This window comes from Rhinolophus hipposideros (genome assembly GCF_964194185.1).
Source record: "Rhinolophus hipposideros genome assembly, chromosome: 26".
NCBI lineage: Eukaryota > Metazoa > Chordata > Mammalia > Chiroptera > Rhinolophidae > Rhinolophus > Rhinolophus hipposideros.
In genome coordinates this window covers 2,349,137-2,493,315 of record NC_138072.1, presented here as the reverse complement: position 1 = coordinate 2,493,315, position 144,179 = coordinate 2,349,137, and the positions used below count along the sequence as shown (strand labels likewise).

Below are 144,179 nucleotides of genomic sequence, written 5' to 3'. Positions count from 1 at the left end.
AACTATTACAAAGTGCTTTTAGCATAGTTTGGTTTTTCTTTTGAATTTTTAGTAAAAGAGTTCCAGTGAAGTATAGTTACAAATCAGAGGTGAATCTTAAGGAAAATGCTAAATATGTGTTTCTGTATTTCCAGCCGACAGTTGTAGCTCTGAGAAGCATCTGCAGTACTTTGCTGATAGAATAATAATTCAATGATTTTTCATAATTGTTTGACAATCTTTTAAGAAGGTGAACTTCATAAAGCATCCCGGTTTTGTGGCAGGAAGCACAGAATTCAGCGTCCAGCAGGTGGGGCGGGTGTTTTCATCTAAACAGACCAACGTTTTTGTTTGTTTAACTGTAAATAAGGAAAAGTCACACCGGAATGAGTGACCTGCTTAATTAGAAGCTGCAGCTGATTTGTGTGTTTGCTTTTGCTAGTTTCTTCTCCTGGACTAATTTTAATTTGCTTAGAAGTGAACCTAAAACCTATATCACATGGACACTTCTAAAGACAGGGAAAATCTAGAAGCTGGAGGTGTGCAACCTAAAAGAGAAATGGGAAATGGAAGCATTGCACCTGCTTAATTAAGAGACGTGGCAGGGCGTGAAGGGTGCGGTTTGTTAGTCAGGAATTTCTTCATAGATAGAAACCTACCCATGTAAGCCGGACAGGTAAAGAGGCTTCAACTAGCAGGAGAGTTCTCTTCACGTGACCCATACCATTGTCCCAGGATGTTTTTAGGGGGCTGATTCTAATTTTTGGCCCCTCAATTTATCTACAATGAGCGTGAGGCTTATTGAGAGAACACCAAGAATGATTAAAAGATTAGGAGATGAAATATCTGAGAATAGAGAACTTTAATACAGCTTTAGTCCTTAAGAAAATAAACCCACAAAGTGTGTAAACTGGCAAAGAGATGAGTGAACGTTTAGCACGATTGGAAATGACGAATGAGGCTGAGGCAATGAGTACATCCCCTGAAGCCAGACGTCAGCCTGCGATAAGCTCAGCTGAATGCCTGAGACTCCAGCACCATTCTTCAGCCTCGTGCCGCCTTTATTCATATCATGTGTGCCATTTTTGGAGGAAGGGAGCAGAGGTCTTCTTCTGTGTGCCCACAGCAGCCATGCATCTCTCCAGAATGATGCCAGTCCTCTGTAGGATGGGTTTCCACTTACCTGTGGGCCTCTCTGGATCTCCAAGGACAGGAACCCAATTGTCTGTACCATCCCGGAACCTGGCACCGTCCTTAGCACATTGCAGTAGGCACTTAAGAAATGTGTGTTGCCTGAATGCATGGCTAAACGCAGGAGAGTTTCATTTTCTTGGAAGGATATTATAGAATACTTTGAGCAAGGATTTTATTGCTGTTATGGCCGTTATCAAATGGTTCCTTAATGATCCTCAATTTTAAGACGGAGGATAAGAGGGGATGATAGTGTGTTGCCAAAGGAGTTTTAGAATCAGGCAGCTCTGTTTCTGGCTCTGTTTAAGTCACCTAACCTTCCTGAAGCTCCTCTTCTTCCCTTTCACATGGAGGGATGAGTCATGCCTAGTTCCTGCCCTCGGTGATTGTAAGCTTGTACATTAAATGCAACGACACACAAAGTCGTCCAGTTAAGTGTCTATTGCAATGTGAGCACTTCATTCATTCCTTCATTCATTCATTCATTCAGCAAGTATCTATTGGTACACGATAGGCTCTATTCTGGGTGTGAAGGACATAGTAGACAACAGGGTCATTGTTGTTAGTCCAAGGTACAAAGCTTATACATTACCTGCCCATGACCAGGAGGCCAGTTCCTGGGGTGGCTGTTATGGACCAGTCCTGTCTAATGTAGGATGTTGGGAAGGCAGCTGACTGGTGCCCACCACTCTGGAGTCTGAAGGAGTCCTGAGCACGGTGTGGCCTGGAGATTGACTTGGGATGTGGGTCCTTGCTTTAGAACTCTCCCTGTCGTCCCTGAGCTCCCAGGGTTGGAAAGCTCATCTGACTGCAAAGAGCTTCCACACCTCCTGGCTGAAATGGGTAGTGTTAGATTTGGGACAAAAGCATTCAGAACAATTTACCTTAGCCCTTTCTTCAAGCTGCTTTCGCTTTTTAGAACTTAGGTGTATTAAGGAAAGCTAAGTACTGAGTAAGATGAAGCAGAGCTCTTGGTGGTGGTTTAGGGCTCCATGGCTTCGCTTTTATGACCTGGCTGCCTTCACAGCTTGTGGGTCTGCTGCCAGAACGGACCCTCATTTCTTTGTACCACCTTTGTGCCTCTCCTCTCCTCACTGGGACCTCAGGAGGGATGACAAGACACACGGAAGCACGTGGTACCCTGCAGTATGCAATCGGGAAAAGTCAGGATGCCCCAATTAAAACACAGGTCCTAGGAGAAATCAAGGAGCCCTCCAAACCAGCAAGTGAGAAAAGGTGGCAGATCCAGAGCGAGTGTCGTGTTCTGTCTCTTTTTCTACCCCTCCTTGGTTCCTTACCAACTCGGGTCCGTCAGAAGGGCTATACCTGGGAGCAGTTTCTCTGGCAGAGGTTTTACTTTCTTAATTTAGGGAGAAGAAGAACTGGAGAAAGAAATGGTTACAGAGGAGATAAGGTTACAGTAAAAGAAATATGATCACAGGCAGATTCTGATTTTTTTTAGCTTGATTAGAAAATTTTAAGTTTGATAACTTTGAAAGAATATTAAAGTCTAAATTAAGTACTGAAATAATTGATTTTGTTGGAGAGATTTGTGTCTCTAGAGGTTAATGGTTTCACTAGAAGTATAATACAGGAGTACAGGCTGCCAGAAGGTGAACAGTTTTTTTTCTCTCCTTCAAGGACTTCAACTAACTTCTTTCTTTCTTTCTTTCTTTCTTTCTTTCTTTCTTTCTTTCTTTCTTTCTTTCTTTCTTTCTTTCTTTCTTTCTTTCTTTCTTTCTTTCTTTCTTTCTTTCTTTCTCTCTCTCCTCTCTCTCTCTCTCTCTCTCTCTCTCTCTCTCTCTCTCTCTCTCTCTCTCTCTCTCTCTCTCCTTCTCTCCTCCTCTCCTCCTCCCTTCCTCCCTTCTTTCCTTCCTTCTTTCCTTCCTTTCTTTCTCATAGGTAATGTCCTAAAGGTCATACAGCTAAACAATGGTACTCAAGGAATTTGCATGCAGGTCTGTCTAAGTCAAGGTCAGGATCCATCCCACTTATGCCGACACCTCCTCCGCTAGTGGGTTCCCTGTGCAGACTTGGCCTCCTTTAAGGTCTCAGGTACTTTTTGAACCATATGCATTGCATTTTCCAGAACAAATAATGCAAGTCACCACAGAATTAAAGCTGAAGAGTTTAGGAAAGAAATCCAAATTTTGTCAGAAAACATATGTGTAGCAAATAGAGGTGATCCCGTCTGGTTGAGTGTAAGATTCATCCTGCTCAACCTGACACTGACATTGGGACCTCCAGCTTAAACAGAACAATGCTGCCTTTCCCAGGACCAACACGGTACTGAAGGAAAAAAACGAGCCCATGAACGAGGTGGAATAAATGAGTCAAAAGGGATTGGGCCTCAGAGCTGGTATTAGAGGAGGGAAAGGGGATGAAAAAAAGCAGTTCATAAAAAAGATGACGTGATCGTACCTAGTGCGTGCCTATCACGACTTCCTTTAACTGAGTTTAAAATCTGTTTTTTTAAATAGCCAGTCTCATGAGTTGTCCAGAGGCCTGGACTTGTAGGTAGCAGTGAGTGCTGGAGGGCTGGAAGGGGAAAGTCTGTGGGTTTCAGGAGGATGGTCTTTTGGAGAGCCACGTGCAATTGCCTGGACAGTGGTTGATCCATTACTCAGAGAAATGTGACCACAACTACGTTAGAGGGTCGTCACGTGCTGTTCTTTTGTCACACCACAGCTGCAGGACTGGCGGGGAGAAATCTGTCTGTGAATATGTTTAGTTGGAAGCGAAGATGGGAGTAGGGAGACGGAGGCGGGAGGGGGAAACTGGAATTATTCAACAGGGAATTTTCTTGACTTAAATTAGCCTTCCCAATACATTAACCTTGTGGCAAAGCCTACTGTGTGACCCCAAAGCCTCCTGTGTGAAAACTATCCATAGCCAGGCAGAAATGTTCAGAGATGCACTGGGTGTGGTTGCCTGTGTCGGGGGTGTTGAGAAAAAGGAAGTGCCGGGGTGAATGTGTGTCTGTGTGCGCGCTGTGAATTTCACACCGTGTGGGGGACTTTTCATGTGTGTTTCCGGGTGACAGAGGGGAAGATGGGTGCGGGGAAGATGTGAAAGAAGCCCAGCGAGTGTGTCATATCTGTAACTTCACAGTCAGCTTGTGACGCTGTCAGGGTGCCCACGGTCACTCTCCATTTCTTCAGGACTGGGAGTGATCGTCATTAATTACCTGTTTGGTTTTACTCCCATATTTTGGGGTTACCCCATCTGTTTTTAATTTTCTCTCAATTACCAAAGCAATATATGGTCCACGAAGAAAATTTGGAAAACACAGAGGACAGGGGAAATAAAATAAAACGGGCCCGTAATTCTGTCACCATGCAGTAACCGCGATTAACATTTTTTTATGTGTACCCTTCCAAGTCCTTAGTTTTACAAAACTGGGGTGATAGACGTGCCATGTTGGGTTATAGCCTGCGTTCGCCGACCTTTAGATCTATTTTCATGTGTCAGATCCTCCAATGACCCCTGTGCTTTAATGTCCACCCTCACGCAGGACCTCCCCTCCGTCCACGGACATTATCTGTCACGTGCCCTCTCTCAGCAATTTCCCCAAGTCTCCTGAAGGCGCCCGACCCTTCCAGAAAGCCACTTCCTTTCTTATCCATTTAAACCCCTGTTTGTAATCACCTGGGAAAGGCTTGAATGTGCCCCCACCCCCCAAAAAAAACCCAAAACACAAGCTACCTTCCTGTTCCCCGTGAAACGTTTCTGGAGAGAAACACACATCCGATGTGATTCCTCATACATGGTCTCCCTCTAACAGATGAGAGGTGCTCCTACACCGGGGCCCCTGCGCATCTCCTTGCAGCTCATTCCTTTATCTTCTTTCCAATGTCACTAAACTTAGAGGAAGCATCTCTCCCTGTGCCCCGTGCCCTGTGTAGAAGTGACAGAGTCATTCGTCTCCCTCTTAGCCTGTGGGAGCCTCAAAGAGAAGCACCAGATCTAGCGGACTCTTGTCACATGGTAAATACTCAGCAAATATCTGCTGCATAAAAGATTACGTGAATAAAAATCTGCTTGTCCCCTTTTCTCCAGTTGGCAGAGGGCTTTTACCCACAGTGTCATATTTGATTCCTTTAAAAATAAAATCTCTGTGATATTGCCTTGGTGATACTCTTTTGGCTATTCTGTGTCTATTTCGAGCAGCGTCTGACCTGATTCACACCGCTGGCAGGAACCCCCCACAGCTTAGCATTACTCTTTATCATTCCTCTCACATGTCCCACCAAAGCAGTTCCGGAAGCAGAAGACGCTGTCAGCCCCAGATGGGGTGAGAGGATGGGGGAGCGTGACATTTCGGTGAAATCTCCAAAATTTGGTTAAGATCATCTTACAATTTGTACAGATTTTGTGCATTACTCCACAAAATCTGGTTTGATGTTATCTTTTAAAATAACTTACAAGTCAAGTTACTTTAAATTGTTTGACTCCCACTCTGCTGCTCCCTCAAGCCAAGCTGCTGCCTTGGGAAAGGCCTGGCATGGATCCTGAGATGCCCCAGAGCCTCTGCACCCATCCGTGTGCAAGGTTTGTTTAAACCCCACCTGAGAAGCAGCAGGCTGTCCCTGCAGCCTGTCCCCACATGGGTCCCAGGCAGAACTCGGTGCTGTGCTCTGTGGGCCAGGGAGGGGAACGAGCAGCCCCAGCTCAGGTAAGCAGCATACGTCCCCATGCAGACTTGCCAAGCGTCTCCTAGCTCCAAGGTCATGGTAGATGTACAGCCTCTGCCAGGCTGTAAGACATTTCACACCTGGATGGGAAGAAACTCTTCCTGACTCTCCCAGATCTATAACCACACTGCTCCTCCCCTCATTGGAACAACTGGTGTACCTCGTGGAAAACTAGGGAATTGACTCCCTCCTTTGGGGTACGTCATGTCCCCTCCCTTAGAGAGAAAAAAGTTAATAAATGTTTATGTTTCCAAGATGAAAGAAAGGAACTAGAGAAGACAAAGTTTCATGTTACTCGATTCCTAGATACACCTGCTCAGCCTTTCAGAGGCCTGAGTCCTCACAAAAGGATAAGAAACGCACTATGAGAAACCTCAGTGCATATTTTAATTGCATTACCCAGAGATTTCCATTTTGCACAGCAGAAAAAGACAGGAAATCTGTCATGTATGGCAGGTTATTTATGGGCAATAGAATTCTCGAAACTCTGGCTTTCTGCTCTATAAAGTTGTCTCCCAATACACTAGTCATACATAAGCACTCTACTTTCCCTAGCTTCTCATAATGACCTTTTTGATAAATGTTTTCTTCTATCACCAAAAAAAATGTAAATAACCTGTTTTGATTTACCATATTTCCCAAAAATAAGACCTACCTGGAGAATCAGCTCTAATGCGTCTTTTGGAGCAAAAATTAATGTAAGACTGGTCTATATTTTACTATAAGACCGGGTATGTAATGTAATATAATGCTGGGTCTTATGTTCATTTTTGCTCCAAAAGATGCATTAGAGCTGATGGTCCAGCTAGGTCTTATTTTCAGGGAAACACAGTATTTGCTGAAAAATCATAAATAGCAAGAGCACTGTCTTCTTGTGAGGGCCTAAACTACAGTCGTGTGACAAGAACGTGAGCTCGAAGGGCCGAGTTCAGAAATGACAAACTTGAGTTCCTTTTGACACTTTCTTAGTTTTAATCAACATTTGTTCTGTTGCATTTTGCTGTGTAAAAACTGGATCCCTCTCTGCTGGAGACGCTGCCCCCACTTAAGTTACCAGAGTGTCCAGAATTCCAGAACTGTGGAAGACAATACAAGTTAAAATGAGTAAACCAAATGTTCAAAATGTAATCAGTCGTTATCTGGGCCTCGGACCCTTTCTGCTTAGGAGGGGCATGTGGGAGGCTGAAGGTCTGAAGCAAGAGTTTCGTGTTAGAATTGTCTTCTCTAGACTAAAACCGTATCCTCTGAGTTGTAACTTGGGGGATCCAACTTTACAGCTTTCTTTGAAAATGCTGATTGTACAGCAAAGCACACAAATACACAGACCCTGGGGACATGGGGGGGCAGAAGTGTTTGTCCCTTCCTCCAGTATCAGCTTCCTTGGTGCCACCCTGCTAGGTGGCTGCAAGCCAGGTCTTGTGACAGACAACTGCATGACTCCATGTTGATTGGCAGTGCAGACTTTGGCTCCATAAAGTCTGGAGAATGAGTGGGGGGTGGGGGGCTAAGGTGTTACCTGCCTGACTTCAATGGACCTTTGTCTGCTGCCCCCAGGAAAAAACAATTTAATAACAGGCAGTTTCCCCGGCGTGATTAGAGTGGACTCTGGAGGCTCTGGTTGAGATACACGGGCACAGTCAGCCCACAGATGGGTGGCTCTCGTTAGTATTTTATTCATAAAGTTAGCTTTTCAGGGTCCTTTTGTGACTGAATGCAGAATTTCATAGTCTCTACTACTGACCTCTGTTACAGAGAGGAGCCCTCGATTTTGTCTAGAATGTCTGGCTGCGCCTGTGAGGTACCAATGTGACCAGATGGCAAATGCAGTACATTGGCGATTTTGACTGGATCACGGTTCTGACGTTGATGTTTTAAGCGGCCGACCTGTTGGACACGAGCCATTAGTGAGCACAGACTCAGGGTCCAAATGGGGTTTTTACTGTGTGCCTGTGTGAGTGGCCTTTTTATACAGATTCTATTGGGAAAAAACTACTTATTTGTATTAACTTGTAAGAGCTGTAACAGAGAGCAATATTCATCTCATTGAGTTCAAATCCACGTATTAAGTTTACTTGGAATAAACAGGTTTATTGGTGATGAGTATTGTCGCATGAGTCATCATTGAAAATGTCAATTTATACATTGTCATTGACGGTGAGGCTTTTTCTACTGCTGTAGGTGGTTGTTGTATATGCTCATGTATTTCTATTAAATTCAGGGTGTGGCAGAATGTCTTTTTTTGTTAGGGTGATAACAGAGAGAAGCAGTTGTTCTTCATTTCCGGGGGGCTGGGGGCTTTGAAAGAAATTAGAATCATCTTTTATTCTTTTATTTTGATAATGTCTCATCCTAGTCAAAGAGACAGTGACTATTTCTGACTCAGTGAAAAGCAAATCATCTAATTTGTACCAGGATTTAGGAGCATTTAGTACACCCGAATTAAAAAATAAAATAGAAGCAGAACAAAGCATAGGGACGTTCCAACACCTACTCCTGGGTTGCAAGTGTTTCCGTCCCAGGCCCCGCCCACTTCTCTCCCCGGCCCCGCCCACTTCTCTCCCCCACCCCTGTAAGTCACCAGAGTCGCCTGGCCTTTTGCCACCTTCTTTCTTGTTGTCACACCCACAGCGTCCGCATCTTCACACCAGCCTCTGGTACTTCTTACATTTTTCTGTCTTTTAAACGCCTTTTCATATTTTTTTTTTAAAGGGAAAGTAAAAAAATGGAGCGAGAGCTAATTACCTCCTGCCCTTTTTCTCCCCTCTCCTTGCCTCCTCCACCCCTGCTGAGAGAACAGGTTCAGAAACTTAGGATCCACACTAATTTAATCAGATTAATGAAATTCCCTATTATTTCTAGTTCAATGAGAGTATTGAATAGATATTGACTTCTATTGAATGCCTTTTCTGTTTCTACGGAAATACTGAAATACTTTTTCCCCTTAATTGCATTGATTTGGTGACTTGCTTTAGTCTTTAAGTGGAAATGCCTATCTGGAATGAGTATCTGTAATAGCACCCTCTTTTTTATTCCTGATAGTTATTTTTTACTTGTAAAAAAAAATTGTGAGTCAGCATGGGTTTATCACTTTTATAACTCTCTTTAAAGAAACATTTGGATTTGTTAATTCTACATTTTTCTCGCATTTCGTTCTGCTTTTATGTTTATTTTCTTTCTTTTACTTTCTTTGGGTTTCATTTGCTCTTTTTTATCAAGTGTCTTTAAATAGATATGTAGATCAGCGAAAACCATTTGTTGTTTTGCAGCCTTTCTTCTTTTCTAAAATATTCATTAGTGTTATCAATTTTCCTCTAAGCACGGCTTTAGCTACTTCTCAAGGTTTTGATATGCCACATTTTAATTCTCATTAATCTCATCTACATATTTTTAAAGATTATTTGCCCCATGGGTTATTTAGAAATATATTATCTAATTTTTAAACATTTAGGTATTTTGTACCTAGCTTTTTTCTATTGATTTCTAGTTTTGCACGGTAATCAAAGAACATACTTTTATGGAACATGCTATTATAGAAGCAAAATCATCATTGCACTTTATTTGCTTTTTCTTGAATACTAGTGCAAGTTTTCATTTTGGGGGAATACTTGTCTTTTGTTCAGAAATTTAAAATTTGACACAGTCTGACTTTACTTATTTTCTTTATAATTTGTATCTCTTAGTTCATGTTTCAGAAAATTATGCTCTATCTTGACATCCTAAAGATATCCTAACACATTTTATTTTTAAAATTTCTGTGATAGTAAAAGAACATACTAACCAAATAAAACATGAAGGCAACATACATAAACCAGGACTAGTCTAAGCAGCAAATAAATACTATCGCCCTACCCAGGACTGCCCCGCCCCCCACACTCGTTTTTTTCTTTAATCTCTTATCTTAGCTCATCTGTCCACATTGAGTCAGGACTTCCTAATAACAGTAGTTAACATTTATTATTGATTACGTGTTAGGAACTAACGAAATGCTTTACAGACACATTTAATTCCCACACTAACACTATGAAGCAGGTATTATTGTCATCCCTGGTTTATAAATGATGAAATGTCATCTAAAAGTAAGGGGTCCTATAAGCCACAGAACCTACACGTGAATTCAGGCTGTCTATTCCAGAATCTGAAACTTAGCCACGTGGAGCTGTAAGACCATTGCTAGCACACAATACTACAAAGAAGTGCAGTATTTACTCTCTCTGCCTTTGGGATTCTCTCATTGTGCTTTTCTTCTTTCATCTACCATTCCCTGTTTCCATTCCTTTGTGTTTGATGTGGATTCTGACTTTTTGCTCAGGCTTTTTGAATTGACAGCTCTGTTCTAATGATCTGCTTAGCTGTGATTTACTACAAACTTTTCCTTGCTGCATACTACCTTTGGCTCCATTTCCACATTCTGGGGCTTCACTCCATCCAGTGCTTGGGGCTGAGTCTATTGCTTGCCTAACAGAGGATATTAAATGAGAATGTGCTATACTCTTCCTATAACTCTGAAAATGACTTGTGACACATCCAATACCTCCTCGAAATACCGTGTGTTCACTCGTTTCTCCATTCATTTAATCAATTCTCTCTCTCTCTCTCTCTCTCTCCCTCCATCTGTCTTGCTTCTATTATTGAATTTGTCAGACATCTATCAGTGTTGAGCTGGCCCATTCTAAGCACTGGGCATACAGAGAGGAACAGGGGATGTGCCTAGCCTTGTAGAACTCATATTCCAACTGAGAAGACAGTGTTTTAAACGTCTTGATGGTAATCATTGAGAATGCCTAGTATAATATTCTCGATGCATCATGGCTGTCTTCACAAAAGAGGCAACAAATAAGCTAAGCCTTCAAAGGTATGTTTTTCAGGTGGATGGGAGTGCTGGGAACTAGGGCTCAAATCAGAATGCTAGATCTCCATGTATCACCTAAAAATTAAATGGAATTAAGGAGAGGAAAAGAGCTTGGACGATCCTCGAAAAAGGGTTTATGATCTTGGAAAAAGCACAGAAAATAGGATGATTATTATGTCACATTATTTTATTTGAGCCTTTACTTTCTTTACTTGATTCCCCTTTTTTATTTCTCAGCGTGGTTTTGGTAACCACAACGCTGGTGACGGTTTATCAGTAACTCCTGTTTCCAATACAGCGCATTATAGAATTCTGCTGCAGTCAAGTGAAACCCTAAGGACCGACAAATTCCCTGCAGACCTGAGGGCATTCAGGCTGAGGGTCCATTTCACTTGTCTTATCTGCTGTCAGTATATAGTGACTCAGTGAGCTATTTTACGGGTTTAAATGCCAATTTCTAGGGACCTTTCCTGATAAGTTACCAAAGTATCAATAAGAGGAATTATTTTAGAAAACTCAATTACTTTAGCCAGGTGGAAAAAAATCAGCATATGTGTTGATTTTACATGCATATGTAATTTCTACTACATACCTCTTATGTAGAAAAATGGCATCCAACAATAAATTTAGACCCCTGAAATATTTTCCTTTATATTTAGTTTGCCTGTAAAACGAGGCCTAGTCAAAACACTAAGAACATTTTTTGTTTGTCATAAAACCATTACTTTATCTCTTTCCTGAATTAAAAAAGACTTTTAACTTTATATTATTGAAATTGAGCTGCCCCTACTAAAAAGGTCACACTTATGCATATTATTAACATCTAAGTTCATGTGAATTTTAGTCCAATTATTTCTTTTCAGCTCTCCAAAAAGGCATAGCACTTCTAAGGAACCCGAAGTTGTCCATTTTTTGCTCCATCTAATATTTTCTTAATTCCTTGGTTAACTCTTTATTCCCAAATACAAAATCAAATGATTAGTTTTGTTATTCAATTATTTCACAAATGCATTATTTTTTTAAAAAGTAACAAATTGAGAGAGAAAGAGAGAGAAGAAAAGAACAGATTGCTCTCTTCTTTACCAAATTAAAAATGACAAAAGTCTTTTTTAAAGAAAAATACCTAACAATCTTCTTCCAGTCCAGAGTTGTAGGTCATTTTTTTGAGTGGTTATAAGAGGAAATACTCGTAGGTTTAATCTGTAGTAGAAATGATTAGATTAGATATTAAATAAGATGAGCTATTATAAGATAAAGAATTATCTATGTTCCACTAAATTTGGAAGCAAAAGGCAGTTTAAGAATAGTTCTGGTCTGGGTCTCCTAATTAAATTTTATTTTGCAAAAATAAACCCCTCCAAAAGAAAGCAGCTTTCCCTGGGATAACATGGAATTACTGAAAAATTATAAACTCAGAGTGGAAGAAAAAAATAACAAAACGTAGAGCTCATTTCGAATAAATTTCCAGCCCAGCTTTGGAATGTCCCCTAACTATCTCTGATGGATACTTGTGCCAGCCACTGAAAACATATTTTAATACACAGTTATTGACAGGCATTTTTAAGCATTCACCTCTAATTTCTGAATATTATTTACTCATTATATAAATTTTCAAATGTACTCAGATACAATAAAATACGCACCAAATTTTAAAAATAAATGGATGAGGTGAAGATCAAATAAAAATAATTTATAATAGATCTTATTTTATTATGAACAATTCAAAACCTTTTAATTGCTCTGAACTATTTAAATGCTCTAAAGTAAAATATCAAAACTTTTGTTTTCACAAAGATGTATAAAAATATTTTCATACATGGAAAATATGGAAATGCTTCACTATTGTCAAAAATTTTATGACAAAGCAATTCTGATACTTAGCTTTAATGGTTGGCATAACTGAAAAAAATATATGCCAAGTTGGTCTGTAGAGCCGAAAGAAAAAGCAACATGTTATTAACTGTGCTTATTAAATTATGGTACTAAATTTCATCCAGCAATTAAACAAAGGATTTTGTTGAAATTTATCCAGTAATTCCTGCCATCCCGGGTGTCTATGAGCTATTTTTGCATGGTAATTGGAAGGTTTAGAGTTTCCTGTTTTTGAAAATGAATGTAAACTCTGCAGACATTGTATGGGAAAATTTAAGTTTAGAAAACTACGCTTATACATTTTTAAAGATGCCACCTCCTTTGTGGCAAATCAAAGCACCAAATTTGGAAATATTTCTATCCATCCAGTTTAATAGTGCAGAAAATGAATATACGCATCTCTCTGTTGACCTCCCTTTGCTGTGAAAGCGTCACGTATCTCTCAGGACACCTTCACCTCCTGACACCGACAGAGGACCAGGCTCAACTCTTCTATTCAATAATAGTACAATAGTTCTTTCTTAGTTAAAAATTGCATGCTGTCATTTCTGCTTCTTTCACCTCAGTGGATTGCTTTCAGTGTCCTCTGAGCTGGGCACATTCCCATTTTGCAGACCACAATCTGGACTTCGTACAGGTCATCTGGTCTGGTGATGGGGTACTCATTAAATGGATCACGTTTTGGGGGAACAGGTCTGCTTGATTAGGAAATTTCTTTTTTTATTGAATGACTATTTCCCCTCTCTTAAATCCTATTCTTGGTCTTGGTCTGGTATACTGGAAATGGTAAAACCGTGTTTAGATTGAGTATTTCAGGGCTAGCTCAGTTTCCCACTCAGTTTAAGGGTTAGGTTGTCAGATTTAGCAATAAAAACATAGGGCACCCAATTAAATTTGAATTTTGAATAAATCATATACTTTAAAGTATAAATATATTGCTTCTTGGCCTTTTGGCTAAGATCAAGTGTAAAGTATAAATATGTCCCAAATACTTGCCAATATTGGGTGTCCTGTATTTTCTCTGGAAATTCCGCGTAGGGGACCTCTCTGCAGGAATTGTAGCACATGGGTAGCCAGCTGCTCCCTTCTCTGAATAGATAGAAATACGTATTGGTGTACAGGGGAGTAATTGATTGTCGGTGGAGTACAAGTGCACGTAAATATAGAAATTGGCTAAGAGGACATTTTTCTTTTTTCTGGCTCTGATTAAATGTAAATCCTCCAATGTCCTGACATAGTAGGTCCTCAGAAGGCTTGTGGGATGACAACAAAGATGACGCAGAAAGTGAACTTGAGACCCTGATGATCCAGACCTCATGGGTCACTCGTGAGGAAGGGGCATTAAGCATTGTTAAGTGAGAAGACTGAGGGCACAGAACAGGGAGGCTGAGCTGGGCACATAGCCTGTGTTTCTGCACTTCTGGTCAGAGAGAGTCTTCTTCGCTGACCACGGAATGTTCTCCAAGCTTCCTAAGGGGTGCATTTAGCCTGCCTACACACCCCCATGCCCCAAGGCAGCAGCTGGCCTGGCACACAACTTGTTCCTAGACTTTGGAGCAGGCATTTGTTTCCAAAGCCGCTCCCAAAATGCACTTGTCCACTGATTGCCCCGAGACAAATTCACCATCAAAAGGCCTTCCCAGTCAGGAACGGAGAAAGCATTTGCCCCTCTGCCATCATCTGAAATATGAGTTGGAAGAGGAAATGAAGGCTCCTTTAAAGTGAAACCATCGCTGAACATATAGCTGTTTGTTCTGTGCAGCAGCTTTAGAGACTGACAGAAATGTGCTGTGGATGCAGGTGGAAAAGCCGCGACTCCAATGACCAAGTCGTCTGTTATGGGCACGTTCTGCTCAGCACTCAGGGGTCCTTCTGCAGGTCTCGTGGCTTCTTTCCGTGTAGCCTTCTACTTCCCTGGACTCGGTCCTGCAAACCAGCCCTGTTGGTCTCCCCGGAACACTTGGATCCATCTCTTCAACTCAGGGAATTTTCTAGGCTCCACCCGAGCTCCTCCCCACTGACCCGGAGCCTGGAGTCTCCTTCAAATCAGTGAGTTGAGGCATCTGTAGAATTTTCCTTTCAAATGATCCATGAGTAATGCAATTTCTAAATGAAGAAAACACTTTATCAGGCGTGTTTTTTTGTAGCCTTGGAGAAGAAGTGGTGAGAGCATTTTCAAGGGTTGGAAAAAGCGTGGAAGTGGGGCCTGGTGTAAATGTGCATTCTGCTCCCAGGAGAGAGTGGAAGTGGGGGTGACAAGGCCCCTTCCAGTGACCGTGTCACCTACAAAGCAGCTTTTCCATGGATGAGCATGGAGCTGGCAGGCCCTCTTGGTTACCCTCCCGGACTCCCTTACGAAGGAAATACTCCAATTATCTCACTGGAAATGGAGTAAAAGAACAAAAGGGGACAAAAATCCATTACTTTCAACCGTATCACCGCTTGGTTTTTGAAGTTAGTCGTACTGACGTGTGAGACGAGCCAGTGTTTCAGAGGAGAGCTGCCTGCTTCCTCAGACAGGAGTGGAGGGAGGAAGCCGAGGAAGGAGCTCTCCCTGCTTTGGTAGTGACGTTCTGATTCTTGGCATTTGTTTGTGTTACCCGCCGTGGTGGTTCATTCTGTGTGCCAACATGCCTGGTCAAAGGGTACCCAGGTTGAACGTGATTTCTCGGTGTGTCTGTGAGGGCTTAGCACTTGTGTGGATGGACTGAGTTCAGCAGAGGGCCGCCCCTCTGTGGGTGGGCGTCCTCCAGGCCTCTGAGGGCCTGGACAGTGAGGGAGGAAGGGGGGACTTGGCCTTTTTGCTTCACTGTTGAGCTGGGACATCTCAGCTCATCTTCTCCTGTCCTCGCACTGGGATTTACATCATTGGTGTCCCTAGTTCTCAGGTGGTCAAACTCAGACTGAATCATAGCATCGACTTTCCAGGTCTCCAGCTTGCAGAGGGCAGAGAGTGGGACTTCTGAGCCTCAATGACAGCGTGCGTCAGTTCCTCAATCAATGTCTGTCTGTCTGTCTGTCTGTCTGTCTCTCTCTCCTGTTTCTCTGGAGAACCCTGACTAATGGCCCCCTGCATTTTGTCCTTGAGCTTTAATCAATCAGATAATGAGGTGGAAACATGGCCCCTGCCATTGGGCCTTTGAAACCTTAGTTTGTTACTAGTATCTTGAATTCAGATAGATGGAGCACACCTGCGATGGCTCGCCCCAATCTGGATATCTGAGTTCTTTCATTGGGGGGCGGGGAGCTTTCTTTAATAGGGGTGTTTTCTGGATTGGGGAAATTATGCAGTGGGAGCCAACAGCCTCAACATCGCAGAGACTTAAGAGAACAAAGTTCTGCTTCTGGGCAGGGGAGCTTTCGCTCTGCCCATTGTAGTCACTCGGCGATCAGCTGTGGATCTGCCTCTGGGACTATGTGGCAGGAAAAGGTAACTGCGTGAATCATACACTGGCTATTAGCACCGCCACCCAGAACTCACACATCGCTGACATTGGATTGGGCCAAGCAAGTATAATGGTGAAACTATTCAGGCTCCAGTAGAAAAGAAAACCACATCGTAAACCAGATGGTGGTTCTTCGGGTTCATGGCCATGGTTAGAAACACAGCTGCCAATGTCTGGGGCTCTAACAGGTTTCAGGATGCCAGGCCCGGGACACAGGTCAGGGAGTATCCTAGGGAGGGAGGACCCAACGTGAGTCTTAGCTGGGGTAAGCTCCACTTCTGTGCTGTCACCAAATAGGTGATAAAGGCAGGGAGCAGAGCCTCACTCGAGTATCAAGAAATGGGTATTGAGATTTCTGTGCTCGTCTCCTTTCTCATATGACATTCCTTCAGATGTTAATTCCAATGGATGCAATTAGTTCATTATTAGTGCTACAGACAGGCTGTCTACTTCATTACAGTCCCCTCCCATTTAGGTTCAATTTCTGACCTCCAAGAACTTCAAACCAAGTAGATCCTGACACTTTTCAGATTATTGTACCCTATTGTAAAAATGGACATTTTCTTTGACTACGCACTTTATTTCCAGCAGAAATTGTGTATGAAAACAGTTATAGCTAAGCAACTATTAACGGTCCCATAGTAAATTTGCCGTGGGTATTGTTCCAGAGGTGCAGTGATGAATGGTGACTGAGCACTTTTCTGCTCCATGTTCGATATGCGTCGTCGCATTTGATTCTCACGTCAAGCCTGTGTGCGAATTTGTCCTGAGAAAGTAGATGCTCACAGACCGTTTCCCAACGGCTAACCATGTGCCAGGCCTTGTGCGTTGCGTGTATTACACGCATTGTCTCATTGAATTCTTCCGATAACCTTAGATCCCTAGATCGCTGTTCCCAGGTGAAGAAACAGAGGCACAAAAATGTTAGGTAATGGGGCCAAAAGTCACACACTTAAAATATAGAGGAGTGGATTTGTAGATTAAGTTTGTTTGCAAACGCTATTCTTCCATGATACCAAGATGCCCTGGTTATTGAGAAAAGATTCTAACCCAAGAAAAAGTAAATAAATAAAAAAGAAATCTAGTTTATCCCATCACATGCTATCCATTAAGGTTTCAGTTAAGTTGGATTCCTACAACTGTATCCATAACTTGCCTGCTGACACTTGCTTTCCTGTCTAAACTGCTGCTTGGCTAGTGCTCCCTCTATGAGCAAGAATTAACGCATAACAGAAAGCTTCCCAAGTGTGGTTTCAAGCATGAAGATGTTTATTGCTTTGTTAACAAGAAGTCTGGAGTGGGTGATTTCAGAGTTGGGTTGGTATTTTGTAATTCTGCAGGATTTCTTAATGCTGCCACCCAGAAATGTTGTATCACTTGCACTCACGTTTTATGGAGGAAGCAAGAGTGATGGCAGGCCAGTAGCTTGAATAAAGACACCCAGACCACGTCATTCCATCAGAAGTGGTTCATAGCTCACACGTCAGAGGGCATGCGTACAAAGCAAAGAGGAAAATATAAAATGAAATAATACGTCTAGTTTACTAAACAGTCGAACCTAAGCATAAATACATATCCACTATGTACAAGTAATGTAAACATTTAACAACGTTTTCCATGTTAGTTTCCACTTATCCTAGTTAGATTATTAATGGAGACTTTAGTCAGAAGCAAATAATGCAGTTTTCTAGCTCCTGGCCCTGTATGATGATTGTCTTCTTTTGACGTCTCTCTATTCATGTTTTGTCCCTTATCCTAATCTACAACGCATGCTAAGCAGAAACAATTTGGGTGGAAGGTAATTTATCCCAGAATTGAAACACTAATTTAAGACGATTCTTGTCTCACCACACTTACTCCAAAGTCAGTCATTTAAAGTGCAGTGTCTTAATGAACCTTGAAATCTACTGGTAGACTTTTGCTGTTTCTGTTCATGTTTGGAGCTTCAAAAAGTGAGGCAGTAGAATTCCTCCAATTGCAGCTGCCAGTGACATAATGCATACAAGTAAGCTAGTTTTCCATTTAAAATCTACACAGAGAGAGAAGTTTCTAGAGACCAACACCCCTTTCTGATGCTTCCTGGAAGAATGTCTCCGACATTACCCAGAAGCCCCTCATCCTACTTTGTTTTGCCTATTGCAAGACAAAATTCTCTTCCCCACCCCTGCTCCTAGCAACAGTGACAATAATGGAAAACCATCTGCTTGTGGTTGACTGGGATCGTACTATTTACTTTTTTATGCTTTATTGTGTCATAACCAAAGTATACTCCAAAATGCAAAGCGATTACATGTAAAATATGATGGCATTTTTGTGTCATTATTTGTTTTGAATCTTAATTTTTTCTTTTTTTGTGTGTGTGTGATCATTCTACTTGTTATCTATCCAGCCCTTTTCTGTCTGTCATAGTTTTTATTATGGGTTGTCGCAAATGACCCTGATTTAAGCTTGAGCGTCAAGGATAATGCTTGTAAAGTGCAACAAGTCAGCTCTTTTAATTCCTTACTTGAATTAAATCAGGAATTACTCAGTTGCATCGATATCTATACTCTTTTGTAAAATTAAAATGCACACAGTTAAAAATATTTTTTAAACACGCCTTATGCCCTCATGATGTAAAGACCACATCAATTGATTTAATTTTGAAGAATTCTATGTGTATAGTTTGTCAGTTGTTGCCTTGGCGATATTTCCTTGCTAAACTTCTAAGTCACTTGGTTCCCTATTATTCAATCACAAATGAATGATTGACAGCAGGTCACCTTATCTCATGGCCCAGCTTTCCCCCGATGCTCTGCAGAGCAGAGGTTCTGGACCTGATCAGGATAAAAATGGTGCAACGAGTGTGTAACTGTCGGACAGAACTGTCATAGTCGTCTTGATTATGAAAACAATCCACTTATCGCTTAAGCCACTCACAAAAAGTGAAAAACCTTGGCTTCCTTCTGAGTGAGTTTCTCTCTAGTTCATATCAAGATGTTTGGCAAATTTTAAAAATTAAATCGATCAGAGTTTTCTTTCTGGGAAAAATAAGAGCCACCTGATTTTGTGGCTGCCACAGTGTCTGGTAGTAAATGTGTCACAGCTCTAAAGCTCCAGCCTACAGTCCAACGACAGATACTTCCTGTGAGCTGTGTGACATCTCCAGCATGGACACTACCACCCCCAGGGAACATGTGGCGAACTCTGGAGGCCTTTCTGGTTGTCCCCTGGGGCTGGGGGACAGGATGCTACTGGCCTCCAGTGGGAAAAGGCCAGGGCTGCATGTCCGGGAAAGGCTGCACAACGAGAATTAGCCAACCAAAATGTCACTATGGAGAAAACCTGCATTAAATGGCGCAAAATCTACCACCCTGAAGTCATTCGAAGGTGAAATCTCTGTGGTGAGAGTTAATTCTAAGAGTCAGTCTTGTCTTTTCCGGAGACATCTAAAATTTCGATTGTCAAACTCCAGGTTCAAAGCTACTCAGAGTGACCAACTGACAAATAGGAGATAATTTGGTGGAGGGGACCGCGTAAGGGATATCGGTGGTGATTTCACGGGTGCACACACACACAAAGTGCCTTTGGAAGAAGGAAAAAACTCTCTCATTAGTTACCTGACTGGGTTCTGCAACAGAAACTTCCTCTAGGCTTAAGCATGGGGGAGGGGGTGTTTTGCAAGTCTGAGGAATACAAATCTTCAAGGCGACTAAATGAAAACCATGCTATGAAGCTGTAAAGTCAGTCCTGAATCTGTGGCCTCCGGTCAGAATCCCGGCAGGAGAGCACTTGGTGTCTCCATGCCTATGCTTGTTAATATTTTCTGGAAGGAGCTGCCCAGGGCGAAGCGGCTCTGAGGAGCACGCCAGCACACATCAAAAGTGACAACAGGAGGCCAGTGTGATGGGGCCAGGCCGCTCCCCGCTGGCACGCCCAGGCCGGCAGCAGGGACCAATGCAGAGGCTCCCTCTCACTGTCAGTCACTTCCGAGCATACAAAGCAGATTCTTTTGCCCTTGAAAAGCTACCCCTAGAACGTGATGCTTTATAGAGGATACCCTCAAGACTCCACCAAAACACTATTAGAAACAATACACAAATACAGTAAGGTTGCCTGCTACAAAGTCAGCGTACAAAAATCCATTGCATTCCTGTGTATGAACAATGAAATCTCCGAAAAATAAATAAAATCAAAACCAAAACCAAAACACAATTTCTTTTGCAATTGTGACAAAAAGAATAAAATTAAACTTGAAAGGAAGGAAAGAAGGAAGGAAGGAAGGAAGGAAGGAAGGAAGGAAGGAAGGAAGGAAGGAAGGAAGGAAGGAAGGAAGGAAGGAAGAAAGAAAAAGAAAAACTACCATTTTTCTGCATTCCTATGTGTGAGACATGGAGGTTTTCTGCGGACCAGAGAACGACCCAGTGACAGTACTTGTGCGTGTTTCCTCACAGGGGTTACTTAGATGGCGTGGTGTAGCTTTATCCCCAGGTAATGCAGCATCGCTCTTCATTTCTGTCCTGACGGTGCTTCATAGCAACGGAAAAAGAGAATGAACGTCATCGTGTGCCTGCACGCGTTGAAAGTGGTCTTAAACCAATGCCAGGTAAACATAGCGCTGTTTCTATTGTATTTTATTTATTTTTAAAAATGCCTAATGTCCAACCCAGTAGTTTCAACTGGGGGAAATTTCACCTCCTCTGTCCCCACCCCCAGGACATTTCATGCTACCTGGAGACAGTGTGGTCACCGCAACTGGGAAGTCTTCCTGGCACCTGGTGGGAAGTGGCCAGGAGTGCTGGGAAACACGCTACAATGCTCAGGACAGGCCCCAACAATGAAGAATCATCTGACCACAAGATCAGTGGTGCCAAGACTAAGACACGCTGGGCGCCTCCAAGGTCAAGAACACCAGGGAACTCAATGCTCGCCATTTATTGAACTACGCACATGTCAGTAGTCCATCTACTTAATGAAACTCAGCAAGATTTTGCTTCAACCTTTCTGGACCTTCAAAGATAATTATGTTACGCATCTTGAATAGGAAGTTAGTTGAGAACTATTTTCCCATTTATATCAACTCAGACCCATCCCTTCAAGAACACCCTCTGTCCAAAACCGAAAATCAGTTTAATGATAAGTAAGTCATGAGTATTAAAGTCATAGAATATCAACCTCAATATGCAAACAGTAATCACAGGCTCATAAATGAATGAGTCATTGTGTGCAAAACCAGATATGACAGTTCTAATTAAATGTCGGCAATGCCATATTTAAACCCCTTTATGTCCGAATTATTATGTTCAATTTAAAAGTCTCAAATGCTTCCAATAAACCTAAACTTTTATCATTTCAGGACAGTTAGTTTCAAACCTCAAAAGAGTAAATGCTAACTTAAAAAGATAAGTGAATATCACATGAGTTTGTTTTATTGTTTTCATTTTCATTATCTGCTTGTATTTTCCTATGGCAAGGCTGAGAATAGAAAGGCAGAAAGCTCGAGATGAAAATTATTTCAGAAAATACGTATTCTGAGTCATTTTGAGTTCATGCTTCATCCACTGTTTTCTTGGGCCAAATGGAGGGTCTTGATCCTATAAAATATAGACCTCAATGCCCATGGCTGCGTTTATTATGAGTTACATCAGTGTCCTATTGTTGCTGTCACCTAGGTGGTCAGCACTGGCCACATGACACAGTGTTACCTGAACCATTACCAGCCTGCACTGAATCTTTGCTCTGTTACTTTTTATTAACGTATAAACATGTCACACTGATTGTAGACAAGTTAATGGACATTTAGAGGATTTGTCAACCCAAATGCCTTCAGAGACGAAGGAGGTAAGAAAAATGAGGTATAAGCTTCCATCTCAAGAAAGCAGAATGGAATCAAACCAAAGGAAAGTACACAAAAGGAAATAATATATAATAATTATACATACATATATATGCAAAACCCAAATCGATTAAATATAAAAGAAAATAAATATATGTGAGAAAATTAACAAAGTCCCCAAACTGGTCCTTTGAAAAGATTAGCAGAAAACTAATCAAGAAAAACAACAGAAAATATAAAATATGAACATCAGTAATTTATAAAATGGTATTACTACGGACCTTATAAACTTAAAAAGTGTTTTTCCAATTTGGTTGAGATCTAATTGACATGTGACATTGGATTAGTCTAAAGCACACAGTGAGACAAAGTCAAAAGACAGCTCTCAGGTGATGTATTGGCTACCATGCTAATGATACTTGAAATGGGTAGAAAGAGCTTTTCACTGAAAATGTAATAGTTGGACTTGCTTTTCTAATGGGTTAGCCTGCCTACAGTATATGAATAATTCTTTCCTTAGATAAGGAGGGAAGTACAGTGTTGGAGGCAGTTACTATTTAGAATTTCAAATTCTTTGAAATATAAACCACATATTCAAAAGCTTTCCTAAGTGGAAAAGAAGAAGAAATAGCATAAATACCCCCTAAAAATAGCTTCCTGCCATTGCATTTTTCTTATGAAAATCCTTATCAATCATGTAGACCATGTTTCTGGTCAACGAGTTCGTGGATTTCTTATAGGACTGGATTACAGTCAATGTGTTACTTAATTGCTGTACCAGACTTTTGTGTTTTAAAGTGATATAACAATCATTATCAAAACCAAGCAAGAGTACGATGTACAAAGAAGAGAATGTCAGTGTCTGTCTAATACTCATAGACAATCACTGTTTCCCTTTTGGAAACCACACTTCTGGACCTGTATCTATGCACATATTTGTGTTCACATGTGCATGTGCACACACACACTCACACACACACACACACACACACACACACACAATTCTACATCAAAGGAATCTTACAAAATGTGCTGTACAGAACCTACTTGTTCCATCCATAAGTAAGCACGCCCGTTTTCCAGGAAGACAGACAAGTTCATCCATGAATGTCTACTGGGAGAGCCTATGTTCATTTACGCCCCTTTAAAACTATCACCACAGACAACCAGACAGAGGCTAACTCTCTTCCAACACAGCCAAACATGGACCTTGCCCTTGTATTTCAAAGGAACAAAGTTTAAAGCAAAAAACAACAACAAAAAGAGCCCGGATCCAAGGATCGCCTTGGGTCAGGGTCAGTTGGGATCAAAAGGGTAAATCTAATAGAATGAGTTGAATCCCTTCCGCTGCCTTGATTCCGATGATTACCATGAAAATATATCCTTCCCTCCTGCACCTGAGAAGATAAAGTCCGTTTGTCATTGATACAGTCCTGTGGCACACCCTGCCCCTTTGCTTCTTTTCAGTCACTGGTTTCATTTTTATAAACAATGAAAGTCATGATGACCAGGGAAGGGCTCCCCCGCACTCCTCTGTTTCTAGGCAGAATAGAGATTGTCCGCCCAGTCCACGCGGTCTGAAATCACACATTCTTCATGTAGATGAAGAAGGATCCTGTCTCGAGTTAGGATGTATCCATGAGTCCGGGGCAGGCATGTACGTGAGCTCCACGTGTGTGTCCGGGCGGCTGGGGCCTGTCCTGGCTGGAGGAGCTGCTGTGCCGACGGTGTGTGTCACAAACATGTGACCACTAGGACACGGGCTGCCTCTGCCACCAGCACCCCGCCTCCATCCTGGCCACTGAACTCAGCTCTCAGCATCACCCTAGCCAACAGCCTGCACTGTGAGACCCAGGGTGCTGCTTCCTGCACCTCCCTCCCGTGTCCCCTCCACCCAGCATTGGAAAGAAGTCCCACAGGGGGCAGCCAGCCCTGCCTCCCCATCCAGCACAGGGACGTTTTGCAGGACAGTGAGAGCAGGCTCGGCTCTGAGCCGGAATTGCCAAAAGGGGAACCACCGCCTTCCTGCAAGCAGGTGCCCGGGACTGGCCCTGGCTCTGGGCAGAGGGGAGCCTGCTCAGTTCACCACAGAAGACCTACTCCCGGTACCTGACCGTGTAGCTCCAAGGAGCTGTGCGTTTGGGTCAGGAGGGCATTCCAGAGTGAGACCAAGGGCCAGGTTCCATTGCGAAGGCCACTTTGCCTCTGGCTTTCTACAGTCCCAACTGACTGCCACAAGCCGGGGCCCCCTGGCTCTCAGAGGTTCGCCCCAAGGCTCCCAGCCCACGCTTTGCACCTGCACCAGCCCGCTCCGAGGCCCTGGCCCAGCGGAGCGTTGTAGGCAGAGCTCATTTCCGCCCACATCAGACGCAGAGAGGGCTGTGTGAAGTGCAACATCTGAGCCCTCCATTAGCTGTTTTGCATTTTACAGACCAAGATGCCACTTCCTCCGCCGTGTGTCGGTGGAAGACCACGTGGACATGCTGTGGCAGAGGGTCCTCGCCCTAAAAGGGCTAAGGTTCGACAAGTCTCTCCTTACTCACCCTCACTTTCCAGGGCCGCTCCCAACACAGATTCACTCCATTGTCCTCTTTCCTGTCACTGTACACATTCTGGGGGAGGGGAAGGAAGGGGAGAGGTAATGTATCCACCAAAAGTTTATTAGAAGCACCGTGACATAAAGAAGAGGAAATAAAGAATACGGGATGCGATCAAGTTGTACGTTCTTCTTTGAAGAAAATTGGAAATGAGTTGACAGCAGAGAGGAAGAAAAAGGAAATGCTCGGAAGGTATAGAACAGAAGACGCTTGGAACTGGGTAAGGATAAGGAGGCCTTTCCTTTCACCCACATCTACCAGACCGTCCGCCTCCTGGCTTTTCGTTTGGTTCTGGCCCTCGTCATATTGCCTGTCCAGTCAGTCACATGCACCCTATGCTGCTGACAGATTGATTTACCAAAAATAAATTTCATTGGATCCAACCCCAGCTGACACTGCTTTGATGTCATCTCTTGCCCACAGGCTGGATTCTGAACTGCTAGTATCACGTCCCAGGCTGGTCCTGGGCTGGGAACAGCCCCTCGCTGCAAATCCTGCCACTGTACACTCTGGCTCTGTTACACTGAACTCGCACTTCCTCCAACAAGGTGTCCTAGTGGAACGCGCTGCGCAGGGGGGTTGGGCCTGCTGCTCCTCCCCACCCCTCAGTGGTCTTGCACCTTTTGCTGTCCCCTCAAGCGTCCTTGATGACTTCCTCCTTTTGGCCACAATGAAACGATCCTTTCATCACACTGCATCTTAATTATTTGTTTATAGGTCTGTTTCTATAGTGAGCTGCTCGTGGGTATGGACTCTGCTCCGACATGTTTTTGGTGTCCTTATGTCCTGTCGCCAATGCCTGGAATATACTTGATGTACTTCTACAAACATTGGTTCAAGACTAAATGAATGAATATTCCATGGCAGGAAAGTCTTTTCCCGTGTGGTAACTCAGGGCACTTTCTGTTGCAGCTGTCACAAAATGTGAGTTCGTGTACTGGAAGCAGAGACGGAGGGCTGTCCCTGGAGTAGCTGTCCCTAGACCAAGCACACAGAAATGGCATGTTTCCCCACATCTCTGAGTTCGCAGCCCTGTCGTGGCAGCTAAGCTGTTTTGGCTTTAGATTGGAAATTAGTATGGCAGCAAGAGAAGGTCTAGACTCCAGCCATTTTCCTTGTTACAATTTTCAGTCCAGCAGAAAAACGAAAGTGAGAGTTCTTTCCCAGAAATGCCAGTTCAGGTTGCCTGAAGCGAATTAACTCTGACTGGGTTATGCGCCCTGTGGGAGCCGTTTCTCTGACCAGGAGGACACTCTACGCAGATGAATGGGGATCATGTGCTCCTTCGGAGCCACAGGACGTGACAGTGGAGAGGAGAACAACATACTCAAAGGGGGTCTGGAAGGAGGATGAATTAAAGGGGGTGACAAAAACAGTAGGTCAGTTACAGGGTAGGGAAGGAAACTCCTTCTTCAGACCTGGATTTGGGAAGTTGGCGACTTCGTTTGTTTCTCAAATCGTAATAGTGAAACCAGAAAACTCATATCCTATTTCATTTTAGTATAATGCACAGCTTTCAACGTCATTTTTAATGGAAACTGCGCATTTTGATAATGGAACCAAGAAAACCAATTATTTTGATAAATACAGTCAAAATTGTTGATTCATGTGGCCCAATGGGAACAGACATTTGTGAGGTCTGAGACTAATGAGATAGTCGTGGAGTTTTCAAAAAGATTAAAAGTAGCCTTTCATTGTTGTGTCTGTTATAATAAGAGTTATTCCAGTCATCTGTTGCTGCTTAACAAACTGTCCAAAAAATTAGGGCTTAAAACAAGATGTTATTATCCTGTCTCATGATTCTGGGGACCAAGAATTTGGATAGGGCACCACCAGATAACTCATCTTGCCCTGCAACCTGGCATCTCAGCTGAGATATCTCAGTGTCTGACAGCTGGAACAATCGATGGCCAGTCGGACATCTCTATCTTTCTACCAAATCCAGTCTGCAGCCTGTTGTTGTACAGCCGATGAGCGATGAAAGGTTTTAAAATGTGTTAATGTTTAAAAAAAAAATCTAAAGAAGAATAATGCTCCATGAGTCTGAAACTTAAATGAAGCTCAAATATGTATCTGTAAATAAAGCTTTATTGGGACACAGCCACACATATTTGTTTAACTACTGGTTACTCTCTTCAACCATATATCCTGAAAAACCTCACATTTATTCTCTGACCCTTTACAGAAAAATGTGCTGACCTTTACTTTAAATGACTTCGACATGTAGCTTCCTTAGGCTCAAGGGGTCAAGAGCGAATATTCAAGAGACAGGAAATGAAAGCCGCCATTTTCTTAAGACCTTTTCTATTGTCCCAGGCTTGTCAAAGAAGATGTGGTCACTCTTAATCTCTCACACGTGACCTAAGCCTCTTCCCAAAAGAGGAAATTTTTGGAGGGCAGAGGGTATTTGTTGAATAATTTCCTCCTAAGTCAGTGAACATTTTCATAATTACTGTTCAGTTATTAAAGTGATAAAATCTCTTTGCCTTGATTTCAAACTTGAAAAAAAAAACGAAAGCTACTTCCATCTTACCTTCCCCTTTAGTTTAGAAATGAGGATCAAATGTAGAACTAGAGACTTTAAGACTTCGCGTACCTCTTAGCCTTCTGACCTCATGCTAATAAACTTTAAAGGTTCTTTCTGATCTGACCGTGACATATATATATTTCATCTAGATGTTTCCAAACGAGGATAATTGATTTCTTTTTAATGAAGAAGTTATTATTAAATAGCAGCCCTCTTGATTTTCTAGTCCATGTTAAAGCAGTAAGACGGAATTTTATCAGCTGGTAGCCCTTTCATGTGTTCAGACTGGGGGCTGAAGTCTCACTCTCATTCTTGCCTACTGTACTGACCAGAAAGTAGGAAAAGAGCTTCCTTTCACCATTTCCCCAAAACATAATGCTTCCCTCTAAAGCAACAAAGGTCAAATACGCCAACTAGCACCTTCTAGAAGACAGGCACTCTTCCTGGTACCAGTGATTTGATGGTGGAAAAGGCAAACAGACCCCTCACTGGCCTGGAACTTACATTCAAGTGGGAAGGGTAGAGGAAAGGCTAGTAAATAAATGGACAAATAAAAATATCTCAATGGTTGAAAATGTGACAAAGGAAAAGATTAGGATTTGAGAAGAAGGACAGAATCAGAGTTGGGGCTCTTATTTGGAAAGGATGGCCAGGGAGGTCTTCCTGACAGCTAAGCCATGATGTCCAAATGAGAGGGACTTGGTGGTGACAAGTAAGAAGAGAGGGTTACAACATCTGTAATGGGATTAAGACAAACATGGGAGAAGCAGAGAGAAAAGCTGATGGCATCAGGTGTGTAAACCAGGCCGGGGCTGGAACTTACAGGGCTCTCATAAGGGCTTTGGATTTTATCTGAGTTGCAAGTGGAAGCTTTAAACAGATTTTATGCAAGGACATAACGCAGACTTACTTGCATTTTAAGAAATTCTTGCTGCATTGTGGAGAATGGCTTCAAGGAGAACAGGAGTGGAAGCTGAGAGCAAGGTTAGGAGGCTGGACTAGTTTCCAGGAGCGCAGTGTGTCACACACCCACGGCAGTCGTGGAAGTGGGAAGAAGGCATTGAAATAAATGCATGTTCTAGACACAGACTTGAGAGAACGTGCTTCTGGATTGGGCTTGGCCACTTGAGATGACAATGGGGGACCTGGAAGACGGAGATCCAAGAGGACTTCCAGATATCTGGAAGGTGGTGGCCCTCGGTCAGGTGGAGTGTGCTGGGCAGGAGGAGGGCAGGCTGAGGAGTGGGGAAATCAGGACTTCAAATTCGACATGGTTGTCTTTGGGATGCCCAAGTGCCTTGTCATTTTGAGTGATAGGAAATGGGGGGCAGGGCACAGAGGTAAGGTTTGGGCTGAAGGTAGAAAATATGGATGGTATTTGAATCCATGAGAATCTACAGCATTTAATTTCATAGGAGTCAATAGGTCATCAACACAGGGAGGAAGAACAGGGCCTCGAACAGCAATATTTAGACATTGGGTAGCAGAGATCGGGTGTTAACCCCCTGAAAAAAAATAATGCTTTGCATACAGTGTTTGCATTGTTCATTATTTCTGAGACAGGTGGGTATATTTTATTGAAAACGTTACTCGATTCGTTTCTGCTTCCATTTGAGTTACATAGAGTTTGAATTATTTGTAAATGAAATCTCCTTCATGGTGAAATTTTGGGGGTTGGATTGCGTTCAGATTTAAGTTATGTCTCTTAGAGTATAAATGAACTAGGGCACGTTTCCTCACTAATCTAGGCCTGCTCGTCCATCCATAAAAGGATGACATACGAGTACCAACCTCATACTGGTGCTGTGATTGAATGAGAAAATTCATGTCAATGCTTAGACAGACAGTGCTTGGCACATAGTAGGTGCTGAATGTATTTCCTGCTGCTCGTCGTAGTAACACTGTTTCCTTTGTGACTCTGCATTAGAACCTTGGAACATCTGCCTGCCTATGTTCTTTGAAATTTTGAGATTTGCTCTTAGCTTTCTGAAAAAAGTTTTGTTTTTGATCGTCCATTATTTACTTGGACTGATTTCAAGCTGGATTCAGAAAGTTTAGCTTGCAACTGCACACTTTGCAACATTTATAACACTGTCTCCTGATTGCTGACGTCTGCGGCTGTCCCACAGCACTAGTCAAACCACTGCGTGATTCCAAGGTAGACTTTTAGATGTATTTTCTTTTTTATTGAATGAAAAAATATGTAACACACAGACTACTAGTTGACATCATTTTCAAATAAGCAGAGCAACCAAGAAAGAAACTACCACCAGTCACTGCTTCCATATTACACTGATGACGGAGAGTTTGAGGATGTGATAAGTGATGGAGAAATGCACATGGGGGTAAAATATTGGTGCAGGAAGACAAGGACCCCTGGCAGATGTGTGAAGGCAGCATCAGGGACAGCTGAGGCAAAGCGAACTGTGCATCATCTTCTGGTTTTTATTTTCTCTTTTGCTGAAAAATAATACTATTTGGTGTTATCATGAAGACTAAGTTAATTAATTAAGTCGGCATCCAATCCATTACTTTAAGCAGTCTGAACTCATGATTGTCAAGCATGGGGTTTTGTTGGCACCAAAGGCGTATGACCTTTAAAAACATTTCTTGTTTTATAGGAGATACACAGTGTTTCTGATACCTTATCACTTGTCACACAATCTTGACACTTCAGTTTTTTCATGGGTTGCCGATATATTCTTTTATATATAAGGTGGTAAATTTTCATGGTTCCAAAAAAGCACTGTAAACTAAGCAATGTAACAAAGGCGTCATGGTAGTGAGGGAATTGGAGGGAAAATGGAGCTGGTTTAGAGAGAACACGTTAGGTCATAATTAGAGCGTGTGCTGAGGACGTCACAGAGAGGTGTGACCTCTGTTTCACACTATCCTGTGTTCCAGCACTGTATTTCCTCATAGGATCTGGCAGCTAGTTTATCTCTTGTGCTAACCTTGCTACATGTTGTGTTTCTGCAACCAGCTCTGCAGCTTAACTAGACCAGAAAGAACAGTGGTGCTCTGCCAGGAGCCAGTGCAGAAAGAGAGGGAAGGAAAGAGAAAGAGAGGGAGAGGGAGGGGGCGGGGGAGGGGGAAGGAAAGGGAGAGGGGGAGCGGGAGGGAGAGGGAGAGGGAGAGGGAGAAAAACAACCTGCAGACTTCAAAGGAACCAACAAATGGGAAGCATGTCTTATAATCAGTAATGTGAGGTCTGCAGTGAACCACCCACATCTCAGCTAGGGCCTTAGGAAACAAGCACTCTGGAGTCCACAGAAGACTAGGCCAGAGTGGAATATTCTCTTAGTTTGTTCAAAACTACAAGACTTTCTCAGGGAGGCCCATGTGGAAACTGGTCTCAGAAGTCATTGTCTGTGTCAGAGTTCTTTATGCTTATGACTGGCTATTAAGCAATCTGAACTCATTGACATGCAAACATTAAATAATTGTATTTGTCTCCTGCTTCTGGTCAGTGATTTCAGTGATTCTAAGACACACATTTTATAAAACATGTTTTAACATTGCCGAAATCAGAAGAAATCTTGCAACTGACAGTGCTTTTAAGCTGATTTAAAAAAAGAAACAGCATTTTGAATTTCCATTTTCCATCTCTTGGCAATATATAGGGCACGTCTCACAACTTACGAGTTATTTTCGGTTGAAAAAAAAAAAGGATAATTCCAGCTGAGTTAAACCCTCCAATCTCAGGTTCAATCTAACTCATTCACCTCCTCTCTTCCTTCTAGCAGATGTCAGGCCAGTGCTCATGCAATCGTGTGATTTGCAGAAAGGAACGATTGTGGTCAGGTCCTCCTCCCTCCCTCCCAGGTCTCTCCTCCTCTTTTTCCTTGGGGCTAGAAGGAGGAATAGGTTGTATGTTCTATTGTACATGCTTTTAGTTATAACCTAATGTGTTTACACCATTACCTGAATGCTTGTTAACTCATTTAGTTCTTACAGCAACACTAAGAGTGTTTTAACTCCATATTAGCGATTAAATCACTGCTGGAACTAGGATTCAGCCATCTTTCTTGACCACCAGGCAAAATACCTTTTTCCTATTTACATCAGCGTTGTCTATTTTACATTGTTGGCAGTAATGTACAGGGATGTGAGGACTAAGCTCTCTAGAAGAGTCAAGGTTCGAATCCCCAAGTAGGAAAATCTGTCTGAGCAGCACCCCTCCCCTTTATGCAGCTTGACGCTGACAAGACTTATTTTTGTCTGGATTTGCATTTTATACAAAGATAGAGGGTAGTTTTACCAAGTAACATGGATTTCCTCACTTAACACCTACATTTTCAAAAGATAAAATGTCAGAATTGCAGGAATGTATTTTTACATCAAATGATAAAGATGGAGCCATATTCCCTCCTTTGTGCTCCTGTAATATTTTGTTCATGGAGAAGAATATGTATCAGATTTTATAATTGTTCATGGTAACTAACTCAGTCATTTATCGAACTGGTAAATATTTCTTTCCCCATCATCTCTTGTACTAGAGCACAAATATCCTGAGCATTTGACCATCACCTACTCTGGTGAAACCCCCAATATGTTGGCCAACCACAGCCTCACATGTAAGTCTCATTCATTCATTCATTCATTCAACAAATATCAAACTGTACTAAGCACTCACTCCTTAGACTTCATGGCTCATCCTCCAGAAATCAGAAAACAGACAAGATTCTGAGACAGGAACTAGCACAGAGGGGCCTCTTTTAAGTGGGATGGTCAGGGAAATGTTACTGAGAAGGCAACAGGTAAGCTGCTACTAAAAGGAAGTTATGTAAAGAGTGGGTGGTAGGGGTGAAGTAGGAAGAGCATTCTGGGCAGAGGCCCTGAAGTGGGGACGAGCTTGGCATTTCAAAGAACAAAAAGACCAGCGTGGCTGGAAACAGGCATTAAATGAATTGAGGAATGTGTACAGAGGCTAGATTTTATTCAGCGTGCAAAGTGGAAAAATATTCAGAGGTGCTATAGACCTATCCCAATCTGGTTTGTATTTAGAGGAGATCAAAATGATTGCTCTGGAGAAAATGTGGAAGGGAGATAAAATGGAAGCTTGGAGAATAGTTTAAAGGCTGTTTCACCCATGATGGTACCTTGGTCCTAAGTAATATAATTGGAAATGGAGCACGTGTAAGATGGTGGAGCTAGAATGAAGGGGACATGTCAATAAATTGAATGTAGTTGTGGCAGAAAAGGAGAAACAAAAAAAATAAAACTAATGTTTCTGGCATAAGTTTCTGGATGTAGGCTGGTATATTTGTACGTTGGGATAAGACTGGGAGTTGGGGCAGTTTAAAAAGGGATGGGTCGAGACTTCCACATTCTATTGAATAGCAAATGTGATTCCAGAGGCCTGAACTATAGATCTGATGGGAGATATATATTTGCGAGACATCAGCATGAAGGAACTCACCCAGAAAGAGAGAAGTGGGCCGAGGATGGAGCTGTGATGTGTGATGACTTAGAAGTCCGGCAGACGAAAAGGACCCAACATGGCAGCTGCTGAGAACAAGCCAGGGAGGGTCCACGAAAATCAGCTGATGATGGTGTTTTGGTAATTGACAAAGAAAAGGGTTAGAGAAGAACGTAACTGTATTTTGTGCAGCTGAGAATTGACATGAGATGAGGACAGAGAGATAAGTGATGGTGTCACGTCTGGCAATACAGATTATCATTGGCAAGAAGATTCAAGAACAATGTTTCAAGCACTTCCAGAGCTCCCCATTTCTCTGAAGATAAAGATAAATCTCTTAGGACACACAGGCCTAGCAGAGTTTGGCTATTATCCGTCTGACGTGTCATCTTTTTTGCTTTGTTTTTATGTCTCACTTCTTTTTGTAAAACTTGAGATACAGTTGACATACAGCATTGTGTAAGTTTAAGGTGGATAATATATTGATTTGGTGCATTTATGTACTGCAATTTCCAGGTTCTGTTTCTCTATGCCAGCCATACATGCCTCTTCCTAATCCTTGAGCACACTCTCTACCTGTGAATAGAAGATTCTTTCTGCCCAGAATACTGTTTTCCTCCCCACAGCCACTTACATTCTATTATTATTTTAGGTCTATCTTCATTGCTTTTTATTTCTGGCAAAATCCCCTGACCTCACGGAGGCATCAAATATCCTAGTATGTGCTTATTTCATAACATCAAGTACTTCCTGTGTGCTGAAATTATCATTAGTTAATTAATGACTAACTTAATTACTTTTGTCCCTTCCACTGAAAGCAGGGAAGCACGTGTGTTTTTCGCTCAGCATTTTTCTTCACGAACGGAAACAGGATTGTCTTATATTAGGGGATGACTGTTTGTTGAATGAATGAATTCATGAATAATGTCTGTTTCTGCAGTTAACCTCGTATAATCTGTTTCTGACTTCATATGACCTTTATTACACGTAGTAAACCTATTCAAAACCTGGAAAATGGTGGTTAAGTAAAATATCATTTAGCATTTAATATTACAGCTTTTAACAAGCTATTAGACATCAATCAGCTATGATTGTTTTGAAATTGCACTGGTGAAACTTTGAAATTGTCTTCAATACATACTGTTTCAACCACTCAGGAAATACCACACGCTGTTTTTTACATACAAACTCGGATGTTACTTCCTGGTCCTTTCCCAGCCTCAGGTGTCCTTCTTTAATTTTGCTTTCCAATTACAGTTGACATGCGGTAATATGTTAGTTTCAGATGTACAACATGGGGGTGAGACATTTATGTAACACGATGCAATCACCCCAGAAGTCTAGCCTCCGTCTGACAGCAAACAGTAATTACCATATCTGACTATGTTCCCAGCACTGTCCTTATGTCCCCGTGACTGTTTTTCTATAACTGCCAATTTACCATTCTTAATCCCTTCACCTTTTTCACCCGTTCCTCCAACCCCCAGTTGTTCTTAAAAAATGCCGTTTATCAGCAGCTGCCCACTCTTTCTTTCAGAATCAATGACAGTGGCTCCCACCAGCAGATCACACACACGCCCTCCATTTCTACAGGACTTTGTGGGCTGCTGCTTGCCTCGGCTCAGATGCTTGGCCTGTAAGAAACAATGCAGACATTTCCTTGGATGCCCTTGGAAAGGCCAGCCGCTAGCCACTCCATCTCGGTGTCCAGGTTAGTGAAAGGCGAGCAATGCCCTGTCCCCCGGAAAGCTGCGGGGGCCTTCCTTCTTAGCACCGCCCTCCCCATCCCGGGTTGGGTCTCAGGCGTATAGGACCTCTGGCTTACCATTGTGTCTGCTTGGCCAGCACCTGAATTATGCAGATGTACTTACTGCCGTCTCTCTGCACGATACTCTATTTCTTCATACCTTTAGTATCCTCAGTATAAAGTGTGCCATGCACAGTCTCTTATTTCCTGTAGACCCTGAACTCTGTTTGAACACATGAAAATAAAATATATCCTTCTCCTCGTTTGGTGCTAGTTCATCTTAGTATGTGTTGGGTTGAATCTCTATCCTCCCGCCTGAATTGGGACTAAATCTCTGACATTCTTACTATTTCTGCAAAGCTCTTTAAAAATGTCTCTTTAAAACTTCTAAACCCGTGTTTAGCTTGTTATGGACAGTGTATGTCTTATATCCTTCACTCCCTTGTACTGGATTGTCATGTGTTTTCCTCTGTATGCTACCATAATAACAACACAACAGAACACAAGCGTTTGCTCAAGGATATTCAATCCCAACCCCCAAATAGTTCTCCACTGCAAATGGATTTTAAGAAATTGGCTGTGGAGTTGAAGCTGATCCTGGAACAACACAGGTTTGAACTGTGAGTGTCCACTTATATGCAATTTTTTTCAATGACTACAAAGTCAGCCCTCTGTATCCATGGGTTTGGAATCTGTGGCTTCAACCAACCACAGGTGGAAAACAGTATTTTCCATCTGGGGTTGAGAATCCGTGGATGCTGACAGCTGACTGTTTGCATTGTTCTGTCATTTTATAGGAGGGTCTTGAACATCCATGGGGGAGCCTGGAACCAATCCCTTGTGGATATCTAGGGATGATGGTAGATAAGGTTCTTTTTGGCAGGGGTCGGTGTCAAAGTTATACTTGGATGTTTGACTGTGTGGTGTTGGTGCCCCTAATCCTGGTGTTCAAAGGTCCACTGGTTTTAAACTCGGGACCACTGCCATATATCTCAATAGGCCTACTTACTGAAAGTGGAGCTTACGTTTGCGGCTATTTTACTTAAAAATATGTTTGCAAAAAGAGAAGCACATCATTTTTATGGAATCACTATGCTATCTTTTAGAGATTGAAAATGATAAAAATCCTTAGTAAGAAAGATTGGGGAAAGGGGGAAAAATGAAGAAGGTTGGTAAGGAGAGGAAGGAAAGTGAGATGAAACTTGGAGCTGGTTCAAAACAGCCTGGGTACTGGCTAGATGTGAGAGCTTGGACCCATCCCCTCAGCTCTCTGGACTCCCCGGATAAAAGAGGGCTCAAAACATGAGGTCTCTCGCAGGCCGTTGTACAAATTAGATTACACAACGAAAGGGCGACGCATCGTCCTGGGGGTGATGACAGCCCAGTGAGTTAGCTATGATCATAACCGTCATGATAAAATCGCAATCACAACAAAAATCTTACTATTGTGTGATTATCCAGAATTTGAGCTATGGGGCTACTTCTGTTTGTACCAAGGGTATGTGTGCGCAAATTTGGCCCTGTAGCTCCTGGCAGCCAAAGTAAGAGTAAAACAAAGAAGTTTATAAATATCAAAAGATGTATTTACGTCAATACAAGGAGCCTCACAGTGCTTCCTAACGGGATTGGAAAGTTCCGGCAAGGGCTCTGTCTGTGTCGACGGCCCCTAGGCATTACCTAGAGTTCACACCATCATGCCAGGTGTGTGTGTGCACTGTGATTTTTAGATAAACCAGATGTTGTGATAATGATATCAATTTATTTCATTGTACTGCTGAATCTGTGGTGGCTGCTTGCCAGTAGACATTTTTCTAATTTAGAGATGTACTAAGGACCTCATCAGGACCACGAAAAGCGTTGTAGTATGTTAATGTATCTTTTAATCAAGAAGGTTGGGAAGTATTGCTGAGGGGCGGGGAAGGTTAACTTTTGTAAAAGACAGTTCTTGATTTTCATGGCAATTCCCCTCAAGAGCAGCGCTAAGACTGTCTCAATTCACAGAAGCACTGATTTTTTGGAAGCAGGATTTGCTGTAGTGGAGTGACATTCTGATTTCATCCCTGGCCCCACAAGGATGTCATTTGGGGCCACCCTGCAAAACTCTCTGAGAGGGCTTTTGCATAGGAAATGGGTTTGACTGCCCCATGGCAAATGGTCCCAGTTGCCAAAGATAACCAGATAGGCTGTTATTTATTCCTTCATTTGGTCATTTTAAATCATACACAGGGATTTCCTAGTAGTGGCTCATCTTGCCAACCCCCATTTTGGTATGCCTGTGCTAAATTTGTGTTTCACCTGTTAGCTGAGAAAATGATTTCTTGGGGAGGATATGTTTTTTTGTTTGTTTGTTTTTTGTAATGAGTACTGTAAGGGAGCATTAATTAGATACTCAAAAAACATCTTCCTTGAAGGAAAAACGTCTTGTAAAAGGCCTACTAAGTTTAGTTGCTTGAAGTAAGGAAGTAAGACGCCTTTGCACTTAGTTTAAACAACTTTCTTGACTTCCTGTAAAGAGGACCCTTTGCTAACTTTGGAGAAGTTAGTAAAACCGAATCTGACATCACTGCCCAGCAGCACTTGTCGCTAGCTAGTGGTTTGTTCTTAGGGTGACAGAGGAGGAAATTGCTCCCCGTCTGACAAGACGACAGTGAAAAGTACGCATTCATTTCTTTTATTTTTGATTCGGTTTTACAGAGAAAAACTTTTCAGAGATAACCATTATTTTGCCTTTTCAGAAGGACGCATGCTGTGTCATAGGAATACGGCTGATTTGCAGATATGACCATGCATGTGTGGCTGAGACTTCTCGTATTTGGCTGTGCCCTTCTGGACATAGGAGTGTCTGGTGAAGGTAAGACCAAGGGTATCATGCTTTCCTCGGCTTTCGTTTTCCTTGTGGCGAGCCATCGGTTTGAAATAGACAAAAAAATAAGTGAAGGGTTGGTGACTGGAAGTGTTGAAGTAGCTGGGACCTGCCCAAGGGCATTGTAGTTGAGACAGAGGTGGCTTGCTATGCCACAGAATACATTGTTTCTGTTTAAGAAGGCATAAATGTTTGGGGGGGGAGGAATCACAATTCACAAGGAAAACCTTGTCTATCTGTATCTTTGTTTACTGACTGCTCAAGGGTATTAGCAAAGCCACATTGTTACTTAAGCCTTCCAAGTACACGAACGTAAACTTAGTCCAAGGAAATTTTAATAACAAAATAAATGACTATTTATCCTTTTAAGAAAACATGAATTTTTTTTAAAGTCACAATATGGCTTTGGTTGCATGTAAACCACTCCCTGTTTCCGGCCAGAAGATTGCTTCCTCAAATTTTGATTACTAGTGAACTATTTTATTCAATACTGAGCTATAGAGTTTCAAACAATGCACTTGGCTACTTCATAAAATAGTAACGTGTTGTGTATTCTCATCACAGAATGTGTTGGAAATCAAGTTTTTGGTTCCTTACTAACAGTTTTAATGCTTATTTGCTTTGGAAATTCTTACAAAGCCACCGCCCTTCCTGGTGATGGGTACATGTCAGAACCTACATGAGATAAAAATATGTAAACCCAGCAATCATGTAAATGCTGTATTCTGTAGGAAAATATACTAATTGGACTCTCGGTACCTATTTAAATTGGAGATCTTTAAGTTGGAGATCTTTGTTGGGTCTGTTTAATGGGCATTTTTTGTGGAGCAGTTTCAGTTCGGGTCATGAGTACATTTCGGTTGATGATTAAATGTAGCTAATAAATTGATATTCAGTATTTTTGTTTATAACATAGCATGAAAAAGCTGTTTTTTATTATTGGAAGGATACTGAAATGGTATTTTGGTAGGAATTCCAAGTCAGTTAGAAAAAAAAAAAGGAGAAAATTGGTTTTCAAAGCTTTGCTTATCGGAATTGACATAGAAATGTTTCTTGCTGACTGTCCACAGCTCTCCTTTTCCTCTGAACATCAGGGTATAGGTACCGCCTGAGTGTGGTACATGGTCAGTAAAGCATGGAGTATGCAAAGCAGTGTGAGATAGTGTGTGTGTGTATGTGTGTGTGTGTGTGTGTGTGTGTGTCTTAACTACAAAGATGGATTAAAGCCATTTATATAGGTTCACCATGTTGTCTCAGAACACAAAATGTTTAGCAAATTACCATCCCTGTAAGGTGCTTATCATAACCAAAAACCAATTATAAAGGATGACAATTTTAATAGGGTGATCATATGTGTATTATACATTGGAGTAAATTTCCATTAAAAATTCCCATCCAGGAATTGTTGCAACACATTTCTGAAAGAGCATCAAGGAATAAGAAAATATTGTTGCCCATAGAGCAAACCAGCATAAAAATTTCAACTCAGTCTATTATCTATTTTTACCGTAAGAAACATCTTGAATTTATAATCAAGTTGAGAGTATAAAATGATTGAAAACCCTTGAAATCAATTTTGCTTATACTGTAAATAAATGGAGATGCATAGATTTATTTGGAAAGAGCAAGTTTAAGTTCAATTGCTCACACAAGCATCGAGAACAAACAATTTTCTCAAATGCATTGATAATCTTCCTGAAATATAACATATACTTACTTTTGGGAAAAAAATAGATATAATCATCTGTGTCTGCAAATCTTGTTTATCATGCATTTAAGTTCTGAGAGACGTTTTGTGATTCAGTGTATCATTGGGGAAGTTAGTAGGCTTTATTTTTTAATTAATGCTTTAAATTATATATTTTTCTTCATTAGCAACCAATGAGTTGGATTATATATTTTATTTTAATGTGTTAAATTTAATGTTTGTAGGAAATATTAGACTTTTGGGCATCACATCTACAGGATATACTCTGAAGACATAAAGAATAGGGCCAAATGCATAGAGACATCAGTGGATAAATATGCATACAATTCATACCTGTTACTTCATCTCCAAAATACAAGGAAGTTCAGCTCTGTCAGGGCAACAAGGCTGGGGTGAGTTTTACACAAAAACTGGTAATCTCCGGGCTCTGTGCTCTTTTGCCATGAAAGCTGGAAACCAAAACTTTGTTTAAAACCTCTAACTAACTCTAGGGAAAAATGATGGTTTCAAGAATGCAGATAGAGATGAATGTTCACTGGGTCTGAAAAAGGTTTCAGGCACCTTTATCCCTCCATCACAGCTTGGAGAACGTGAGTTATGAGTCATAACAGTTAAGATTCATTTCCTGCACCTAATTCTTCATTTTGCCATTGACATGAAAAGGAAATACCTCAGGCTGCAAACATGGAGTATGCCTTGCACATCGCAGGTGTTCAAAACAAATTATGAATTGAACTTCATAAGCAATCCTATTATGTTCTAAATACTCTGCAGCGTAGAGATTTGTCAGTATGATTATTTATTGATTTTTTTAAAAAAAGTATTTTCCCGAGACAAACCTGCCTGAGATGCTTCTCATTATGGGACTTTAGAATGCATTTTATTAGAGGAAAGGTAAGGTGGGGTCACGGGTCTTTCTACGTCAGGAGGCAGAGGGGCAGGTTGGTTGGCTTGAGCTGGGTCTTGTCCACGTTCTGGGTCACGTGACATTCTCTCACCAGTAACGATGAACTGGTGTGGGATATACTCATAGGTATTTCTACTCTGTTCATGTACATAGGCATCGCACATACATACTAGTGTGTTATATACACTAGTTATATAGTACACACAAACATATGTATTCATAATACACACGTGTATAAATGTATATGTATGTATGTATTATAAATACATACATATATAAATAAATGAGCATGTTTTTTATGTAGTTAAATAACACAGACACACACATCTACCATCTGTCTACTTGTTCTCCACATTTGTCTACATTTAAATATTGGGGTTCTACAGGCTTCCATTCTTGGCCAGTTGCCTTTGTGTTTCCTACTCTCAGAGCCTCTTCTCATTCCATCTTCCGTGTTGATGAGCCCAATTTTCCATCTTCTGGCTCATCCATCACAAGTGGGGCACCTGCCTTCTTTTCTAAGCTTCATCTAGTTTTGTGTTTGCAAAATATATACATATATTCTTGATATATATATATATATATATATATATATATATATATATATATATATGTAAAGGCTTCCCAAGTCCTATAATTTTACTTTCTAATCATCTATAAAATCATTTTCTGCTTTCGTCATCTCCTGAATTCATGGCCTTATCATTTCCACCTGGGATATTGGAATAAGTTCTTCGTCTGTCTGAGGTCTCATCCATTTCTTTCCACACTCTACAGCTTGGAACCATAAGATAAAAGAGGGGAAATAACTGATGTCTCCTCACTGCTTGTGCTGTGCGTTCTGAACTCCTTGCCAGAGCAACAGTGCACTGACCAGCTGAGAGCTGGGCAGGCATCTTTTTTGCTTTCTCTTCTGTGACTAAAACATGATGCAGGAGGCAGTTGCAACACCCCCTCTACACTTCCTCACGGCTGCCCACTAAGGCTCTGTGCAAATCCTATTTCCTCTTGAATATTCTCTTCTATCACTCTTGCCACCAAATTTTGCCACTAAAATTGTACACTTTTACCACCTTTCCTTGGGGTTTTGCACATGTTGTTTCCATTGGTGGTGGTTAGTGGTGGTATTTTTATTCTTTCTTTACTGACTGCCATTGTAACTTACATGACAGCAGAAATTATGTCTTAGGCTTTTTTGGTATCATCTGTACCTGATTTCTTACCGGGCACTGAAAAAGTAAGGGATTTTTTTTTTAACAAAACTGCAGATTATAATAATGGAGGAGAAGGAGGAGACGGACAAGAAAATTTTCAGAAAGGGTGAATAGAAGGAGGGAGAAACATGAGACAAAAAATGAGTCAGAGGCAAAGAGGGAGGATGGAGGCAGTAGGACCATTTTATCAAAATAATTTTGGATGTGGGTCTTTACAGGCTTTGTCCTTTTTTTTCTTTGTTTTTCTTCTCCCCATTTTACCTCTCATCCGGAAAGATGCTCTGACACCTCACAAATCCATAGTTCACAATGCTGCTCCTAAACAAGGGTTTCCTCCACCTACTCTTTTGATAATCACCCTAATGACACTTCACCTGGTGGGTCAGTTTTGTTCTTCTGACACAGATGCCCATCGGAAGAACAGTGAGGAATGGGGAGGGAGATACGCTGCTAGCAGTGGGACAAGACAAATTCAGGTCCCGCCTCGCAGGTACCGGCCTGGGCACTATGCTCGTGCCAGGGGGCTGGCTCCAAGGCCACAGGGAGGATGAAACATGCTGCGTGTTGCTTGGTGCACAGAGAAATTTGTAGAGAATCTGGGCATCATTTCCTACTCCATAATGGGATAATGAATTTCCATCTGAGTGGACCGAGAGTAGCAATTTGCACTCAGGTTGACCAATTTCATTGGCGGAAGCCCGGAGTTCATGAAGGCAAGGTTTGGAGCTCAGACCACGTGTCTGTACGTCGTCTTGGTGCAGAGGGAGACTAGTGGCGTTGCTCCAGATCGCTGATCTTTTTCAGCCATCTTGTATGTTTATAGGCCTATTTACGCAGGAGAAAATTGAAGTGGAAATCGAACTGAATCTCTGTTTAAGCTTCATTTCACTCTAGTCTAAATAACTTCATCAGTAATCGATGCCCATACTGGTTGCCTGCTAACAAAGGACTAGCGCATACATAAACATAGTGCTGTTTAGGGAAGGAGGAAGGGAGAAAATGAAATGTTGCAGGCTGTTCATTTAGCAATATCTGTGATTGCTATCTCTTTCTACATAATACTGAAATATGCAGAAATAAAAATTATGGGAACTATTAGATTTAGTGTACATGGTCCTAACCAGTATTTACAGTAGAAAATATCTAATTATCACCTAAAATTTTTAGTAAGCATTCCTGTTTATATGTCAGTGTGCTACTTCAATTTCAGTCTGGGGAATGACTATTTTTAGCAGAGTATTGTGTGTTCAGTAACCACAACAAAAACAAGGGAAAGAAAAGCAAAAACTTTTCTACTCCTTCAGCCAGGACAAGCATAAATATACATAAAGTCAACGTTAGTGAAATACATAAGCATTTTCTATGTCCATTCATAGTATTGATTCACTTCTGAAAAAGTAATAAGCAATATTATCAATGTTCTTCTTAGATTCTTTACTGAAGACCCCAACTCAAACATCTCCCATGAGGCTTAGCTATACGATTTTTAAAGATGAAGCATTTCTTTCTTGCTAAAAATAAGACACAAGTCTCTAAAGTGAAAAAGTTACTTTACTAAAACTTCAATTTCTCATATATATATATATACATATTGCATGGGTGATAAAGTGCTAACTCCATGCAATGATATTCAAGTAAAATTGATTGCCGCGCATATATTTTAAAAATTACTTCGAACCAAAATGAGAGCAACAGGGAGAAACTCATCACACCTCCAAAAACGTGATCTGCTACCAAGCGCCGAGTGCAAGCCAGGTCAGAATCATCCTATTAGGAAATAAAAGCTGGTCAAGACAAAAATGACTGATAGACAAGAAGAAATCATCTGTACTGTAAATAAAACAAAAACCATATTCAAACCTGATTGCCATGAAAATAGATTAAAGAAACCTATACAAATAACAATGATGTTAAGAGATAACATCAAAGGGAAGATATCATGGCAATAGGTGTGTTTGCTATATTTTAAATATCTCCCCTTAAAGTAAAAATAAAAACATCCCCCCCCCTTATTTGTTTACTGATAAAAGGAGTATGAAGCATTATGGGAAATGAGTCAGGAGCCCTTCTGAGTTGGAGGATACCATGGCATTTGGAGAGAAAACTGTTTTGAAAATCTAATTCAACGAATTGTATGATCTTGACCCAAACCATTTCCCACCTCTGAGATACACTTTCCTCATCTGAGCAGTGTCGCGGGCGTTCAAAGTGATATTTGTGAAAATGCTTTGAAAATCATGAGATACTCTGCAAGGCTGTAATTTTATTTTAGCTTTATCTGACCTCCTGAGATCAGAGCACAGAGCTCTCTCCCGTGGGAACGCGATCGCTCGTGATGCCTGCCCCTCGGAGGGACTCTGAGGATGAGTGTCACAGAGGAATACACCCTTAGAGATACTCGCGTTGTTTTAACTTTGCACCCCGTTTTAGGGATTTTCAGGATAGTCTGGAGTCTTTTTACATCGTTGGTTAATCCATCCCCTTTCCCAACTCTGCTAGGATTCTAGTCACATCCGATTGTAACAATAGTCTCAAATCTTGCCTCCCTTCACTCTCTACTGTGTCTTACCCACCCCTCCTGGATAATCTCTGTAAAAGGTAAAATTCACCTTTGCCCATCCCTCCTTCAACGGCTTCCTGGGGCCTAGGGAACGCACTGGCCCCATGACTTTGATCTCAAGGATGTTTTGACTCAGCTTTTATGAAAATAAGCATTTAATTAGAATGCACCAACATTTATGAGTTTTTCCTTGAGGATAGATTTCACAGGAAAAAATTCTAGTAAGCCAATTTAATTCCCTGAATAATTTTAAAATATAGCCTGACTAAATCATTACTAATTTTTCCATTTTTATTTTACTGAACGAATGTTTAACAAAGCCAGTTTTCATTTTATTTTTATGATTACTGTTAAATTTATGAATGAATTTTTATCCACATCATTTTGCTGATGATAGCTTATGTCTTTGGGAATTTTCCATTATGGTTATGATTTTCATAAGTGCAATTTTGCTTGGCAAACAATATACATCTTAAATTTCAAAAAGTTTTTAATTCTTCTATTTAGTCAGAAACAAAATTTCCTGTGTGCAGTGGTAACCATTGCTAGTTTCTTTTCTTCTTTTTTCCATTTTAAGGTAACATAAAATGTAATTTATATAATGCAATTTTTCACTTTTGTCAAATTTAAATTGAGCAGTCTGTGCCATTCTCAAATTTCTACTGTGTTAATATGTCTATCAGCAACATTCGTTTTGCGATTGACAGCTCTTTTAGCAGGATTCATTTTAAAATTTTGAGAGTTGTGGTTATTTCTCAGTCAGTGGAAACTTTAAAAACACTCAGAGGAGTGCTATATAGTCTAGAATTGTTATATTTTAATTTTTTTTCATTTGCATGTCATTCGCAGATTAGTTTACACACCTTGTGCCAACTTCTTACTGAATGGAGGAGCAAAAAGTAAAGAGAAGCATCAGTATAATAAGTTTAAAATGTTCTCAGCGCACAATGGTGGGCGGGGTCAAAAATAAGGCGTCAGAACATCCTATTTTGGTCTCTGAATTTAGAAAAAATACTAGCTATTCCATGGCACACAGTTCTAATTTAATCCCTCTCCAGCTCTCTCACTCCTTTGTGACATATTTTATATACTCTTGTTGTAACTTGCATTTTCCTAAAACTGAACTGTTTTCCAGTCTCCAAATGGTTGGCCACGCTGTTTTTTCTTTCCTCCACATCTTTTTTTGAACTGGGCAAGTTATAATTGCTCTTCTACGTTTAGTTCTGAGCAGCCCCTCCTCTTCCACACCTTCACTCCTGGGCAGGTGTCCCTGTGCTGCCATGTTCCCATGAAGAGGGCTCTTGGAGATCACGTAGCTGTCTCTCTCAGCAGTTGGGGAGCTCACATCTGCTCTCACTGGGTCTCTCTGCTTACCGACCAGTGACTACCAGCTCATCCTGGGCGCTTCTTGGTTGAATGAATGGATGCCCTGTCAGTGTAACCCAATTTTGTTTATAGAAACACTTAACAACTCACAAAAAACAAACAAACAAACAAAAAAACAGTTTCAGTTCTGTCCTTTTGTTGTTGTCGTTTTTTACGTGAATTGCTCATGATTAAATTTCTCCATCACAGAAAATTTCAGGAAATAGAAATTTCAGGAGAAAGAAAAAATATTGCTAAAAATCCTTGCTAACATTTCCTTTTTCTTTCTGTCTTTCCTCCTACTTTGCCTCTTGTAATCATGTGCTGTGTATAAAATTGCATATCCCAAGTTTTTTTCTGAGTAAACCATGATTATTCTAGGCAATTTGAGAAATACAGAAATGAATAAGGATGCAAATAGAAAATCTCACAGGTTCCCAACACCCATCACCTGAAAACTTTCTGAGGGCTTCATTTCATTAGCTTAGCTAAATCTATGTATTTGTTCATGGATTCATTTCATGAACAACTATTTAGGAGAGTTTCCCATGTTCCACGAGCTGGGGATACCACGTCCTGTACTGTTCCTCTATTCTTGAGACAATGGCTGCTTGGAGATAGGGTTTTAAATCTTCCAAATTCTCCATAAGCTTCCTCCAAAAAGCAATCATATATATAATCTGCAGGTAATTGTTTGCATTCTCTATTTTTACAAATTATCAATAAAAACTTATTTTTAAATCTACATATAATACACGATTTAAGTAGAAGCCCTCTTCTTGCCAGACCCAAGGCCCTGCTCCAAACAGATTTCCTCTGCAGGCTTTCGGCGATGGAAATTCTAGAGTGATACTAAGCTGTGCAGCTTATTATTATTTGATATATCAAGGTGCTCGTTGGGAAGAGAAACTAGCCAATAGCCCCAATGCATTTTGGTTGGTTTGGTTCGTGGTTTAAATTGAAAATAAAATACAAATCCATAACTCTTTTTGGTGATATTTCAAGGTCACCAGCTAATAAAAAGTGGGAGTTGGGAGGTGAGGGCTGAGATTTTGCCCTGGATCTGATTCTAGGTTTATTCTTTCCCCACTGGGTTACTCAGCCTTCTTAGTGGTCAGCTTAATAACCAGGTAATTGAGGACATGACCTCATGATGGTGGGCAAATCACGCCAAGATTGGAGGGTAGTTTGTACTTTCTCAGAGGTAACTTGCATGGAACATACATTTGAGCCCTGGCCACCTGATTCAGCTACATGGGTGAACCACTGTGCCCTTATCTCCTTCCATCTCTGTAGCAAAACCTAAGGCAGCTGAGACCATGGGTCCCCTATAAAAAGCAAAGATATCTTTGATTCATTTTCCTGTGCTCTGAATGCTGATGCCACATGAATAATGCAGAGGTGGTGTGTTCCCATCATCTTGGAAAGGAGATTCACAGAACACACACTGAGAGTCTCTGATGGAAAGAATGGACTTCCCCCCACCTAACTGGTTTTTGATGTGACATAAAGTGAAAGCCATTGAATAATTTACCAAAGTTTCTAGATTTTTTTTTTGTTGTTGTTGTTTTTGAAGTAAAAGGGAAGTAATTTGACCTTTATTCAACACTTTGATCATGGAAAACACATGAGATTCTCATCTTATTCCAGGAAGTGTAGACACCAGATAATTTTTTCATATTCATTCAGGAGACATGTTCGATGAATCAGGGGGGCTCTAGCTTACATTTCTACTCCAAAACAAATTGGCTATAACTTAAAGGAAAGTAAAGAAAATAATTGTTTGTTGTTTGGTTCCTATGATAAATGTGAGTGGCCCATTGGATAATTTAGGCCAAATATTCTACTTTCACTTCTTAGCCTTAGGTTTCCAAATCCCCTTTTGGTTTCTAAGTGAAGATTATAATTTATTTCTAATACACTCAAAGTCTTTCTACTTTTCAGGGATCCGTACTTTCATTTTCTGAATTTACGTATTAATACTTTAGCTGTGATCAAGATATATTAATATAATGGCTAAGACAAAATAAACAAAACAGAAGATATCAGTTCCGAGTTTTGGCTTTGAGAGGAAGTGATGATCAGAGGGAAGTCACTAAATAGAAGAAAAGTGTCAGGAAGCTGATAAAAATAATCTGAAGACATAATTCTAGAAATGTTGGATGCCGACAAGCTCTACTTTTATCTTGCCTGGATTCCACTCTAAGTGTTCCAATCATGAAACATTAGGGAATTAACATTTCGGACCCTCAGTCTCCTCCTCTGTGCAATGGGAATAATGGCAGTAGTTATTACATGAGATGATTGACTCATTAATCCAACTGCTGTTCATGGAGCTCCTACTATGCACCAGGAACTACTCAAAGTGCAGACACAGCAGTAAATACAACCAAAAGTTACCAACTTCTGTGAAGGTTACATCTTAGCAAGAGAGATAACAAACAAGAAAACCGAGAGATAATTGAGAAATTTTCAGATACTGATAAGTGCCATGAAATGAAACACAATGATAGGGTAGGAACTGGCCAGTTTGGGGGTGGCAGTGAATGACCCTTCAGGCAGATCAATCAAGGAGGCCTCTTTGAAGAGGTGTCATTAAGCTACGTGTTGGCTGAGAAGAAAGTAAATATTCATGTGAAGAGGAACTCACAGGTGCAAAGGACCTTCCGACAGAAGCAAAAAATTGGCGGGTTCCAGGCAGAGAAAGGAGGGCAGGTGCCTGCTGGATGGTGTTGAGCCATCACGCGTGGAGAAGGTGGCGAGATAAGCAGAGGGCATGGGGCCTTGTGGGAAATGGAAAGCATTTGTCTCTCCCCTAAGTGTAGTGGGAAGAAGCCATTTGGACTTTTTCAGCAGGGAATGACCTAATTTTATTCCTATATTCAAGCCACCCCCCTGGCTTGACTGGAAGTGAGTCAAAAAGCCTGGAGATGAGTTAGGAGCCAGTTCAACAGGTGGGTGAGAGGACAGGGGGTGGTCTGGACGGAAGAGTTGGCAGTGGAGGTGGGGGAAGGGCAGCGTTGTATAGATCAAGAGAAGCTGCTGTGTGGAGGAGAAATAGGAAGCGATACAGAATGACTCATTTTTTTTTTTCCAGCGAGCAACTCGCATGGGAAACACCCAAATTAGGGCCAGGCAATCAGGGTTCTGTTTTGTCCATATTAATGTTTGAATTCTCATTAGACACCCAACCAGAGAGGTCTAGAAACCAACTGGAATTAGGAGTGCAGGGTTCATTGGGTCTTGATTGCAGCCATACATTTGGAAGTCAGGGGAACTGACAGCCAAGGGACTGAGCAGCACGATGGTGTAAGGAGAGTGTTTAGATGGCCAAGTTCAGAGGGCCTCATCCTGAGCCTGGGTACCCTCCGTATTTGGAGGGTTTGGGATGAGAAGCCAGGAAGGAGAGTGTGAAAGAAGAGCCAGAGAGGAGAGGGATAAAAATATTTTGCTTTGGATGACAGAAAAAAGAGAATCCAGAAAATTCCATATAAAAATCTAAATTCATGTCTCATCTTGAAAGGTTGATTAGACAGTCGTTGTGAACATACTAATTATTGTTAGATATCCTTATTTAACTTTAATATTATCAAGGAAGTAAATATGAAGGAATTTATAACAATATTTGGAAAAATTAAATATCATATATATAATACACATATATATATCTTGCTAGCTTAGCTATTAAGAAAAGAAAATAATTTGTTTTAATGAAAGCTATGTAAAAGATATTGAGAGACTAATGATTAGAAATTTAACTAGAAATGTCTGCAAAAGGTAATTTTCTGTCGAGTCCCTTGGGGTGTATATTTTGTTTTGATGTATAGGGATAAAAATATTTTAAAATACTATTGAAGCCGATGCTTGAACAGGTTTGTTGCGAGTTAATTAGTTACATAAATGGCTTGTTTCTAAATCAAATTTTAAATCTTTCATTTCTTGAAGGAATTTGAAAAATAATTGGTTATCACTTAGGCTTATATTAGGTAGAACCTAATAGCCTAGATAATTACACAGCATAAAAACAGAGGTTTGTTCTTTTGGGAACATAGGTATATAAAATTTTAATTTCAGGTTCGAGAAGTTACCTTAAAAGAGATATAGATTTAGAGCTAGTTGGTTTTATAGCACCTGGTGGTTAGTTAATAAGGAAAACAGTTGTTAACAAGCAAAATAGGGTGCCATGTGCCAGTCACTGTTTGTCAACCTCTGATATAACTGTGATCTCATTTGGCATAAATATACAACTCATTACGAAGTCTAGCTTGCACTTAGCTTTAACATAAAGAAATTTGTTCGTGTATTCCCCAACATTTATCATAAACTGTACTGATTATCATATCCTAAAAGGCAATGAATAGTTCAAAGTAATTTTCCTTGTTCTAATTTTAAGTACCAAAATTGACAAAGTGACACTGAGCTCGTCCCTCATGCCTGGCACTCGGTAAGGTGTTTCACCCACACTGCTCTTCGGCTCTAGATTTCTTTGTACATTTTCATTCTGATTCTTCAGAGCATTAAAATAAAGGTTCAGATGATCCCTGGTCACTAGTCTTCAGAGAGGAAAAGAGAATTATGGTTGAATCAAAATAGCAAGTAAGGTAAACATTATTGATATTTAGTTTTGAATGATGTTGGTTTGCTTCCATGGAAAAACAGGCACGTCAGAATGTGATTGTAACGGTGAAATCATATTGAAAAGGTTCAGTCCAGGAGAAGATGGTGTGGCTTTCTCTTCCTGTCCCGCTTACTTTCATAAGACTATAAAGCAGCAGTTTAGTACTTCTGCTTCAGCTCGGCTCCGGAGAAAGGGAGAGAGAAGGGTGGGGGGCTGAGGGGAGGGAGCGAGAGAAAAAAGATGGATTTATTGCCAAGAGTGTCTTAGAGTGTAGGGATTAGATAAACACACGTGTAGGCACTGATACCAGTGAACCACGAAGCATCATTTGCTGCAATGCAGAAAATCTTGGTGTACGTCAGTCGTCAGGAGATAGAAAAGCCTCCTAAACCCAAGTAATCCATTTTCAGTTGGGTTAGCTCAATTATGCCTGCAAATATCACTTTTTCTTTTTTGCCCATTATTTCAAGGATAAAGTTCAAACGAAAGGAATAAGTTTCCCTTCAATCAAAGAGGTGTCTCATCATTTAAATGTCAAGAGCGGTGGTGCCTTCTGGACACATGGCACCTAATTTAGAAAGGAAGGAACCCATGAGTCCAACTCCAGGTTCAGGAAAAGGAGGTTCTCACACAGAGAAAGAGTGAAGCTATTTTCAGGGTAACCTGCAATAGAAAACCACCAGGGCCTTTGAAATGAAAGATTATCCCTGGTCTAAGAATAGACAGTGGCCTTGCCTTGAGAGCAGCTAGAAGGCATGGATGAAAGAAGGGTCAGAACAGCTAGTAAGAGATCAAAGGCAGGTAGAACCTCAAAATTCTGCAAGCGAAATAAGTGAGGCACAGAGAAGTACTTCAAAGACGGGGAGTACGAATAATAAAAATACCTTTAGTTGCTAAGTGTGCAATTTGTGCCAGTTTTGTCACATTCTACTTTTCAGGAGCACTGTAAAACTAAAGGTTTTGTCTGCTGACAACAATTTAACTGTATGTATGTTTCCCATCCCTCTGAATCACTCAATTGAAAAAAAAAAAAAAGCATGATGCTCAAAGAATCCAATATGACTTTTTCTTTCTTCCTTTCTTCCTTCCTTCCTTCCTTCCTTCCTTCCTTCCTTCCTTCCTTCCTTCCTTCCTTCCTTCCTTCCTTCCTTCTTTCTTTCTTTCTTTCTTTCTTTCTTTCTTCCTTTCTCTCTCTCTCTCTCTCTCTCTCTCTCTCTCTCTCTCTCTCTCTCTCTCTCTCTCTTTCTTTCTCTCTCTCTCTCTTTTTTGGTTACCTTTAATAGAATGTCTTGTCTTAAAGTAAATTTTAATATTTGCATTTCTCAGTTTAGGCTGGCTATAGAAAACAAACGTGAACGCGTATCATAAAAAAGCGTAATGGAATGAAATAAAATAACGTCACATCTTGAAGGATTTAGGAAACTCTAAAGGAGCACAGGCCCTGTTATTACCATTGTATTAATAGCTTAGCTTCTCTTTTGATTTTTTCATTCTAAGAGTTGGAATACAAGCTGAAATCTTGATTTTAGAAAACAAGAAACAGTTTACCTAATAACCGGTCGATCTAAGCACAGACATAAGGAATGTTCACTGTCTGTTGGACTCCTCTTGTGCAATCAGATGATCCTACAACCGTCTGTGTTTGCCGAAGAGCTAACAGACTAAGGAAAAGAATCAGCCCAATCCAGAAACCCACAATTTTGTACCATCGTGGCTTCAGTTTCTATAAAAATTGCTTATCATGGATTTATTTTTTGCTGAAGAGTGACCTTTATACTTTAAATCAAAATATTTACGTAATGGTGTTTCTGGGGGAAAAAATCATGTGCCTCTTATCCATGTCCATGATTTGAATTAGAAAATAATTACCATAATTCATTTCAAATGAAAGTAAAGCATAATTCATTTAAGAATCTATTTTTTGCTTTTGTTATCCATGAATTCTCTCTGAAGTGACAGTTCTTAAGGGTATCAGGTACCATAACCTGCCTTACACTCTCAGCCTGTTTCATGAGTTGAGCACCTGGATTTGATGGACTAGAAAACATGCCTTCCCCTGACTTTTCTATTCATCCTCTCTAACAGATACCCATGCTTCATGTTTGTTAATACAATTGACATGATTTTAATCTCTACTGTTTTAGCACACAATGAATTAGGGAATTTTCAATGGCCTTTTTAATTCAATGCATTTAAAACTCCCTTTAGAAACAATATGAAGTGGCTGAAAAAGTATTAGGACCACAGATGTTCTCCTTTATAGTGTTAATTGATTTAAGATCCATCAAAACTTTGTTAAAATGTCCAGAGGCGAACAATAATGATGGCACATGGGTGAGATTAAAATTCTTTCTGGGTCAAAAAAAAATGATAGCTTAATTTCTTCTGATTGAAAAAGATTTAGGTAGTGGAATGAACTAATCTGACATCTAAAATTGTATTCTCTTATTTTATAATGAAAGAAGATTTAAAATGAGGACTTACAGGTTATATGGACCCCCCAAATTTATGTACACAGGTTAAGGTACTAGCTACATTTTCTCTATTGCCCTGTTTTTCAATTGTAGCTGTTACTCGACTAAACTCCTTCATCTAAAACTTATAGCACATACCAAGCAGCTTTGGTCCCTCTCTTACTCTAAATACATTAGTATTAAAGTGAAAATTTTAAACAGTGATCAAATTCTTGTGTCTACAATATTAAAATTCCTAAGAATGAATTATAGCTCTATGAATAGTTTGGATGACTTTTATCTCAGGAAGTATACCAATGGGTTGTATCTGTCAAACCAATTCAATCAATTCAGTAACAACTCTTTGCTGTTTCCATGGCAGATTTTCTCTTATTTTTCCAGTCTTTATATTGCATGCATATAGTCCAAATAAGTTACTATATACACAGAATGTAAAAGGACCAGAAGAACTTGTCTTCTCACTAAAACAGGCAACAAGGAGGGTGCCTTTATTCTTGTGTCTTTATTTTTAGGTAGCACATTTGAATTTTATTCTGTTTTTCTCTATTTACTGAGAGTGAAGTATTGTTCAAGACACTTTTTTTTTTTTAATTAGCAGCAATACTTCCTACTTTTACTTGGTTTAGGGTTCCTAGAGAAGAAGTCTAAAGAGAGAAAGGGAATTTGGGATATTTGGAGACTATCTTTCTGTAATGGAAGCGTCGTTAGTTACACAATAATACAACAGCAGAGAAAAAAAGACACCTTAGAAATCATCTATTTTAGCTAGTCTGTTTTCCAAATGGGAGGAGAACTGGCACTAAGGCGCACTTAGTAATTTGTCCTATATTACCCCCAAAATGAGGGCATTTGGCCCAGAAGTCCTGGATCTCACTAGGGATATACCCATTTTGTCTCCTACAATGAAATGAGTATGAGATGAGACACTGAGGGACAAAGTTTCCATCCTAACTCTATCACTAATTCACTTTCACTAGACTTAGAGTCTGATGTGTGGTATTGAATCAGTTATTTGACTTCTTCAAGCCTCCATTCCTTTTTCAGCGAAAGGAATGGCTTAGTCCAGTTTCCTAGCCTCGGCCTGATTGACCTTTTGGGCTGGATAATGGGTAGTCCTGTGCCTTGTAGGACGTCTAGCAGGCTCCCTGACCTCTACAAACTCTATGCAGTCGCACACCTTCCCTCCTGTCCTCCCCCAGTGTCACGACAACCAAAAATGACTTCAGGTGTTTTGAAATGTCCCTTAAGGGCAAAACTGTCAGCCCTCACTTTCTTCCTGGACAGCGGCTGCTATAGTAGAACTCATTTCTTCAGGACTCACCCTGCAGTAATACAGTGCTCTTCTAGATGATGTGGTTGATTCTTGGACACTTCGTTACTGAAAATACTCACGAAGCATTGTTCACCATAAAGTTTACTGGGTTCCGGCCCCAGTGACCAAAGGGGACATCGGATAATTTTTAGAAACTTAAATTCTCACAGGTGACAATTTTCTGGTAGCAACAAGATATTAAACATTAGAAAGGTCCAAGAAGGCTTGACAAAACAGCATAAAAATTCATTCCCTGTAAGTGGCATAATTCTTTTCCAGTAAGAATGACCTATGTATTTACCAGTTGTGCCAAAGGGCCCAACAATTTGGTCGTTGTTTCATAGTTGAATAGGGACTCACTTTAAATCATAGGTGTCCCTTCTAAGACGACTTCAGCAGTGTGGTCCAGTTGGTTCCGACGAGATCTGCTAGAACAAATGTTAAATGTTTCATAGTGGAAAGGGTCACAGATGTGTTTGTATCCCTGGCACACGGAAGAAAGAGAGATACCTATCAACCTCAGTTTTTAAATTAAGAGAGCTCATTGCTTCTCTTTCTTTCCCTTTTCCACCCTCACATTTTCCCATTGGCTCCAGACCCCTGCCAGTAGCAGGTGACAGCCTACTATGGAACCAGTGTATGTGCAGGAGCTACGAAGGGACATCAGAAACTTGTGTCTAGCCCTGGATGTCAGACCGAAGAGCTGGTCGGACGAGCTCTGCTGCCCACCGTGGGATCACTTTGTTGCCAGGCATGGGCCCAAGTTCCCTGAGGAAGTTGCCCAACTTGTGGTTTTACGAAAAATGCACATCATGGAGGTGGGGCAGGTGCTCAGGGAGAGTTTAGTTGCTCTAAAGTGGGAGCCGAGAGCTCACACAGGTTGGTTATGTTCTACCAACCTGTGGAGACATAATGGAGACATAAATGTTGAATAACTATGGTGTACACCTGTAACTGATATAATGTATGTTAGCTGTAGTTTTTTTCAAATAAAAATCTAAAAAAAAAAAAAAAAAAAGGAAGGTGAGGCAGCCACATCTTGTGACTAGAAATTGTTCCAGTGGGTAGACCTCTATCAGGTAGTAACAGTGACATTCACAAGACAAGGAGACTGAATTTGGGAGGGGAAATCCATTTTGCTTCAATTGGATGATCTGTTTCTTATGGTCTCAGAACATTTTAGTCTCACCATAAGATGGTTAAGTCATTTTAAGTCATAACCTGTCGCTTATACGTGTATTGATATCTAGAATAAATATTTTGATTGATCTTTTTCTGGGAAAGCAAAGTTTGGACTGATGTCTACAACATTTGGTTATGAGAGCAGAAAAAAAATCAGCAGGGTTTTTTTTTTCCTGATCACAGTGTTGATAATTACTCTTTCAGAAAATACGATTTTTCCCAAGTTTACTAGTTGATAAATATTTGTGTAGAAAAGAACCTTTTCTGATACTGATTACTACCACCAGATTAGTGGGGCTTTAGATTTTTTTCTTCGTTAAAGAAATCTAACTTTTATAAACCATTCTATGTTCTGTTTTTATTGGAGTCAAACAACGGTGATTTTATTTCTCCCCAGGCTAAGATAAAGGATGTCACAAATAAACTATGTTTTCATTTTAAATAAAAATAGATTCGTTATAGATATTCACTGAAAACCCCAAACATACCTGAATGAAGTATACTCACTTTTGCGGGTAAAATATCAATTGTCATTTGAAAAAAATAAGCAAGGTTTTCATTTTTAAATCTCTTGCTACTTCTGGGTTCTGACAGTACAGAAGTAGAAGTTGCAAAATATTGTAAGAGAACTTTGCTCATTTTGTTTCTTCAAGCTCCACCCAGATGAGAGGAAAGTCCAATGTCCATTTTGCTTTTGCGGCTCTACCGCAGGTCTCGGTTACTTTCCTACAGCCACCTCCTCTGCACCCCAGCATCGCAGCTCCCGTTTCAGTACCTCGTCCTCATCCTGAACTAATTCTTCTGGCTTTCTTGTCGCCACTGGCTCCCTCTCTGTGCCATAAAAAAAGGTGTGGGTAACCTCTCTCCCATAATGATACCGAAATAGGCTGATGATGGTTAGATACCTAATGGATGTGTCCAACTACACTGTGTTCAAGTAGCCAGCTTTGTGGAACAGCGCACTTTTGTTTTGTTTTTCTCATGTTTCCTGGGAAGAGGTGCAGAGCACAGGCAGATGGCACTGCCCATCCCCACCCCCACAGGAACACCCCTGGATTCTGTCCTCTGGAATGCCCTCCCTTCCTTCCTTTTTAGTTTCTCCATACAAGTGCTTCTAAGGGAGGGACTTTTACTTACTTGCTTCTGTATCCTCAGTACCTGACATTACAGAGTGGCTTTTAAACATATATTTGTTGAAGTAACAATGAAATGAATGAATGAGTGAATGAATGAATGAGTGAACCCCTATCACTCTTTGAGATAGCTTAGTGTCATGAGAATATTTTCGACTATTTTGCAGACAGAGACATGCTGATGACTGAAGTTCTGACAGAAAAATGGCAAACTACTGTGCTTGCATGTGATTTTATGTAGCTTTTTTACATAAGGAAGGGGTACAATAAGGCACTGTGTGCAGTGATAACTGTGCTCGTGAAAGAAACAATACAGAAAGGCTTTACGTCCTTGAGACGGGATGACGTGGGCAGTTGAGAATGTCTGCCATGACTTACCATCTCTAGGGGATGAGAACACGTTTCTTCTGTGTGAAGTAACACATGCTGCAAAGCCTCTGGCTTCACCTTTGACAGACTAAATTAACACATTTTTTGTGCCTCTTCTACCCTTTCCTGTCCCTCTCATCCCCAAAAGGTGGTTGACAGGTTAACACTGTGGTATTTGTGACTGGAAAACTAAATGAAAACTCTCTCTCTCTCTCTCTCTCTCTCTCTCTCTCTCTCTCTCTCTCTCTCTCTCACACACACACACACACACACACACACACACATATGACTATGACAACACTTGGTGGAATTGCTCTTCTGTTCTTTCAGGCTAGTTTCTAGAAAATTATGATCTTGAACACCCTCCCATCCCCGCCAAGACTTTAAGAAGAGCAGCACAGTTTTCTGGTTGCTTTCCACGATAATCAGAAATGAAATCCAGTTCTCCGTTCCCTTTGGAGTAAATGTCTTTAGAAGAAAAAGTACTTTCCTTCCAAGCACCTGATCACGTTAAGTTGAATAAGCAGGCATGCCCCCCCCCCTTTCCAAGTGCATCAATTCTGGCGCTGGGGGCTGCCAGCTGCCACTGTGGCGTCAATGAGAAAAAGTAGTTTTCTTCCCAGACAAGATTTGTCAATAGAATATTTTTGTAAATTCTTGATGATGGGTTCACAGTTAAAGGCCACGTTATTTCAAGTACAATGACGTCCTCTTAATCTTAGAGATGTGAGATCCTATTTACTTAAGGTTAAAATCTCGGGGCTGCAAGGTGGAACAGGGGAGACACCTGGGCCGGAGGGCATGTCCGCACATGTCTTCAGGCTTTAAGCAGGAAGGATGTACCAGCTTCTTTAGATTTTGACCACTGCTTTGCTCTGCCTGTCACTGGACACACACTATGCCATAGTATTGTTTGCTTAGTAATTAGGTATGACCAGCAATGATGGTATGACCCACAATTCACGTAAGTATCACTCTCTGCCTGGGGTCAGTAGACAAATAAGGCATATCTTATCACTATAAGGGATATGCGGCTCCTCCCACGTGGACCGTCTTGTGGGTCCCCTGCCGTGGAGGTGCTCCCCCCCGTGGAGACACACATGTGTAGGGGTGTCTGAGGAAATGTACAGTGTGTGTTTGATAACCCATCCAGTTTAGTCCTGAGGGCTATTTTACTTAAGTTTTCTGTGGAGCTAGTTTGTAAGTTTGCAGTCAACGAAGAATATCTTGGCTGCATATATTTTCCTTAAAATGTATGTCATTACATGGAAACCCTTGCCTGTAGATATCTGACCATTTCTTTCAGATAGAGTCATTGACCTGGAATTTCTGTGTCAAAAACTAGGAACATTTTAGGTCTTTATCTGCATACTTCCAACGGGCTTTTCAGAAAGTCTTTCTTGCCTATGCTTTTCCTGGCAGGGTATGTGAGTCTCCTTTCACATACATTTGCCAGAGTTCAATTTCATTGTTTGCAAATGGTGCTAATTTTATAGGTACAGCTGGTACTTCTCAAAACCTCGATTTTGATTTTTATTGTGTTTTCTTCACCTGTTTGTCATCCTTTGCATTTCTTCGTCTGTGAATTATGTTCACACGCTCTGTACATTTATCTTTGTGCAGCGGTGCTGAGAGATTCAAAATGTTGATATAAAGCTATATGGACGAGGAGAGGAAATATACTATATACATTCTGAGTTGATACCAATGTTAAAACCTGGACAATGAGTAGAGGTGACCAGGATGTCAGCTGTGACATAGTCTAGACGAGAAGCCATTTGTGCTCCTGTCAGTTTTCCTCTTTGAAAAAGTCTCAACTTTTAGTTTCTGGAATGTTCAAGGGAGATTTGTGAGGCCATCATGAGAGCCAGTCTCTACCCTCCCAGGAGGAGGTCCCCTTAGGAAATCCAGGTGACTTTGGTAGTAAGTCCTAGAACCTCATTATTCTCTCCAGCAGAGACCCTGCCACCAGCACAGAGACTCAAAGGGCGCCATATCTAGCACTAGGGTTCTTCACTTTTGGCTTCACCCCCAAACTTCCACCCCTAACCACATGCCTATTTGCTGCCTTTCTCAGCAGCCTTGTGAGAACAATATTCTCAGTAAGGTCCCTTTTCAATGCCTTTTACAAGGAAATTGCACAATCTGGGTTGAAAGAAATATTAGTAGGTTCAACCACATACAATCACTGTTTGAATATTTTCTAAAGACCACTTTTTAAAAAGAAAAGTCTAGTCTAGTGGTAAATAGCGCAAATTATTTGAAATTTGTGGCTTCAGGATCTCCTACAATTTGACTGGTCGCTTTCAACTATTTTAGGCTCAGTACTCCTTCTTAAACATTCTTTAAAAATAAAATAAACTCCATTCTTAAACATAATTATGGGCCCTGAAGAGTTTTTCTTTATGTGAGTTATGTCTATATTTACCATAATGAAAAAGCCTGAGAATTTAAAACTATTTACTATTAACTTATTAATAATAAACCCAATACATTAATATAAATAGCATTTTTATGAAGAATAACCACATATTTCAAAACAGAGATTTGATATCAATCGTGGCACTGTTTTACATTGATAGGAATCTGTAACGAATGTCTGTCTTAGTAGAAGGCAGCTGAATTCTCGTATCTGCTTTTACATTCTATCTGTTGCGATATCATGTCGTATAACTTCTGGAAACATCCACTTTCTACTAATGAGAGAAATGCAAATAATATCTTAGTATTATTGTTAAAATCATTTTGACCTTGAAAGTTTCTTGGGGAACCCCTTAAGTCTCCAGAACACACTTTTAGAACCACTGACTTAAGCCAACTGGACAAAATTCTTTCCCTTACATAAGCAACAAAGAACAGCGCCAGACCTTCTTCCAGATAACAATATTTCAGGTATTTGAATGTATATCTTGTATTCTTACTGACGCTATTTCTTACTAGGAATAAATATCATCCTACATTTTCTTAAGTTTCCTGTATTTAGTGTGCCATTTTGCGTCTTCTGGTTAGCCTTTTCTGGATTTCCATTCCATTTTCATATGTAGTGTCCTGCACTGGACACAGTAATTCAGGGATCTGGTATCTCGACTCCGCAAACATTTGTCTTCCAAAGGATGGCAGTTGAAAAGCTACCATGTCCAACTGGTTGGCAAGCTTTCCATATTGTATTAAACACTAGCGATCTCAGAGTCAAGTTCAGATAATGTGTTTCTTGGTTATTTTAATAATAATAGCAATAAAAACAATGGTTGAAATTGCTGATAATATTGAACACCTGAAATATGCTAGATGCTATATTTAATGCCTCCATTCATTCACTCATCTAATTCTTACAATGATCCTGCATGTACGAGTACATATGTTTATTATCTTCATCTTATAGATAAAGAGTGTAAGTCATCGAGAAATTAGGTAAGTTGTTTAAGGTTACATAGCTGATAGGAAGCAGAGCCAAGATTGATTTCAGAGTCATTTTGACTGGGACTTTTCTGGGAGCTGAATGTTTAGATAAATATATAAAAATATAAACAAGACTACATTAGCATAAATATAAATATCAATATATATGTTAAACTGGAATATCATAGGTAGGAGTGGTTTATTTGGTGGCAATGAGAGGAATGGAAGAGGATGGAGAGAGAGCAAGAAGAAAGGAAAAAGTAATTATGAAGATTGAGAAAGCTGCAGAGCGTCCTGTCCTCCTTCTGGATGCTTCTGCCTTTTGTCAGCTTCAGATCCACCAGGGACTTTGCACACGCTGAGCAGTTCCACTCTTCTTTTTCAGAACAGCCTTACAGAAATCTTAGCTCTCTGACAAGTATGTTTCTGCACTTGTAACATGTCTGCCTCTGCCACTGCCTCGTCTACAGGGTTTCATAGCTGTTATGAAAATCATGGTTTCTCCTTTAGCTTCCAGGACTTCATGTCAAACCCTTGTTCTAGAGTAAGCATTCTCGTTGTGCGGTTGCTGTAACTGTGCCCAGTGTCCATTGTCCAAGTATGGGAGGGAGGGGCTGAGTCACCCGAGCGCCAACCATGCGGCATCAGAGGATCTGGGTCTTACTTCCCAGGTCTGTGCACTTAGAAAAGGCAACACGCTCTGAGTCTGTAATCACTCGGCTGCTCAACAGAGACGTCGTCCTGACACAATTACACGGCAGGCAGGAGTGAACTCATGACGACGTCTTCTGTGTAGCTCTGAATTCCCTAGACCTGAGCCCTGCTGGGTGCACCTGCTCCCTCAATACCTGGCAGAATTTCATTCTTTTCAGTCCATTAACAGAGCCAAACCAACTGGCCTGGGTAACCATTTGAATCATAAAGGTCTGTAACTTTTTATCTCTCCTTGAAAAAATTGCGTTGTGAGGAGCACTTTGAGCAATGAGGGTCCTTTATCTAATTAAATAAGCGCAAACTTCTTGGGAAGGCGTAAAAGGGCCCAGATGAGTTTGTGGCAGTAGGAGGAAACACTCTTGAGTCTGAGTCATCTGAGGACCTGGCGAGTTTCTGCAAACAGCTGAAGGAGACTTTTGTGAGGAGCCTGGTCTAGCAGATAACAACCTACCTGCACACTGGCGACCTGTAGCCTCCCTCTGAATCCAGAACTGACCTGGTGGCCTTAGTAGATAGTACACATTACAAGATAGCTTTGTGGATGGTTAAGAATGCAGACTTTAATGATTAGACTTCCTGGCTTTCAGTCTCAGGTCTGTCACTTCTCGTATTTCTTTGGGGAAGTTGCTTGACCTGTGTGTGCCTGATTTTTCTCATCTGTAAATGGTGATAACTTGAGTACCTACCTCACAGGTACTAAATAATAAATGAGTGGCACATATGTTAGCAATCATTATTATCATTGCCATACTATTATTCTTTCTATCATTATTCCTTTATGCATGACATCACGTGACCTGCCTACCAGCAGAGGAGGAAAACACAAACAAAAGAATTTTTCTGCAGTAATAATAGCATTAAACCCTTTCGATGCTATGGTGCTAACCTCCCTTCCATCCCCCACATGCCTTTGGGTCATCCAAGGAGAAATATGTCAAATGGCAAGAATATACGGGGTGAACAAGAAGGGAAATAGTATTATTTAAGGCAATGTCTATTATAATTTTTGTATATCCATATAAGCATATATGTTTTAGGAAGATTGGTCTGTGGACATTTAAGGTGAGAGTGTGGGTTTTTATTTTGTTTCCTTCAGAGACTGTCTGGCCAGCTGTGAGAAAAAAGGAACAGACACTCTTCCCACATTTGAAAGGGAAGTGTACCAAAACGGGAAAATATTTACTCAAAATGGCTGTGAGACATGAATCCTGCTGTCCCTGTGAAGTGTTTGACAGTGAAAAAAGTTACTTGGTTGGCAAGAAGAGATGGAAAGATGCTGTGTGTAAACAAACCACGTTGCCTGCTCTTTCTGAGACCAGGTTTCAGAGGATGCGATGTTCCTTTGGACCCTTAGGTGACCTCATGGGGGCCCAGCATAGAAACTGCTTCCCTGTAGAAAGCAGCTGGGTTCTTTTCTGCTTTGTCAGCTGATCATTTGTAAGCGTCATGTTACTTGATGACAAACTCAAGTAGAATGGCCTTGAATGAGAGTTAGTGAATGCTTTTGGAAAGTTTGGAAATTGCAACTGAGAGATGTCAGGAGCTGCTTGCAGCTCTTCTCAGAAGTTTACTTTAGGCTTGTATGTGTGACGCTCTGGGACAGGCTATTCGGACAGAATACACAGTCTCTCTCCGAGGCTCCATGACCCCGAGAGTCACCCCGTGAGCCAAGGACTTGTTTTCCCACTGCCCGCACCTCCCTGTGTGTGACTCGGGGAGTCTAACCCTGGAGCAAAGGCTCCCTCAGCTCTCTTCGTCTGACTTCGTGATACTCACACGTCAACAATGGTTTACGATAAGGAGAGAGAGAAAACTGCTGTCTTTATCCTCTTCAGGCTGAGTTCTGGGGGCTGCTGACGGAGAATTCAAGTCTTCCAATTTGGAGAGAATCGTCTGAATCTGAATGGAATGGAAGGTGGTCCAAGGAGAACAGTTTCGGAACATTCCTACAGCCTTTTAGAGCAGTTTCATAAAGCATTTGAATATCACCTTTTCTAGAGGAGTACATCTTATTATTTAGTATCATTTTGATGGGTGTGTTTTAGCATCAAAATGGGCCAAAGAAAGCAAGCTATGCATGAGGGCCATGGCCAGCTGGAGACAGAGAGGGACGAAGCGGGAGAGTCAGCTCCCCAGGGAACAATGCAGAGCAGTTGTCAATGGCGGACCCAATGGTTGTTTGTCAATGGTGGACCCAATGGCTGTTTGTCAATGGCGGGCCCAATGGCTGTTTGTCAATGGCGGGCCCAATGGCTGTCTGAGCCAGTCCTACCTCAAGGTAACTGGGACAATTCTGATGCTATTTCATCCTGATCTCTCCACACACCTGTGTGTCTCCAAGAACAGATAAACTAGGAACCCAGTACATGTCCCTCTTCCTTGCGTCGTCACCATCTGACCAGCAAACACAACAGAAACATCCCAATTTGTTCAATACAGTGTGTGGCAATAAGTGCCATGGCCCAAACAAAGGAATATATTTGGCAAAGTGTTGGAAAGTAAATGTGAATTCACACATTAAGGGTAAAATGAGAATATGGAAAAATGGAAGGGACTCTCTTCCCAGTCCTGGGAAGACACCTCGAGCCCATGCACTGTTTCTATTGTCATTCGTGTATCTTCACCCACACAGGGCAGCTCTTTTCTTTCAGTCTGCTCAGTCTGCTTGACAGTTCAAGATGTAAGGAGAGTGTGGGCATCTACACATAGAGGTTTGAACAAGGGAAGTAGTCAGACGTGTGTGTCTGGAATAGTGTGTGTGTGTGTGTGTTGTTCAGGAGGGAGAGGGAAGCAACAAGGGAGAGATTCTCTTTGGGATCATAGTGGCCCCAAAACAGATTGTCTGGATTTAACAGATCTTTTCTGGGTCAAAACTTTATAGAAACTATTTGTAAGACTGATCTCTTATAAAGAGATAGAAGTAATTTAAAGCATTTGCGAGACATGTGTAGATGTTGAAGTGAATGTAAAACTAAAGGGTCTGTTAATTATTAATCGAGTTTGAGATGTGATATAAGAGAAGCCTTTAAATAAGCAGAGGGTCAGAACAGACCTGGTGGTGAGCAGATTATATTCCGCCTTAGTAAGGCCTAATATGTTCCGCGAACAAAATTATCTTAACACTATTTTCAAGGTAGGCTATGACTGCTGCTATCATGGATATACTTTTTCAAATAGGAGATTCATTTTTCATTGTCTTTGTAAATGAAAGACAGCCTTGCTTGAGTACAGACGACTGCAAGAAACCTCAAGGGTGGTCCTTTAAGTTTACAGGATCAGTCAGCTTTGTGTTCAGCTAGCAAATGAAATACAATATAATTACCAGTGGTTCAAATAAAGAGCTGCCCAACTAGACATCTAGAGGAATGTAACTCATGATGGGCACAGAGGCATATGGAAGCAGCCCAACCTCTTCTCATGTGACTTTCCCACCATCATACTCCATAGGCTTTTGTCCTTGTGTCACCATCTCACGTCTCTTGATGGCTGCTGTACACCCATACCTTTCATCTGTATTCCAGCAAGAAGAGAGGGAAGGGCAAAGTCGCAAGAGATTTTTCCTAGTGAGCTTTGTCTTTTCTCTTTTTGTTGTTGCAAAAAAAGAGATGAAAACCTTCCCCAGAGACTTCGTCTACACTTATTAGCTGGAAATACATCATATGGCCGCTCACGGCTTTAGGGAGTGGGAGAGAGACCCTAGGAAAGAAAATAGTCTAGTTTTCCAGCCTCTACTGCTGAGTTAAAAAAGAAATAATGGGATTATGAAACGTTTTTGAATAGTTATTGTGTCTGCTCGTTGCCATAGCTGGTCGTCACTTCATATAATTGAATCTCTATGAGGCCATTTTGTCTGACAAGCTTCCCAATGTACACAGATCAAAGAAAAATAGTAAGTTTGCCTCAGATGGGAATAAGTCTATCTTTCAATAAGTGGTGATGTAAGATGCTGACTTCTTTGGCCAAATGAGTATGGAAAGCCAAGATTTTGGCTTGGTTGCATTGTCGATGGACAACAAAGGGTGTGGCATTCATTAATTTATTCCCTCATTCTAGCTGTTACTAACTGCAAAGCGGTGAGCTCCACACTGGGGAGAGCTCAGAAAAGGAAAAGTCACAGCCTCTGCGCTGAAAATATGTTTCCTCTATTCATGGGATAAGACATGTACACATGCATGAAACCAGCAATTCACAATGTGCCACAGACATGTAGAAAAAAGATGTCGATGCAAGCTGGAATGTTGAGAGAATATTCAGGTAGTTGGTAGAATTGAAAGCCTGAGATTTGGACACATAGTTTCTGTATCAGGTATTTTAGGCAGGCACACGGCATGAGAAAATATGGTAATAAAAATAAACAAGGGGTGAGTGAGGGAACAGGTACTATATTTGTTTGCAGAGTAAGTGAGCGAATAGTAGAAAATTAAATAGGAATTTAGTTGGTTGCTAATCCTGAACGCAGAAGGCAGAGTTCCAATGTGCTCTAATAACAGTGGGGTATTGTTAGAGTAGTCAGGATGGCATGACAGAAAGAGACATTGGATAAAAAGCAGAAATAGTGGAAGAATGGACCTGCATACAGACTGCTTTAATTTTGCCAGACACCTTCCAAACAACGCTCTGCACAGACAGGATTTAGATGAAGAAGATCAGCATGCCTGAGGATATACAAGGCCCTTGCATTCAGCAAGTACATACCAAATGAGGATAATAATTCCAACTGCATGGTTTGGAGGAAAGACAAATGATCAAGGTGAAGGGGAGAGTGAGTGGTAAGGCCATATCTAGGTGGGTTCTGCAGCAGGAAAGGTGATTGGAAGAGGGAAGAGAGAAATATGGCAGCAGTTAAAATGTGCTCCAGAAAATGTCTAGGCCATTTTCAGGTTAGGTGAGAAGGGTACGGGAGAGTGAAAGTAAAGGAGTTGAGACAACTGAGACTGGATTCCAGAGGAGGGTGCTCCACATGGGGCCACAGAGATTTCAGACTCCGCTCGGCAGATGTGTTAGCCTTTCAGAACTGGTGAATCCATTCTCTGTATGGAAGAATTAGAGCCCTTTGGTGAGCAGGTATGTATTGAAGGGAGATGAAGAGAGTTGAACAAAAGCCTGCCCTCCATCCATATTGCAAGCAGCAAGACCACCTGAGGGCGATGATCCATTTAGCTAGAAGGTATTTTCATATTCACAGTAGGTGACACGTGACGTAGAGGCTGAAACATGTGAAATCGATAATGTTTGCTCCCTGTTGACTTATGAAACACCATTTTATATGATTCGGCCTAATATTAGGCCCTCATTTCAAAGGAATGACTTCTGTGCAACTAACATGGGTGATAGTGTACCCACAGTAAGGACACTGGGCCAAAATTACAAAGAAAAACTAAATGGTTGCATAGAAACCGCAGAAAATGATCATACCTATTTTCAAATCGTGGCAGATTTTAGAGCATGATTTTAGAGCATGTTTGGAAATGACTAAGTCTTCACGTTGTTTCCTCTGCCACCAATTTCCTATGCAAGGTGCTATCTCTGACTGGTCATGCTCTCCGGGTCACCTGCCAGCTCTTCTGGTGTCTGCCCCACCCACCTGTACCCACGTCCACCTTTCATGCATTCTGTCCCCTTTCCTGTATGGTGTGGGCCTCCCCACTGCCAAATCTGCTGTGTACTCCTAGAACTAGATTTTTTTGTTTTTAAACCTTGAGCTCCTTCATTCTCCATCTTCATGCGTCTTGCATGTGATGCTTAGCCAATTGTAAACAAATTGCTCTGTTTTGTAGCTGAAGGGTAGCCCTTTTGTTTCTGATACTATCAATGATTATATGCCTAGAAAAGAAGTTAACTCCTTTGATCGGCTGAGAACTAATTTGACGACTTAGTAAGTCTACCTATAAAGGCTTCATGGAGGTAGGGCGTGGGAAGATCATTGAACTGTTTGATCAGGATTTTTTTAAATTATGAAGTCAGAGACATAAGTTTACTTACTTCTTTCGAAAGAAATTATGTAATTAAGATTTAAAAGCTTAATGTTTCTTTTAAAATATTTTACTTCCTGTTAAAGTTTTCACATGATTTGCATGCCATGTTTTAACCTTCACCAACATTCCACTGCTGAATCCTTCACATGTGGAAACAAAGGACATGGTTAACACTTGACTTGCCAGGCCAGGGTCTAATCCAGAGCCCCTGCCTGTCTCTCTGGGATTCCCACCTCTCCCCGAGAGAAACCTAGTTCTTGTACAAAGAGGTACAACGGAGAACATTTTATAAATCAGGTTGTATTTTAACTCAACTAGTAACCTAGTGTTTGAGGTATAAAATCTGGTGAATGCTGGGATCGTTTTTTCCAAACTGCTCTTCACCACCTTTCTCCACACTCTCAATTGCGTTTGTAAAAGAATGAATTTCAATCGGGTATTTCTTTGCCATCCCTCAAAGGACCTTAGTAAAGAAAAACTAATATGTGCTTTCCTTTTATTTTTTCCATTGTGAGCCTCTTAATTCATAAATGTAAAAACAAATGCTGTTTTTTTTATGCCAAATGAAGTTTAAAAGTATTATTAGCTGCTGATTTGAATTCATTTTTATACTTATCTCAGTTTTGATAGTGATACAGACAATACTTTTTGGCTTCATTCAGCATATGCCAATTAGGTCACAAGTGAAATACATGCCTGGCATAGCTAGACTAGTCCACATGGCAGACAGCCTTAAATACTAAACAGGAATATTTCTATTGTTGATTTCTCTTAGAATTTTTTTTTTCTCTTAGAATTTTTAAGGAAAGACACTGGAAGCCAAAAATCTCTGACAACATTTTTTAAATAATAATTTATTATTGTTATATGACCCTATTAGGTATAAAAATCATATTCAGCTTCCTAAATGGTAAATGTGATCAGTTTGGGGGTTAAAGATTGATAGTAAAAAGAAACACTATTGAAGAAAAACTTAGAAAAAGGAACACGAGATAGCTTTGAACACATCCAATATATAATATGAAAGCAAAGACTTAAAAAAAAACTTTTAAAAATCCCCTAATGGCTTTAGTATGTAACAAACTCCAGAAATATTTACATGATGTTTTTTATCTACAACTTTCTTCCCATAGATGCCGAACAATTTATAAACAATTTTGAGAGAAATGATTTTAATGACAGTGCAATTAAATAAGTAAGGACCTTCTCTCTACTCTAGAGCTCTATCTAGTTACTCTTCTATCTCTCTTTCTTCTCCTTCAAAGACTTTTTAAAGATTTTTTTTCTGGCCCTATCGTCCACGCTCTCTCACTGCTTGTTCACTTATCTGCCTACTGTTTTCTGACTTCTTCCCAAATAGCTATTGACAGTACTTGCACAGGTACTCAGTATCATGACCTTGACCCCCACCTTCTAAACGATGAAATCCAGTGGACCAGGCTTGAGCATGTCCTGTGCTTCTCCTCTTGGAGACATTTGTCATTCTGGACGCCTGACTTCGTTTGGCAGCTCTTTCCTCTCTAGTGTTCATGAACCATGACACCACCTTCTCTAGGTTGTTGTCTTATTTACTTCAGTCGTCTGACTCCTCTTTTTCTGGAAGTCCCTTAAATGTTGGTGTGGGCGTCTTTCTAGGTGATATCACTCACTCCCGTTGCTTAATTTGTCTTCTGCAAGTTGGTGCCACCTTTCTCTCCAGCTTTGCTGACTCTGTCCAGATATGTACCAGGCATCTCCAGCTGGTATCCCATGGCATCTCAGACTGAGCATTCCCGAAACGGAGCTCAAAATCTGCTCCTATTCACCTGTTCACTCTCCCAGTCTCTGAACCACTGAATTCTATCAGCTTCCACACAGTAGCCCAAGCCAGCACCTTCGAACCCATTCTGAATTTCTCCATTGCCCTTAAGTCAGTTATGAAATAATTATGGCTATAGTTTTCATCTCTCTTGAACTACTCCTTTCTGTTTCCACTGCCACCCTTTGATTCAGGCCACTTAGGCTCCTACAGCAGCCTCTGAGGCTGTCGTCCCCACACCTCTGCATTTTTCTTGCTAAGGAAACCTTCATTTTTAAAGAGAAATGTATTTTATATTTAATTCTTTAGTCCTTTAGTGACTTCAAGTTCCAGGAGCTCTAGGTGTTTCCATGCGACCTAAACTCAGGTCGTGATTAGTCCAAGTGAATCGAGGCGGCAGGAGTCCCTCTGACAGGGGCAGTGTAGACCGATGAAAGGTAAAAGGGGTTTGGAAAAACTGTGTCCTTTGTCTTTACAAAGAAACGGAAAAAAAAGAGGCCCCTTTCCTGTATGCTATGAGAATGTCATGAGAATGCTTGGTATGCTATGAGAAGATGACACCTAGTCATTTCGAGAGCTTGAGGGCCCCGAGGTCCATATCCTGGAATGTCAGAAAAAGAATGTGGAAGGAACCTGGGATCTGAGGCACTACTGAGCCACTGAATTAACCCTTTTTGGTGGGGTAATAAATTCCTTGGTGTTTATTCTGTTGGAGTTTTTTTTTCCCCCTCTTAGTTGCAATTGAACATATTAATAGCATTTTGCGGTCTTCTACCCCGTATCCTGGTCTTGCAACCCTGACCACGCATGTGTCTGCACAACACAAATGTATTTCCCAGCTGCCTAAACCTCCTCCAAATTCCTGCTGCTGGAGGATAATGTTCCAAGACCTCAGTGAGTAATAGGACATCCTTCTGACACCATGTTTCCCTTCCAGACACATTTCGAGCCCCTTTTCTCCCATTCATCTTGCTTCCCAGCCATGGAGAACATGGAGCTGTGTTCTCAGCTCTGGGCCACACTGTTCTCTTTCTTGAAAAGACTCATCTTCTTTTTCTGCCTGATGCCTACGTGTCCTTCTCAACTTAGACGGTACTTTTTTCAGGAGTCTCCTATAAGGAATATTATCTCTTAGGAAAATAAAAAAAATGTGATAAAAGATTATAGAACAATATACTCTCAGAGTATATTAGACTTTCCCCCAGGAATACGGTAGAAAACGTCTTTTGACTTGTGGATTTTTTTTCTTTTTTTTTCTTCTTTTTACTTTGCTGGTATTTTTTAAAAAGCAAAGCCAAATTTAAGAATTTTGAAGTCATGAGGTGTTAATGTACTTCTCTCCCAACACTGTTGTAATTAAATGATGTTTACACTGTTGGTGAGTCATGTATACGTATGAGGACCAAACACCCTAAAAACAAACTTTTAAAATGGATTAGTAGACTTTTGTATATTCGTTTGGTATGCTATAAAGTAGCAACCAAAACTTTTATTTTTGAAAAAAAAAAAAAGTTATACACTTTCAACTTAATCCAGACGTTTCTTCCTAAACTAGAGACCTTTATTTCCCTGCCTTTGCTTGCTCCTTCCATTCAGTAGCTTTTCAGCACATCTGGAGCAGAAGGTCACTCGCTTCCCTTAGATAATGGGTGCTATCGACAACCACACGTGAGTGAATTTTCCATAACGATGTTTAAGAATGAACGTACAACTAATGCGTAGAGATTTTATAAAGCAATTTCATGTATGAAGTAATGGTTAGATAAGCTTTATTATCTCTTCCATCATGACATTTTGTGATGACACCAGGAATAAGATTGTCTTTTCAGCAATGGCTGTCTACACCATCTTCGTTTTGAGGGTGTGATGACTAGGGCCACGACTGCAAACATGTATCAGCTGTGCTTTGAACAGGCCCCAATCTCAAAAATATTCTGTTTGAAAATGAAAGAAAAATTGCATCATCTTTCTCTGAACTATAAATACAAAATTTTTAAAAATAACCTCACATTTGGGAATAATTTCAGATTGAGAGAAAAATTGCAAAGAGACTTCCCATTTTTTTCTTGACTCAGCTTCCTGTAATGTTAATATTTACATAACCACAGTGCTTTTGGCAAAACTAAGAAATAATTATCGAGAAGTCGCCAGTTTTTCCACCCATGTACGTTTGCTGCCACAGTAGCTAATCCAAGATACCACGTTGCCTTTATTCATTATGTCTCCTGAGTCCCCTCTGATCTGGGACAGATTTTTCTGTCTTTGTTTTTTCATGATGATAAAACTTTACAAGAGTTGCTGGTCAGATATGCTGTGGAACGTTTTTGCATTTGGGTTTCAAGTGTACAAATTGAATTCTGATGCTCTTTCTTGAACGTAGAGGCCAATCCTAAGTAATTTTCAAGATAATTTTGTTGTTGTTAAGTTTATTTTAGGACTGACTAGTTTACAATATAATCACTAACATGTTGTCACTTAATTTTCACCATGGTACTAAAGCTCGAAGATCTGTGGTCCCTAATTATGCACGTTCCACTCAATTACACTGTCACACAGTGTTTTCTCCTTACCTACGTTGCCCTGACTCCCCTCTTTGAATTTCACATATAGATTCCCTTCCTCAAATATTCGTGAATACCGACTGCCTTTCAGAAACTCCCACTTGAAATTCGCAGTAGCCTTTCTGTAGGTGGTCATGTCTGCTTCCAATCTGCAGCCCTGGCGACGACCACGGCTGTCACTTCTGTGGCATGCTTGCTACCTGCCTGCCTCTTTACATGGCTCTCACCTTCAGCACACCAGCGCGAGACAGTTTCCACATCAGAAGGTAAATCTCATTCTTAAGGTCTGATTCAGGTAGTGAGTGGTGAGAGGCAGAGCTCTGACTGGAGCCTTGGGCTGGGGGCCTGGGGGCCGAGGGACCATGCACGTCGTCTGGATAGCTTCCCAGTCCGAGGTAACTTGCATGTCCGCCCAGACCCTCCCAGGACTTGAATGACAGAAATAGTCATCTGGAAGAGATATTTGATTGGGAGATACATGGAGGCAGAACAGGGAGGGGAATTATCAATGTTAGTCAAAAATGTGCGAGAGGGGCAGGATGCCATATAAAGGGCGGCCTTATTTATCCAAGCACCTCCGTGTCCTAGTAGTGTATAGTGAGGGCTTAATCAATGGCAACAGTTGTCACCACCTCTATGATTATGACTGCTGCTGTTACTACAGTGGGGGCAACGGTTTTAATTTATTATACATGTGTCAGCATGTTTAAGCATTCACAAATTGAAACGATTGTAACACAGGATCCTTCCTTTCTAAAGACATATCTGTGTTTCTTTTAGATTTCTTTGAATCGTTGTATCTAAGCCAATTAGGAACAAAATATAGAAATTAAATGTAGTTTTAAATAAGTTTCTCCCAGGCACATACAATCAGTATTAATTTTCTAATGACAAATACAACAGATTCCTTGCAACAATTTAAACACAGAAATCTATCCGTTAGATAGCACTAATGTCACTAGTCAAGGTTAGTGTAAGATGTGTATGCTTCTAGTCTTCCTTCCGCATGCCTGCACCAAAGTGTCTATATTTAATTTACCAGAACATTTCATTATACCATATACTGTAAAACGATCGTCCTAGAATTCCCATTCCGCGTTTGGAGACTAAGCATTGTCCCCTTTATTTGCATAATCCTTTAAAAAAGTTATTAACAGTCATATAGTATGTGAATTTCACCTACGTTTGATCTGAAGGCCTGATTTCAAGGGTTTGGGGTAAAGAATGATGAACAAATTTTGCAGTCATCCTTGCAAAAGATAGAATATTTCTCAGGTCTAGCCACTTTATGAATATCATAATTGTTATATTTCAACATGGAATTAACTTTTGTGAGAAGCAAACCTCTAAATTTTAAAGAAAGTGTAATTTTGTTGTGGTATATGATAGAAAAAAGATCCCAAACTTTCTCACTGAATGTACCTCAAATGTAGCTTTATTTCATTATCCACATTGAGCTCTTATTCTTTTAAAAAGTATATGCCAGTGAAAGTATCCCATTAACAACAAGAACCTATCCAATTTTAACCTCACCTCCCTCCTCACCAGGAATAAATGATCATAGAGACAAAATAATGGAAAAGAAGAAGAAATGCATGTGCTTCTCATAAGATTTCCCATAAGAATTATCTCAGCCCAAATTTGCTCTTTGTTTTAGGACATGAGATGACTGACATTCTATACCCAGAACTGGATTTCCTTTGTGATAGGTCAGGCATTAAAAACAACAACAACAACAAAAACCAGTTTCTATCTCTGTAGATTAGGTGAAAATATGTTAAAGAATTGATGCTTGAAAAACTCGGGGTCCACTTTCCCTGGAAGGTTTTGTTGCTACCAAAGGAAGCCAGGTCTCCCTTTCCCTAATGTCTACTTTGTTTCCTCCTGGATCTGAAATGGGCGGGTCATTTTTGCTGTCACTGCCGGTTTCATTTACAAGGATAACTAGAGAATATTAGAAACCTTGTTCCAGAACGGTGCCGATGAGCAGAATATTATCCCTGCCTCAGCATGGAGGCCGATCCCTAAAAATTGAGGCTATGGATGCTGGATGGGATTAACACTGCTCCTTAAGGTTCAAAGTAAATAAAATAAATGGTTGAGATGAGAACTAGACCAGGACTGAGCCATCTTATTTAGGCCGCTACATGTCCACTCTCCAAATGCTGCTGAAGGACTTGTAACCGTTGTTGTTCTTATTGCTCTTATGTCACTTCAGTCAGTCAGGCCAGTTTTAATTCAGTCCATACAGTGTCGTGCTGTGTGTGTGCCCAGGCTGGCACAGGACGTGATGAGGACCCCGGCCTAAAGAAGCCATGTCCTGAGGTTTTCAATGTGACTACTGCAGCATAGGTGTAACATAAGCCGAGCGTGCTCTTTTTGACTTTTGGGAATCCCTCAGCCAATCAAAAAGGGGGAACAGAAAACTGACTATGAAGCCGAAAAGAGGCCATGTCGTTTTCCACCCAGCTGTGAAAACCTTTCGCTGAAACAGGTGGTAGGTCTGTATCAATCGGCGAGGGGTTCTGAGAATGGTTGCCCGGAAGCTGGGTGGCACTGTGTCACCCGACACGCTTTGGGACTGAGCCCGGGGCAGGCGGCCGTTAGATTGCACGGACAGGATCTCACAGGGTCGGTCCCTGACACGTCATGTGTTTCTGGGGGCTGGCATCTTTGTTGTCACTCACAAGCCTTGCTTTTGATAATGTTTCTTCCAAGCCCCCCCTGGGATGAGGGGAAGTGCAAAGGAGGATGATGAAATCCAGCACTGAGTGTGATAAGCACGTTCACACTCAACCTCGCAGTCTGCGGAAGTCACCCGGATCTTTTCCTTCCCTGCCCAGCACAAGTTGCATAATCGTAGAAAAATCAGGCAAAAAAGCCAGAATTCAAGACAGTAGACACGTAGAGACTCTTACCTATCTCATCATTAAACATTAAATGAGATTTTCATGTGCCAATTAAATGACTAGGTGGCTCAGCTCTGGTAGCTTCTTGAACTAGTTTTAACTGTCACTGGATTCCAGAATCGCATTAAAATTGCTACCACTGGTGCCACTGAGTGGACAAGGCACAGGGACAGACCTGGATTGCCAGCTGGATTGAACACTTCTCCGACCACCTCTGCACTCTGGAAGCCCCCTGCAAGTATCGCTCCATCTAATCTTCATGTTATCCTGTACAGATGCTAGTGTGAGGGTTCTGTCCCCTCAGAAAAAAGCTTGCAAACATTTAACCCACACAAGTCCCTCTTTGGCTGAGCTAGGCTTCAAAACCAGGTCAGCTGGAGGGCAGTGCCAAGCCCAGCTCCTATGGCTACAGTTTTGCCTTTCATTTGTCCTTGTATGACATACATATAGATAAGTATGACAATTCGAACACATAAAAGTGCCAAGAAGAAATGCAATACCATCTTCTGAAATGAGAATTTACACATGGCATATGTTACTATGAGTTTCGAAATTATGTTATCCAAGTTTTGTTACCGTGGGACCATAGGCACAAACTATATTCAGATTAAAACCAAAAATATCTATTATTTACGTTCCATGAACTAGGCATTGTGTAGGATACAAGGGACGCTGCCTGTAGGAAACACGAATAGGATTAATGCCCAAAGGTGATCATTGTGAAGATGGTGATGGCAGTGATGGCGAGTATGACCATTCACTGGGTCCCACATGAGAAGTACTCAGTGCTTCTTACTACTTAAGTGCTTCCCAAACATTGTCTTATTTAATAGCCACAGCAGCCCGATGTGTAGATATTATAGATTAAGTGAAAAGGAATTAATGTTCAGAGAGGGTTTGTCACTTTTCCAAGGTCACACAGCTACAGGGTGGCAATGGAGTGATTCAAACCCTTGTGTACTGTTTCCAGAGTCTGTTATCTTAACTGGATCGCTCCATGTAGAAAGAAAACGAATACGATAAGTCAGTCTATGATACGCATCCCCATGAGTGGGGCACATGGTTATTATTCCAAATGTTTCAAGGCCCTGGTGGCCTGAGGAGACCAGGAAAACTGTCAGGAAGTTGGAATTTGAACCAAGTCTTGAGGATGGCTACGATTCAGGATCATTAAAAGAGGGAAAGACATTGGCTAATGTCCAAGTGAAAGGGAGAAAGCAGACATGCCCCGAAACCTAATGCATGTCATACATTTGAACTGAATTTGAAATGAAATACGGGATTTCATTTAAGCATGTTGATAACGTTTTTGGAAAGGGCAGTTTGGAGATGAATTGTGAAAAGCTTTTGAATAACCATAGTAAAGATTTGGGAATCTTCTACTAAGACATCTTAACAAGAGAGAAACAGCACATTTTAAAGGTAAAAGAATCTGGAAGGGAGGGAGGCAGCTGCAGTTTAGAAACTGAGGATAAAAGGTGACATAGGACATGGGTAAAGGGTAAAGGCAGCAGAGAGGAAAAGGCACAGAGCCCAGACGTTAGCTACTCAAGTACTATGTACTGAAGCTCAAGAGCAAGATGTAACATGGGTGCTCTGGGTTCTCTCCTCCCGGGAGGTGGCCCCACATGGCTCGTGCGGGGTCAGAGGCTTTGCATGTGGTAGACCCGGGGTTGAGTGTTTGCCCTGGGACTCATTCTGTATCAGAGCAATTTATTTCAACTGCCATGTGTTCACCGCCTCGTTTATAAAATAAGGGTGATAATACGGTCACATAGAGATATCCTGAGCATTCAAAAAATGGTCCTTTTTTACTCAAGATAGAGGAAAACTGTTCTGACATAAAAAGGCATGAAAAACCCAAGATGATACTTTCCAAAGCTGCTCAATAAAAAGTTATCTCTCTAACCTTTCCCAGGATTCATAATTAATGGGTGTTAATGAATTATTTGAATATGTTCTATATCCTGAAGCAATTATTTTTAGTGAAAACAGAAGGCAATTGGTAGAAATACTCCACAGGGACAATTGTTACTGACTGGGGGGCTGGGGTGGGTCAGCTCAGGTGCCAAGGGGGCAAAATGAGCCTCCACGTTTCTGTTTCCAGATACCAGCTTTCATGAGCCTTGGGGTGTGGTGTTAAGGACGTTACTCTCCCTGTGTAGCTCAGGACTCTTGCTTGAAAAGCTGCGACGCGCTGTGGCCCAGTGGTAGGTGGTATTTGTCAGGGAGGCTCAAGGACTCTGCCCAAGTGGGAAGTAGCTTTGCCTCAATTGATTGGCCCCCTGATAACCTTGAGGTAAAAGAAATGTGCATGGTCTTTACCAGGAAGCACATCTATCCTGCTTTCCTTCTCCACAACGTGACCAGTTTTCTCCAGGTTTCATTATGTCACTAATGAACCCCATGGCCCTGTGGGCCGAAGGCAGGGCAGGCAACTTGCTGTGTCATCAAAGGTGAGACTGGCTTTCACTTCAATTTCAGGAAAACAGCGCTGCCCAGGGCTTTGCCGCTGAAGGCCCTCCTCTCATCGCCAGCCTTACTTCTGAAACGTGTTTTCATTGCAACCAAAAGAAATGAGCCCGAAACTCTTTTTTTTTTTTTTTTTTTTGGTAGCAGTGCAATGTCGAATCAGACCTCTTCGGTGCAAACTGGAGAAGTTGTGGCTTGACCCCAGATAGGGCTGGCTGTGCTGCTGCTATGGCAACGCACTGCACCACCGGGAGGCTGGGGGCCTAACCGCATGCCTGCACCTCTTCCTTTCCTCTAAAGGCAGAAAAACAGAAGTGCAGCGAAGAGGAGAAGCCACAAAGGCGGCAGAGACACTGCTGGTGGCTTTGAGCTGTGCAAACAGCAACACATACAAAACCTCCTCTTGCTGAAAGTGCAGCTTTTCCCATTAGGCCCAGGTTCCTTTCATGATTCTGAGAGTAAATCAAGTGTTTCTGGTCTGAGTTTCATTAAGAGGAAATGAGACGAGGCGAGTAGGGCCTGGGTCAGCCCTCGCTCTTTTCACCGCTTCCGTGGACGTCTAACCCATCCCGTCTGTGACATGGGACCCTAGAGGGTTAGATGGACCCCCCTGGAACCTCTCATTTGTTGTCTGTGTATTTTTTATTGTCTTGTCTTTAGTACATACACACACACACAATTTAGGTTTCACTCCTGGTTCCTTTAAAGGTGTTTGTGGATGGCACTGTAAGTCACTGACTACAGAATAGGTAAAGGCACCCCCCCTTCCCCGCCCCCACTCCCCCTTCTGCCCCACGTGACCTCCACTCACCTGCTCACTTCCTCACTCCACTTCTTTTACAACACACAGGTTCCCTCAGCACACGCTTCTTCTTTTGTTCTGTTTTAAAGCATCCGGGCATGAGGGCAGTAAACCATTTTCAAGAGTGTTTAGTTGTTCCCTCCTTTGAGGATTTGGGTAAAAATTCTGGAGGACGACTTCATACCATGGTTGTCAGGAGTCCACTCACATTACCCTGCCCCCCCACCCACACACTTTTTCTTACACAATGAGAATCTACCTCTTTCATAGTCACTGTCCAGCAATTTGCATGTTTTTAAAAATAAGTTTGCACATGTGACTTCCTCTGAATTCCATCCTGATGGTTCATCCGTGACATTTTACTGGCTGTTGAGTAGTTAGCTCTCTAGCCTAACAACTGGGTTTAGCATGAAATAGTTTTGCATCTCGCAGAGTCTAGTTGGATAAGCATGGGCTTTCTACAGTCAGACAGATCCGGCATTTGAAACCAAACTCTTTCGGCTCTGAGCTCTGACACCTTTTTTGTCTTGCATAGATTTATTTATTTTTGAACCTTGATCTGTGAAAGGAAGATAATGCTATCCACTTTGTAGGGTTTCTGTAATGATTAGATAAAGTAATATGCATAATTACTTAGCCTGGGGCCGTCACATAGTATCTGCTTATTAAACAGTAAGTATTCTGACAGTACTAGTATGAAAGACACTAAGAAAACAGTCTCACCACTGCTACAAATACCTTTGGAGATCCCTGTATGTCTTTGGTTATACAGTCCCTACCCTGCCCTAGAGGAAGCAAACAGCTAAAATTCTATGCTAAGGGATTAATGCAATTAAAAAGTTTTTGATATCTTTTAGTATATAAGTTAGGTATTTACCCTTGATTTAGATAGATGAAAACAGACATTTTCATAAGAAACCAAAAAGACATTATTGTAAGACTCAACCTATTTGGGCAATTTTCAAAGAATGCATGCATAAGGCAGTGTCTGCACCTTTGTAATGAATGCTTGTTCCCACCATAATCACCGTTAGAGCTTTAAGAAAGTTCCAGCACACAGACTCGGCTCACCTCAGATCTCCTGAGTTAGAATTTGCCGAGAGGTGAGCCCCGAGAGTTGAATCTGATTTACCCTGGGTAATTTTTGTTTTTCATCTCCTGCAGAGTAAGATGAGTACAAACCCTGATTTTGTAGTAATCAGTGTCATTAGTACTGTGTATTCTTTCCCTTTCTCACACACCCTCTCTCTCTCTCTCTTTGTACGTATCCATAACTGAAACAAATCAGAACCACAGGGTATGTCCGGGGGCACTTGGGGATTCCATAACTATGTCTGCGGTATGTCCATGGAAAAGCGCGTTGTTTGTGCAAACAACTTTCAGGGAGATTTGGGGTTAAAGGAAGCCACATAAATTTCTTTTTGTAACACACTCTATAATTCTCTCTGAGGGGCTTGTGGCATGATATACTTCTGAAACAAATTGGACTACAGGACATTTTAAAACCTGCGAATCTAAATCAAAGACCTCGGATAGGGCAATGTTCAACAGGAAGTGGTCATCTAGTTATTTTTATTTTCCTCATGACGTACAGATAAATATTTTAAGATAGAAAATAAGGCAAAGTCCTCAAGCGTTTGTAGATAGATGGTCATCTTGCCTCTGGTAATGTTTTTGTTGTTATTGGCTTACTTAATCAACGTGGCTGAAATTGATAATGTTATGTTTTAAACCAAATGTAAATGATATAGAAATGCACGCTTATAGATTTAGGGGGTATGTGTGTATGTGTGCACACCCATGCCCACCCAGGTGAACAGGAATGCTTGTGAGGTCACACATGACAATGTTGGAGCAACAGCTACGTATGATTGCCATATTTAAAAACAAATCCCTTGATTTTTTTCAATCCCAGGGCTTAGTGCATCTGCCCGTTTTATCCTCAGTTTTGCATACTAATACCTTTTTTATTTATATTTCCATTCAGATGCGTGCTTATGTAGTGAAAGTTTAAATAGCACTCTAAAGTCTATAGTTAAGACCAGTTCTTTACCTCCATCCTTCTCCCCATCCTCAATTCCTGCTTTCCAGAAGCAAACACAGACACTTCAAGCTGTTTCGCCCTCTTTCAATGGTATTTCCTGTGATACCACTTTCTTTTCCCCAAAGGTTTTAGCCAGTGTCTATTCACCCCCCGTCTTGATCTTGCAACGTTGCTTTTTCGAAGCCTTGTTCTCTGTTCATGGCTGCAATGTTGTCCCATTTCTGAGAACGTGAGTTGCAGTTTTGCCGTTGGTTCCGGAGTTTCTTCTATTCCTGTGTTTTCTGTTCATCTCGAGTCTCCCTTCTGTTTCTCTTAGTCTCTGTCTTGTCAGAGGCCTTAGGCTAGTGTTTCTTGAATGTCCATTAGTATTTAAGAGTGAGGCTCCCCCCCAAAGGTGTGCTGAACTTCTGTGGCCACTGGTGGAGCTTATAAATCCTGGGCCTCACTACGGTACATGAAATCAGAAAGGCATTTAAGCTCACTGAGGTTTAGTTCCTTATCTATCAAAGGAACTACATATCAATGGATTAAATTCCTATATTTCTATACAAGTTAGAAATCTCTGAAATTATCCTTTGATGGTAAGCAGCAACTATTTGATTCATGGGATTCCAGACCTCATAGCAATATAACCAACATTTTAACATAAAAAGCATAAGGAAATTATTATTCGACAGACTCTGCTTCACCTCTCCCACATCCTACACGTGTGACCGTGTGCAATTTACTAAATTCCTGTAAGTCTCAGTTTCATTCCCTAGAAAATGGGAAGAATAATTGGTAACTCATTAGCTTGCTGGGATGATTAAGTACAAAAACATAGGTAGAGATTTGCATAGTGTCTGATAAACAATAACGTTTTAGTAACGGTTGCCATCATTTTTATCATTATTCTATTTACTGGTAAGCTAAGGGACAGAAGGAAAGACTATTTTCTATGGCTCTCTGAAATCCAGATAATAATCTCGTTTGCCACTTGCACACAGTGCTTCTTCCATAAATATTTTCTAATTTGATATGATTTGTTGCACTTGCTGTCTGTGGGTCATCCATCAGTTTACAGAGTAAGTGAAGGTGAATCCCTCTGTTTTACGTATGTGTTGTATTATTATCATGCCTTACTAAGCAAGGAGAGCCACGCATGTCTGTTTTACTGGCCCTGTTTTGTCTTAATTTGCTTTTTCCTTTATGTTTATGGAGGGCAGGTTTGTGTTGTCAACCTTCAGAGGATGTCACCGTTCATCGTATGGCAAAGAGAACAGCTCTTTGTTTCATGTATTCCGTGTCACCCTCTGTCCTTGTACTTCTCTTAGATTGGTCGAACCAGACAGATTGAAGTCCCCTTGGCAATAGCATCCCATTTCTTTCTTGGGAGCTGGGATGGCAATGGGTGGCAGGTAAAGCCCACGTGCGTCTTTTGAAATGTCATTTTCATTCAACCGATTCCTAGTTTTTGCTGAAACCTCTGATCGGTCTCTTAGGAGTATGACTCAAGGTAACTGAATTGTGATCACTTAAACATTTTGAGTTGTAAAAGAAACATATTGGCAAAGGTAAATTCAGCAGCAATACATGTGTGAGAACAGCACAGCTTTGAAGATCAAGTGCTCTGTTATCTCCATTTTCATCTGTTTCAGGTATCTAGTCCGTTCCATTGGTGAATTCTGAGCAGGACCTTGCCAGGAAAAGAGCGCTGGTGAATGATTTACAGATTTTTGGTGCCACCTACTGGAATATTTCTAAATATTCCTTTGTCTAAAGGAAAACCCAAGCACTTAACGTTAAAAAAAAAAAAAAGAGAGAGAGTAGCACTTTACAGGAAGAGTAAAGTCAAAGGATAACATGTAAAAACACTGAGTATATTACCGTCCTCTAGTTTATTATATTTATTTGATATGTTTATAGAATGGAAGACAGAGCTCAATGCAGTTCATACTTTTAGAAATACAGATGCCTTCTCTTTATTGTCAGACACCTGTACATGTGTCCCCTTCATGCCCACGGCTATTTCACGTGGTTCTTGACCTGTTTTCCACACCCAGCATTGTTCATATATAATGTTTACACATATTGCAGTGCTATTGATATCAATGCAATCTCCCACTCTTCTGTTGGACGCCACTACTGATATGTGGTTGCTTCCAAGCCATCCGTGAAGTCGGGGGTCTGCAAACGACTGACATTAGTTCCCCTGCTTGACACTGGCCAGGCCGATGGTGCTGTGACAAGCACTGCAGCTCCATGGGTGGCTCAGGACATACCTACATGCTCCTACAACCAATCTCGTTGGCTTTTATTGTTCAGATCAAGATTCCGCCCAGTCTTTTCCACCTACAATCTCAGTAATGTTCTGAGAACATGTGTGCCCATGAACTGCAACAGACATTTGAAGTCATTGTTCACAGACTTTAGGAAGAATCACAAAATGTGACAAGGGGCAGTGACAGATGACTGCAGACATTTGGTAGTATAGTCTCCTCTAAATACTTACGTGACTTCATCTGTCCTCCGCTTTACCTCCTGTGGAAGACAGATTCCATGGAAGCACTTATTAGTGTACTGCTTCCAGTTAGGTCAAAGTTATCGATGGTTTTGGGGGGGATCAGATCCTTTAGATATTACGTTGTTAACTAGGCTCTTTCATGTAGGCTGCCTTTATATGTCTTTCTACTTTGAGATTTACAGTTAAATTTTTTGATATTTAAACAACTAATTAAAAATTCTTAAATTCATGTAATCTAATGGATATGGCTCATTGAAATTAAAGTGTCATTTCAAGTGGCATTGCTGCAATATCTACATATTTTCTTAAAGACATTAGCTCAAATTAGGGAGTGGTTTGCATTTCTGAAATTTGAAAATGCTTTTATGAGGTGTTTTGAGGACCTAAATAATTTTCATGTGATTTATCATGTTGACTGCAAGTGTTACAGAGACTGAGAAGCTGCTGACAGGGGTTTTGTGACCATGAGAATCGACAATTTAAGTTTTATACTGAGTCTGAACTGTGATGCTGATGGTTTGGAATTTTCTTTCAAAAAGAAAAAGGCTGTGTGTGTGTGTGTGTGTGTGAGAGAGAGAGAGAGAGAGAGAGAGAGAGAGAGAGAGAGAGAGAGAGAGAGGTGATGTACTCTATAAAGAAAATGAAATAGAATACAAGATAAGCTGCAGTGCTCTACTATAGCCTAACACTCACTCAGAGGAGAAATTTAGGATCAGAGTCTGAGATAAACGGGTGTAAAAGAAAATGCATGTTCAATTTGAGAAGCCCTGATGGGCCATAAGCATGAACACAGAAGGCTCTGCGTTCTATCTTTAGATATTATGTCATTTTCCATGGGTGCCAAATTCTGTTGCACTAAACATGAAAGGATTTGGAGAAATGTTGGCCATGGGGCCACGATTAGACCAGAAATATATAGCTATAGATGGAGAAATAGATACAGCTGTAGATATGGGTATAGAGAGACAAAGATATAGGTATATAGATAGGTTATTCTGTTCCCAAGCTCCAGAAGCTTCTTCACAGCTAAACAAGAGGTCTGTGAGTTGTACTATTTTTGTTTGATGTCACTGTAGTTTGGTTGACTTTCCTGTCAAAATCATATTCTGTAGTAAATTAAATTGACACCTCTCTGGATTTTCTCCAATATTCATCTGTGTGTATATATATATATATATATATATATATATATATATATATATATATATATATATACACACACACACACACACACACACACACACACTCACACACACACATACATGTATATAATTTAATCTGACTATCTGTATTTAGGGTCAAGTTTAGTTTAGCTAGTCATGTACTCTGTAGTCCAGTTCTGATTAAGATGTTCTTTTACTCAGCTTGTGAGCTCTTAATAAACACCAGCCTCTATGGAACCTGAAACACTGGCTGAAAGAATTCCCACGTGGAGAGGTCCAATAGAGACCAAGGGCAGTGAGGACGGGTTAATGAGGAAAGCAGGGTGTCAGGGTTCACAGTGTGACCTGCAGAGTCAGACAAACTCGGGGTCAAGCCCAGGCAAGCAGGCACCAGCCTTGTGAACTTAGCCAGAAACTCGACTTCTCTAAGCCCCTGAGGGGTGCTGGCATGCTGAAGAGAGACAATGCAAGCAAAGTGCTTAGGGTGACACCGGGGAAACACTCCGTAAATATTAACAGTTAATAATGAAATATCCTCTCTGAATTATTCTTTAAAAAAAAAAAAAGAGACATCTCTAGCAATTGTCTTCTCCATTTTGGTAATTTACCTTGCCCTCCTTTTGAAAACTCGTGAAAATAGCTATCTGTCATGTATTTGCTTTTTTTTTTTTTTTAAAAAAAAAAGCATTGCTTTCAAACCACCTGGAATTAAATTCGTGTCTCTGAGGCAGGTAATCTGTGTGGGCTGATGAGTAGTCTACGGATTGAAATGTTTCTGGTATGTCTACGGCAGTATTCATAGTTCTCATGCTCAAAAAGAAATAACTTCCTTTTTGTTCCAGCATTCTTTTTCTTATTTCTGTAATAAATATGTGACAAATTTGAATTCCCTTTTGTAAAATGCTCTATATCATTTGTGCTACATATTTTGGTGACAACAAGCTAATAAATCAGAACCCCAGAGTATAACGGTCTGTGGAATTAGTGATGGGGCTTGTAGGGGTTGCACTAAGATTCTTCTTTTCTCTCTCTCAGCTAATCTATTAGATTTCTCCTCTCTATGCGTTGATCCGATGGTTTCCATCACTCCCAGGAAAAGCTCAATCTCCTTCTCGCGGCCAACAAGGCTTGCCCTTGGCTCTTCCCCCAAAACTGTTGTCCTCAGAGCTCTTGGATCTCTCCCCTGCATTCACTCTTGCTCAAAATCATTCAACAATTACGTATTGTTGCAGAGAAGCGGCAGCTGCTTCTCTTCCTTCTTTCCAGCTCAGATGGAAGACATTTTTATTGTTAGTTGGAATCAGGTACCTGTGTGACCTAAATGTCTCTGCTAACCCTGGAGGTATACGCATATCTTATGGATTGTAAGCTTTTCCAGGAGGAAGTGCCGTGCCCTTATCAATTCGAACGTAGAACCTAATAGCAAAACAATACCTATTTCTTAAACCTAACTGAATCAATTAAGTTGTTAGAAGTTCCAGGAAATTAGGTGTTTATATTGAGAAGGAGCATGTCAAAATAGTTTTAGATATTTAAAAGCTTATATATTTCTCTGATAAATGTGTGTTATATAAAATGTGTTCACACACACACACCAACTTAAATATTTTGAATGTGGCACCATGCTAAATTCTTTACAAACAGTTACTATGGGGGTGATTTTTTTCCTTTCACTTAAAACACAAGAGCTGTTAGTTATTTTTATACTAATATTGTTTTTCTTATTACTTCTCTTGCAAATCAGCACACTTTTAAGATCGTATTTTATACCTAGAACATAGCATAATGTCTAGCACTTAGTAGGTTCTCAACAGATAATCATTGTCTAAATAAATAATGCATTTGGGAAAAACTTTCCAAAACATTTTCCAAAGTCTTTTGCAAGCTTGAAACTAATTCTAATAGCTCTCTTTATTCTATTCATTTTTTTTTTTAACCTGAGAATTCAAAAACTAATAGCACAAGTTTTGACACACTTGGGCTTTGCAAATATGACGTCAAGAAAAGGAATATAGTTTCATCGGGGTAAAAGGCACTGAAAATTGTCATTTTGTGAATGTCAACATAGACATGATGTGTATTTATATTTACACATGTTTGTAGGAAATTCGAAACTTTCTAAGAGATGTCTGTTTTTCTTTTTGCAGGAAATATCTCAACTTCTACTGGTAAGAATTAATATTTGCATTTTATTTATTTGATTTTTTGTTGCAAAGTTTATATCTTTGATGTTGACAGACTTTTCTGTTAGTGTCTAGTGAAATCGTTTTGTAAGAATAAACTTTGTCATCATGAATGGTTCTTCACATTCTCTTGTTCTTAGAAGTCCTGGTCTTAAGACACAAAGTTTGGTAACTACCTGAACATATTATTATTCGTATCTGTGTTATTATGTATAAATTATAGTTTTTCTTAAAAGTTGACAGTAAATCACATGGCAGGATTCCAATCTCTAAATTTTAACACTACAAATAAATCCATTCAAGTTAGATTAGAAAACTTGATAGTTAAAAAAAGCATGTTAAGGAATTACGTAAGAAATTAGAGAGAATTGTAAACATAATTATGTACGTACATGTGTATATACATATATATTCCTTCAAGAGAAAGGCTTTGAGACTATTAAAATATTTTGTAATAATTGCTTTCAAATTCCACTATCACAACTATATTCACAGTCTTAACAAGTATCCTAGTCCTGAGGTAAGTTTAAACAATGAAAATGCTAAAAATAAATTCATACATATTATATGCAAAATAAGAGAGAAAATTAGGTTGCATTTGGTTAAAAATTAATGACATCACTTACATGTTATTGTTATTAAAAATGCATGTTATTACATGTTATTGTTATTGAAACTTCCTGATTAATCACACGGTTGACAGTACATATTAAGAAGGTAAGTAAAGCCGTTAAGCAATGCTGATTTAGTACTTACAGTCACTGTTCTAAGGAGGCACGTTGGAAATGCTCTGAGAATTGGGTTATTGAAGGGGTCACTTTTGTCATTAAAGGAAAATCCATCCCAAATTATGGTCACAAAGAACTCGGCAGACAGTAACAGCATACTCCTGGATCTGCATAAGAAGCGGATTCTCTTATGTTTTTAAGAAGATTTACCATTGGAATGTTATAGTTTTATAGTATGGCAGGGAGGTTTTAGAAATCTGTGAGCGTCGTCACTGCACAGGAGACTGGGACTGGTTTGTGCCATTTGCACCCAGGCAGCTTAGCACCCTCACCTCTTCCAGAGGGGTGAGTCCACTGGCTATTTTTGCAGGAAGGTGGATGAGAATGGGATGGGTTGGGGAGTGGGTGTTGAAAATGGGAGATGACAGGTCACCTCCTTGAGTTTCCATTATGTCTGCGCTGGACTCTGTGATAACAAGCCTCCGAACGATAAAATTGGTTTGTTAAAATCATGACCCAAAATGAAAGAGAAGAGTCTCTCCCACATGTTGCCAACAGAATATAATCAGTGGAAAGCAGCACTGTCCCCAAAGCAAGGGTACAGGGATAATATGGCATTGGCAGTGGGAACCTATTTTCTAACCCTGAATTAAAGTCTTACTGATGGAAGCTGGGGATGGACACTGAGCGTAAGACGTGTTGCAAGGGTACCAAGGCTTCTAGGTAGCCTGGCTTCCTCCACGCAGGACTGCATTTGCTTGGCTACAAGGGCATCTTTAGGAAGGGTACTGATCAAACTAGGATAGTACTAGTGTGTGGGGGAATAGGAGTGATTTTCCTTCTAGTTTCTTTGTAATTCAAATCTAACAAAAGAGTGGGAGTGACTGATGGAGGGAGAATGTCCCAACCTTTCTCTCAAAAGTATAGGGATCACAGGAACCCCGCCAACAGGAAAGATACTTTCATCTGAAACAACAAACAAATCATTTGTTAAAGTCTATAATGATGAAAGTGAGTCAGTGGTATTACACAGGATTTTAAGGACCTCCCTCCCTGCCTCTCTTTCTTTCCCTCTCTCTCTCTTTCTTCCTTCCGTCTTTTCCCCACCCTTCGCCCTTCCTTCTAAACAGAACAAGTGAAAGAATCCTAAAGTTAGATTTAGGATTTTATACTGAAGACAAGCTACTCACCTATTAGTTGGATATGTTGGTACGTAATAGTGGGTGAAAGTTTATTAGTAAAATCATTTATTTGTGAGTTGTTGGGTTGTGAAGTTTTAGGGATTGAACATTTTCTTTGGGAAATCGTCCATATAATAGCCGTACTACCACTGGATTTCTGTAATCCCAGAATAGTTCTGCCACTATTGTGTGTACACTGGCGTTGGGGCACTTCAATTAGTTCAGAAGGTTTTTGTCTGGATTTAGTAAAAATTGATTTCACTATATCTTCGACATTAATGAAAGAAGCTAAGCCTTCTTTGTGTCCTTCCCATTTCTATCTCCTTAATTCTCTATTCAGTAACCGCTCCGTTTCAGGTCCTAATTCTTTCCAGTCTTATCACTTTTACTCCTTTTTTCTTGTTTCTCCCATTCTCTCCTTTTTCCCATATTTGTGCCGTTCCCTCTTCCCCAATCTCGTTGAACAGAATCATTAAAATACTTGGGGGATAGAACTCAATTTGTGTTAATCAAATGTTGAAAAATAAATTTTGCTATTCATAAAAGTAGACACAGATTACAAACAGAAAACTTAGAAAAAATACACTTCTACAATCCCAAGATCAACAGATCACAATGTGCTTTTTGTCTTTTAAAAACAATTTTGGTGTATTTTCCCATTTCTTTTATAAAGAAGTACACTTGCTAAGAGAGCTCACACACATACAAAATCGAAGGCCTTTAATACATAGTGTTAATTTGCCCCACAGGAAGTTTTTACATTTGTAGGTTCATATGAGCTGGGCAGGATCCTGTTTCAACACTGTCTTATCACATTTATCTTTTTTCTAAAGAATTGAAACTGCAGAAAATGTTATTTCAACATGTCCATTGTACTTCCTTTGTTACCATAAAGTTGAAAGTATTTTCATAGACTTGGGTCACTTGTGCAGCTGTTTGTGAATTTTGTTTCCCAGTCTTTCACCCAGACTTTGCTTTTTCTGAATTTGATTTTTTAAAAATTCATGTGTACCTAGAGCTTTGGTCGTTTATGTTTTTCTCCTGGAACCCTAGTCCCCCTAACAATCCCCTTCCAACTTTATCATCCTCTATTGTTTTCTTCATGGGTAAATCTTTTACAGTTTCTTTTAATCATCTTTCGGCACTTTGCTTCATCCTTCCAACCCAACTGCTTTGCAGAGGCGAGAACCCAGAGACTGAATTCTGAGAGAGGCAAGGAAAAGCCGCTCTCCACTCCGTTTGCCCAGTTTTAGCTTCCGCCACTGCCCTGCAGCTGGATTTCTATCTACATCCTCATGCTATATCTACACGCCTGTACGCAGGTCTGAGTGCATACATGTCTGTGTAGATGTGTATGTATTTACCAATATATACACACCGTATGCACAAGTACACCATGTATAGCATCTGTGGGGTGTGTGTATGCACATGTATATGGATATTAGATGCACACCGCAGTGACTGGGAAGTTAATAATACACTCAGGGAGTATGCGTTTCAGGATATGGTTCACATATTTATTTTCTCCTTCTTCCATCTCCCATGAATGTCACAGGAATGGACGCGCCACAAAAGTCCACTGCTTGGCCTCTGAGTAGCCCCTTACCTGCTCTCACCACTCCACTCTCACCCGCAAGCACCTCTGAACGAGAAAGTAACTCCTCAGAGACCACCCCACGTCTTGGGCGAGGCAGTCCTACCATGGAAGTGGCCCCCAACTCTTTGGGAAATGCTAGTCGTCCTGACATCAAAGGTCGGCGCAGAGTGTCATCTGAAATGGGTTTAGGGAAACTTGTCTTCTTTTTTTTTCTTTTGGAATTCTGAAGTTATCAGAACAGTTGTACCTTATGTGTTCAGTTTCTATGTATGTGATTTTATGAAAGTGTATAAAACGTGGGACATCTAGGGGTTTGTATAATATTGGCTGACTAATGAATGCATGTTATTGGCGGGGAGCGGAGGGAAGGAAGCCCCCTGAGTAAAATCAGGGGAACTTTTTCTGGTGTCCACATGCTGCCCTGTCCCCAGCCCTGCTCACCTCAGTTTTGTGCAGCTCAGAGAGGTCAGAACCCTATCTCAGGGCTTTGTCAGTCTTGCCCTCCCAACCTGGACCTCCAGAGCAGAGCCTCTCTTTATTCAATTACAGATTCTCAAAATCAGGAAATGATTGGAGATAGTCAGTTTATTTTTTTGGAAAATCACACTGAGAATTAATACTCCAGCTTTGCCATTTGGATTTCTTCCAGGGACATCTGCATTATTTAAAGAAAAAATAAGTAATCCAGGTTGTGAGTCCTCAAGGTGGGATGTCAGGTCACGTGGCCATGTCCATAGCAAAATCTCAGAGCGGCGTGGGAGGTGTTTTTGCCAGCACAAACCTAATGCTCCCCAGAATCCTGACAACCAGTCATTCGCTTGTCCTATGGTTAACGTCAGGTGGGCCAGTGTATTCCGGATGTAAATAGAATGACAGAAGTGATATGCGTGTCTTTTCTGAACTGCTGTGCTTGTTTCCATTTTTCTGGGCCAACAGGTCTACAGACACTCTGATCAAAGAGGCAAAGCCCGTGTTTAGCAATGCCGTTAACTTTAGTCTGAAAAAACAAACACGTGTAACACCACCCCAGAAATTTTGTGTACAATGGAAAGAGAGGCTTAAAATGGAATGGATGAGAAATAAGAATAAATAATTTAAAAATACTAACTTGCTCTGGCACAGTAAGGCTGACAGAAAAATTGGTTTGGAAAGTTTCTTAGGCTTTCAACTAAAAGAACACATTTTCTTTTCTGGACGAGGACCTTGCTATCAGGTGATCGTTCAATTGTCTACTGGGATCAACTCTGTATGTGCTATTTAATTTATGTTTGCCACTGATTTATGTTGTGGAATGCAATCACATTTGTCTTGCTTACTGATATACGTAGAGAAAAAATAATCCCTTACATCCGTTTTCCAACAGTGTCTTACACAGCTTTCCAAAATTGTTCTTGTTTTGAAAATAATTGCAATCAATATCCACATGCATAACATTAAATTTAACTATGTAATATCATTTTTATAAAAATAGTTTATGCATGTTCAAAACATCAGTATAGAAGTATACATGTGTGTGTATACACACATATACTATATATATTCTTTACACACACATGCACCTGCAGGCAAATGCTTTGTCCCCAGATCCTGCTCCTTAAGGACACATTTTCAGGGGTGATGTGCCCTCCAGGCTTTGGGTCCAGGATCTGTGAAGGTCTGTGTGCGCGTGTGTAGCTGTTTCCACCATCTTTTTTGACACTCAATCTCTTAAAACTGTGTTAGTAGGTAATTAAAAATATTTTTTGTAATTTCCATTTTTCACATTTTTCATAATAATGCACATCCTTGCATATACGTTTTGGCCATTGTGCTTATTAGACGTATGTCTGTTACATCTCTTGTCGATTTTTCTATTTTTTCCTTTCTCTGTGATTTATCAGAGACCCCATATGTGGGGAGATTCTTTTCTTATTCTGCCTACAAAGCAATGTCCCAGTTTTCAGTGTGTAACATTGATGGAGAATTCAGAAAGCTCAGTGACTCGGAAGTCACAAAGGCCGCCTGGAAACCGGAGTCGTCCCTGGCAGCCGCATTCAGCCTGCTCAGGGGACCTCCCGGAACTCAGGCACTTACCCATGGGCAGACACACGTGGTAATCAATCGGGTCATTTCAGAGTTTGGTAAATGGTAGCAATTTGCCCCTTGTACCCTCCTCGTATTTACATTTTCCATTGCAGTGGGGAAATCTTGACGAAATGATGTCCCTTTCTTGCCTTAGGTGTCACACCAGGTCCGATGTCTTCCCTTGCCACGCACGCAGACTTGCAGACATCCTCTGTTGGATCTGACACTCAGACACCCAGCCACAAGGCTTCTGTCACACCACTTACCCTGGCTTCGGGAACGAATGACACATCAGGTTTGCATCTCCTTCAGACGTTGGGCGAATGCCAAGGGGCAGGCAGCTGTCCATGTTTGAAAGTGGTGTGAGGGGTCCAACCACCTGTCCAAGGGATGAAATCAAAATGTCCTGCTTTCCTAGGTACCCTTCGTCGGGGAGGCCACACAGCCAAGGTCCTTGTAGTAGAGACAAGATAATAAAGCTCAAAAAGTATGAGAATATGGGTACAAACTGTTCGGAAGGAAACAGTTATTCAAGGCCCCTAGACATTTGTTTCTTTTTATTTGGGGCAAATATCATTGTACAGTGAAAGCTTCATTTTGTGGGGAATAGGAAATAATAGACGTGAATCGTTAAAGAAAGACCTCCTTCCCATAAACCAAATGGTGACGAGTAGTATTACCTGAGAAAGTATGACCACAATGAAATTGCTTTTTAAAAGAAGGAAAAAGAAATAGATGTTCATATTTCCCATGTAAACATGAGATGTTTTCAGCTCAGTACCTCTCTATGTATAAAAACCAGGTGAAGTGGCCCCTCCCTGGTCTTTCCAAAATCAGTGTCTAAGTCACTTCATGGTGTCCTTTTTCATCCTGAGATACAGGCATGTTTGTCAGGTTACAAACCTACACAGACACACAGGTCAATTTTGGGGCCCAAGTGCCTGAAAGTTGAAGGTCTAAATGGGGAGCCCACAGAGCTGGCACGGAAATGGCTCTGGGTTAAGTGTGAATCAAACATATCAAACAGAATAATTATTATTTCAAACAAGTAAAACTGTTCCCTGGGCATAAAAAATCATTCCAGGCCATCTACAGACTTTAAACAGCTGGGGAAAGAGCTATTCTCACCTCTTGCCTCATTCCACCCTCTCTGGCCACCATGGGAACGGCAGTAAAAAGATTTGGAGCTTTCTAGTAATTTCACAGATTCAGAAACTGGGGCTGGGAGCAGCTGTAAAGTAAGTAGACAGGACTGGCCCATGAAGGCTACTGCTTCCACAGACCAGGCATGCTCTGCCGTCAGTCTTCCTCTCACAGCGGAGAGGCTAATTCCACACATTAAAAAACTATTAGGATGAATTAACCTAATTAAAAGTGTAAATGCCACTCCTAAACCATTACCTACACAAGGGACAGTCGTCTTCAATGAGGCAGGAGGGCAGTGGATTTGGCTAGGGGCGGGGGGGCAGGTGCTCAGAGTAGCATGGGGATAAGGGTCTCTAGTGACAAGAGGAACAGACAAGGATGAGGAGAAAGGCTGAAAACAAACCTGGCTGATGTAAAAACTTCTCAGAGAGCCAGTTCTGTGTCTGACTTTTCCTCAAGGGGGAAAAAACCCGTCCACATGCTTCTTGTTCTGCTGGACCACCTCCCAGGACCCCAAACTGAAGGATGGGTTTGTGCTATTCGCTCTATCCTGGGTCAGTGAAACGTGGTGGTGGTGGTGGGGGGTTAGAGCCTTTGAACACAGGTCTGGAACCCAAACTCGGAATTCTGGGAGGTGCATTTTTAGTTCTCACGGGATGTACATATGACCTGGAGGCTGTGACTGGCCGAAGCCGTGGGCTCGCATCAAAGCCGTTTTCAGAACGGGCCCGACTGTGTGGCTCTCCTGAAACACTGAGAATGGGGCTGCAAGTGAAGATTGACAATGCCCTGGTGACCATGACATCAGGTGACGGTGATTGTGGCAGCGAAATAACCCAATACCTCACCTAGGAGTGGCCGTAGTCCTGCTGCTATTGCTGTGACAGCCAGCATAGCGCCAGTCCTCCCGAGGCAGCCCGTGAACACACAGTGGCTGTCTGTGCTGGAATTCTGGGTGTGGGACTTGGGGACACGTCACGTGCCTCAGGTGCTTCGCAGCTTGATTACGGACAATCCTAACTAGACAGAGCAAGCCACACTTCCTTCCATACCGATGAGCTCCCTTGCGGCTGGAACATCAGGGGGACGTCAGTAGAACCCCCGGGGATGTTCTTTGGTTCTAAACTGACTGGGCGTTTCCTGGCCAGAGGAGCCTACATCGTGCAAGTACAATTGTAACCTTCAGCTGGGAAGGAAGACCCCTGAGCCCTGCAGCTGCACCTGCTTGGCTCTAGTTTAAGAAAATTAGAACGAAGCCCCTGCAGCAGAGACCCCTCCCCAGGGAGCTGCTCCCCCGCCCCCCCCCCCCCCCCCCCCCCCCCGTGGAGGCTCGCAGCAAGCAGCACTTTGCACTTCCTCCTGTGCCGGGTTTAACGCACCCAGAGGTCCATCCACCTCCATCCTGGGGTCTTCCCGCCAGCACCCAGGGGCCCACTTCATCACTCTGCAGCAGTTCTGATATTGGAGGCGGTCCAAGCTGTCTCCTGAGGTCCCAGATCCTTTTAAAGTTTGGGTTCTGATGACAAAGCTGCATGGGTTTCCAGTCATCAGCCCTTACACTCATCTTTCGGAAAGCGTTGCTGTTTCTTGTAGTTTTGCAGACCGCAGAGACTGTGGTGCAGCAGAAGTGTTTGGGTGTTTGCTGCTCGGCTCAGCCTATTTACGCTGGCTGGCTGGCTGCTGCCCTGGAGTGGCAGGAACGAGTGGCAGGAATGAGTGGCAGGAACAAGTGGCAGTGTCGACGACCTTTCTGATTGCAGTTGTCCCAGCAGAGACGACTCTCTCCAGCACCCGTGCCCCATCAGCAGCCACCCCCAGCTCTGCACGTAGCAGCCCAGCTGCCTTACCCTCACGCAAGTCTGGCATCAGCACACACAGCTCCTCAGGTTGGCCTGCAACGCTCTAGGTGTCCTAGGTTACGGAGAAGGCGAGGGACACCGGACCCTCAGAGACAGCTCTTTTATTTCACAGCAAATATGGTCGGCAGGGTCGCCGTTTTTATAAATCTTTGCATGTGGACACGGAAAAGAGCCTTGCCGGGGCAGCTTCTCCTGGCCATATTGTATTTCCTTGTTCATATGGGAAAAGTTCATGGCAGAGAAGAAAGATATAAGAGCTGTTGATGACATAGGGCTGGGGACCAAATCTAGCCTCTCCAACTGTGCGGCTGACTTGGGCCCATGTGACGACTCTGTTCTGTGGGTCAGTGCCCCCCTCTGCAAGGACGGTTCTCATAAGATTCATTTGAGGGGCTTGCTGTGAGGGCGCGAGACGTAAAAAGCCGGTGTGAAATGAAAAGTGCAAAAGAGTAAGTGGCATCCTTATTAGTAATCAAAGTGAGGGCGTCATAACCGAGAGGGAAAGGAGGAGTTTGAGGTAGAGTACATGCCAGGTAAGAATTATACTGAGGGGTGAATGCTCCCCTCGCCGCTTACACAGTGTTTGTTCAAATGACTCGAACTAGCAGTTATCTTAAAGGGCCACGTGTAGATACATCTTTGCTGCCTGTTCTTATTTTAACAATAAGCAAGTGTTCCTTCGAAGGAGGGCCCCTCCAGCGAAGATTGGGTTAGGGAGTTCTGGGTTCATATGTTCCCCTCACCCTTCAATGGGGCAGGCTCATTAACTGTTGTTCTTCTGCTCATTCCCTTGCAGATTCGGACCTCTCACACACTCCACTCACGCAGAACTTTACAGCAAACCTCGCACGCACGCAGAGCCCTACAGTAAATACTGGTCTGGCCTCCACAGAAATAGGTGACAGCTTTAGCCGCAGTCATGCAGCCATGCCACCGCAGCGGGCCTGGGATGGGCTCATGGAAGGGTCCCTCCTTTGACAAGTTCCATTGAGGGTGGTAATCCTGAGGGTAGGAGGGCAGTTAGTCAGTAACACGGCTCTGTTTTTGCAGTGCGACAGCGGATGGCAGCAGGGAGCACAGTGGCTGTCATACAGGGTCACATCCTTGGCGTAGGATGCTCCAGGAGTTGTGTGCTTTACAAAAACGTGTGGAGAAATGGCCAAATATACCAGAACTTCTTTCTCTTAAGAATGGGGTTAGGTACTGGCATGGAAAAGAACAGTCCTACCAATGGACTCTCCATTCCAGGTAGTGAGCAGTGAGGACAGTGGATGGAACCCCAGCCACTCTGTGGGGCTGTGGGGACAAAGGCAGTCTGCGGGGAGGGCCCAGTGGTCGGCAGGGCCGGGCCTGCGAGGCCACCGTCCTTCCCCAAATCCTTCCAACTCAAAGACCAGATTCAGAGATCTCGGTGCCCCCGCACAGCACGTCTGCAACCACATCTTCAGTTAACCTGATGCTCACACCAGATACACCTCCATCAGCTGGATCGATGTGTGCAAACAGCTTACAGAGGGCCAGCTAGACAATGAAGCAGCCCTCGTCTATTTTCTGTTCTGGTTTTCTTTAAACAAAGGTGCAAACTGAACTCCCTGGGGGTTATAAGTATTAAAATATCTAGTTTGAGATAAATCAAGGGGATGAGGACCTTGAAAATGGTTTTTGGCTGTGTGAATTGTCAGCTAGGTCGTCATACTGGAGTCAGGTGTGGGCCCCAAAAAGTCTTCATATGATTATTATCACAACGGTATTTATTAACAAAAACTAACAAAAAATGTTTTCTAGACTTAGCTCATTAGTTTATAACATTGGAAGTTTTGAGATGGAAATGTTTGTCCCAGGCTCTGCAAACCCTGTGTTGTCGGTCAACGCTAACTCAGCAGACATTAGTTTACGAAGTTGAAACATTATAAACCGCCCTTCCCCAAGATGACTACAGCTGAGAGATTCTAAAAATGAAATGTTAATAATTTGCATTCTTCTTTTCTCCCTTACAGATTCTACTACAACTATGCCATCATGTGGTAAGTTTGTTTACAGAGGGGCAGCTTCTGTCTCTTTCGAATAGCACTTTAATCACTTCTTCATGCCAAGCTTCCAAGACCCACTAGCAGGCTAAACTCACTGCTCTAATTTCTCACCCATGATGACCTCCAGAGCCAGTGTCCTTCAGGACAAGAAGCTTTGATGTCGTATTCAGGCCTTGTGTTGAGTACCAGGATATTGATAATTACTCGTAAACCACTTCCGGGGGGCCACTTCCCTTCAGTGGGGTGTTTGTAAAATGGAATGATACAAGTTTGTTTTGGGGTGGGGAGGGCAAGTTTTCAGTGTAATGATGCATATGAAATGTGGATGATACCTAAAGGCTGATCAAGAAGAAAAAAAAGTATGTATTTGTTTCTGTCTGTCTGTCCGTCTCAGTTGCCTGGGTTTGGCTCAAAGCAGACGCCTGAGAACACTTTGTACACATCCTTTCCCCAGTCTCTGCCTCCCTTTCTAGTGGAAGCAGGGTCCTTCTTCCCGGCCAGGGCTTCCCCTTCCACATTTCTACCTGTCCCCCTGCAGCCCCTACCTTCAGTGCACCCCTGAGCCCCTAGTGCACAGACCAGCCTTCACAGGCTTGTTGAATGAGTGCAATAATCTACCACCAGGGTCCTCTTGGCATGGCTGCCTGCTTCTACCCTTCCTTTAAGTAATAAGGAGTGGCTTACAGTTTTTGACATACACAACATTTCTTCCTGCCTCCTGCTCTTCTTCCTCTATACCTGGGAGACCACCCCATCCTCACCCAGAACCCGTCCCGCCATCTGCTTTTCCATGCCCTGCTCATATTTTAAAACACAAAGTGAGCCACCTCCCCTGGGGAGCGCCTCCTACCCCTCCAATTGGAATAGATTTCTCTCTCTATTTCCTGCCCTATAATTTTGTGCATAATCTGATTTTAGATGTTTGTACATCTTGGGCAACTCACATCTGCACCTCTCTCCACGTTAGACCGTTCATGTCCAAAAGCTGACTGTCCGTGTCCCGAATGGTTGGGACAGTGGTCGTAAACATCACGAGGGCTTCATCACTTCTGTTGCATTGATACATGAACGAATAAATTAATATTCATTGAAAAGATATTTTTACCAGTCAATGGAATGTGTTTAAATAAAGGCGGGAATGTGAGATGACACTAAGAAAGTTGCTTAGGATGGTTTATTATCAATAGTTTTGCATACGTAAAGGAACGATGAAGCCTGGGCTCTCTCAATAATTAATGGTCCGCGTAGTTGGAGAAACAGACCACCAAGAACTACGTTTTAGAAAGCACAGGATGTTAGACAGCAAGAAGGAGAAATTTGTTGGGTGTCATGCCTGTATCAATCCAGCAAGTAGTTATTGAGCCCCCACCAATGACAGGTTTCCTGGAAGGACCTGCGTGTATGGCGATGAGCAAACTGAACTGGCCTTGGCTCTCGTGGCACACAGTCCACGTTAGGAAGACGGACGTTAATCCGATAATCATCCAGATAGAAACTACAAGCTGGGGTCCTTGATAACGCAGGAAAGGGAGTTAGGGAAGAGTACAGTGGAAGCACCTCATGGGTTTCTTCTCTTTTCGTGTTCCCGGGGCTATTCTGTTAGTGGTTTGATATGTCTGAAAATATATGTGAAGACGTCTGCATTTACCGTAGGTTTATTCATTCTGAAAAACGGAAGATAATCCTCCCTGTTTTCTTTTCTTTCAGGTGACAAGTATGCCAATATTTCTGTGGTTTACGTTTATGAGAAGGGGCCTGGATCATTTCGTGCAGAACTCAATGTTCCTGACGAACTGACGTGTTCTCCTATCCCATGTACAAAGAACACCATCTTTAACCTAGAAGCATGTAACGTTACCAATGTTACTATAAGTGATAAGTCATGCAACTCTACACCTAAAAGTTTAACATTATATGTACCACCAGGTAAATATAAGTTGATTATTACTTGCACATTTATAAAACAGGGTGTTTTCATGTGTGGTGCCATCCAAGGGGCACGGGAACCAGGCACGTGAGTGAACAGGGTGAGGGAAAGGAAGTTAGAAGGACTCCAGTGGGTGACTTCTGTGCTCAGCAAAACTTCTAAAGCCATATAAGCCTTCTGTTTTCATTCCTTACCCCCTCCCTACACTTCTTTTACGAAGTGGTTCATGTAGATTAGATACAATTTCTCCCACTAAGTGATTAGGCACAAGCGTTTTTTTTCTCCTCTGTTTCATCCAAGTCATTAAATATATACATACAACATATTTATTATTTTAAATACAGGTGTGTCTGGAATATACTGGGGAAAGCACAAAGTCAAGGGTTTCATGTTTGTGAAAAGAACAAAAATACTTTCACACAGAAAAAGAGAGTTGGTGGTCATGTGAAGCCCATCTGGTTGCTTTTGCCAGCTCTGCTGCAGCTGGGAAAGAAAAGGGATTAAAGTCTCCAGTCCGCTCCACTGGAGCTTAGTTTAACAGCACTTGGAAAAGGGACTCAGGGACTATGTAACTTGTTGACTCTTACATCATTTCATAATTCAAGATTATTGATCAATTTATTGACACTTAAATAGGGTAAGACTGATTTTTTCTGAAAAATGCTATGCAACTTACTCATTTTCTCTAAATATTACCGAAATCAATTATCAATTAAAAATAGAAAATAATTTTTAAGAATTGCACTGCCCAAGAGGAAGCCACCATATTCTGTGTAATAACTGTTCCATGAAAAATCAAAGCGTAAATGAGAAAATTGAAGATATAAATAAGAAAACAAAATGGAGTGAGTGCTTTCAAATATGCAAAAAAAAAAGATGCAGTTTTATCAAGATGTTTGCTTGGATTCTGTTTTTCAAAAGTAACATATGCATAAATTCTAAATAAAATGCTACCAAAATGTGTGGTATTAAGAAAAAAAAAGGAACAAACTAAATAATCAAGGAACACAAAATCTTAAGTTTAGACTTTTGCAAAAGTAATCTAAATGTTTGCCAAAGTATCTATCGTGACTTAATTTCAACTGAGCTTAGAGCACATGTTATGAAATACTAATCTCCTATTTCTATATCCTTTTCTTGACAGATTCTGAAAGTTTTCAGTTACGTGACTGTGTAGAGGATCAAAAAGCAGATACTTCTATTTGTTTAACTTGGGAAAAAAACAAGACCGATACTTGTGATGAAAAGAAACTTACATACACATTTAAATGTGGTAAGAATATAGCATTGATAAGAGAATTTTCTGTGGTAGACAGTTCTGCTATATATTGTCTAGTTTTTCCTTCCCTCCTTTATTTCCTTCCTTCCTTCCCCCCCCTTCTCTCTCTCTCTCTCTCTCTCTCTCTCTCTCTCTCTCTCTCTCTCTCTCTCTCTCTCATTCTCTCTCATTTGCTTGGAATAAAATCATTGTATTCTCTATACCACTCACATTCACAAAATAGACAAATACTCCCCCTGAAAAATAACTTTTGAAATCGTAAAAGTCAGTTTACAAGCATTTTCTAGGCAACTGCTACACACAAGGTATTGTAGAAGAGATTATCAGAGAAGGGTGTTATAAAACAATGATACATATTCTGTGAAAATGAAAGGGCAAACCAACGTTTTGCCCAAAGGGCAAGACCATATGATTCAAGGGTTTACTTGGTCAGCCCTTCACCAACAACGTTCACAAGCAGCTTCTAGAACGTTGAGATGGAAGGGAAGTGGATAAAGAACGTATGTGCTTCTAGGGATGTGTTGGGGTTCATATTGGGTGTATTGGTGGGGGGCAATAATTGAGATATCATTACTTTTGAATGATTAATAATTTTATGATTTTTATTCCTTTTTATTCGGGGTTATTGAGATCGAATCTCCCTTCCTTGGCATGAAGCCATCTTCTAGGCCATGTTTGTCAGGACAGACAGATACACACAAACACACACGAAGGATGAAGTGTGACCCCAGTTGTCACCATCCTGTTACAGGGAAGATACATAACTGGGATACCAATTGTATGAGGAAAGCAAGAACAGACACATGCTGGACTGATGATAAAACAATGACCTGAAATATTTATTAGGTAAAGTCTAACTGAGGTGGAGTCTCAGTTTCTGAGCAGAGAACAATGAACTAATTCCATTGGTTAAATTAGAGACGCTCTCAAATTCAGTTGCACTTCCTAATATTTTCTTTAAAATTGAGTGTGGCAAAACAATGTATTGTTTTAGTAGTTTCCATGATCTTTTACTTGTTATATTGACTATTTGCATAGGTTTTCAATCTAATAGATATTAATTACAAATATGAAACCTAAATAAAAGTTACATAAGATTGCATTAATATACTCATATGCACTACTTATTTCTTTCAGATAATATTACTAAAACTGAAAAGAGATTTGAAGAGAACTTCTTAGAACCCAACACAAATTATACTTGTGTTTCAGAAATAGTCTATGATAACTATAAAGTTACTAAAAAAGAGAAAATTGTGCAAACAGATTTTGGAAGTGAGTATATTACTTACGTTTATGCATAAAATTTCTTTCTTATTATATTCTTATGATTACTTGAGAATCACAGAAAATGATGTTATACATATGGAGAAAGGGTTTCAGAAAATGGAATTGTATCATTTTTTTGAAGTAAAATTATTTAGAAATAAATGACAGGGGATCCAAACCTCTGTCAAGGGATTTGTTTGTTTTTTGCAAATTGTAAACTGTTGTTAGGTTGTGGTGGAAACGAAATGATGAGGGGAGTAAAGTATGTGTTCACTCATTGCCTATTTCATTCCCTTTTCCCCTGGGCATCACTCTGGTCCTCTGGTGCCCTCTGTCCCTCTATTAGATCCTGCCTCTGAGAGAAGTAAAGTGAGCACATCTGCTAATAAAACACAGTGTTAAATCCAAGATTTGGCAGCAAAATAATAATTGTTATTACTAAAATGCCAGCAGTATAGATAATAGCAAGAAGGATGTTATTAATAACAATTGGAAAATAAAATTCTGGAAAAGGATAGCTTTTGGGAGATGGAGGAGAAAAGGAAGTGCAAAGTACTAAAATCCCACTCTTGTTCAGTGGAAGTAGAGAGATTCCAATTCAATTGGGAATCTTCTAGAAAAAAATGTTAGTTATGTGTGTGGCAATTGATGAGTGACCAGTAAAAAAGGAAAGCCAGAGAAATAGCTGGCATTGCTTATAAGCAATAGAAGAAAGTGATGGAATTAAAAAAAAATCTACATATTAGAGGAGGAAAAGATGGTGGAGAAAAAGGAAGAAGAAGGGAAAGAGGAGAGAGAGAGAGAGTGAGAGCGAGAGAGAGAGAGAGAGAGAGAGAGAGAGAGAGAGAGAGAGAGAGAAGAAGGAGGAGGAGGAGGAGGAGGAGGAGGAGGAGGAGCAGGAGGAGAAAGAAGGATTTTATCAAAATTGAACATTCTTGCTCTTTGAACAAATATATTAAGGAAATAAAAAACCAACCCATACATTGTGAACAACAACAACAAAAAAATCCACAATTAATTTTTTCAACAAAGGGAGTTTTTTCAAAATATAGAGAACTCTTTCAACGACAAAATGAGACATCAAGTAACCCAACTTAAAACAAATGAGAAACAAAAACTCATAGACACAGACAATAATTTAGTGGTTACCAGAGGGCAAGGGGGGTGGGGGGAGAGAGATGAGGGTAAGGGGGATCAAAGATATGGTGATGGAAGGAGAACTGACTCTGGGTGGTGAACACACAATGTGATTTATAGATGATGTAATACAGAATTGTACACCTGAAATCTATGTAAATTTACTAACAATTGTCACCCCAATAAATTTAAAAAATGGGTGAACATTTTGAACATACGCTTCACAAAAGAAGATATATGAATGGCCAACCAGCATGTAAATAGATGCTCAATATCATCAGTTATCTGGAAAATGCAAATTAAAACAACGATGAGATGATGACTTTGCATGTTTACTAAAATGGCTAAAACTAAAAAGACTGACCATACTATTGGTGAGAATGTAAAGGGATAACTCAGAAATGCCACTCCAGGTATTCACCAAAAAGGAAAGAACACGTCCACGTGAAGACTTCTACACAAATACTCATAGTAGATTCATTCATAATAGCCCAAAGCCTGGAAACAACCCAAATATCTATCGACAACTGAGTGAAGAGAGAAAATGTGGTATATCCTTACAATGGAATGCTACTCACCAAAGACGGGAACCAAGTACTGACACAACATGAATGAATCTCTGTAACATTGTACCGAGTGGAATATGTGAGGTGTGGAAAGTACTTACTCTGATTTTATCTATGAAATGGATGAAAAGACACATTTCGTCGGTAGGACCAGAAAGCGGTTCCAAGGGTGTCTGGGGTTGGGTGAGGAAGCTGAGTTGACCGAGAAAGCGCAGGACTTGTTTGGACGGTACAAACGTTCTATCTCTTCATTGTGATGCTGGTTACATTGGTGTTAAAGCTCATCAAACTCTACCTCAGATGGGTGTATTTGAATGTAAACTACGCCTCATAAATTTGATGTGAGCATTTATTACATTCTTCATCTCGACTTCTGATGCCTGGTGACTGGAAGCAATGACAAGTGCCCTTTCAAATAATGACTGTGAAATTGATGGGTGCTACCAACAACAGACTTTCAGCACAGAAATCTAGAAATCCTAAGGTAGCCAGACACAAATACATAGGAGAGAAAGAGGAAGTTCTTAGATATTTTCAAGTCAGGGGAGTGCTTAGGTGTCACAGTGCCACTCAGGAGTGACCTTCAGTCTGCTAAATGACCTCTAAAGCAACTAACATGACCAGTTGTCTTTTGTTTAATTTTATTATTAATTCATAATTAATTAAAATATGGCTATTAATAATGCATGCTTAGACTCTGAAGAATGTCTTCTCCACGTTGTAATTTTTATTTTTATTCTCATTCTTTCCACAGTTCCCGGAGAACCTCAGAATTTTAAATGCCATGTTAAAGGTGCAAAGAATGCAGAGGTTACCTGGAAGCCCCCTCTTTCAAGTCATTTTCATAATTATATTCTTCGTTATAATGCTTCAGGTAATTTGTATAGAATTTAATTCCATATCAGGAAAGAGAAATCAAGGATCGGAAAGCTAGAAAGGAGGGTGAAGTCGTGAGCCTCGAAGCTATCTGCCTAGTGACAGTGAGGGCATCCTGTGCACGCGGTGGCTTGAGGACAGCTCCCGCTATCAGTGGGCTCCCCAGTCCGGCTGTGATGACGGCCTGGAGCATCCAATCTACCTGCCGGTGTTGATCTGTCTCAGCCCCAGTCTTCACACTCCAAAGCCTGGGGAAAGGCTAGCTCTGGGAGATAATACCCATTCCTGTCTTGCACATTATATAAGTAAGTTACATGGGTTTGAACTCGTTATTCAGGCCCACAAACACCTTCCAAAACTGGTACCAATGTGGTGCATGGAGAATATTGGGTGAGTTAAAATGAAGAGACGCCCATGTAGCCACGAAAGCCAGTCTGATGGCAGGTGGAGTCTTGGGATGCAGTTCTGGTTAGAATCAGACTTCCGCGGAAGCAGAGGGACTGGGGACTAGTTCAATCCCGAGTCCTCCAGACGAGAGAAGAAACATCTTCTGGACAACTGGAAGTATCTCAGATGCTTGTAGAAAGCACTGCGCCTCCATGGACCATGTCGAAGACGGGGAGCCTGACACAGCCCACTCGCCAATCCTTCACTTGTAGCGGGAGGTGGGATTCAGCTGAACCCCTCACTGACCTCCATCCTTGTCTGGTGGGTAGGAACAAGACATATGTTCCGAATTTGAAAAGTAGAAAAACGTTTCTCTTCAGGGTCTTATTTTATATTTCGAGAACATATCATCTTGACTGGCTGCTCGAATCTTAGTAATTGAACCACTAAATCAACGTTAAACACACATGTAGTTTTCAGGTTAGTGTAAGAGGACTCAAGTGCTGTGGACGAGAAATATCGGCAAGGCACTTGAGGTCATGGTGATTACAAACGTTGGGTCTATGAGAAAAGGGAATTGGAAGTTCCAGGAAGATAAACCCGCAAGATGATAAGATGCCCTCTGCCTCCCTGACAGCCCTCGGACAAACTCTTAGCTGGGCTTCCTGATGAACGCGTTGTCTGGGTTTCTCTTCTCTGAATCTGCTACTCACTGTTCCTCACTTCCTGTCCTCTCTCTCCTCCATCGTATTTTCTATGCCAGAGTATATGGTAGAAATTTATGGAGAAATGTTTATTGCTGCTTTATATTCTATACAGTTTAAAATATCCAGTATTTGCATAACGAGGTTTAGAAGGACATAGTGAGTTAGTTATCAGCAATCTGATGAGGGATTTTTTTGCAACTAGTACTAGTTTTTGTGTGTGTGTTTTTTTCATTTTGTTTTGTTTTGTGTTTACCACTACTACCATCCCTTCTTATTTAGTGGGGCCCAAATTTATGACTACCCAAATATAACACTTAAACAGGATGGACGGGGAAGTAAGGAAGGGGGAGCTGGGCAATGTCAGGCTCTGTGTGTGTCCTTTTCTCCCAAACTGCTCGCTGCTGACAGAATCCAGCTGTGTCCTGGGCCGTGCACTGACTGCTGATGGGTGGGTGTCTTTGGAAGCTGCCCACATGCCACCTGCTTTCTCTCATAGTGATCAACATAGAGCACCCTGAACGGAAGGGTACTCTGCTTTGCTTCTCTTGTTCACCTGAAACACAGGCAGTATGAAACCCTCTCCCACTTCACTGAAGTCAGACTTGCGAGCATTCCAGCTTTGTTAAAGCACTTATTTAAACTACCGTCATTATTTCAGATAAAATCACTATTAACCATCCACAGGAATAAAATCTCTGAACTGATGTTGCAGCTTATATTACTCTTTAATTAGGTACTAAGTTTTATTTCATTATTTCATAATGCAATCATTTCCGTGTTTCTGAAAGCTAGGGATTAAAGTGGAGGGAAAACGTAATTGACAGTTATTTCGGTTTCCTCTATCGGGTGTTTTTATAATGTTTGAAGATTTTGTTAAACCTTTCAACAACAACCTTGAGAGGAGAGGCGCATAAATATTTCCATAGTTTATATGGCACAGCTGGGGCATCACAGAAGTTAACATAAATGATCAAATTGAACAGCGTGAACTGTGCTCTTTTTGCAACTGTGCTGTTCACGCTTTTAGCTTGAGATACTGCAGGCAAATGCAAGATAACTGTATATTAACTTGAGGACAACTGACAACGACGCTTCCTCAATAATGGAGGAACTTCGTTGCATGCAAAGGACTCTTTTTCAAAAGTTATTGAAATCAGCGTTCACCCTTCAAGGTCACAGTGATGTTGCTGGAAATGATTTTGTGCAATGTCTTTTTTTTCTTGTAGAGAAAAACGACCTGTTTTATATTTTAGTTTTTAAGCAGCACAAAATCCTGTGGGGATCAACAGATTATACTCGTGAGCCTACTGTTGAATAAGATAGTTTAGAGCAGTTCCATGTAGGCAGCTGTTAATGTAATGGATTTCCAGAGATATTGTCTAAAAAACAAAGAGGTGACAAGTACGGAAGCCAGTGTCTTTGTAATCATTCCTATGAGCCACGCATGACGTAAGGCACAGTGTGTCCCTGAGGTCTCACAGAAAAACAAATCTCAAGCTCTGAGCCAAATAAATCTTTAACTGTCCCCCACATGTCGGGGCTTCTGAAAAAAACAGCTCAAATGCAGGAGGGGGCAGGTATGTGCGTAAAGTGTTTTGGCCTTTCCAGCAAACCCTGAAATCTCAGTGACAGGGTCCCTCCTTTCCTGTGAGGTCATGGACAGATTGCTTAGTGTCTCTTTGGCCCAGTTTTGTCATCTTTAAAGTGAAATCATATCAAGGGTGCCAGCGGGTAGGGTTGTGCGATGGCTAGTTTTAATTCACGTAAGCCACGTAACCCAGTGCACGGCACACAGAGAGGTTCAGTCATCATTTCATCTCTTCCTATCCCGTTGTCAGCACGGTGACTGCTGTCTCGGAGCCCACTGCCACTCTCACCGCCCTTGGGCCCCTCTTTCCTGCAGCCACTTGACTACTCAGAAATAGTCAGTGCCTAGTGATTTTTCAGCTTCACGAATGCTAACTCTTCTGCCTGAAAAGTAAAACACACGGCAACAAGGTCCTACGGCCCATGTGGCCCCCCAGGCAGGATGTGCTGCCTCACTCAGGCTCGTCCCTACACTCAAAACGCTCGTAGGGTTTGGTTTTTCTTCTTTTCAACCTTCTACGTCCTCAGTCTCGCTCATCTCTCAATGAACAGCTCAGACGTGACTGCCAGCGTGAGCTTTTCCTTGTTTCCGCAGCCGCTTCAGTCACAGTCGCGTGGTACAGACCGACATCTAAAATCCATCAGAGTAGCTAATATCAGTGGTCAAAGTTTGGAGGTTAAGTATCAGAAAAGTTCGCTAACAGTTCATCTTTCTGAAACAGCACAACTCAGGCCTTTCACAATATCCACTGAGGGCTGTGTTTTCCCACAAAGGAGAGAGACCATCTTCACAAATGTGCCTTAACTTCTGAAGTAGTTTATGTACCAAAATCGTTATATGAAACCGTAACTTTCGAAGAGCTGAGTTTGTTTATAACAATGGAATTTGTCCAATCCGGTTGCTGATGGCTGGGTGGCCCTCTGCGCGTGAGGACGTGTTTATCTCTCAATCACTCGGTTTGGAGTTGGCGAGGAATGATTTTGTGCAGACACCCAGTTAAATAGGTGGTACTCTTGACTTTTAATGGCTTAATAAACGTTTCCGTTTTTTTTTTTCCTGAGGTTCAAATGACAACAATCTGGATAAAAATATGACCAACTATAATTTGGAAAATTTGAATCCTTATACATATTATGAAGTAACATTGTTTGCCTACGTCTGCGGGAAAGTGAGACGTAATGGATCTGCTGAGAAATGTGTGTTTCGAACAGAAGCTTCACGTAAGTGACATGCTTTCATGCTTCTCTCTCCGAATGGTAAGGAGCAAAGTATGACCGTTTTAACATACGGTACATCTGTTTATGCTTCATTTGGGAAAGAATTGATCTGGCACATTTGTTCACATCTAGGGTTTAGAATAATTTGAAGTACAATTTAAAACCTGTGTCTTGGGGTTCTCTGTATTCTTCGGGTATAATCATAAGAATTGTACGAATGAAGCATCGGGGGTATATTAACTGGTACAATATGTGCGAGTTCTGGCTAGCAAGTACCTAACCAACTTAGATAAAAACACATTGTTTGTTGTTTTCTTTACTATCCAAAATAGTAACTGCTATCAGACACCAAATCAGGCCTGACTCACAAAGCAGTCACTTGCTAGCCTCTGCTTACCGGACCAAACACCTCATAAAATGAAATAGTTTGTCATTTTCTTCTCTTTGTTACACTGAACTGCCTTCTGTTTTATTTTACGGCACATTTTTCCACTTGGGGTTTCCGTCCCATGGCACTTGGCTCTTGCCACCCGTGTGATGTTCCCATCATGTCCAGGCCCGAAGCTAGGTCTGCCTCTGAGGCCAGTGTTGGGCCCAGCAAGGTCAGGGAAGAAGGGGCACCTGAGGGTAAGGCTGCAGGGGCCTTACCTGGAGCCAGGTTCATGCAGGGCTTTTGTCCCCTCAGGGCTGGGCAGAAAAAGCTCTGCATGTCATCGAAGCTTGGGGTTAAGGAGTCTAGGTCCCCGAGTTTTATACTTTGGCTGTTTTCCTGAATTTCTGTGATACCAGAGGAAACAAAGACAATTGGCTGCCAATCCTGGAGAGCCAGGTAGATAAGTGCCTGGGTGATGTGGGCACTTCACAAAAGGAGGACATGGGTTGTATGGAGGCTGACGGGGTTCCCTGTTACCCGCTTCTCTCCAAAGTGCCCCTCAGATCCTTTTCACCCCTCTCCCTTTTTCTCTGCTCTCTCATTCTACACTCTCCTTACATACAGGGTTCAAATACCACTTGCATTCTCATTACTCTCCATCAATGACCAGGTGGTTTCGTTTTAGGTGTTTTGTTATGTACAATGTGTGCTTTTTCATGTATGTACCATTCTCACGTCCCCATTCTCACATACCCCCCAAATGAACACTTAAAATAGGGGGTAGTGTGCACATACAGCATCAAGTACTTTAAATATTCACTTACTAAACAATTAAAGTAACAATCTTTCTTGCTTTGGTTAGAGCCAACCGAGGTCAGGAACATAAATGTTGTAAAGGCGGCAGATAACGCTATGAATGTGAGCTGTGACCCGCCTGCCAAGTTCAATGGCCCCAACTCAGGCTACTATAATTTGAAAGTCAAAACTGGAGATCACGAGGTTCAAAATTACAGAAAAGAGAGGTGCCGTTTCGAAGTAAAAGATCTTCAATATTCAACACCATACACGCTTCAGGTAAGGTTATAATCTCTGTAATTGCAATAGTTATTGATATACGTGATAATGATTATTACATAGACCTTACGTAATGGAAACCAGTGCATCACACTTTAAAAGCCTGAAACATTTGACTCCAAATTTTCACCCCTAGTACTAACAACCGTAGTTTCGGCATATTTTGTCGGCATATTTTCTGACCTTCAATATGATATCAGCAAATTACCTTTATATTATCAATATATCATATATTACCAGTAGGACCTTCAACATTCTGAATACATAGTTTGGCGCGCTTCGTACTATTTCTCACTAGATTATTGCTCCTGTGTCAGGAAGTACGCTTTGTGTACAATGGATGATTACTTTGCTAAATCTTTTCCTTTTTTTTTTTTAATCTTTACTAATGTGACTGTTTTTAACTAGGTACCTTGAGGTAAGAAAATTGTAGAAATAAATATTAGGAAATACTAGGGAACACAGACGATTAAAAAGCTCACCCTTCATGAGCTCACTGCCTACTGATCATGTTTTGTGTGTATACTTCTAAAATGGAAAATCTCAGCCTTTCCCTTCTGTTATGGGGGAAAAAAAGGAAAAAATACAACTCGATCCATCTCCTGTGTTTCTTCCCTGTGAGTCTCTACTATCCACATGAAACCCTTCTGACACTTCCGGTCACTGTGGGGAAGCCCACAGAAATTAAGTCTTGGTGACACCAGCTGGGTGTCCTACAATTTCATCCAACTGCGACACTCTCTCCCTGGGGACAGTGTCAGATCCCACAGGGTAAGGGATTGTCCTACAGGACTGCCTTGCCTCCACTTCAGATGCCAATCTCAGGTAGTCAGTCCCCAGGTCACCCATAACTTCTGTCTGACTTGGCTACAAATGAGGTATTCCCATGACCCCCTCGTTGGGTTCCATTAATTTGCTAAAAGCAAACCAACAGCCAGATGAAGAGACACATGAGGCGAGGTCTGGGAGGCTCAGAGGTCTGTCCCCTGGGGTTGTGCTGTGTCACCCTCCCGGTGTGGATGTGTCCGCCCACATGGAAGTTCTCCGAACATGGTACTTTTGGGATTTTATGGAGGCTTCATCATGGAGGCACTATCAATCATTAATTCCATTTCCAGCCATTCTCCCTTCTCAAGACAATAGGGGGCGGGGGGCAGGGCTGACAAGTCCAAGCTTCTAATCATGGCTTGGTCTTTCTGGTGATCAGCCCCCACTCTGGAGCCATCCAGGAGCCCGCCCAGAGTCACCTCGTTAAAACTAAAAACACTCCTGTCACCCAGGAAGTTACAAGGGTTCCAGAAGTTCAATGCCAGAAACCGGGGGTGGAGACCAATACCCAATACATGTTTTCCATTATCTCACAATTTCCATAATATGTAACACACATTTATATATATATATTCAACATATCTGAATACAGTTTGTAAACTGCATTTTTCATATATCACTGTGTCATGAACCTTTTTCCATGTTACATATTCTGCTGCTATCTAATTTTTAATGGTTGCGTAGGATTCTATCATATGGCTTCATCACTCTGTACTAACCATATCTATTTTGGTCTCTGTTAGAAATAATTGTTAAACACACTTATTGGTGAATAACAGGTCCTTCTTTTTCTTTGATGTTTGGGCAGTAAAATACAGTATTGGCATCTCTTTGTTTTCCTAGGGCATCTTTATTTGCTGTTGAGGATAAATACAGTTTTTGTTGCTATTGTTATGGTTACATACGCTTTGCTGCCTTTGTCTGGTTTTCTTTGGGGAAGCTTTTTGGATATTAATAGTATTAAACTCTGTCATATGAGTTGCAAAGTTTGTTTTCAGTTTATAGTTTGCCTTTGTCTTTTATAGCACCTTAAATTATACACAATTCTCCCTTTTATTTTTATTCAAATCTACCAGTTACTTTTGGTTTAATGGGAATTTCCATAGGTGACTGTTTGATATGATATTGACAATTGGTTTCGTATCCCTCATCCCTGAAAAAAGTGTTCTTATACATGTAAGTTTTCTTGTTTTTTGTTTTTTTAACTAGAAACATAGGTTGGACTTTATCAAATGTTTTTTATGATGCCATGATGTGATTTCTTTATATGGTGAATCATAGTGATAGGTTTCCTAATGCTAAATCATTGTCATATTCCAAGAGAAAATTCTGCTCCGTCATTGCATATTATTGTTTTAAAGTATTATTGAATTTAACAGCTTAATATTTTATTAAGTCTTTAAGAACAGACATCCATAAATGAGGTCATTCAAAAAGGGGGTGGAAAAGGTGTGGCATAGACGTGGGTGTCATTCTTGTCATGTTTTCGTGTAAAGGAGATGCTAACCCGATAAAACATTGAAGACATCTTTCTGTTTTATAACTTTATAGAGGATAGGAAGGATTTTTTTTTTTTTGCTTGGAAGATTTTGTGGTAGTCTCTTTAATGTAGAGCAGAATTCTTTAGGAGCATTTATGTTTTCCTTCAATATGATTGTTCTTTTCAGATATTTTAGACTTTTTTCAGTGGGTGTGCCATCTATAGTCTTCCAAAGACTAGTCCACGTGGAAGAAGTATTTTGTTGTTCCCTAATTGTGCATTATACCTCAGCTCCCACCACTTCTTCAGTGCCTACCAAGCTCCAGGCACACTGATTTCTTTTTTAATTTCTCAAATACACCCAGGTTTAGTCCTGTAGGTGCTTTAACTCATGCTCCTCTCTCTTTTCAGCATTTTCTTTTTCCATTTGTCAAATATGGTTAAGTTATTCTGAAAAATTATAGGCAAATATCATACTAAAATACAACCTTAAAATTCAAGTGAGGAGATAGTTATTCAGTTATCCATTTTCTTCCCCACTTTTGAGCAGCCTGTCTTGTTTCCTTCATTGCATGTGACATAACTTGTTTATATGTTTATTTCATTTCCACTCCTACATCTTAACGAGGGAATGGTCATTTTAGCTTTGTCCATCATTGTGATCGCTGGTTGATAAATTAATAAAGTTGTTTTTGTTATTACTAATTTATTACTTTTATTTTTTGTAGGTTTATTTTCATGTTTTTCAGGTAGTTTGGAGGTTGAAAGTGTTTTTTGCCCATTTATTTATTTATTTTTCTTTTTTATTAACTAAAAAAAAAGTAAAGCTTTGGTAAAATTTTGACTATAGCCCCTGCCTCTAATTTCTCCATGACTGAATTTCTAATTTCTCCATGACTGACATAAAATTTAATGAGTTCTTATTATTGAAAATTCTAAAGAGTTTATATTGTAATTCAGAAGAATAATTTATCTGTTTTTCTTAAGAGACTGTTTCTACATTTCTGGTGCTTAAATTTTTTTATTGTTATTAGTTATTAGCTAATAAAAGATCATTGGTCTTTACACTTTCTGCCTTTTGGAATTTAGAGTATTTTTTATAGTTCACTTAGTGCATGGTACATGTTTATGAATATTCTGTGAATACTGAGGAAATTATACATTCTCCATAGGGTAAAAGCTTAGGTACATATTTTTCAGATTTATTATATTTGTCGATCTCTTTTAATGATATTATTCAGATCTCTTTTTACTTACATTTGTTTTTTGCTTTTATTGCTCTTGTTGCTTTCTTCCTCTTGTCAGTTTCCCTGTATATCTAAATTGTTTTTGCTTCATTTGTGTTCAGTATTAAGAGATGCAGGTATTTATGGGAGTTACATCTCTGCTGTAGATTTTGCCCTGTACACTCACTCAGGGCATCAACTATTGTAACCACATGAACAAGTATCACTTTAATATAAATATGGTGATTATTACATTATAGTATTCCCATTCGAAAAATTTTGTGTGCATTTTATGTATAATTCTTGTGAACAGTACATGGTGGAATTTCCTTTTTAAATAAAATGTAAAGATATTAGCCTATTAATAGGGAATTTAACTTTAAATTATGAATATTTTTATGTGCAGAATTTGATTCCTTCAGTTTCACTTGTTCTTGCTATTTATAACTATTATTATTAATTATTGTTATTATTGTTATTATTGCTAAATGGGCTTAGAGTTCTTTATATCTTTTTCACTGTTAAATATCTTCTTTTTAAAGATATTTGATAAAATATTGACATATCCTTGAAATTCCAACTTTAAATGAAAGGTAACCAGTATATTTTAATGAAAATTAGCAGCATTGTGTGAGACATACTGTATATACATTGGCCTCAGAAAGTGACTTTCTCTTTTGTTACTGGACTTCAGATCCATTTTAACAACGGGAAGCATGATGGATTACCAAGCAGTGTTTCTTATTCAACATCTTGTAAGTTGTTACTTGGCTATAGATTATATTTATACTAAAATGTAATTAGCACTCACAAAGCTTTATTATTTTGCATCATCTCAGGTTTAATTATTACGTGTTTGAATTGTACATTTTCCATAAATGTAGTATTTTAAATTATCTGAAAAAAATGTACAGGTGAACATCCTATGAACACACAGCATCTTAAAATTCAATGACGCGATTCAATTATTAACGGTTGTTGATTGTATAAAATACTAATGAAAGGATTTCTCTGAGTAGAGTATTAAGTTATGATTATGCCATTCTCCACGTTAGTAACAAAGCACATCGCTCTGTGTGCTGTTTTCGAGGCTGTTACCTATTTAATCAGTGCTGTGCTTGGCGGAAGCAGGCATTAGAGGCAAATCCCCCCGAGTTACCTAACTGAAGCTAAGCCTTCCCTAATAACAATATGGTTGCTTAACCTGGGCGTCGTCCTCCTTCTTCAAACTCTCTCATGCCTAGCAGAGCCTCTGCTCTCCTTGGAGCCTGCTCGCCGCCTTCCTCAGTGAACAGGTAACAAAGTTTATCTTTGTGGGGCAGAGGCCTTTCTGATCCCTTTAGGAAGCTACCCACTTCTGCATATAAAGTTAAACTATATGAGTTTTTCTCTGAGAATTACAATAACTAGATTCCCTTTTTGATCCCTTCCAAATAGAGAGGCTGAAAGAAAGATGATTAAATCTACATGACAGTATCTCATAAGAGGACATTATTTCAAGGAAGGAAAGAGAATCGCTCTTCTATAGTCTAAGTGTTTTCTTAAGATATAAAGTGTTTTTATTGGTTCTGAATAATATAGGCAAGATTCACAACATCAGGAATGTATTGTATATAGTCTCATTCTAAATCTGTTGGCTTTTGAAAACCTGAAAATAAATAAAAATAGCAAAATCTAAGTACTTTAAAAGTGATTATTTAAAGAATCCAACAAATTATCTGACACAATAATCTCCCTTCATGTGTTATTTTTCATTTCTAGATAATTCTAGAGCACTGATTATATTCCTGGTATTTCTGATTGTTGTGACATCAATTGCCCTGCTCATTGTTCTCTATAAAATATATGACCTGCATAAGAAAAGATCCTGGTAAGAGTTGATTTCAAAATGAAAAAAATAATGACAATAATAATAATGCAAGCACCCCAGCTGTGAGGCCAGTTCGCAACCAGTTAAGGGAAAAGTGACAAGACAGCACGAAGTCCAGTTCATCACTGAACTGTTGATCAAAGATTTTTAGTATGGTCTTCTTGGTTTATATTTCAATATTACTATTTTCTACACTCACTAATAAGGTTATGGATTTCTTTGAATAATAATCAATGAAAAGAACGTGTGTCTGTTCTTTTGGTACAAAGTGAGTCTGAGGGATCTAGGAATGACAAAAGCAAAAGAAAGGAATAAAAATATCTACGGAAGTAGATGCATTCCTTTGGTCAGGCACAACTGCGTTTTATGAAAAACAAGAGTTTTACAATAATTTAGTCACTTATCTGAGTTTAGCAGACAACCCTTGATTGGTTTCTTCCTCCATTTTTCCTCGCTTCCACACCTTCCCTCCTCCATTCTTCTTTCCTCCCCCCTGCCCTCCTTTTCTCTCCCCTCCCCTCCCCTCTTCTCTCTTCCCTTTTTTAACTCCCTGCCTCCATTCTCTCTTCTGTTCAATACGTTCATTAAATATAAATTGAATGCCAACTGAATTCTGTTTCTTAAGGTAATAAAAACTCATATTTCTTATTTTCACAGCAACTTAGATGAACAACAGGAACTTGTTGAAAGGGGTAAGTATGCATATTTTTTTTAATGATGAATTAACTCCCCCCTCACATTTGAAGCCATTCCTTTTAAATAAGAATTCAACTTTTATCTAATCTGGATTTGCTCAATTGACACAACGAGGAAGCTTAACTCTATTTAATCATCAAGCATTAAATCTAAGATGTAAATTTAATGACGTGTGTGAACCCAGAAGAGACACACCACACTGGTCCTGAATCTTTAATGTGTTTGCAGATGATGAAAAGCAGCTGATGAACGTGGAGCCAATCCATGCTGATAATTTGCTGGAAACTTATAAGAGGAAGATCGCTGATGAAGGGAGACTCTTTCTGGCTGAATTTCAGGTGTGTGCTCATCTCCATCCAGGAGGAGTAATTTTACTCAGTGATCAAGATAAATCCAACTTATATATTTGCCTTTAGAATTCACCCCACTGAATCCTGCAACACCATCAAAGTAGATATTATTAGCAGATATTCACTCACCAGGAGAGTGACCCGTAGTTAGGGAACTAGTCCATAGTTCAAAATAATGCTTCGTCATTGTGAAGTTGTGTCACAAAACTTGTTTGGCTCAGTGTGTCCTTGTATTCTCAGTAATCATCAAAGTACATATTTTTCAATGATTTTTCAAGTGGCAGAGCAATGAATGCTTAATTTCCTCTCATGGAAGAGTTCTTCTTGAAGGATGGGACTTATTCTCAAAGTAGTCCATCCTTCATTTTCTAAGTGTTTTCTGGTGTAATTTCTCAATGTTGATGTCAATGACCATTGTGCAATTTGGCCATCAGTATAAAGGAAGCACATTACAGGACGTCTCCTTTCCTCATGCTGAGAAGCCGCAAGGGGAAAGCTATTTTTCTTTCTTTCTTTCTTTCTTTCTTTCTTTCTTTCTTTCTTTCTTTCTTTCTTTCTTTCCTTCTTTCCTTCTTTCCTTCTTTCCTTCTTTCCTTCTTTCCTTCTTTCCTTCTTTCCTTCTTTCCTTCTTTCCTTCTTTCCTTCTTTCCTTCTTTCCTTCTTTCCTTCTTTCCTTCTTTCCTTCTTTCCTTCTTTCCTTCTTTCCTTCTTTCCTTCTTTCCTTCTTTCCTTCTTTCCTTCTTTCCTTCTTTCCTTCTTTCCTTCTTTCCTTCCTTCCTTCCTTCCTTCCTTCCTTCCTTCCTTCCTTCCTTCCTTCCTTCCTTCCTTCCTTCCTTTCCTTTCCTTTCCTTTCTTTCTTTCCTTTCTTTCTTTCTTTCTTTTCGTTTTATTTAAGTGTGTTTTTCCAGGACCCATCAGCTCCAAGTCAAATAGTTGTTTCAATCTAATTGTGGAGGGCTCAGCACACTGTGACCCATGTGGGGATCGAATCAGAAACCTTGTTAAGAGCAACACACTCTAACCAACTGAGCTAACCAGATGCCCCAAAAGCTGTTTTCTTTTTTGAATGTGCTGTGACACAAAGATTTTGTGTCTTTCAGAGCATTCCACGGGTGTTCAGCAAGTTTTCAATCAAGGAGGCTCGAAAATCCTTCAACCTGAATAAAAACCGCTATGTTGACATTCTTCCCTGTAAGTGACCCTGGAGAACACGATCCCGTGTGTTTGGGCTACTTAGTTATTCACCATTTCACTAACTTACATTTTCCTTTTCCTGAACAGATGATTATAACCGCGTGGAACTGTCTGAGCTCAATGGAGACGTGGGGTCAAACTACATCAATGCCAGCTACATTGACGTGAGTAGAAATGCCTGCCGGGTTGCGTTGTATTTTCATCCTTTTGTCCTCCATCAGGTTCACTCCCCTGGTATCCTGCCTCCCATTCAGTTCCTTCTTGGTCATGGCAAAGTTTTAGAAATATGACTAGAAAGAGTTTGTAGTAAGCCCATAATGTCACCACCACAAAGAGCAAAATCTCTACAATTTGCAAGAATAGTTATTTCTTATTTGCTATTGTTACTACGTTTAACACAGGATTTTTTTTCTCTACAAAAAATGATACTAAGAATCAAAATACTCTGGTGCCCAGGGCGGGATATCAGATGATGACTAAGCGTGTATGTCTCCTGAGAGCCCACATTCGCCCGGTGGGGGCTGGGGGGTTCTGCCTCCTCAGGTTCCTGGACCGGGTACAATAGTAGAGGTTTGGGCGGGGACCCAGACAGGCCTCCTGACTCCAAACCGCTCTGCTTCAGTTTGTCACACAGCACTGCACATCATGAGGAGCTCTCGTCGACCCAGGTCATGCGGCCATTGGCTTTATCTGAAAACAAATATTGCTCATGGGGAATTTACCCAAAATAGTTAAAAATGAACTTTACTATATAAATTTTTAAAGATGTTAAAATATCAAGCAGGATCAATTCATAGAGAGACTGGAAAACATCTTCCTTCCACTCAATGCACCATCTGCCCAATGTCCCCACATATTAGAAGAGATGACCTATGTGGTTTCTTATTTATCCAGCTGGAGTTTCTTTTTACAAACAAGAAAATACCCACATTTGTTATCTCCCCTTTATCCAAAGATGTTACCATAACATTCACACTATTCTGAATCATGTTTTATTTAATTAAAACATTTATGTTGGAGATATATATATACATATATATAAAATATCATTATAAAGAGCAGGGCTCGGCTAATCTCCTTAAAAAAACACTCAGTTGAAATTGAGGGCTTTTTTGTTTGTTTGTTTTGATCTACTTGAATATATAAACCTTTAGTGGAGTAGGGGGAGTGATTAAATTATCATAATATGTTTATTAATTTACACGATATATTAGTTTCCCTGGGCTGATATAACAAAGTACCACAACTTGGGAGGCTTAAAACAACAGAAATTTATTCTCTCACAGCTCTGGAGGTGTCAGTAGAGTCATGCTCCCTCTGAATTTTTAGTATATGTGCTGCCGAAGCAAGCACTCCCTCTAAATTTTTAATTTTATAAGAATTTAGATAGTCTCTAAGGGGGAAAAAATATCTATTCAAATACACATGGTAATTTTGCTGTTGAGCTACACTTGCGTTTCTCCAGCAGAGCTGGGAACTCCTGGACAGTAAGTAGTAAGTGTCTTCAGCTTTTAGACATGGACTTGTCATAGTGTAACCCATATAAGTGTTGAATAAATGAATGTATGAATAATACAAGGTCGCAAAAAGTTTCAAGAAGTTACTGAAATTAATCCTGACATTGGATGGCCCATGTGATGCAATTCCATCGCATGGCAAAGCTACCTATCTGTCTGAGGCGTCCTACGACTGCTAAGGTGATCTTAGGAACGTGAGATAATTTGGAAGAAATTAGCCCACTATCCTATCTGGCTCCACGCTCCTCCTTTTTCTTGGCAGCAGGAGTGGAGAACGCCAACATTGCAGAGAATGAAATGAAAGTTGTTTGTTCTCTAGAATGGCTGAGAAGGAGGCTAGGTGGGAGGGGAGGCTAAGCTCAGGATGTCATGCTGAAAGAAACGGAGTGAAAATCTCGAAGGGGACGCCATGGCTATGAGGAGGTTGAAGCTGTGGCAGATGGTGCTGTAAGGCTGGCAGGGCGTCAGGCGCAGAGAAGCCTGGATTACCCTTGTGTGTTGCTGTTCCAGCCCAGAGGAGGGCCAAGTCGTCTTTCAATTGTTTGGGGTATACAGCGATGACCCATGCAAGCCACTGTGTCAACAAACAAATATTGTTTGTACATGCTAATGACCACGAGTTATTAAGATCCCGCTATCACTTGGAAATGCCCAGGGAAATCCACAACTGAAATGGTGGCTTGAAAGCAACTTCTTCTGACTCCTGATTGTGTATGTAAAGAAGTGAGTGAGTGTTCAGTAAATGATGTACCTTTGTGTGTGTTTTGAACAGGGTTTCAAAGAGCCCAGGAAGTACATTGCTGCACAAGGTAATGTAGCTCCTCGTCCACTAGCCTCATGAAACCGTGTTTTGTAGCACTTAGAAGAAGCTCTTTCTTAGTTTGTATTTGCTTACTGCCTAGGTCCCAGGGATGAAACTGTCGATGACTTTTGGAGGATGATCTGGGAACAGAAAGCCACGGTTATTGTCATGGTCACTCGATGTGAAGAAGGAAACAGGGTAAGGACCCAGAAGATCCCTAGGGAGGAGGTGGACATTGGGAAAAGAGAGTGTTGGATCGCGTATCCAAAAGCCACGCGCTTGATGATGCACCCAGACCATTCTCTGTTTGAATCAACATAACACTTGATTAAAAGCTTTCGTAACTGTAGAAAAACAAAATCTGTACATATATACATATATGTATCTATGAGTACTATTTAAACATTCCCAGTTAACTGCTGGCCTTAAATTTGATTCCTATTTCTCGGCAGTGTCGTTCTAAGTTCAGTGCATTTCTATGTGCTGATTTCACAAGTACTTGTGGGTATGCTTGAAACAAACCTGACCGTGGGTACATGGGTGGTAACGTGTGTGATGTGGCTTTAGGAAGCATGAAAGCCTCTCCATCCCCAGCCTAAAATTAACCACAGCATTTCTGCCCACCCCCGAGCACATCCACTTTTCCTACGCAGCTAAGCCTGGGAAGGCCAGCCCCGGCTAGGCGGCAGGAAGGAAATCCTTCAGGGCTCATTCGTGGAAAGGGAAGCTAATCCCAGTATCCAGCTTATGTTGCATCTGTGCTTACAGGAGAGACTCTGTGTTGAGCATTTCAGATGACTAAGCCGTTGTTTAAGGAATGTTTAATGAAAAGCTTATGTAAATGGAACACTGGCATTATTAACGATTTTTTAATAACAGAACAAATGTGCAGAATACTGGCCATCGATGGAAGAGAGCACCCGGGAGTATGGCGATGTTATTGTGAAGATTAATGAGCACAAACGATGCCCAGACTATATCATTCAGAAGTTCAGTGTCACCAACGTGAGTTCGCTTTCCTACCTAATGTTTGTTTTCATGCTGTTTGTCGAAAAAGACAGGTCGGATCTATGAAATGGGAGGAATTACAACATACCTGGGAGAAATGCTTTTGAAGGACCCCCAGGAGGAAGGGTTGGGTTCGCATAGTAGCACAAGCCACTAGAGCCACCAGTGATTGTCCCTGGTGAAAGCAGTATCTGTCCCAGTCCCATCAGAGTCTTCATAAAGCAGACGCTTGAAGTAGGAAGAAAAGAGCTTATGAAGTGACTGGATTGTTGAATGAATGAACAAATGGTCCCTATTCTCAACGTGTTTATTACCATTCTGGAAAGAATATTTATACGAATGGGACAATTAGACACCGCTGTAAGAAGTATCAAGTTCAGTGTAGGAGAGAGAAAGCGTTTAGTTTAGAAAAGAACACTCTCAGTGTGGTCTTGATGAATAGTTAAAATGGAGGTTCTCACATGTGTAGGATTCCACTTGTGAAAAGTCAGAACAGGCAAATTTATAGAGACCGGAAGTTGGTTAGTGATTGCTCGGGATTGAGGGGGCGGACGAAGAATAGGGAGGATTGCTAATCAGTAATGTGTTATTTTAGGGGGGTAATGAAAATGTTTTACAATTGAAGAATAGTGATTATTTTACAACTCTGAATACAATAAAAATTTTACGCTTTAAATGAATGAATTTGATGGTATATGAAAAACATCTTAATAAAGCTGTTAAAAATTAGAGGTCTTTATGGACAAGGTTGAATATTTCTCTAAATTTCACTTGTGGAGGGTGTTCAGTAATCTGAATTGTATTTCTATATGAGGTTCAGATATGTACATTTTCTGCCCTAAAAAAATCACCAGTTGTGTATTTATCCCAAAGTTTTCTGAGTCTCCCGGGGTATCACGAATTGCTATGCCAACGAAGCTGTGGAAAAATCCCACCAATGGTTCGTGGATGAATGGCAGACTGAGCCACAAAGGTCCCCATCCATAGACGTGGGTGACAGGCAGAGCAGGAGGCCAGTCTGGTTCCCTTGGCTAGTGTGACGTCACCATCCCGCGTTCACTCAGCTATTTGTTATCAGAGAAGTACAACCCACCAAGTTCTGCTGCGGCTCCTGTTACCTAAACGCAGGTGGTTTCTCTGTAGGCCTGGTCAGAGTGATGGATTACACATGTTCTAGCTGTTACCTTGCAACTGGGACAAACAGGAACTGTAATCTGAGGCTGCCTTTCCTCAGCTGTCTACAGCTGACATTTTTAAGATGAGCGGGCCTAAGAAATAGAATTAGTCAAATCATTAGTCAGACTTTCTTCACATGCAAATAGTCCTGTTTGCTGGCCTACCAACCAGACGTACTTCCATCAGCTGTGAGGACGGCCCTCACTTTATATCTTTCCGAACGCCCCCTGCCTAACCTACATTTTCTTGTGCATTTGCTTTTGGTTTGGCAGCATGAAAGTTCTAGCAGTTTCAGCTGCACTGCCCACATGTTACTTACCCTACTGGTAAGTCATTGCTTACTGGTTAGGGCATGCCAATCCTCATGCCACCTCAGTGACTGGTTATTAATTGGAAAGGAACATGTAACCATGGCTGAAAAAAATAACACGTGCAGGAGGAGTTTGTGTACTGCCTCCCCTTTCCATTTATTTATGTCAGGTAGTTTGCTTTGGGAAAAAACAAAATCAGCTCAGAAAAACTATCTCTCAATCAGAAAAAAGAAAAGGCAACCGGGAGAGAAGTGACCCACATTCAGTTCACCAGCTGGCCGGACCACGGGGTTCCAGAAGACCCTCACCTGCTCCTCAAGCTGCGAAGGAGAGTGAACGCGTTCAGCAACTTCTTCAGCGGCCCCATCCTGGTACACTGCAGGTAGGCAGGGCCCCGGAACCACGGCCTGGGTGGCCCGGCCAGCCTCCCCGAGGCAGTGGCTTTTGTGGGGCCGTCTGTGAGGAGACACTCATGCTCTTTCCTCTGCTTCACCGTCGCTTTTCTGTTCCTTCCCGGTCCTGCACTCACTCGTCTGTCTGTGTGTCAGTGCTGGGGTCGGACGCACTGGCACGTACATTGGCATTGATGCCATGTTGGAAGGCCTGGAGGCAGAGAGCAGAGTGGACGTGTACGGCTACGTGGTCAAGCTCAGGCGGCAGAGGTGCCTGATGGTTCAAGTAGAGGTAGGTATGCTGTGCCCCCCGCCACTTCTGTCCCACTCAGATCTTCCAGGGGGGGCAGTGAGATCTTACAGGAAGTCGAATCCTGCTCAAGCTCACACAGTGGGTGCAAATAGTCTTCTTTTAACTTCCTGAAAACTAACGCGTGTGGTAAGCACCAATTGTAGTTGGAGGAATTTGTCTTTAGTGGCTGGAAGGATCATGGAAGAAAGATGACTGTAAAATATATTTTAAAAATAATGAAATATAATCTTCACGTGCCAGACTGGGGAAACAAATAAAAACACTGAGAAGCAATTTGGCAGCATCTCACACAATTAAAACTGGGGAGACAGAATAGTATCGTGGTTCAGAGCCTGGTTGTTAGAACTAGACAATCAAGCTTCACATTTTGCCTCCAGTTCTCAATGCTGCACACACCTGTGCTGGTGTTCAATGTACCTGGCCCCAGTTAAGTCATGTGTAGTGTGAACGTAACCATAGTATTTACTCTGCAGCGTTACGACCAAAAACGTCGTTCGCATACAGCACATACACGAGAGCCTGGTACATGCATGTAGTAACTGCACGTGAAGGTTAAGTTGAAAAGCTCTGCACTTGACCCAGCAGTTCCACTCACACCCAAGAGACGCCCTGACACATGTGCACAGCCAGAAACACACGTAAGAGTGTTCACTGCTCTTGGCACTGTCAGAATAGCACGAAGCCTGGAACACCCCACATGTGTGTATGTCGCTGCGGAAGGGGCACACAGCACGTGGCCATGTGGACCTTTGGTGAGCACACCATGCTGAAGCCGAAAGGAGTAACTGAGGCCTCTCTCTCCACATGGTTAGATGCTCAGATGAGGACAGTGAGTGCATGAAGTCAGCAAATAAAACACAGAGGACAAGAGTTACATCATTTTTAAGGAAACGCACAAACATGTACAATGTTTATAGACACATACAAGTGGATATTAGTGTAGAAGTAGTATGGAAAGACAGGTTGTTAGCGAGAAAAATATGCTTTCTTGTTGAAAAAGAGAATAGAGTTTAAGGATACAGCCAGACTCAGGTGGTGAAACAGGTTTGAACTTCATCAGAAATACGTCTTTTATTTTAAAATAGTGGATTCAAATTTGATAGACGGTTAGGAGTTGTACAGTCTGGGTTTGTCATAATGTGTGTGTGTGTGTGTGTGTGTGTGTGTGTGTGTGTGTGTGTGTTTAAAGAATTTTCTCTATTTTAAAAAGTTCCAAAAAAACTCTTAAAAATGTGCTATATGGAATATCAGCTTGCTTTTTTCCTTTTAGATATAATGTGAAATTTATTATAGTGATATATACATATATATATTAGTAATTTGACTTATTAACTTAGGACTAGTCACTGAAGGAAGTAATAATGTTTTTTTTTAATTTTTTAATTTTTAGAAATAAGATAATAGCTTTATACTACACAGTAGGTGCCTAATCTATTTAGCAAGCTTCCCTTCCTCACCCTGGAAAAAAGGTCTGAGATGAAATTTGATCATATTCCAGATCATAGAACTGTGAGAACTAACTTCCAGAATATTTAGATGTTACAGATACCAGTTTTCTTTTCCATACAGTGTCCCAAATGAGCAAAATTGGGGAAGTGTGTAATGTAATTTAGTCAAATGTGACTTACAGGACTGCCAGCCATCAGGTAATTGCCTCCGTCTTCCCTTGAACTTATAGGCACAGTACATCTTAATCCATCAGGCCTTGGTGGAGTACAATCAGTTTGGAGAAACAGAAGTGAGCTTGTCTGAATTCCACCCGTATCTGTCCAACATGAAGAAAAGGGATCCCCCCAGCGAGCCGTCGCCTCTGGAGGCTGAATTCCAGGTAACAACAGTGATAACAAACAGTAAGAATAGTTACGGATGAAAGCCCTAGTGCTGTGGGGGTCACACAGCCATTAGGTAGGAGACTGGTTCAAATGGTAGAAATCGGATTCTACAGCCAACACTTCTAACCATTCCTCATTAAGCTGGTTTAAACTAAAGTGTAAAAATAACACTACAGAGCCACAGAACCGGCCCGCCAAAGGCAACGTAGCATCTTGCCTTTAAAACCTGCATCTGGTTTTGGTTTGTAAAGGAAATAATTAGAGGAGTTTATGACTATTTAGGAAGTTGTACTGGCTGGAGCTGTACAGAAACTGAAGCAGAAACTGAAGGATAATACGAGTCCTAACCTATTTACGAGGCAATTACTCGGAGGGCTAACCCAGGATGCAGCTCATTGTGACTTCAGAGTCAGTGTGGCGAGCTCCAAATTGCCCAGTTGTCACAAAAATGTCCTGCATCTTTTGTCTTTCACCTACAATTTCCAGTTTACCGAACCTTTCTGCAAACTACCAAACTGGTCAATTCAGAGGGTTTCACCAGACTGGGAACATGCTTTTAATCAGATGCAGAATCGATGTTTTGGATCAAAGGGGGGCTGAGATGGGATTGTGGGGAGAACGTGCAGTAACAACCAAGGCAGTCAACACCAGGGGCCCAGCATAGCCGGGAAGACCCCGCAGGCTACCAGGGCTGTCTACATGGAGGCTTTGTAGTGTTTTCTTGTTCTGTGAGCCAAGAAATCACCCCTATTCACCACAGTAACCCTCCTAAACCACATATGCACGTCTGCTGTCTGGAAACACTCCTATGTGGAGTCACTGAAACTAGAGTGAATTCTTTCACTGAACAAACGTAGCCAAGTCCGGTCTGTGGTGAGTACAACGCTGGGCCTAGAAGTCAAGGTGATTTGCAAGTGGAAGCCAGACAGCGCGTGGTCTAGAGCACGGGCAGTGACCACAACTGGACAGACACAGGGCAATGAGTCCTTCTTCTTAGCACAAAGAGGACAGAAACTGAGCAGAGATGGAGGTTGGCAGCTAGATTTGGTGATGGGAAGCTGAGGCAGTTCTTGTGTAAGTGCCTTTTCTTTCTCAAGAAAATATGAAGCAAGGTCATCTGTGGAGAGCTTAGGGGACAGAAGTGAGCAGGGCAGAGCAGAAGGAGAGAAAAAGAAAAGGGTTGGAGAGCTTCCCTTGTGGAAATGGTAGGTCCTGCTGACTGATTAGCTCCTGTGAGTGGGAGAGAAATGATCTGGGAGGGTAAAGAAATGAAGTATCTGCTCTGTTCAGCACGAGCCCGGTCTTCTGTGGGTCCTCTGTCTACAGAGGTTATTTCTGATCATCTGGAATCATTTCCCATGGCTTTCTGCAATACGGGTAATAATCCACCTCTGTAGAGGGCTTTCAACTTGTACAAGAACAAGCCATGCTGCTTTGCTTTTAACTAGGAAGTGTATTCTGTCATATAAGTATGTGTATGTTTAGTTCAAACTCACCACGTCAGAAGTCCTAAACATCTGAGCACTTAAAAGGAAAAATTCAGAGGCAAACTTACCGATTGTGACCTGTCGGGAATGTATGCCAATTTTGCAAAACTTGATGAAATACTTTTCCTTAGGGAGTATCTTATGCCATAGTTATAAACAAAGCCAATATTTACATTTTAAAGGAATTTTCCACTCTATTTGTTTTTTTATCTCAGAGACTCCCTACATATAGGAGCTGGAGGACACAGCACATTGGAAATCAAGAAGAAAACAAACGTAAAAACAGGAATTCTTCCATCATTCCATGTATGTAGTATTTTATATTTTATTTTATTTTATTTTTTTTATGTATCAGATAAACAAGCTCTCTTTTGGATTTGTTAGACCCACAAACACACAACTGATATTGAAGCACATTTTCAGCATTGGCTTGACTGCAGCGAATCATTAATAGGATACCTAACATTTAGTTACAGCAAATACTTTGAACCCCAAACTTTCACAAAGGACCTTGGAGGACAGACTGTGCTCAGTGTTTTCTTCCTACCAATTATTTCAGACATGGGTTGTCAGAGGGATGTAACCTCTGAATCTGAGAGAAAAAAGGCGAAGTTCTCTACCAGTTCTGCGTCATCTTTAGCTTAACTCCGTTATTTCTTCCAGGGTGACTGCCAAAAAGCAAAGGTTACATGCTTTCGCTTCCTTCTGTTTTCTCTTTATCCCGTCCTTACACCTGGGAGGCCGGCAGTTGGTGGAAAGTACTCCATAAACTGCCAGTCATCCAACTTAACAGATCAACATACGTAGTTTTCAAGACTTGAATTCTGCTACTTAAGCATCTTGGTAGGACCACATCTGGCACAACTATAATTTTATTCAGTTGTACACACTGACATTAGCATGGAGCAAATATAACTGACACTAGAGAAGCTGGGCGGCAGAACAGATCAGATCATTGCATGGTGGACGTAGTTAATTTCTGAAAACTTCCTTATGAATGTAGTTTAAAATATGGACTGGATGATGATACGGCTTATCAGATTATTTTAGCAGGTCATTAGACATTAAAGAAATTGAGAATCAGAAATTATGGAATAAATACTTATCTGAGATACCTATTTTACATTGTTAATTTAATGTTAATACGATAGAATTGAACACTGCATTTTGACCTAAGTTATGTATTTTATTAACTTATACATGCATTTGTAACATACCAAGCAGAATAATAATGTTCCATGGAAAACTGAAGTATGTGTATCAAAGACTGAATAATCACACGGAATGTTATGATACCTATTTCTTGTTTAATACAGAGTTATGTCCCGTGTTTTTTTTTCCTGGAACCCTTTTGGGGCCTTCTTTTTCTCAGACCTCTTTTTATCATTTGTTAATCAATAAGAACAGAATTTTATGTACATCTCATCACATCTCATTCCATGTAGATCAATAAATTTATACAATGCAATGTGTCCCTTCTAAATTATTGTCTAATTTCCACGTGACAGTCAAGCAGAGATTTGAGTTTTCTTAAAGGAAGGCTTCCTACTAATCTATTTTACACAGATGACTTTAACAGAGTACCACTGAAACATGAGCTGGAAATGAGCAAAGAAAGTGATCATGATTCAGACGAATCTTCTGGGGATGACAGTGACACAGAAGAGACCAGCAAATACATCAATGCATCTTTTGTAATGGTAGGTCCTTACATTTCCAACGCCTGGGGTCTAACCCTTTAAAAACATGTCTATGTTACTATGGCCATGCATTAAGTAATTTTATAAAAGAATGGTGAGCGTGGCCATAACTATATCTTGATTGACATGAAAGTTTCAATTTTTAATACTATGTTTTAACTTATTGAAAGGCTTAAAGATATTAAAACTGGACAAGTTGAACAAAATGCTATAAGGCACAAATTATGACAAATATGACTATAATATTAATTTGAAAAATAATAATTTGAGTAATTATAAATATTTGAAAATGTTTATATTTACTCAATCAAATACCCAAATTTTAAGCAAATGAAATTTGCATATGTGTGTAGTTAAAAACTTTTCATTCCTATTACCTGAATTTTTAGGTGAATCTGTGTCACATATGCTTCTTTACAATTTTTGTAAACTGAGAATTCAAACAAGAAACCTTCAGTCATTCCGTAAATCCTTTTTACATATACACTAATTTGGATTTATTTCTTCTCCAAATTTTCCTAAAACACATTCCCAAAATATTACTTTAATGACCAGCTATCATAAGAATGTATAGACACCAATAAAGTACAGACGCACGGAAGATAATTTGAAATGTGTATGCAATTTCTTTTTATAACCACTTTAACCTTTGTGGAGAAAAATGGTATTTTTGGAAAGGAAAACATTAGTTTTATAAGATAATGTGTTCTAATCTTGATTTCATATTATTAGCTAATTATTATCATTAACTAAATAAGAATTTTACAAATAGATATCACATTGTTTCTTGGACCGAAGACTCATAATGTCTTCATGTAACAACACTGATATAAAAATTAAATGATTGTATTTCTAACTGGTTACTTTAAGAATCCACTCTCTCGTCAGCAGAACAGAGTCCCACTTTTTTTTTTTTTTTAAAGAGTTATTGGAAACCTGAAGTGATGATTGCTGCTCAAGGACCACTAAAAGAGACTATTGGTGACTTTTGGCAGATGATTTTCCAAAGAAAAGTCAAAGTTATTGTTATGCTGACAGAGCTGAAGAATGGAGACCAGGTTTGTACTTTTAGTAATCTTTTTTTTAAAAGTCTTTCCATCATAAAATATCATTCTCCATTCTTGGATTACTTACTTGATCGCTATACCCACGTCTTTAGGATGCCTCTGTTACAGAGTTTCATTTGTTCATTCTTACCATCTTCCATCCACATGGTGCTCTTCACATCAGGGTGGGCTGACATCACTTCATCCCCTCTCTGGAGTCCTGCTCACAGATTCTCTAACACAGGGCAATCGCAGGGCCAGCTTTCTAAGAACAACATGCAACAGCCACGTTTTCCTTCTATTTTCCCACCATGAAAACCAAACTCCTCTGTCTGAGAGTCAAGACCCTCCATAATCTGGCCCACAGCTATCTTTCCATTTCCCTCATATTTTTGTTTTCCACAGTTTCCACTCTGGACAATGGGTTTACTGACTGAATCTCAACACACCATTGCTTCTCCATCACTGAGTCTTCATTTACTGACATCCCATATACCTAGAGTGCCCTCTTCCCAGTTTGATGCTATTCTTCTAGCAAGACAAAAAACACCTGAAAAGTTTGTCTAAACTCTGCCTTCTCTATGTCCATGTAATATTGCTATAAAATTCTGTAGCTGAAGGAGACCCTAAGATCTAATTTGACCTTCTGCTTATGCCTGTGACGTGTATTTGATCCTTCCTTTAATGCCTCGAGTTATCAAAATTTCCCTGGCAGTCGATCCTACTAAGTCTTACCACCAAACACATCAGCTGACACATGTTCAAGCTTTTTAAATGAATAATGTCACGGGCATGCAATTCTATTACATGCCTTCTCTCTCTTTTCTCTGGTCCCCTACCCTGGACATGGATAATTGTTTCTTATTTTTACTTTTTGTTCTTTTTATAAAAGAAATACATGTTTATAGTTCGAGCATGTATTAATTCCAGCAGTCTTTTCCTTCGTCTAACTTGTAAGAGCTGGGAAAATGGCCAGAAGTGCAGGGAGGAATGCAGTTATAGCCCTGCAGTTGATGGAGGACACAATGTTGTGATTCATTTGCTCGTCATTCTTAACGGAGTTATTCAGTCAAATTATACAGATAAAGTTGCTGATGGCGCCGGTAGACGAAGATCTAAAGATGCAGATTCTGTTCTCAGGGGACCCCGGGGGAACAATGACGTCAAACATACTGCAGGGTCTGGACCGATGGCAGCTCAGTCTGTAAATTGGGAAGAGGTGACGATAAAGGTCTGGATAGGAGGAACAACTCTCCAAGACCGACATGAGTGATGACAGGGCCGTTCCTCCGTGTCTGGCCACCTTGGTTACTCCTAGGTTCCCTGATCTGCACAGGCAAACACCATGTGTTTGCTGAATGGATGTCCACCAGATTTAAAATAGATTTTAGAATTTTATGGGCAGCTTTCAATTTTACAACAGTCATTTCAAATAGAACAGACGGAAGGAAAAGAGGAGAGAGAGAGAGAGAGAGACAGAGAACACTTGTATAGAAAATGTTGAATTATGTTTTTTTCTTATCTAGGAGGCCTGTGCTCAGTACTGGGGAGAAGGAAAGCAGACATATGGAGATATAGAAGTTGATATGAAAGAGACCAGCCAATCTTCAGCTTATACCCTCCGTGTGTTTGAACTGAGACATTCCAAGGTACATAAACAATTCCAGGAGTGTATCTATGTGATGTAATTGATCTGGCAGAAAAACTAAATTACTCTACGAAAGCAAAGCAACTATCTACACAATGTCTGCAGAATAAAATTTTAAAATGATTGAAATGGAAGTAATTGTGAACAAAAAACATGACTGTCCACTTATTCAACTGGCTGAAGTTCCCTTGAGCTAATATTCCCTTCGTTTCTGGTTTCAGAGGAAAGAGCCCCGAGCTGTGTACCAATACCAGTACAGCAACTGGAAAGTGGAGGATCTCCCTGCGGAACCCAAAGAATTAACCTCTATGATTCAGGCGCTCAGACAAAAGCTTCCCACAAGGGATTCCGCCGAAAGAGGGAATAAGCACAAGAGCGCTCCTCTCCTCGTTCACTGCAGGTGGGTGGCACTTGATACGATATGCTCTAAAACTCGTCATCATACCTGACTTCCTGGTTCCCACTTCCTGTTAGAGTCTCCTTATCCTGGTGTGTGAAATGCACGACCACAGTGAAAGCCTGTTATGGAGTCAGTCGCTGTCTCAGTTATGTCCTACCGCATAACTGCTACAGAAGTAGAATAGAAATGATGATGTTGTAGTGTAATAATTTTAGGCTGTGAGTTTCTTAATGACAGTGTTGTGGCATCTTTGAGTCCCCAGTGCTCAACATTGAGTCTGGGATATCATATGTCCTGAATGAATGAATGAGCAGGAGGTGTGAGCAGATGGATGGATTTATGCTTCAGTAAACAGTACTGTTAACAGTACAGTACAGTACTGTTAACAAACAGTCCAGTAAACAGTAAAGTAATATGCATCGATCCATTTAGTAGGTATTAACAGAATCCAGAGGACTGAATGCTTTGCCTCCAACACATGTATGTAATATAGCATTAGCTGAAATCTTACTGCTTTGCAACCTAGGTTTGAAACCCTTCATTTGATTTTCTAATCTGACCCAAAAGGCAAACACTTTAATAATATGCACAATAATACGTGATTTCATTAATTTGTTAGGCAGATCCTTCACTTTCATCTGTGATAGATGCCTAAATAGCTATTTTACATAAGAAATATATTGAAAGAAGGAGGCATACTATAAAATGTTTACATAAAGATATTAAACTAAATGAGAAGTGAAAAACAGTAAAGTAAAATGAGACTGTAAACCTAGGGCAATGCTTTTAGAATTTTCGAAAAAGCCTCATTATTATTATTAGAATATACTAGAATCAAGCTCTTAGAGATATACTGCTTTTTTGCATTTACTTGTATTTTCAAAGATGAAATGTGTGTGGAAAGAAAGCTGAAGAAGGGAAGTTTAGACTTTAAAACTGTATGTGTTTCTGAGGATATGGTTGAATACCTACTATATGTTCCCTAGTTATGTATGATAAATAAACTCTTGCTAGTGACAAATTATTTACATTAGATCTTCACTATAATGTAACACCTCTCTCACACTTCAGTTAATCATTTGGTGGCCCTCTTTTTAATGAATAACTCCACCAGGTATCATTCTTCTATTCACACAGAGTGTAAACATTTGTAAAAGCAGTAGAGAGGCAGAGAGAGAAGGAGAAAGGCATATGTTCCACTAGTTTACCAAATTTCAGTTGCACTATTCCTGGTGCCATCAGTTTGTAGCCATGCTGTCCTCTCACCAATCCTCCGTGTCCTCAAATCGGCATTATCATAGTTGTCCTAACCACCTCAGATAGATATAAATAAAACCGCATTATAAACTGTAAAATACTCAACAGAAGAAAGTATATTTTTAAAGCCTAAGACAAATATTTTTAGAGTTTTAGACTACAAGATTATTATATTCTCAAAAAATGCATTTAGCAGAAACTTTTGGCTCTTAGGAGATTGGACTAAAATAATACAATAACCATGAAATGAAGAATATAGTCCGTCTCTCTCTTTCAATTTTTATTCTACGATCATTTTCTCCATGAAATATAGAATTACTACACTTTTACCTTTTCTTCCTTTTCTAGAGATGGCTCTCAGCAAACAGGAATGTTCTGTGCTTTGTTAAATCTCTTGGAAAGTGCGGAAACGGAAGAAGTGGTAGATGTTTTCCAAGTAGTCAAGTCTCTCCGCAAAGCCAGGCCGGGAATGGTCACCATGTTTGTAAGTACACCTCATCTCTTCTCTTCTCCCCTTTCCTGTCCTCCCATCCTCTTTTCCTCTCCTTCTCTCCTATTCACTTTTCTGTTCTTCTATTTTTACCTTCCGTTTTTATGTGATAATTCAGTGAATTATTATCAATATGATAAGAGACCTAATTTGAGTTCTCCAGTGATCGGCTGGCAAACATTTCTTTAAGGGCTCGTGAACGTTTCCTTTCTCCCACCTTCAATCCTGTATCAATGAGTGTTGTTGTGTAACAAGCCACCCCATAACTTAGTGCCTGAAAAAAAATAACCTTTCTTATAGTTCAAGGTCTGTTAGACCAGCTGACTAGTTCTGCTGGGCACATCAGGCTGAGGCCATCTGGGCCAGGCACACTCCATATCTGGGACCACTGGTGGGTCCGGTGGGGTTTGCCTGGTCCAGAATGACCTCATCTGTCAATAGAACCGCAGTTGGTTAGTGTTTTGCGGCCAAGCAGGGGTATGTGGATCACATCTCTCCTCATCCAGGAGCCCTGCCCAGGTGTTTTCACACGAAGGCAGCAGGGTTCCAAGAGGGAGAGCCACCTTGAGCCAGACCCAGGAAGGCCACAACACGTCTTCCTCGGCCTTTTATTTCCTAACCCGTCACAAGGCCTGCTTGTGGGGGTGGGGGTGGAAATGGGCTCCACCTGTTCTTAAGAGGGCTTGCAAAGCCACGTCGCAGAGACGTGGGGAGACAGAGCGGATAAGTGTGGTGTTTCTGAAATCAACCTAAGGTGCAGCCTTTGTCAGTGGCAGTCACACAGCTGAATTAGTAACTAGTCACAACATAAACTTAACTACTCACTCGAATACAGGCAGCTTTTCATTCATTGTGTATGACACTGACCACGTCTGTCTCGATTTTAAAAGTGTATTGACTACCTACTATGTGCTCCTGCCATTGATAAATTCACTTGGGTAGTGTAAGGACATGGGAGATATTTGTAACAACATAGCAAGTGAAGTGACAGAGAAATCAGAGGGAGGACATGAATGAGGTCACTTAGTTTACCTGTGGCCGTCAGCATAGGCAGGAGACGCCTGGTCTGAGGTTAGATGCGGTGAAGCCGGCAGCCAAAGGATGAAGTCCCCAAGTTGGCATCCTGGGTGCATGCGCAGAAGGGACACAAATGTGGCCTGTGAGGGTGGACACTGGCCTGGTGCTGCTCCAAGGTAAATTTCGAAGAGTCCTCTCCATCCTGTAGAACGGCAAGGAGAGTCAGCCATTGAAGATGTTCCTTCTAGGAAATCACAGAAGGGTGGTTTTCTGTGACCCAGGACTTTCACAAGTACATGACCTGTTCTTGCGAATTTTTGTCCGACATAAAACACACCGACTTTCTTTACGGAATTTCTTGCCTATTTCCTTTCCTAGGAGCAATACCAATTCCTCTATGACGTCATTGCTAGCACCTATCCTGCCCAGAATGGACAAGTAAAGAAAAGCACCAAACAAGAAGATAAAATTGAATTTGACAATGAAGTGGACAAAGCAAAACAGAATGCTAACTGTGTCCATCCACTTGGTGCCCCAGATAAGGCCCAAGAAGAAAACAAGGAGGCTGAAACTTCCTCCCCCACCAGTGGCCCCGAGGGGCCAGAACATTCTGCCAACGGCCCAGCGAGTCCCGCTTTGACCCAAAGTGCATGAGAAAAGACATGAACGGGGAAGCTCAGAACCTCCTGTGAAATGTTATTTCTATTTTTCTAGAAGTAGGAGCGCGAAATAGGTACAGAGTGGGTTAACAGTAGGACTGGGGCCAATATTGGTGGGACGCTTCTATTTTACTACTGTAGAAAATATTTAAGACAGTTTTCCTACAATGTTTTGTACAGTCTCATGATGATTTTAAAATTTTATCTGTCCAGCAAAAAAAAAATAATTTCTTGGTAGTCTTTACATGTGTTTCTGTGCGTGGTGGGAGTGAGAGAAGATGTTTTCAAGTGAATCTAAATAGTTTTGAGAAACTGTGGGGTTTTTTTCCCCTGAAGAAAAAATATTTTTACTGGAAATAACTTACTTTAAAGCATCTAGTTTTTAAAATCGTAAATTGTCTGTGAGCACTGAGTAAGGATAACATGTACATTTATAGAATGACCTCTAGATGTCCTCCTTGTTCTATTCATATATATCTTATAGTACATTATTTTACTTCTAGAAATAGACATAAGAGTAGTGTGTGTGTGTAGAGTTCCAACAAGAAAGTTAACTAAATTAACATTTGGAAACCTTATATTCCATCTGTTAGCATTTAGTCTGGTCTCTTTTCAAGCTTATTTAATCTAATTTAAGATTTTTAAGCAAACCTACCTTGTTATCTGCAGATGGTGTTTACATTTTACAACAAGGATTATTCTCTATATAATCATATGTTTGATACATTGCTTGATACTTTTGACCCAAAATGACGTTTGTTACAATTGAACTTCAATAAACTTTTTAAAATAAATGCAGTATATATGAAATCCATAAGATAAAAATAGAATCCTGCAAATGTATTTGTGCTAAATATTTACATACAGAACCTAATATAGCTATTTTTATGGACTAAAACGTTGACAGGAGACATATAATGTTGCATGTACAATAGTCTCCATATTAAAGTTCATCCTTGACTTTCACTGACATGCATTTACTTTGAATTTCTCAAATGCTTAAACTGCTTTTTACCAAGAATTGCCATCAATAATCATAAAATTCAATCATCTTTTCTTGTACACAATAAATTAAATGTGTTGCATGTTCATAAATGAATTATATAAGCACATGTTAAGATATAGGCTATGCAATTAACTTCTGTAGAACAATTTTACAGGTCTCAAAACTTTTTTAAAAAGATCCATAATTTATTAATGGTTTAAGGTCTAGAAAAAAATTTAAGAAAAAATGGTATTTTTCAAAAAAAATAAACAAGGCTCCTTTTATTGAATTCTATATCGGCTTATACATTAGTCACACACTACCTTTACATTGGTTTGGTTTTCTATATCTTCACGCTCCTAACTGATTTTATTTTTAAAAACTTTTTATCTGAAAATAATGTTTAGTAAAGTATAGTTGACATTCAATATTATATTAGGCTCTTGACTGATTTTCAGTGTCCTAACTACACATCACTAATTGCTTTCCATTCAACTCACCCTTATCTTTTGTTCATCCTTCTAATTCTTTTCTTGTTGTACACACAAAATCAGCAATTGTGTAGTAGTACCCTGTAAACATGTGAAAAGAAGTGAATTTTAGAATGAAGCAACAGTTTCTAATTTATATTATTTACTTACTTCTCTTTACTTACTAATGAGGAAAGGGGGCTTGGGAATCATTAGTTACGAGCACCAACAAGAAGCAAAGCTAGCGGTCCCTTCTTTGAGTCATTCAAACTCTTGTGCCTCGGTTTCTCCAACTGAAACTTGACTTGTTTCCTCTTACTGGATAATAATGTAGTTAAAAATGCACAGTTCTCATGCTCAGTAGACTAGTGTTATACATGTCTATTTTATCTGCGATCTGCTTCAAAATACAAATAGTAGAAATTTGAAATTCTCACTAATCTACAAGATTTTATTCAGAGGGTTTCTGCTGCAAGTGACATCTTTCAGAAGTGGATGTTGTGTGTTTCAAATGTGTCTTTCCCACTCAAGTCTATCTTTTTGAGAAGCTAGAAAATAAACATTTAGAAAGTAGGGCCATGGGGCTCTCTATTGGTGTAGAAGCAAGCTGGAAAACTTTTCACCTGCATATGAGAAGTTGTGATCAGGGAGAGACAGGCCTCAGTTCAATGCTGACACAAGGCATCCTGTACTATTACTTGTACATAACAATAATAACTGCTATCATAAGAACTAACATTTCCTGAGGCAGGATCCCTGCCAGGTACTAACTGATTTACCTGGATTTGCTTCTGAAGACAAACTCTACGCAGCATGTACTCTCGGGGTCTCTGTTTTATCGGTGACGAACTGAGGCTTCGAGTCAGGATGGAACCCAGCCTGTGATAACACCTCAAGCAAGTGACAGTTAGGACTGGAAACAAAACCACGTTTGTGTAACATGCAGTCTCAGCAATGCTGTACACCATGGTAGCTTATCTGAACTCACAACATAAAAGTTATTATACAAAGTAAACACACTATTAAACATCCCTGGGCAACGATTGTTTTCATAATGCACACAAAGATCACCTCAACAGTACAGTGAGTGCCAGGAAATCAAACAACGACAAATCACCAATGTCACTGTTCCACGGTCTCTCAATTGGGTAATCAGAACACGTCCTTACTGTTTGGGTCCCATTTCAGTATGTTTGTCACCATTAGTCAGGACTTGAAACTAACTACTAGGGCACCATGACATGCAAACCATGGGTAGGAGAGCATAACTCTCTCTGTGGTGAGTGAGTCCCAGGGACTTGGTTCTTCTGACTTAGCTGTTTCCTTCTGGGATTCCACGGAACTAGAAATGGACTTTCTATGCAAAATAAACACATGTATTTTGCTCTAAAAACAACAACAACAACAACAACACCCAGTGCTTTCTTTGTTCATACGTAGTAAGAGTGCGACCTCTGGTACACTTACATTTAATTTTCCAGAAAAAGAGAATTTGTTTGATTCAATAATATCTCTCAGGTAGACTAGGCAAATCTGGTCCCTTCTCAAAGAACACAAATACCGTGCTGACTTTTTATGGATTGTGTAGCTTGGTCATGCACACTCTGTGATGTGGGAAGATGGAGCACAGGTAGGGGAAAATGTGCCCACTATTGACACAGACGAAGGTGGTACAGAGTGGGGTCACCCTCTGAACCTGTCCCCACTGGGTCACACAGGCTCACTGTAGGGTTTACATAACTGGGCAGCGAGCATTTTTAGTGGTGACCAGTAATTCAGATTTTTCATTAACTCGGACTCTGTTATCCTTCATGAGTTCCATTTCATGGCTTTTGTAATACGTTAGACATCATGAAAGAGAAAGGGGAGAAATGGATTATTATAGTCATAAGAAATTGACATGTAAATCTCTTTATAAAAGAGGTTCCATTTATATTTATTTGCTTTCATGGCATTGACAACCTAACCGAAACACAGAGATGGCACACAAAGAAGGCAGAAGATTTAAGACCAAACGTTCGGATATTTTTGACATAACAGAAAACAAACAAACAAACAAAGTAAGCTTATTTGAATGACTTGGCCAGCAAATCTCCCAGGAGGTCTCATACATCACGGTGGGTCGTTGTGGACAATAGCACAGAACAGTAAGCTACTGAGATAACATGACGGAATGTCAGAGAAATGATTATTTTTACATCATCTCTTAAAAATACGCCTTTCCCCTCGCTACTGTTTTATTTCCCATGGGCATGCATTCTGATGAGGTTACAGTTAACTAGCCATTGGATTTTCATCCGAGAAGCTTCTGGACTTTGATCTGTGTATTATTTTTGAATATTCAGTAATCCTCAGTCGCTTGGTGTCCTTCTGAAAGACACATGTACAACATGAAGGACCACACGTAGTTCAACATACAAGGAGCATTGTTTGCAACAGCTAGAGTCATGTGACTTCTGTGAGAGAATACAGGTCAGTGATGTGAATGCAGCCCACTGTAGTCTGGAATTCCCAGCATAAGTTCAAGGTGGTGGGTTTCTCCTCAGATAGTCCAGCGCATCTCGGATGGGCTCACGGTGGGTTTTAGTTTTATAAAAGGACTTCTTAAATTAAATGAGTTATTTTTGTAAATAAAACATGCTCTGGCAGTTTTCTCTTTGTTTAAATCATGGAAGCCAAATTTCTCTTTGATGAGAGTCAGTGGGAAATTGTATTTGTACCTTCAAGAGGCAGCAAAATATTTGTTCACAATTTAAATGCAGGAAGTCAAAAAAGGTCAACATCAGTCAAATCACCAAGTTCAGTCAAATTGCTAAAACCCACTGAGTCTCTCTGTACATATTTTTATTGTGTGTTTTAATCCAACGCCCTGTAGTCATTCAGAGAACAAATGAACTTCAGAAATACAATCAACCCTATATTTACACAATTTAAAGGAAGAAATTAATTTTATCTAGCATTGCTAGGTGACAGACACACTTTGTTGGCTATTCATTACTTAACACAATTCTCTGGAGATTTACATATAAGATATCTTTCCGGGAATATTATCGAACATTTGTGTCTTGTGATTTATGTAGCAGCTGAAATTATTATAAGTGCAAGACATGCATTGTTATTAATTTTTGCTAAAGAAAACAACAACAAAAGAAATGAGAGCTGGGCATGGTCTTCAACTCCTAGTGACTCCCTGGAGAACTCCAGTCCTCCTACCCATCCCGATTCTTCCCTTGTGACTGTGCCTGACTTTGTACACCAGCATCCATCACCAGCGCCCACACACTCCTGACAGCCCAGCCCGTGTTAGTCTGGGTTTTCCCATCACTATTCCCGCATCCACGCCTGCAGCTCCTCTGCTTGGAGCTATCATCAATTTGAAAACTTAACTTACCTGTTGGCTGACTCCAAACTGGAGTCCAAGCTTGATTCAAGACCTCGGTGTGGTGGATGGATTATTTTCCTGCTCTGCATTGAGCTCCTTCCTTTTCCTCTTCCACGCTTGCGTCATCTCCATGGCCTCTATTGTCACCAAATGCCATTGACTCTTTCACAAAAAAACAAACAAACAAACAAACAAAAAGCAAAAAGAAGCCAGTCATCTGAATTTCTTTTCATCAATTTTAGAGTATATTTTGATGCTTCGATGCTCACTTTTCGTCGCCTGTCTCCAAAGAGGTTTTCCTAGGCTTTATCAGGCCAAACGCCTCATGGATGGTATGTGTATATTTTAGATTTTGTTTTGTAAAACTGACACAGCCTTATGATATAAAAGCAAGAAATACAGAAAAGCACCAATACAAAAGTAATAAACCATCCCAAATCCAGTGGAAAACAGTCCAAGGAGTAGAGAGTTCAAGGATAAGAACTATGAAAGGCCCTAAATACATGAGAGATGCTCAACCTCCCTCAGGTAAGGGAGATGTGAATTAAAACTACACTGAGACAAGTCTCAATGGAAAGTACACAGAAATTTGTCCACACCCTGTTCTCAGGGCTGTGGGGAAAATCAGGACTTCTGTGATTTTTATCAGCACAAAATAAACAGCCAACCCTAGCGCGGGCAATCTGGCAATAGTTATTAAATTCACAGATGCGTTTCCACTTTCACCTAGAAACCTCACATCTCATGATTTGCCCTCCAGAAATGTCTATACAGTTAACAAAATGTCATATGGACAAATTCCTTATTACATCTTTCTTTGAAGTTGGAAATTATTGGAGACAAATCAAGTTGTCACTGGGCTATCGTCCAAAAGACCCTAACGTTTTTCAACACCTAAACTATGTCACCATCTATGCTTGCTTGCAGGAACTGAAATGATGCCTCACCGCAAAGACCAAGATGACCTTGGGGCATCATGTGAAAAAAGCACCGTGGGCAAAAAGGATCATGTGCAAAGGGCCGAGTGCAACAGAAAAGTAAGTAGCATACCTAACAGAATGGGATCACCCCGCTCCATGGCCGTAGACGCAAAGGCTCTTCCCAGCCGGGAGAAGGTGCCCTTACAGCTGAGCTCACCCTTGTCATTCCCTGAGCTAAGAACAAAGGTTCTGCTCTGCCTCACCGAACTCAGTCTCATTCTGTTGCTGAGCAACAGGAGCTGGTTTGGGTCCCTGACCGGGGAGGCTCGGTAACAAAATGTTGGCTTCTGGATGTTCCCATCCACTGGAGCGCTATGTATGTCTTTTCTTCCTCCTTTCCATTCTCTCTCTCCCTCATCCATCCCCATCTCCTGCCTCTGTGTGTGTGTGTGTGTGTGTGTGTGTGTGTGTGTGTGTGATGGGGTGAGAATTACCTTGCTTTTTGTATTAAATCTCCAAATTCCCTGATCTTCTTATGTTTACTTTGCTTTTTATTTTTTTTTTTAATTTCCGTGTCTTTTTGGTCTTCTCTCCACGAGTCTATTTGTCTATCTTATATTGACGTATTCCTTCTAAAATATAATTTTCTTAACAAAATTCTTATTTATTCTCAGTATCTTCATTGTTAATCACCTCATGTTGATACTTTATGACCAGAATATTTCTCTGAGCATATTTATTACATTTCTCCCCATTCCCGGGCATTGTCTCTGTATCTGTTTCCTCTGAGCAACTCAAGACTTTCATGCTTTCTTGATGAGCTCACCTGAGCTCTTTTCATTGGTTGGTAGACATCTACGTCTTTAACAGTATCTTCTAACCCATCATCCCGAGGATTGCTCAGCCACGGCCTACCTTCTTGCTGCCTGAGCAGAGTCTTCTGCTTGCCATCACCTGACCCTCACAGCACAGTGATTGTATTAATAACTCTTCCGTAGTACATGTCAATTCTGCTATAACGTTTCCACAGGGGCCTCTCCCAGGAAACCCAGCTCCTCAAACTCAGGAACTCTGTGCATCTTTCCTGTAGCAACTAGCGAGAACCCTGGAGGGGCCAGTGAGCATGTTTTAGATGATGTCGGTACAAGTCAACTTTCGTTTCAGTCAGGGGCATAACGTCTTAGGTGTAGACTGGTATCAACCTCCAGGAAAACACTATTGGTAACCTTCGACCCGAGCACCCTGTTCTGTCAGCCTGTCACCACATTTAAGTTCCACGTTTAGAACAAAGGTTATGCTGCTCTCCCAGCTTCTAGGATACTTAGTTTTTTTGGTTGTCCACCGCCGCCAGCCATTTCCGGCACCTTCCCTGGCACATGTGCGCCCCTGTGTCTTTCCTGCATCGTGAGTCACCTGGACAGCGAGCTTGCCATTTGTCTTTCCTGACACAAGTTAGGCTCTGGGGACACTTGAGCGGAAGTGCAATTAAGTGGGAGGAAGCCGGTTTGTGGGGGATTCTGTGGTTTGCCACAAACCCCATGCAGAGAGCAGAGCTTAACTGCTCCTGTGGCACAAGGGGTGCCACAGGACGGGGGAGTCGAAGAGGAAGTTAAAGGAGCCACAAGCTAGGCATTGCCTGCAGAGTTTTGTCTCAGAAGGGAGCGAGCCTCTGGTTCTAGTCTCTCTCCAACGAGTTTTCTTACCCAGAAATAATTTCTCATTCTACCTGCCAAGTTTTAACATAAGCAATGGGGATTGCTTTAAAGCAGCTACGGAAATACAATGCCTCAGAAGTCACAACTGGTGTTTCCTTTCATCAGACATGTGCACAAATACCCATGTGATTAACTCCACCAAAATGCATGTTTAGCAATTCCAGCTTACCTAACTGAACAGGTATTACCAGTGTAGTACAATAGGACCTACCAATGCTGGAACACGTCATCAAGTTTCCAGGGTCCCAAAGAAGTCGTGCTATTAAGGCAGATAAAACACTGATGAATTTCTTTGTGAATGTTTTTAATAAATAAAGCACGTTTAAGCACACAATATCTCATTTTCATAGCAATAAGTCCCCAAAGAAGTGAATTTTACCAAGGGAAAATATAATTTTTTAAGCATTAAAAAAAGAGAAGCTTTGTAGAGAGCTAAGTACACATTCCATTCCAATTTCAGTAAAATACTCCTATTTCAATAATAAGTCTTAACACCAACTCATTAATTTAGGAAAAATAGGATATTTAACTCTTTAAAAAATCATACCCTCTTTAAAGAAAATAAAAAGATTGACAAAGAAATATGGCTGTGTGTTCACAATAAATCTGATGTTGAAACTCGGGGTTGTTTAGACAGTCGCTTGATAAAAATTTTCTTCAAAAACTATAAAAACGTCTTGGAAGAAGATTCAAAATTCTTGGAGTTAAAAGGTTCTGACCCCAATAATTTATAATATAAAATGTCAGAGGAAATGAGTCCCCTGAATGCTCCCGCGAAAATAAATCTCCCAAGTTGGCAGCCAGATCTCTAAAGTGGCTGCTCTAGCCCTCGCTTTATGAGAAATACAAAACATATTTATATGTATTTTTAAAAGTTTTTAAATAAGTTTTTATAAGTGTGTACACTTTATATATAATACAAATGAATTTAGTGGGGGTTGTATGCTAGGGTGACAAAACCAGACAAATAAGTTATCCAATTACTTTATACTTTTTTATTAGTCTAAATGGAATTTTTACTTATTAGTGAGATAAAATAGATCAGTATTTAAATTTCGAATTCTAAGAATTTCTCTTTATGTAAACAAATTATCATTAACTTGTCTTTAAAGTCCAATTCTCCTTTCTTTGACTAAGACCAAATTATTAACTCTTAAAATATTTTAAAAAGTTAATTCGATGGGAAAAACTAACTCTCTGAACAAAGAGGAAAAAAAAAGTCTGTGAAGATAAAGTTTTCAGCCCAGACACTTTTTCATTCAAAATGTATATTTCCTTTTGGAATGAGTGGTGAATAAAAACAAATTTGAGGAAATGTGTGTTTTAGTTTTTGATTTGTGCTTATATTGTATTATCGAGTGACACAGAATGGTAGCTTTCATGGGGACAGTTTGCACTTTCCTGAGTAATTCTGTCATACTCAAGTATTTTTGCACAGATGTGCTGGAATGCTTTTCAGCACCTTCTTGTAGAATGTCCACCAGGTTGTGCTCAAACCTTTGCAATGGTTTTATACAGACGGGGGTGTGCTTCTAAATGCAACAGCTTACGTGTCAATAAACCACACGGTTGCACTATAGATTTGCACGGGCATGCTGATATTTTGTATCTTCACTCTTACTCACAGTTATTTGCAATGTTACCGACAGGACAAGTCAATCATCTTCTTTCTGTGCAAAATGATTTTCTCTAGACCCTATCCCATCCCATCATCCCAAACAGGACCAGCCTGGTATGTCCACTTACCCATGGCAGATACCCGCTCCCATCTCACAGCTCTGGCGGCAGGGACCTCTGGGAGATTCTCACTTCCAAACGTGGATCTCACACCTGGAATCTTTACAAGCATGTGCTTCATCCGTCCCCCATGACACTAGCTCCTCTCACGTCAAAAAGCACGTAAGGAGCTCTAGGTGGAGTCACAGTTCTCTTTGCCCCAAATCAGACAATGCGACAAGTGCTTTATGTATCCATCAGATACAAATGGATGTCCACTAAGGCCCCTGTGTGTGGTGTCTTCTGGGCTACGTGAAAGCCAATCAAAGGTCTTTTCTACCAACGTAATTTGGTATTTCTCAGATGGCGGGCTGAGATCATGTAAGTTTAAGTCTTTTCCTTCAGCTCCTTTTTGCATAGCTTCTGAAACAAAGCAATTGAGGAGAACTAAATAATGATATATGATGGTAAACTAGATACTGTTTGATAATAATACCTGAGGAAGTATAAGTTTTAGAAAAACACGTATGCATAAGTCTCTGTGTTTTAATTACAAACATTTTGAAACTGCTATGATAGCTCTCAGAGCAGCACTTTCTCACCAGAAACCATTTGTGTCGTCACTCGTTGGGGTCCTGATTTTGGGCATGTCTTTCCTTGGGCCCCAGCTTCCCTCTGCGAGGCTGACCATCTGTAGAGGTTATATGCTTCTGAAAATGTTGGCTTTCGGGTCTTTCCAGAACTGCTCAAGAGCTGGCGTCTGCAAACACAACATTTTCAGAGGTTAGGAAGACAGCGAGAAATGAATAAAAAAGGCTGATAAAATAATAAGTGGTAGTGTCACGCAGGGGACCCTGCTCGCTGCACCATTTGTCGTGCGGGGCGTCCGGCGGGGTCTCTGCTCCCACTCCCCAATAAGAATGCAGGACGTGGTGAGGTCAAACAGGAACACCCACGGAGCCATAAGTAGGGGAGTCATATCACAATATTCTCACCGGCGGCATCCGCCTCTCTGCAATCCTCTCTTGCTAGCCCCCATTCTTCTGCTAGCGTAGCCACAGCAGTTATATTAGTGGCCAATGGCTCACTGGTTACAGCTGACGGCCAACTAGCCACAGCTGCTGGCCATCTGATCACAGTTGATGGCCATTTACTAGCCGAGCCAGCACCTTTCTATATGAGGCCGAGAGCCTGGAAACTGCTTTTTGGGGCTTTGTCCCCACATTCCACCCCTACAGGGTCTGGCCTCACAATCTACGCGACAAGTGTCTTCCACGAGGGTCCCTGTGTGAGGAGCCTGGAGGTGAATGCAATATTCTAGACACAGCCGGGCTGTCTGAGCACAGCCAGGGTTTTCAGGGCACCACCAGTGCTTCTGGGCACAGCCAGACTTCCTGGGCTTCTCAGGGTACCACCTGTCTCCCCGGGTACAGACAGGGCTCTCAGGGCACTGCCACTCTCTCTGGAAACAGCCAGGGCCTTTCAGGGCACTGCCACTCTCTCTGGACACAGCCAGGGCTCTCAGGGCACTGCCACTCTCTCTGGACACAGCCAGGGCTCTCAGGGCACTGCCACTCTCTCTGGACACAGCCAGGGCTCTCAGGGCACTGCAACTCTCTCTGGACACAGCCAGGGCTCTCAGGGCACTGCCACTCTCTCTGGGCACAGCCAGGGCTCTCAGGGCACTGCCACTCTCTCTGGACACAGCCAGGGCCTCTCAAAACACTGCCACTCTCTCTGGACACAGCCAGGGCCTCTCAGGGCACTGCCACTCTCTCTGGGCACAGCCAGGGCTCTCAGGGCACTGCCACTCTCTCTGGGCACAGCCAGGGCTATCAGGGCACTGCCACTTTCTCTCTCTGGGCACAGCCAGGGCTCTCAGGGCACTGCCACTCTCTCTCTCTCTGGGCACAGCCAGGGCTCTCAGGGCACTGCCACTCTCTCTGGACATAGCCAGACTTCCTGGACACAGCCAGGGCTTTCAGGGCACTGCCACTCTCTCTGGGCACAGCCAGGGCCTCTCAGGGCACTGCCACTCTCTCTGGGCACAGCCAGGGCCTCTCAGGGCACTGCCACTCTCTCTGGGCACAGCCAGGGCCTCTCAGGGCACTGCCACTCTCTCTGGGCACAGCCAGGGCCTCTCAGGGCACTGCCACTCTCTCTGGACACAGCCAGGGCTCTCAGGGCACTGCCACTCTCTCTGGGCACAGCCAGGGCCTCTCAGGGCACTACCACTCTCTCTGGGCACAGCCAGGGCCTCTCAGGGCACTGCCACTCTCTCTGGGCACAGCCAGGGCTCTCAGGGCACTGCCACTCTCTCTGGGCACAGCCAGGGCCTCTCAGGGCACTGCCACTCTCTCTGGGCACAGCCAGGGCCTCTCAGGGCACTGCCACTCTCTCTGGGCACAGCCAGGGCTCTCAGGGCACTGCCACTCTCTCTGGGCACAGCCAGGGCCTCTCAGGGCGCTGCCACTCTCTCTGGGCCTCTCAGGGCACCGTGCTGGAACAACAGCAGCTCACATCAAGGTGCTTACATATTCTCAATGGCGGCCAGTCACGACACAAAAGCAAACATCCGTCAGTCCCACTACATGGTGGCATGTTCCCAAACAGTCAAGAGTCCATTAAATCAGGGATACAAGGCAATTCCCCGTAGTCCATAGTCATTCGCCAGGGCTGTCCTGGGGGTGAGGGATGACCTTGACCTCACCCTCATCTCCCACGGAGGACTCAGCAAGCGTTTCCTCCTGGGACTAAAAGTCCCGCATCCAGGCTGCGTCAGCAAGCAGTTCCCAGCCCACAGGGCGGCAACAACCTTCGCTTTCTCCGGCCTCTGCTGGTTGGGGAACCGTCCACGTCTTCCCACCCCTCCACAGGAATCGAGCTCTCTGGCAGCTGCTTCTCCTGGTCTTCCTCAAAC

At 41.0% G+C, this 144,179-nt stretch overlaps 1 protein-coding gene across 5 annotated transcripts; it reads left to right on the top strand.

Moving 5' to 3' along the window:
* Window positions 1-36,671: 36,671 nt before the first annotated feature.
* Window positions 36,672-133,663, top strand: PTPRC (protein tyrosine phosphatase receptor type C). Of its 5 annotated transcripts, XM_081039333.1 has the most exons (32): window positions 36,712-36,793; window positions 36,875-36,990; window positions 84,332-84,352; window positions 87,832-88,029; window positions 90,092-90,232; window positions 93,739-93,840; window positions 94,940-94,966; window positions 96,680-96,898; window positions 98,044-98,172; window positions 99,316-99,453; window positions 101,905-102,024; window positions 105,770-105,928; window positions 107,161-107,372; window positions 111,601-111,661; window positions 112,668-112,776; window positions 113,434-113,468; window positions 113,701-113,810; window positions 114,923-115,013; window positions 115,104-115,180; window positions 117,306-117,342; window positions 117,436-117,533; window positions 118,215-118,340; window positions 120,055-120,212; window positions 120,379-120,514; window positions 122,214-122,363; window positions 124,070-124,160; window positions 125,421-125,554; window positions 126,478-126,612; window positions 128,127-128,249; window positions 128,470-128,648; window positions 130,254-130,389; window positions 131,791-133,663. In XM_081039333.1, the coding sequence occupies exons 2-32, from the start codon at window positions 36,918-36,920 to the stop codon at window positions 132,064-132,066; spliced, it is 3,801 nt and encodes a 1,266-aa protein (XP_080895459.1). In that variant the 5' UTR covers window positions 36,712-36,793; window positions 36,875-36,917; the 3' UTR covers window positions 132,067-133,663. The 5 variants fall into 5 exon arrangements, with proteins under 5 accessions (XP_080895462.1, XP_080895461.1, XP_080895459.1 ...); XM_081039335.1 differs by lacking the exon at window positions 87,832-88,029 and having other exon boundaries at window positions 36,681-36,793; XM_081039334.1 differs by lacking the exon at window positions 93,739-93,840 and having other exon boundaries at window positions 36,722-36,793.
* The last annotated feature ends 10,516 nt before the right edge of the window (window positions 133,664-144,179 follow it).

Bases quoted from the DNA above. Each gene is read 5' to 3' on its own strand.
- PTPRC (XM_081039333.1), top strand. From the start codon at position 36,918: ATGACCATGCATGTGTGGCTGAGACTTCTCGTATTTGGCTGTGCCCTT. The intron at 117,534-118,214 runs GTAAGGACCCAG...TTTTAATAACAG, and splicing joins GATGTGAAGAAGGAAACAGG to AACAAATGTGCAGAATACTG. The intron at 124,161-125,420 runs GTATGTAGTATT...TATTTTACACAG, and splicing joins GAATTCTTCCATCATTCCAT to ATGACTTTAACAGAGTACCA.